The 121,875-nt window shown below is 38.4% G+C and overlaps 1 protein-coding gene across 2 annotated transcripts; it reads left to right on the plus strand.

Annotated features, from left to right (window-relative positions):
* The first annotated feature begins 60,057 nt into the window (after positions 1-60,057).
* TNPO1 (transportin 1) lies at positions 60,058-121,630 on the plus strand. 2 transcript variants are annotated; one of them, XM_075136467.1, is made up of 25 exons: positions 60,060-60,302; positions 60,511-60,624; positions 64,401-64,476; positions 78,723-78,872; positions 83,672-83,778; positions 84,893-85,026; positions 87,423-87,504; positions 88,209-88,331; positions 91,819-91,937; positions 94,423-94,483; positions 95,119-95,287; positions 97,421-97,573; positions 98,717-98,942; positions 101,671-101,842; positions 103,292-103,378; positions 104,161-104,268; positions 104,471-104,629; positions 104,723-104,810; positions 105,906-106,004; positions 106,218-106,313; positions 109,183-109,258; positions 110,055-110,154; positions 111,602-111,676; positions 114,503-114,645; positions 116,224-121,630. In XM_075136467.1, the coding sequence occupies exons 2-24, from the start codon at positions 60,520-60,522 to the stop codon at positions 114,608-114,610; spliced, it is 2,673 nt and encodes an 890-aa protein (XP_074992568.1). In that variant the 5' UTR covers positions 60,060-60,302; positions 60,511-60,519; the 3' UTR covers positions 114,611-114,645; positions 116,224-121,630. The 2 variants fall into 2 exon arrangements, 1 of the variants encoding a protein (XP_074992568.1); XR_012670841.1 differs by lacking the exon at positions 109,183-109,258 and having other exon boundaries at positions 60,058-60,302.
* The last annotated feature ends 245 nt before the right edge of the window (positions 121,631-121,875 follow it).

A 121,875-nucleotide genomic window follows, 5' to 3' on the forward strand; every position in this document is an offset into this window, starting at 1 on the left:
CAGAGACATAGTTCCTCACATCAGGAATTTGCAATCTAAATAATGAAGCCTTGGGGCCAAATCCATAGCTGACACAGGCAGGCACAGCTCCACTGCGTTCAGCTGAGTTGCGCTTGCATAATCTAGCAGCAAATACTTAATCTTGTGTTTGCAAAATCAGATGTTGCTACTGAAATAGTTTTGATGTAGTGAATTTGATTAAGTGATTTTAAAGCAAGAGGAAAAGATTGTTTTGCTGTGTAAGTGTCTTTGTCTATTTGAATGGAATTTGATAATTAACATATGAAACAACAATTTAGAAAGCCAAACAATTAGATACTTGCTTCATCAGGGGCATATAACTTAAAAAGCAAATTATTTACATTGTATTCTTCTTTAAGTTGAAAAGCAAGGGCTACAGATGTAAAAGATAAAAGAAAGTGAAGTTAAAACAGCATAGTCTATGGCTTAAAATGCATATGTGAACCAGAGCATACTTTGTGATGAGTTGGACCTTTCATTTCTCTTGAATGGCTCCAACCATCTTGACCTGTCTTTCAGCGTATCCTTCTGCCATTAACCTGACAGAAGCAAAAAGGCTTTCCCTTCCTTATACTCCATCTATTATTGTTATACCCTTAGTCTTCCAAGTATAAGCACTAAACTTTGAAATGTGTTGACAGTTGTAGGAATTAATCTCTTCTCAGTATGCATACCAGACAAATAATAGATTTTAGATATTTCTTACTTGCAGTGGAAATACATAACCATAACTTTCAGGACAGCTGTCTCCATGAGGAAAATGGTAGAATGAAGACCATATATTTTTCAGATCAAATCTTCACTCTTTGACAGTTTTGGACAGTTATGGTCCTTGGTTTGTTTAGAGAGTATTGTCTTTTTCTTGGCAGATTTATTTTCTTTGTTTCTCTTTATCAGATTTTGTACTGGTGGTGTAAAAGGACATCTGAGCTAAACTCTGTGAAACTATGAACTAAGTGTTAAAGGAGAGCTGTCAACATCTATCTCATTTGAGCGTAGTGGCTTTGGCTGTCTGAAGAGGTATTTGGGAAATCAGGCACGGTGAGGGGATCCAGGGTCAGACGGCGGGGTGAGGATGGGCCAAGGTTGGGAACGGCGTGGGGGATTGGTTCAGGGCTGAGTATAGGCAGGGCAGCAGGGATGGAGCAACCCCTGGGGCCAGGGGTTGGTCCCTGTCCTGAGCCCCACAGCCAAATCCCCTGCTGGGGGGACACAGTCAGGGCCCTGGCAGCAAGAACGGCACTCATCTCTGCTCAGTACTACCAAGTGCCTCAAGGTGAAATAGTTTAAGAGATCCTGGAAGACACTATGGATGATACTTCACAGAGCAATTTCCCCAACTTTTCCTTTTTTCTTCTCTGCAGAGGATAAGAAGGCTCTAACACACAGCCCACCCTGCAGAAGACCCTGCTGAGGATATGGCTGCATTGGCAGGAGATGCTGTCACAGCAAGTTCACTTCCATGGGGAGCAGCAAGCTGTTGCTCTGAACAAAGGAAAGGAGATTTACATAGATCTCACTTTTTCATTTTTAGCGCACTTAGAATAACTCTCAAAGAATAACAGTGGAATCAAAACCACATAGTTTCTGCCCTGGTAGTCTGTGTCCAAATGATAGGGGCTTTTACCTCTGAGTCTTGAACTACAAAGACAAATTTAATGCTTGCATATACCGTATATATTCTCAGCCATTTCTCAGACTGTCAATAATCTTAGCATATGCATATTAGGTCTTTTCTTCAACAGCCATACATTAAGTCAAGAGTGACAAGCATAATTCCCAAGTTATTTCAGATTCTTCTATCATTCCCACCCCCACCATTTTTATTAATTCCTTTACTGAGCATTGAAGTAGGACATTAATTATGTAATGCTGCAAAATACACTAAATGAAAATAAAAACACCATTAACAAAGATTTTTGTGAATCTTTTTTAATTACAAAGAATGTAAATTTATTGTCCCGAGATCTACCATGCATATTTATGTTCTGTCGGCTGTTCTTATTGGAGGCTTAAATAGACCACATAACTTCTGGGCCTCTCTCCCAGGCTGTGCCGCGCTGCGGGGTGTGCCTTCCCCCAGGCCCACGCACTGGAAAGGTACTCTATCTATAGGGCTGGTTCCAGCGTGGCTCTCCTTCTCTATCCATCAAATATAGTGAGATGCCAGTGTCCTAAACGGATGTTATTCAGCAAGAGTGAGATCAGCAAAACCTGGCTCTGAATGAACATGGCCTTGTTAACTGGAGCGTACTCACCAAAGACCTTTCTGCATCTCTGGGGAGAAAGTCCCCCTTGGTGCAATTCCAACCATTTAAATCAAGCCTGAACTTGGCCCATGGTCACGTTAGTGTTTTGTCATAAAGCCATGAACAGATTTCTACATCTGCAACTGTGTGCAGACTCTGTCCCGTGGGCTGGTGAAATCATCACATTCCAGACAAGTTTTTAGATCATTTCTCTTCAAGGGTTTAACATACTTGGCATCTCAGCTACAATTTTCTTTTTGTTATTAATGATGAATTTAGAGATTAATCACTGCCACCATTTGGCCAGCATGATGTCATTTAGACCAGAATCTGATCTATTGCACCACAAAGTCTCTAGAGTAATTCTAAATGAGCTCAAAGAGGCTTGGAATTGAGCAAAAGCATGTGTAGGTAAGCATATTTACATATATTCTGATCAACATACATTCAAATTCAGTTCTACAACTACCTGAAAGGAGGTTGTAGTGAGGTGGGTGTTGGTCTCTTCTCCCAGGTAACAAGCGATAGGACGAGAGGAAATGGCCTCAAGTTGCGCCAGGGGAGGTTTAGATTGGACATTAGGAGAAATTTCTTTACTGAAAGAGTGATCAGGCCTTGGAACAGGCTGCCCAGGGAAGTGGTTGAGTCACCATCCCTGGAAGTATTTAAAAGACGTGTAGATTGGTGCTTAGGGACATGGTGTAGTGGGGTATGGTGGTGTTGGGTTGATGGTTGGACTCGATGATCTTAGAGGTCTTTTCCAACCTTAATGATTCTATTTTATTCTTCTGAATGTATTCTTAATGTGGCTAGTAGATACATTACGTTATTAGAATTTCATTTCGGGTTTTGCTTTGATCTATACATTCCTTTTCCTGCAAATTAGATTAAAACTGAAAAAAAAAATAGAAAAAGTGGACCATTTTTGTTAAGATTTTTTCCATTATTATTTCTGTAGTCAATTTATTTGAAGAGGTAGGGAGAGGTGGCATGCATACACAAACAACATATAGGTCCAACTTACTCATAACTAATTGTGAGAAGAATCTGGCTCTCGAAGCTCAGGAAAACAGCAACACGTAAGGCCTCCTCTTCTTTTACGGGTAACATGTTGTACTTTCTGTTAACTCCAAAAGAAAACAAATACCGTTTTCCTGCAGAAATCTTGATGGACTGGAAAAACAATGGAGGGATGAACAGAAAAGCAAACAAATTCCACCAAGTGGATGTTGATTTTACCTCTCTCTGAACTGTGGCCAGGAATTAAATAACTGAACCATGATGTTATAGCAAGTAGCTGGAACTTCTTAGACTTAGATATAATCAAGTTTGTTTCCAAGCGTTTTCTAACCTACAGACACAAATGAAAATGAATGAGTAGATATAATCATTTGCAGAAATAGGTTTGTTATTTTTTTCTAGCAACACTTTCAATCCATGGTCTGTAGACCCTGGGGAGCTGTGGGCTATTTCTACAGTTTCTGAGAAAAGGAGTTAAGGATGGCAGCTCTGCAATCAATAGGTTTATATTCTCTCAACATCCCCTGAGAAATTTTTAGGGATCCTGAAACTGCACCCAGTGGAGCCATAATTCTCCATTTTATGCTACTTCAAAATGAAGGTATCTCAGAAGAGCCACTAGAAATAAGCAGTGAAATCATTCAAAGGTTGAGTTTTGGAGCGCTGGAGGTCCCTTTTTTTAAGGGACAACACTCGGATCAACATGTTCAGCCCTAGGGCAGGTTTGTACAGTGGTACAAAACACCAAAGTCCCCACGTAACCCCTGCTTGCAGGCAGTGGGATGCATACTCCCTCTGCACATACTGCCGGCTCCTCCGCCAGCAGCCAGGCTGCAGCTTGGGGGCTTTTGCAGCTCCCCAGTTCCTTTCTCAGGGCCCCACGTCCCTTTTGCAGCCAGCTCTGCTGGGGCTCCCTCCCGAGCCAGGCTTCCTCCGACCTCCCACGTCCTTCCCTCACCAGCAGCACGCTGGAGAGTAGAAGGTTTCAGCCTGTTGGATGTTGAACTGGGAGTTAACGCGCTAAGACGACGTTAGGTTAATTGGGATTCAGTTCTCTGTTTATACGTGCGGCACAGGGACACCAGCTGTGGAGGAGAAGCCTGCTCGTATTGAGCGTGTCTGCAGCATATGATTTTTGTATTTCCCTTCATCTTGGAGCTGTGGCCTGGCCAAATGTCAGGGCAGAGAGTATGTAAATAAATGTACAGATGATTCTTTTTCTCTTGCTCGGCAGAGCTGTAACAACAGCTGTGTTCGTGTTTGCTCAGCGTGCATATGACTATATTGCAGTGACTAGAAAGTTTCGGGGGTTGGTTTGTTTTTCTTTCCAATTTTTTTTTTAATAAAGAGGAAAGAATGGCTTTAACTTCCCCTAGGAACACAAGAGCCCTTCTGCACTCCTGTTGACTATGCATCACTGCTAGTTTTTTTAAGCTTCTTGAAGCACATCATCAGATTTCTAAGAATAGAGCATTATTAGATCTCACACACTTTTCCAAAACACAGGGGGTTTTCCCAGTGTCAAGGAATAGGATCAATGTCTAGAAAATGTGATGCTTTTAGAGTTATCATTTTTTATATGGAAAGAGAACTGTGTGTTGTTGTGCATAGAAGGATCTATGTAATGCTTATACACTGGTGCTATAACTTCACGGATACTATTCTTCAATTACTTGCTTGTTATACTCTATATAATTTTTTAATGTTGAATGGGAAAGAGAAATCCATACTACTCACATTCTGACACAGGGAAATGTTAAGCTATATGCTCCCTCCCAAAAGTCTCATTTTTTATGTTGCTCACTTTTAGTGTATTGGTACTAAAACACTGAAGAAAGGCTGAGAAATCATGCATTACCTGAGAAAACTAATAGAACTAAATTAAAGGCAAATTAAATTAGCCCTTTCGTAGTAAACCTCAGTTTCTGCAAAGGACAGTGCTATGGAACATAACACTTCAGCTTAGACCTCTGAGCTGTGTGGAAAGCCATCCCTATGAAAGCAGGGTAAAATCAAATTGATTCAGGCGTGCAGCCCCTCCCTTCTCATCACTTCTATATCTTCTCTAGAGAGGAACAAGGTTTTCGTGTGCTGACGTCCCTCATGGGAGGAGTGTAGCCAGCACTATCTTCTCTCTGAGCATGTTTTTTACCCACTGCCCATAGCCCATAGAGGAAAGATTGTGGAGTGCACATATTTTTTTTTCTTTAAATTATGACCTAGGCTGAACTCCAGCTGTCTTATGTTACTGAAGCATTCTCATTAATAATATTTTTTCAGCCTACGTTTACTTAGTTGGTAATAACTTATTAATTTGGCTGCATGTTCAGATCAGATATTTGATCCTAGCTAAGAATTAAGTTCAGGAAGAGCTAGGCAGGCAAGAATAATTTGTAAGTGTTCCTAGAGTGCTTCTTTGAAATAGAAGTTCTGTTGTTCTGGTAATTTTAATGTATTTTTTAAAATTACACTGTGAATTTCTAATTATGTGTTTGGAGCATTTGTCCAAGGTATTTTTATTCAAAAATTTAAGAAAAATTCATTATGAAATATTATTTGAAAGTAAATTTTGCCAGCATTTAAAATAATATCACATTATGCATATTATTGGCTACATGATAAGTGAATGACATAGAAACAATAGCATCAGTTTCTCATATTCATTCCAGTGCCTGGAAGCACTGATTGGTTTTTATCCTCTGCATTTTAAGTAGCATAAGTATCTCTGAAGAATGAATGTTCATAATCTAATTTGATCTAATGGAAGCAAGCTTAATCATATAGATCTTTTAAGAAATATTGAATTCACACAAATGTATGTGAGAACAATAACTATTTCATTTGGGTACCACACACAGAGGAATATTTCTGACATTACATAAAATCCATTGGATCACATTATAGATATTACTTTATTAACTGTTATTATTAAAAAATGATAAATTTATTATTCTGTGGGGGAAAAAAGATCACTGAAAATTTGAGTTTTCTTTAAAGACTGAAACAAAAAGTGTTTCAACTGGAAGAGGGAAAATTCAATTTTCTGTTTATATGTGCAGTGAAAAACTGCAATATTTTGAAGGAAGCTGATCATCTCATGAAAAATAACGGTTGCGAAAACAATAAAACATTTGACTAGAAAGTAGTGATGAATTTCTTTAAAGGATAGTTACACTAATTGAGTTTAGAAAGTGGTTTACAAGGGGAAAGTCATTGCCAATATGTTGTGATATTCCAGAAAATCTGGCTAACAGAATGACCCTTAATAGACTATTGCACAGCACAATTTAAGGCAGTTTTGAGTTCTAGAAACTATTTGTGTGTTGGTTTTTTTTTTTTTACGTTTAGACTTATATATTATCAAGGAGCTTATACTGAATTTTTGTGCAAGCGATTTTTGTTGCCAGTAAGACTCTACTGAAAACACATTCAACCCTAAATTTCCAACAAATCATTTTATTTGTGAATTTTATTTTAGACTATGAAGTCCGTTAACAAAATGTACAGAGTCTGGCTAACCCACTAAATACTAATCTGCAGGGAAAATGCTTCCTCCAGTTACCCACATCACAGTTTTTATCCAGTAAAGTTAGTTAGAATCTCCACACTCTCCACCTTCCGAGCTTCATACCGACAGCTTGTCCAGAAAACTTACTAGTCTTGAGAAGTCACTGTTTTTCTGGACCCCTTTGGCAGAGTAAGTTAAACTGCACAAAAGCACTCCGATGCAGCATAAATGTGACCACAAGAGGAGCCAGAGCACAGAAACTGCTCCACTACACCCATCCTGGATTATTTTCCTTAGCAAGGTGCCAGACTGAGCCTTAAAGTTGTGCAAGCCAAGGCAGGAGCTAGGCTGCACCTTTGCATGGTGAGGGTGACCAAGGGGAGATGAGCAGGGTTCTGCACAATGGGGTTTTGCTGAGCTGGAAGCATTCCCAGCAGATGAGAGGAGTGATGTGATCTGCAAGGTGAGGCGAGGGACTGAAAATCCCAGCCACCTGCAGACACTTTCGAAAGAGCTGTGGCCTTGAAGCTGGTGGCTTGGTTACGCTCCAGTCTACGTATTTTTGTGATGCGCAGGGTTATGGCATCGTGTCATTCCTATTAGGATCCGTTGTCTATAACGCGTTGTGCTGGTAAGGCCCCCAGGCACAAGTGGTTGGGTGCTAGGCTGTACATCTGCTTCTATGCCAAATTTGTGTAACCCCGCAGCCCAACTTGACTGAACTTAACATAGTCACCATCGGAGTATTGGTGAATAGCAATGGCAAAACTCCCACTGGTCTCCACATTTCACCCATTTATGTTGTCTAAATACTGGAAACATGGGATCTCTATGGGGATTAACAAGACAGGAGAATGGAGCTGTTGGAAGACCTGGGGTTAACGGGAATATGAAGATGACTCAGTACCAGCTTTGCTGGGGCTGCTTCAGCAGTTTGTGTCGCTGCTTCTGCTCTTCAGCTGGGGAAGAGCTTTCAAGATTAAAGCACTTCATTTTGCCCTGCTAGTGTAGTCAGCCTAGCAGAGATTCTTTCGTAACACTGAAATTATTTACAGCAGCAGCAGCCTTGACTATAACTGGACTAAATCCAGAAAACAACTCTTAAACCACTTCGTGTAATGACAGCCAAATTCCACATGCCAGTTAGAAAATTCACACAACATAGTGATCATCCAAGCACTTGAGTGTTCCGATACTGACAAATATATTCTGTTACTCCATTTTAATTTGCTGAAAAGTCTTGGCAGAGCTAGAAATATATTCACTTCCAGACTCAGAGTCACTACAGCCTGGGGTAGGCAGCAGATAAGGCTCCCTTCACAGGATACCTTTCAACACCATCTATATTTTTCCTTGGACTGTTAAGATCTAACTTGACTGTAGTCTGAGGATAGCCTGTTGTTTTTAAGTTTTAGTGGGCTGTTTATTATGTTAGGAGTAGGACAGATTCTCTGCTCTCATTTCACTGTTTTCATAACTTAAAAAAAAATTCTGGTAATACAAAGATACCTTCATCAGAATTTCACTTTACACAAAAATGGAACTTCTAATTAATTGATTTCCTGACAACTTCCTTAGACTAGAAGCACAAGATGTGTCTTGTGGAATGCTCACGTCTTGCAATTACAGAGAACTCTGAGGCTGTGATATGCACCAGTTGTTCTGCAGGAGTACTCACAGCAGCTGTTGAAGACCTGACTGTTCACTTTTCATTACTAAGGGCTCTTTTATTATTTCCGAGTCTTATTGTCCATGCAGTACAATCTCTGATTCAATGTGCGAAGTCCTATTCATATCAAACCAGCTCTGCGCATTAGGCTATTTTAAAAAAGAAAAAGAGATCATTTTAGTCAAACCATTATAAAGTAACAGCTTTTGTACCCCAGTCAACGCAAAGACCCCGTTATATCGTTGTATTTGTTAAGACAGGAGGAGATGACTCTGCTATGGAGTAATGTACTTGGGAACTAATGTGTTTTATATTAACTCAGAAGTAATGATTTAACTAAGCAGTCGACACAAACAGAACACAAGCATCTCATTATTCTTTTTTACTATACAGCTAATGGAGACTGTCCACTTAGGTAGATTTACGAATCTCATTTCAGAAGAACCCTGTGTGGTATAGTCCACAGGAGTCACGTGTTAAGGGCCATGACAGATGTGACACAATGGCAGGTTGTGATTGCAGGGCCTATTACATTACAACAAATGTGGGCAATGTTATTTATAGTTACATATATATTTACATGTATATATGTAATCATAGCTGCAAAGAAAAATGCCATCTTCTTAAGTTCTTGATAAGAAACATCGGGCCATTAAAGTTAAGACAGGCCGTTGACATGGAAGGGATTTGCTGAAATATTAAGCAGCTTCCTGATCTGGTTTCCTAAATGGCAAAAATCTCACGCTGAGCTATTTTGAAAATTGGGCCCCATTACATAAGATCTACCCTTGTAGGCTGTAGGAGCCTTTGCAGGTTCACTCAGTGCAGCATGCAACAACCAAGATGCTGACATTTACTTCCCAAGTCATGCGATTCCCTTCAGAGCTGTGAAAGCCAACGCACCTCTGCTGAGTCACAAAATGGTTGAGGTTGGAAGGGGCCTCCTGCTCAGAGCATGGTCACGGAGAGCAGGCTGCTCGGGGCCATGCAGGGTTGGGTTTTGAGTATCTCCAAAGAAGCAGACTCCACAACCTCCCTGGGCAACTTGTTCACTGACCTGTGTATCCCCTATAGACTTTATTCAGACTAGACGTTTCACTGAAGTCACTAGTATATTTACTTCTAGCCCCCACCGCCCTGAGACAGGAGAATGTGCTGGCAGCAAGTCATCTGAGATAGATAGTGAACAGCCAGCTAGAAAAATGGCATAGTCGCCAGGCATATATATTACTAACAAAACAGGGGAACCAAGTGGCAGTATTAAGTGCTTAATATTAGAAAGGTTTTTTAAGAGGCTGGGTGGAAAGGAGCTATAATATACAAATGCAAAGTATATTATTACTATCACCTCATTTTACTAACAGTTGCATTACAGTTGAGATATAGGACCAGCTTCAACCCTTTAATTTCTGATGTTCTGTATCTTTTCAGAGCTGTTTCATCTCCAGTCCAGCTGGTTTTTGATTAGAGACCTACAACGCAAAACTGTGAACTGTTTTCTACTAAGAAGTATGTAATATGATGTCTAAACACTCAGTCTGTTTCTAAATCCTCAGCTGGTTCAGCCTTTATGGTTATCATAGCAATCTTCTGGACAGTACAAGCGGGAATGTTGTTAAACACTCTGTCCTTAGAAGTTTTTCAAAACCAATTTTCTCTGGAATTTGATAGTGCTTTGCAACAATAGCAACAAAACTTGACTCGTATTTCTCAGCCCCAGGAAGGAAAGTTTGTAGCCCGTCGCTGTATGTCCTGATAACAACAGCTTAGTAGAAATACCTGCTTTCGCTCGAGATATGTAGTGCTTATTCATTTAAAAGCTAGTGATTTTTAAGTGTCATTAAGATTGGCATTCTGGTTTTTGTTTGAGCTTTTAATGTCCATTTCTTATGTCATTACTAGTCATAGTCAGTTCCAGAAAAAAAAATACTTTTGATAAAGCTATTTTTAAATGAAATTAAAACAAAATAAAACATTATATACTATGGATGACCAGAAGGGAATCCCTTTGCAATAAAATGGTTTTTTTTCTTGAGAATCAGAAAAAAGGGGGTTTTTTCATGAAAAATTATATGTGAAAGATTGCTGACATTTTCTGATGAAAAAAATTTTGATGTAAGATTCTCAGATGGCTAAGGTGGTTAAAATTTCCTGTTAATGTTTTCTAAATCTGAGAAGAGAATGACAGCATAAGAGACAGCAACTTTCCTTTTTAATCACAAGATCTAACAATGGTATCTAAATCCATTTCAGATGGAGATATACGTGAATATATACACCTGTATCTGGATCGCTGCTCAGAGTACAAATGTCTCTTTACAACAAGCAAACAACTTCTACGTGAAACACTTTCAATTGTATTAAAAACAGGATCAACACTATGTCTGTCTGCTGGTGCAGACTATAACAGCCCCCTGTAAAATGGCTGCTGATCTCTGCAGAGCAGAGCTCTCAGAAACAGAAAGCAGCAGCATAACAAAAGCAGAAGCAATCATAATGGCGTAAGTCACACTCGTTAAATCCAAATAGCAGGAGTTTCAGTACAATTGTATTTCAGTCCAAACTTCCAGCCCTCAAGGGGGAAATCCAAAGTTTTGGAGCATGTGTTTATTTGGGCATGATATTCAAACTCAGCTTTTACACCTGAAGTTTCAGTGCTCATGTCCAGTGTAGTCATTTATGGCGATTTGCTATTGCTTCAAAAAGCCTTGCAGGTCTTTTTTTTTTGTCGGCTTCAGAATACGGTGAGGTCTCAAACCTAATTTTCTCACAGCTCTTGCATGCCAGTAGTTTGCCATTAGAAGAGCTATTGGACTGAATCATTATAATATTTCCACCATCAAAATGAAAAAAAAATGCTGTAGGGGATCCTCTTCTTCAAACGGATGGCAAATGTTTCTGAGAAATGCAAAACGGAGTGGTTCAGCAGCACAGGGTACTACAGAGTTTCAAGGTCATTGTTATGCTTTGTGCTGGCAGTTGTACTTTATGGCAATTGCTTACAAAATTTATCAAATGTTAAAGTCCTGTTGGAACAAAATGGGAGCTTGATTTGCACATGACCTCAAGTAGCTGATTACATGTAAACTTCTGTAAGCAATTTTGGCAGGTGTTGGCTACTTTATTGTTAGCTCTTTCATCCGAACACTGGTACTTCAAAGCTGCAGTTAGTGGAGAGTCACAGCTACTGTAAGAATTCATGAAAAAGATGCTCTGTGTGTGTACATTAGTGTGTGCACACATGAGTGTGCATGTGCGTGTGCAAGCAATGAGAGCTTCCTATAGCATGATTCTGCTGAGAGCTGGTTTGGCACCTGCTTCCACAGGTTTTGGCAGAGACCTGGACCAGCTCTGTCACAGCCTGGTAAATGTCGCCATCGATGGCAGCTGAAGCTGACACACCTGGCAGTGAACCGTGCAAACCCTCATCCCCACTGCCGGCACTGTGGACAGCAAGCCTCTGGCACAGGGACAGGGTTAGACAGCTGAGGGCAGAAACACCTGAGATTTTTCTGGAGCTCATTGTAGTGGACCACATCTGCCAGAATCCTGCTTGCAAATATCCCTTTGGAAACCCAAAAAAGTTTTACAGAGCAGAGTAACACCTCTAAAAACGCAGGCCCTTGGTCTCATCTCAGAGATGTGCTACTAGGAAAAATACTGTTAAAGACAGTTCTTGGTGACATAGGGGTTATCTTAGTCATTGGAAGTTAAGTAAATACTTAAGAAAGCATAATATTGAATGGTAAAATGCACATCCTCCATAGCTAAGAAAGTCTGTGCACCTTCAGCTCATTAGTATCTCTGTGGGCCCTTCAAAACTGGTACATACAAATTCACCTTTGCTCAGGCTCAGGTGAGGGGCAGGGAGAGAAGTTAAGATGAGAGAGAGCAGCTGGGAGGGGATCAAGAATGTTGTTACCCTTTTGTAGATGCATTTTAGGTGCCTTCAGTATATCAATGAAAATGTTTAATTTGACTCCAACATTATAAATTCATCTGCATTAAAAAAAAAAAAAAGGTTGAAAATAGTTTCCCTGTCATCACATACTAAACAGATCTCCAGTAATGGCTTGAACAGCCAGAACTGAGGATTTCATAAGGTCTTGCATCAGGACAGACATGAAAGGAAAAGTTTCTATCCTGATTGTCCCAATTATAGTTTTTAAAACACTAGGCATTTTTCCCCTAGTGCAAATAATTGCATGTATAATTTATCTTTTTTTTTATAATTACACCAATTATATATTGCATTTTATGTATTACAGAAATTATGTATTGATATCTCATGATCAGATTTTTAAGGTGTATATTGTCCAAACATGCAAATAGATATCTAATTTCTTTATCGTTTTCAAAAGTACTAAGAGAGTAGTTTACATATTCGCGTGCCTATATATCTTGGCAAGGACAGTGATACAACCTCTGTGTGTGTAAATAATTGCAATATAGTGGTTTGAACCCGTGTAACATTGTTGAAAAAAATATAGATCGAGGTAAGACAAAGGCCATGGGGCTATGGGGTGGCACCAAGCTTGCTCTTGAAGTGCTACTGTTTCGAGTGGTTTTTTTAGTATTTTGCAGACAACAGAAAGACAGGTGAAGTTACTGGAGCAGAAAATAAACAAGAAATAGAAAGGATAAAAACATACCACAATTTATCCTGAAAGGAGATAGTCAATATATTTCTGTTTCATGTGAAAGTCAAAGTTCATGGGTAAAGCATCTCATCTACCCAAGAAAACTTTAAAAAGTTTGTATGGAAATATCATAGAATCATAGAATCATTAAGGTTGGAAAAGACCTCTAAGATCATCGAGTCCAACCGTCAACCCAACATCACCGTGCCCACTACACCATGTCCCTAAGCGCCTCATCTACACGTCTTTTAAATACCTCCAGGGATGGTGACTCAACCACTTCCCTGGGCAGCCTGCTCCAAGGCCTGACCACTCTTTCAGTAAAGAAATTTCTCCTAATGTCCAATCTAAACCTCCCTTGGCGCAACTTTCCATTTCCTCTCGTCCTATCGCTGGTTACTTGGGAGAAGAGACCAACACCCACCCCGCTACAACCTTCTCTCAGGTAGTTGTAGAGCACGATGAGGTCTCCCCTCAGCCTCCTCTTCTCCAGACTAAATAACCGCAGTTCCCTCAGCCACTCCTCATAAGACTTGTGCTCCAGACCCTTCACCAGCTTCGTTGCCCTTCTCTGGACATGCTCCAGCACCTCCATGTCCTTCTTGTAGTGAGGGGTCCAAAACTGAACACAGTGGTCGAGGTGCGGCCTCACCAGTGCCCAGTACAGGGGCACGATCACCTCCCTACTCCTGCTGGCCACACTATTTCTGATACAGGCCAGGATGCCGTTGGCCTTCTTGGCCACCTGGGCACGCTGCCGGCTCATGTTCAGCCGGCTGTCAACCAGCACCTCCAGGTCCTTTTCCTCTGGGCAGCTTTCCAGCCACTCTTCCCCAAGCCTGTAGCGTTGCCTGGGGTTGTTGTGGCCCAAGTGCAGGACCCGGCACTTGGCCTTGTTGAACCTCATACAGTTGGCCTCGGCCCATCGATCCAGCCTGTCCAGGCCCCTCTGCAGAGCCTTCCTACCCTCCAGCAGATCAACACTCCTGCCCAGCTTGGTGTCGGCTGCAAACTTACTGAGGGAGCACTCGATCCCCTCGTCCAGATCGTTGATAAAGATATTGCACAGGACTGGCCCCAGTACTGAGCCCTGGGGAACACCGCTCGTGACCGGCCGCCAACTGGATTTAACTCCGTTCACCACAACTCTCTGGGCTTGGCCGTCCAGCCATCTGCATACCTACACATACATACATACACAGACACACACGCATGTAATTTACATGTAGAAGCTGTTTCATGTGACAAGATGTTAACTTAATCTGCTTATCTTGATGAGATAATGTGGCTTGGTAGACGGGTTTATAGAAAAGAATTTGGAAGAACTGGCTTCTCATTCCTGACCCTGCTACAGGGCATTTTGAAAGTCATTGTGTTTTCCTTTTACTCTTTGTTTTCTAGTTAGATAATAATGTAAATCCTAAGCTCTTGACAAAGCTTGCTGCATATCTGCAGAATGCTTTACTCTGTGGGATCCCAAACTAGTTAAAATCTCTTGGCTCTTGGCTTTGACATTGTGACAATAACAGATAAATCCACCATATCGTTTTCATAAATGCAAGTACATTTTCAAGAACTGAACGTCACACTTTCCCAGATGCTTTGCAGATGAGCTGTGGTATACCATCCAAGTTTAACCTTATGTCAAATTATGGATCCTTATAAGACTGCTCCAATATGCAAGACTGCTCTGGAACTACAAAAGGTTGGACCAGGTGGACTTTTGAGGTCCTTTCCAACCTGGGCTGTCATATGATTCCATGATTTATCAAAGGAAATTTGCATCACTGTACAGCAAGTGACTGCAAAGATTGAACCAGTTGGCCAAGCTCATCCCTCAGGTGATGGATTTCAGTAGAGCTGTAGAACAAGTTATTTGGTCCAATGTCTTTGGATCTAACTTTTGTTACCTTGTTTTACAAAACGTTCAGTGAAGCCAACAAGAGGATTTTACAGAGTAATGTATCGCTTAGAGCAACAGCGGGAAGCATCATACCAAATGAAATATTTAACAAAACACAACTTCTGTATCAATGGTATTTCTCCCATTGAGCTTAGTAAGTGTAGTGATGAAGGTGAAATTGAAACCCTGAACAAATTTGTGTGACCTGGGCATTTCATTCTCTGAATAATGAAGAGGAATTGTCTTTTAAAGTGCTTATTGCCCCTTACAAGAGGCTTGGAGGGCTAAACAAGGCAATATGATTAAATTGAAGACTCACTAAAAAAGAACCAAATAAAGTTAACTGATGGAATGAGGGAAAAATAAGACAATAAGAAAAATTCTTCTGTGTCTGGATCTCACACACTCTGAGCCTAAATTGAGATAAAGGTGGTAAATCCTTAATGGCTCTCGTGTAGCATCCTCAAAATCTTGAGTACTTGGTGAAAAGCACTGTAAAGGAGATGTTCAATACTTTGAAAACTAGGCTGTTTAAAAACAAAATCCAGATATGTAACTCAATACCTCGACAAACTAATTGTCTTGTTTTTCAGATGCACTGAAAAATTACCATAACCTTTCACAAGAGTTAGCAGCTATGATAGTTTGAAAAATATTCTTAAGCTTAAGTGAAGGTATCTTCATCAGTGAAGTCATTATATTAATCAGGTTTAACATGTTGTCTGCAAATCAGAGGGAATCTAAGCAGTTTGTGTTTGCATCGTCTCTTTGCACAGGTTTTCCCTCTGAGAAAAAAACGTACTTCACAAAATGTTTAACACAGCTTCAGTTTATGGTTTTGTGATTTGGTTGAATGCTTAGAAAGCTAAGAATGCCAGACTTCCTCAGAAAGAAATGTATTTTCACAGGCAATGCCAATGACTACATTTTCAGAAGACAGAGGAAGGAATATTGGAGGAAATTGTCCTACATGCCGTCTCTAATGTAAAACCTCTCTCACATCACCTCTCTACTGTTATGAGGCAAAACCAAAAGTTTTCATCACTGCACGTAACAGCTTGACACACTATTGCTTCTTCATCTTTTCCAGTAATACCATACCTGGCTGCAGACATCAGGAGAGAAAGATCTTACTTGCCACACATGACCCATTGCACCGTACCGCCTCTATGTTACTTAGTAAGGCACATTTGTTTCATTCACAATTTGAAGTAATGCAGGACATAAGTCTGTCTGCTTGTGAAGACCACGGCAGGGTTGAGAGCAGCCTCTGTCTGCAGAGCCCCTGGGTCAGTGTAAGCTGGGATCTAGCCAAGACTCTGGCCCCCAAACAGGACTGAGCATCTGCCACTGCCCAAATTGGAGGGAATTTTCTATATTTCTGCGTTGCTTCCCACCAGGATGCTGCTCCAGTTGGTTTGATTCTGCAAGGGTTATCCTCCAGGAGCACTGTGCTGCAAGGTGTGCCTTACCTGGTGGCTTTGAGCACACAGAGCTCAAGCACAAGAAAGGTACTCTTTATACATGGCTGGTTTATGGCATGCTTTCTTTGAGAGGCTCACCTATGTTATCCTACGTTATAATATGAATTACGTGAGATGGAAGTGCCCTAAGCAGATGTCATCTGCTGCCCCATAAAGCTCAGGCCAAGAGTCAGTCTAATTGATATATAAATCTCCAGGTCTGAGCCATGCAGTGAATTTTCTGTTGGCCTCAGAAGTTCAGAGATCCTGTGTAAGCGTACAGCCAGGCATTGGGAAACACCAGCCACAGGTGAGCACGGGATTAAGGCAAATTTATACAGGGCAAGCATGGCCAAATTTCCTTGTACTTACAAAAAGTGAACATGGCTATTGTCTGTACTAGCGATGGAATTAAACTGAGACAATTTGTTGTTTTGAGTAATTTCCTGCTAGTTGTAACGATGCTAGCATCACTGCCACAGCAGTACCAGATAATTGACTCATCATTTAGGCTATGAGCAACTGGCTTTTTGAGGCGTTCATTCAAGTGGGCAGAAAGCCAGCTGCTTTGATAGGCATGCTGTAGCCTCTGACTCCTCGATCACCGTACTACTCTATGAGCCTGTAGCTGGAATATGACGAGCACAATCTGCTTTAAATTAGCCCTGATTACAGATTACTTTCCATTAAATTTTAATATGCAACTCGGAGACGGTTGCTTCTCCACAGCACCTTGTTTGGTACAGAAGTCTTTCAGCAGGCACAAACTACATACTGAGGCAAAGATTAAAATGAAGAACTGGGCACAGCTGTACATTTTGCCTCTGATGAAATGTGGGACCTTTCCAACCTCAAAGCTCTGCTGGGTAGTGTGTTCTCCTGGTTTGCTACTGTTGGCAAAGCTTGGTGTTCACAACAGCATAGGCCACTGTAAATGCCACGGCTGCAAGCTGACTATGGGATTGGAGCTGCTGAACGGCTGCCAAAAAAGCTGTATCTCTACAACTATTGCACTATTGCACACCTGTTATAAGGTTTGGGACTGACTAGACAAACTGTTCTTTCCTTTTACTCACATGTTACTCAGACTACGTGGCCGTTTCTTCTGCAAGTTCTCCTAATGTTTTCAAGGGGCCACTGAAGGAGTAACTACTATTCAGGATGAGTAACAGCGGTACAGTTTGGTTTTCTGTGCTTAGTGGTATTTTGCAGCTTTAGGAATTTCTTTTATTAAAATTATGCAGACACTTCATAGCCAGTTTTATCCTGACTTGACTGTGTGGGTATTAAAAAATTCAAAATTAATGCGACGATATTGAAAATTCTCCACTAACACCTTGACTATCTAAGAACTTTGTTCATTCCAAAACTAGAATTTTTTTGAAGAATATTCCCCAAGGATGTTTGAAAATTTCATCTTTAGAGAGTCTTACCACGTATGTTTTGTGAGTTACTTTATTCAGCTGCTTCTTGTACCAGTTTTGACAGACATGATGAAATTTGTGTTTCTGCCCAGAATGCAAAGTAAGTCCCAGTTCTCAGACTGGCTTTCTCTCGTTCCTTTAAGTTTTTTCTTCTCATGATTGCTGTTATAGTACTATACCATAACTTTCATGTATATCTACCATATATAATAAGGAAGGTTTCAAACCAATTATAGTTACATTATTGGTCTGCTTTAACAGAAATTGAACATGTGTTCTACTATTAGAGGGTGTTTCATATTTTCCTCTGCTCTCAAAAATTGTTTTATTGATTCTTATGTTCCCAGACAGTTCTCTATAGCTCCACATAAAATTCTACCACTGTAAATTTCATGGTATTTAAGAGCTGCCGTAAAAGGAAAATATGTGAGCTGTGTCAGGGAGGGCAGTTGTTTTGTTGTTGAACTATAAGCAGAGTGACAGAACTTTCTTACCTCTTCCCAATAGCCATTTAGCAGATGACTTATTTCACAGAACTTAATTTCTTTTTGTAAAATAAACTCACGTTACACATTTGTAGATTAATTAATTGCACCCAAAAGATGCTATAAACTGACCTGCTGTTGACTTAACTGCAGGAAATCAGATTTTAAAAAGCCACATTAACAAAACAGTTAATAAGCAAAATAGAAGTTTGAAAAGTGCAGCACTTACTCACACTGACAGACACAAATTAGTTCCTAACTTTAGGGGGGTTGAGGTGCAAAAATGCAAAATTTCTGATGAGAATTGGTACGAAGGCATACTCTTCCATTCCTGTATAATACTTCTCTTCTTTATGCTGAAGACATATAAAATAGTAAAACATTCTGGCCCATTCAAAATAGCAAGGCCATACATTGGTTCTTCTCATATACATTGTTGCCAAAGAATAGGTTATATATGGAGGCTTTTACATTTCTATTTTGATCCTTGTAGATAATGCCCTGAAATAATTCATACCAAAGTGAATTCAGCTGGGGAAATTCTGTAAAACAATGGGACTGAGGCACGTTGTCCAGTGCATAGAGAAACCTGATTTCTCTGCCCAGTCTATCGCTGACTTGCTGGGTATGATCTGAGACTATTTGGTTGAGCTGTTAAGCGTTGCAGCAATACAAATAGATAAGACTAGCAGCTGGCACTATCTGTTCTCTCCATGCATTTCAGGAATAAATATGATATTCAGGAAGCTTTTACGTGCTAGTCAGATACCTCATTGTGTCTAGAGTCAGGATGAAAATCATGTTTATCAATCAGAGTCACTCAGAGAAAATAATCAAATTGTGGCAACAGAGGGTCAGTTTTATTTTCCTGCTAGATGAAGTGAGAAACAACAAGGAAGAAGTTTCCCTGGTATGTTCTTAATCTCTTGTGCCTCATTCTGACACTTGAGTTTCAAAAACCATAAATTATAGTCAGAGCTTCTAGGGTATTTTCCTTTTGAACAGTCTCATTTATATTCTCGTAAATTTTTTAATAAATCTTCATTCTAGTGAGCCAAGAAATGACGACCAGCAGTTCCAAGACCCCAAACACAATTCCAATAGGTCACTAGACTATGTCGGTACAGACACGATCGGATGGCTGGGTGTGCAGACATGGTACAGACCAGAGCACTGAGCAGATGGCTGGGAGCCAGAAGTCGCTGCCCCAGAGGAGGAAGGGACACAGCACCTTCACGAACACGTACGCAAAATTCACAGGACATGACTGAACCACAACCCGGGAGGTAGGTTTCCTGGGGGCAATAATAACTTCTGGTGTCTTCTGCATGGGCATACTTCTCATTATACTCCTGTGGGAAAATTGTTCTAAATAACTAAATTATTTCTGTTTTGTTTATGCCACATACGTCACATATATATTACACCATCCCAGAGATAAACCTTAGCTTTGAATTAACTTTCTAATGCATTGAGGGTTTTTTTTGAACTACATTTGAACACTCAATCTTCTATTCAGCCCCATCTCAGATTGCATTTGGTCTTCCCCACACTCAACATGGAGCTGTCAAAGATGCCTGGGCAGCTGTTTTATTTCCTTCTCCAGTTTTCTGTCTCTCTGTCTTCATCCATGCTGTCTTCTTACCTTCTTTCTATTTAGATCTTTTCCAGAGACCCAGTTTATCTGCAATCTCACAGACACATTAATCAGCTGTCTTCACCACCCACATATTTAATATGAAGAAAGTGAAAAGAAAAATGGCCAATTTTCTATCGGAGTGTCAGAACATCCTAACTTGTCTGCATTTATTTCCTAAATAGTTCAGACAGAGACACTTGGGTTTGGGTTTTTTCTATACAGCAGTAACTTAACAAGCATAAGTAATAATAATCGAATTATTACCTAGTTCAGAACAGTCTAAAAATGTGTCAGTTGTATGCAGCATGCATGTTGCATTCATATATGTTGCATAAATACATATTCTTTTATATCCTGTGAATATATAAAGGAATGCTTGCCATGAAAATTCCCTGCCTTAGAGAGCTTATAGTGTGAGGCTTGTGGACACTTTTTCCCTGTTATTTCTTTATTGATAAGTATTAAAATCCATGGCTTTAACACCAGCCTAAGAAGGTTTTTCTGGGAAATAGGATATGCTGAGCCAGCTGAGGCAGTGGGGACTTCCTCACCTAAGCCCTTGGAGAGTCTGAGAACCTCTGGACATTCAAAGCCTGCAAATCATAGTAACTCTCTTCAGTAAAAGGGAGCATAACTGGCCTCTTTCCAGAGAACATTATCACAGTTTCTAAGGACCTGCTGAGAAGACTACTATCAGTAAGCAAACCAAGTGCTGGTACTGAGCATGTATTTGTGGGACATTCTGCACCTCCCTGCAGCTTTATTTCATTGCTTCATCAGGAGCAAACATCACCCTGTTTTCCTACCTGCTGGGGATGGCACGAGCCCTTTGGAGCCAGGTGTTTCTGCTGACAGTGAGGAGGACCATTCATTTGAAACACCTCCTGCTGCAGCAACGCCAGTCATGACTGCAAAGGCAAGGCACCCAAAGCAGCTGCACATCAAAACCTTAAAACACAAAATTGATAATACAGTAACTTACATGGAAAGTTCTTTCTCCTATGGCAAGAACACAATGTTCTATTCTGGGAGATGGCTGTTTCCCCAAAGTGTTCTTGTTTGCCTAATGCATTTGCTGAAGGATAGGACATTATCTGCCTACACATAAAATGCAGGAGCAGTGTTATTTCTCCAATTTGCATTATTCATCCAGAACAAGAAAGCTTTTCTTGCCAAGAGGAAGCTTGTTGGGCTGGCTTTCTCTGACTATTATTAATAAATAACTGAAACATCGTTTTAGTCATCTAAACATAGAACAATGCATTTTATTTGTTTAAGAGCCAGAGCCAAGTGAATAACCAAAAGTTAATAATACAGTAAATTCTACAGAGGGGCAAGTTTGTTACAACATGCTTTTACCTGCAGAAAGGCAAGGGAAAAAACAGAAGAAATTAAGGAGGAAAACAGAGTTCTGACAATTTAGGGTACTGAATCACTATTTCTGGAAAATGGCCTTTGTGAAAACAGCAGGGCATGAAAGGCAGAGAGGAGAAGGCCAGGATCAAGCCAGGACAGGAACAGAGCCAGGCAATGGACTGCAGAACAGGCGCTCAAGCGTTCCCCTCATGTTGGACTCTAGCAGCAGTTGGATCCCCAGCAGATCAATACATCTCATAGGACTGTGACGTTTGGCACTGATGGGCTTAGCATGCAAAGTATTATTTCCACATTTTGCAGGAACATAAATTTGATATCCCTCAGCCTGCCACAGAAACGAACTGCATAGAAGTTAAATGCAGTTCTTTTTGGCGTGCTATATTTTAACACCATTTTACTATTCTGCTTTACCTAATTAATTCAGAGTTAAAGCTTGAAGGCGTGGGAAGAAACCTTCAAAAACACAAAATGCAACTCTTCTCCAACATTATTTAACTGTGGCTTTGCTGGCAGTCAAAAAGAGACTAGCAGGGCTTTTGTCCCCTGACTTGTACCCATTCACGTAGTGATGCAACCTCCCTAGCCCAGCTGCAGCAGTCACATCCATAGCACAAACTTCTTGAAGTACAGGAAGAACAGGACTATTTCTGTCTGTGGTGACACTGATTGGTGCCACTTTGGAGACGTCAACCTAAATCTATCTCTCTGCCAGTTCCCCTTCGGTAGTGTTGAAAAAAATCTTTGTGAAAGTGTTTGATATTTGAAGAGGTAAGAGAGTTATATGAAGTATTTATAATTATTATCATCTACTTAAACATGTGAGTTTAGGATAAACTGTGTTGGCCAAGAATTTTGTTCCTAACATGTCTGCCTTCTGCATTTCCTACAATCTGGTGTACATATGTGCCCTTGTAGTTATGGTTGTAGTGATATGTTGCAGTGACATTATGCCTGCTAACAAGTTGTTGTGCCAGTTTTGCATGACACACATGACAGCAAATGATTGGATAGATGAACAGTCTGCCTAAGCCTACTTGTACAAGCTTTCCAGTGGGAAGTCCCTTCTGTTTGGTATTAATGTCGCAGCGATGTATCGTGGCTTTGACGGCAGCTGTGAATATTCATGCGCTATTATGTATTTGTACTTTGGAAGGTGCTGAACTCATGGACTACGAGGATTACAGATGACTACACTTTATTTCTTTGGAAAATCTGGGAAATCTATTAAGAGAAACAGCAAAATATGTGACGCATTCATAGAAATTCTGCAGAGTATGGCCAATTTAAGAAATGGCTTAAAAAAACAGAACTCAGCTCAAGTGCATAAATCCAGGAGTTACGTGCTCACCCTAAAAAGTAAATCTAGACATTTCCCTCAAATTGGCATTTGATATTTAATACTTTTTTATGAGATGCTAAAAATGGTATTTTTTGTATTATTCCCGCAGCACACACATTTTTCAATGCATTGAGTGGAAATAAGTAAATTTTTATTTTAAGAAAACAACAGAAAAGTGTACAGTGCAAACATGTTACAGTCTATATGTTCCAACACACATAGTGGCTGATGACTGGAGTGACAGGTCTAACTCTAAGGTGGACATAGGTCGCTTCTTAGCAAAAAATGGGTAAAATAAACATGAGTATGTCAGAAGTCATTCTCACAACAAAGTACAGGGAAGCTTTTCTGTCTCAACAGAGGAACTCATTGTGTGGGTTCAATTGCTGTGGCATCCTTGTGGAGGACTTCAGAGGACAAGAGCACAGTTACTCCAGGGAAGCCTCTCTGCTCACCACAGGCATTCCACCACAAACTCTTTCTAACCTGTTTTTTTCTAAGCAGGGAAGATTTCTTCAGTGTCCGCATCCCAAAAAGTCACCCATACTGTTCATGTTTTAGACAGAGATTTGCTTTTCTGTATGAATCTTGAGTGAGTATATTACCACATTGCCACCATCCTCCCAGCTACACTTTCCATGACTGGAGAAAAATGCCAGCTTTAATTACAACAAAAATGTGTTTGTCAGATTCCAACTACCATTTCAAAGTTGTGTCAGGATGTACCAGTCCTGCATATTGATTTTTTTAATTAACTGCATATTAATACATTTGCCTGGGCAACTGGCAGCCTAGCTACAACTACTATCTATGGCGAATAAGACCTAAAAACCCAGACCTGGCTGAAGAGAAACAAAATGCTGGCCATGAGCCAAATGCTGTTCTCCTCTATCACTGTGTGTCATTTGAGTATTGCTGATCTTTTGCTTCCTTTTTCTGTTTCATCAGCCTTGGTGTCTTCTTCTGCCTGCCTGACTTCATTGCTGTCTTGCCCTTCATTCTGGAGCCTGTTTTGCATGTGAGCTTTATAGCTGCTTGACGTTCAGCCTTGCCTCTGACCACAGCTCCTGCAGGAGTTCTTGAAAAGGTACAAGTTTCCCCACTTCCTTACCAGGACTCACTCTGATTTATCTAGTGGCTTCTGGAGATCTGTCTTGTCCTAACATGTCCCTTGTCATAGGCCACGTCTGTCCATATCTAAAAAAATACTGTCCTGCAACAGGAAGCAAGTAATGGTGTTACATCTGCCATGCTGAAAATGAAATGCTGAAAATGCCGTAATGAGTGTTTTCACTTGTTCCTTTTTCTTACGTAAACTTCCAGCTCAAAGTAGCTGAAGGAGTCAGCTGCTGGAGCACCAGATAGAATGTGGAGTGAAATGTGAGTGTTGACAGGCCAGGGAACTGTCTGAACAAACAGGTTTTTTAACACACCTCCATACTTTTCAAGGCAGAGTGGGAGTTGAGATGCCTTTCATCACCATTAAAGTCCTAAAACAGTCGTAGAAACAGACCCCTTTTTGCTGCAGCAGCTTTCTTACCCTTCACTGCTTCTTCTACTCTTTCACACATTTTTGGTGGGAAAGAGACTAACAGAGAGAGAAAAGAAATGAACAGAGGATGGTAATTCTGGCACCAACTAAGCAAGCAGGCTTTCACTGTGCTATGAGCACAGACATCTTTTGCAGGGTCTCTAGAATGGAATTAGCTTCTGAGAAGTTTCTGAAGGCAACCTTGCATCTCACATGATCGATGCTCTCATTTTACCTCCTTCCTGCTCTCCCTCACTCAGTTGCACAGATCCTTGTCCATTAAGCAGTGGACTCTTAAAGCAGAGGGCTGGCCAGCGTAATAAAGTACAGTGAAGATACCTATTGCAGCATTTCATTACAGTGGGTATAACAGACTGGAGCCTTATAAAATTGGTCTTCACTGAGTACCCAAATCTCTCTTCAGAAGAGCACAGCAAGTCCATGCCAGAACAATTTCTGGGCTCAGAATCACATTTAGCCACCATGAACCGAATTTGCTTGTTTAATGAGATAAACAGCTACAGCAAGGGTTAGGCCGCATTCTTCTTTCTTCTTTGGAATAGATAAGAGTTAGGCATCTTGTAAATGCTCAAGGCGCTCTGGCAGACAGAAGGCTCATAAACCCAAAGACATCCTATGATTTATTAACAGAGTCTAACCAAGGCAATTTAGTGATGAGAATGGAGTGAAGGCTGCAAAGTAAAAATCTTCCTTTTCTGCTCATCTTGTGTAATGCGAGCATATGTACATGAAGAGGAAGAAAAAATTCACACTGTCTGGCAATCTGATATATCATCGATGTGTCATTGTTTGTTGATATCCCCAGAGAAAGAATTTTGCTAGCCTGGGTGTGTCAGCAGTAAGGAAATAAAATTTGGATTTGCTATTCTGGTTATTATATAGAGAGATCTTTACTATCAGAAGCCAGTCTCCCAAATACTCACCGTCTGAACCGGTACCTCCTTTTCTTTCACAAACCAGACCTTTCTCGGTTCTTCAGCACTCTTGTTTGTGATTCCTTTGGACATGACAGGGGGCAGATCTTTTGGGAACTCTTTTGGAGGATGGTTTCCCCAGCATTTTGCTGCATACAAGCTGGCTCACAATTGGCATCCTGAAGTTCTGAAAAACAGGGAGAAGATAGGGTATACGTGGAGGAGGTAGAAAGGGAGTAGATGGCCATGGGACAAAAGAAAAGAAACTGAAATAATTTTTTAGGTAATTAACTATACCTGTAACCTTAGTCAGCCCCTGGTGGCTCATTCCACCAGTAAAACAAATATATATCTTTTTGTTCTATTGAGTCTAGGTAATTATGTACTCCTGCTTCACGGTCTGTCTAATTTATTCCCAACCATTTTTTTTCAGATGGAACTTTCCACAGTTGAATGGTTTATAAATTTAAAATTTTCACTCTGGTTCCATTCAAACCTTGTTAGCTCATCTTTGATTGCCCCAAAGCCTTAGCTGGTTTTAGCACAGGACCAATGCAATATTTTTAAGAAAAGTGACTGGGAAAAAAAAAAAAAAAGCTATTTGTCTAAAACAGCTTTTTCATTCTTATGCTCCAGAGAAACTTCTGCAGATGATGCTACATTATCATTTTAATAATTAACCAGTCATTTTAGTATGCAGACTTACTTTGGTTGCCACGTTAATTACCAGATAGCTATAAATTAGAAAAAAAATTGCTCTTACCAGCATTTAGAATTTCAGCAAGCACTTCATGATATTTTCAGCACTACAGTTTTCTACCCCAAAATTAATAACTGGAATTATATATCATATTATGTCACAAAATAATCCCAGAATTCAGGTAAACTGTATCCTGCTTTTTAATTATATTTTCCATAACATTAATTTCCCAAATATATCTACATGTTTGCAGATCTAAACATTGTTTTAAGTGTCTTGGGTACATGTTGGAAGAATGTTTTTGAAAAAATAGTTGAACTGTTTATCCAAGAAACAAACCACAGAATCAACCTCTCAGATTTTGTGAGATAATTCAGATATTATCGCAATTAGCAGGAAAACAGCAGACCACTTAAAAAGACAAATTAGTTATTTAATTGTAATCTCTTTATATTTAGCAATAAAATAATGCAAATCTCTTATATTAACAAAATGATGGTTCTTCTCTTTCTTTACATTTTTGAATGTGTAATCATGTCTCTAAATACTGTCTAAAAAGTTAGTTTTAAAAAGTAAATGTCAGCCATTATATTCTTAGGAGCTAAAAGGTATCCAAGCAATTAGGCCAATGTGTATGTGTTGGTCTAAAACAGGTAAATCTTTAAAAAATGAAGCTATTTCTTATCCTATGGACAAACATTCTCTTCACCCACTCAAAAAGTAAAAGTAAGTAAAAAAAACCCCACTGTATAAGTATGGCATTCTTCAATTGATGAAATGGGACAAGGGGCCACATTATAAATAAAAGGCATCAATACAGTTATGTTGCTCTCATCTAGCCTTCCTGATGGGCTACTTTCAGCCTTTATTTCATTAATTTATTATCAGTATAAATCTATTTTTTTACAATTGGGATGGAGAGCTGTGCCTTTTTATTTATAGTAAAGACTGTTTTCTTAATCATGTTGTTAAAAATAGCTTCATGAATGAACAGGAGTACAGAATATAACACAGTGCAGTCTGGGTTAGGGTGATCAACAGATTACCTTCAGATTATCTGGATTATGTGATTATCCCTGTGAAATGTAGGTGTGTTACAAATTAAAAATTACCAGATTTTACAAAAACCATTATTAAGTCAAGATAACAATTGTTGGCCTACAGGCATTGTAGTGTGGATTTCATCATTAATACAGTGAAGCATGAGAAGACTAGTAAAACTCAAATTCTTAAACTCATTTTAAAAGATATTGCACTGACTGTACCCAGTAGTCTTGGTGTAGGGGTATTACTGTTGTTACCCTGTCCACTCCCAAATGAATTTCAAATATGTCTTTATCTTGACCATTTTCCCCTCCTCCAACATTGCTCCAACAGCTTTAACAAAGCCAACTTCATTTTCACTTGGCAAGTTGAAGCCTTGATTCTTCCTGGAATATAGTATAGAAAAAGACCCATGCGTTTCCCCAGCTATACAAAATTCAGTGCAATGGGTCAAAACTGTAGCGAAGGGAAAGAACTCCTCTGGATTTCCTCTTGCAAACCAAAATGCCCCTTCCACAAGATCTCATGCTCTGACCAGAGGAAGCAAGCCCATTCCAAGGGATTTTCCAAGGAAGTCTGGCACATGAAATAGCCCTACTCACCAGCAGCCAAATGCAAAACCCACTAATCCCTCTGCATTTCTTGGGAAGAAATAACTTTACGAAATTGTAGTGAAGACACAGTCCTGCGCTGTGCTCATATCTTAAAATCTATACACATAGACATTGAAATCCTTCCTGCATCTATCATATAACAGAAGTTACCCTTGGACTGGCGGACTGGAAAATAAACCAAAACACACATTCAAAATTAAGTTTGAAATTTGCTTGCACTTTTCACCATGCTCCATGGCATTGCTAGTATCACTTCCTTGAAAAGGATATGTACAGGAAAATGTAAGCACAGAGATGGCTAGTGCTGCTCTGAATGCACACTGTGCGACCCTAGCCCACTAGAGGAACTAAATTAAAATGCTGACTTAGAAATGAAGAGTCAGATTTAATTTAGTCAAGTTCACACTAAAACAAGTGTGAAATCAATGAAACCACTCAGAAAAGAAAGTTGAATGAGATGCAAAGTATATGAAAATATCTTTCTGTTCTTAATCATTAAATACTCCATGTTAAAGGAACTGTATTTCTCATGCTCAAATAATGGCTGCCCATAATCTGTAGGTTAGCAAGGTTAATACAGAAACACACTAATGGATCGTGATGGAGACAATTTGAAAGCTCTTCCGTGCACGCCTAATAACTACTTGCTATTTGCAAATTACCTATGTGTGATTTAGGATTTCATTATTTGTAATGCAATCTAATTACCATTTACATATCTGCCATTGAAGATTCTTTCTATTATTTGTTTTAATTTGCATGCTACCTCTGTTTTTGGCAAAATAACTTTCACATCCTCAGACGTGATCATCAGGAAATACTCTGTCAAAGACGATGGCTGTCAGAGCAACCTCAGAAGTCCTGGGAGAGACCGAAAGGGTCACAGGTGGTTCAGGACGGATTTGGTCCTGTAACAGCCTGGTAGCAGTGGTCATGAAAATCTGAATTATTTGTCCATTATTATTCCCAGTTCTGAAATACATGTCCTCAACCTTTTTTTGACTTGGTCTTGCAAAAAGCAGTCTGCAACTTTCTAGTTATTTAAGCTTGGAAGTCTTCTGTAGATTTTAATGAATTGGGAGCCTTCAATCCGCAGTGTCATAAGCTGCCTTAAGATGTTCAAGTATATACAACCAGCTGTTAGACACTCCTATGGAATTTAAGAATGCTAGCACGTTAGTGGATATATGCAGAATCTTTCATGCTTGCCTCTTTGTGCATAAGAAGTCTAAGGGCCTGGCCTTTATTGGCATATTTTTTGTTTCAGCTTTTACAGGGAGAAAAGCAGTCATGTATTTCACCATTATGCAATATTAATAACTGGAAATAGAACATTGTTATATAAAAATCTCTATCATCTCTTACTTTGCTGCTTTCATGATTAGTTTTTTTATTAAAAGGACAAATATCAGTAGACTTCCTCTGTGATACTTTAATTGTGACTGTGGATAGGATTACTGATATCATTTCATGGCACCAGCATATATATCTACAAGATTTATTACTCAGTTCATGTCTGCTCTTCTATGGATTTCATCCAAGAGATGCTTGAACACCGAGCTCTTGAAATGTCTCCCTTGTGGTGGTTCAACTGCACTGAGCTGCATCAGCAAATAGCATTGACACAAAGGCAGCAACTGTTACATTCCAGCATAGTTTGATTTAGTGCAGAATTTTTACAGATGTATTCTGCTGTAACCCTTTTCTATCCATTACTTAATGCAAGCCAGGTCTAAAAATCAGTTTAATGGAGTTTAAAAGACTCTGGTATTCCTCTGAAATTGTATCTTGCTAACAGGATAAATACCAGCACAGGTATGGTCCATCATGTGAAGAAAAACCCAAACGCATAGTATTTTTTTTTTTAAGTCAAGTCATGCTTAACCACTTACAGAAAAATGGTTAAAGAAATTAATCTTAATTTTCAAAATATTTTTAAAGATACTTCAAAACATGTAAAATCAAAGATCATTTCTAGAAGGTGAGGCATAGGATCTCTACACAGCTAGCATCTATGTCTACATATTCAGTTTCACTGATGAATTGTGGAAATCAAACAACATTCAGTAAGACTGCTGCATGCATAAAGGTACTTGTGAGTGAAAATTTGCGTGTGGAATCATGGAAACATCATTAAATATTTGGCTCTAAGCTTTACACTGGTATGTCAACATCCAGTGAACATAAAGCAGGTTAAAGGAAGAGGTCTAGTTCACTAATCAGCCACTGGCCTCTTACCAGAAACAGCACTCAAATCTCATTAAACTGCTCTTTATCTAAATGGGGGCGAAGAATGTACATCAGCTGCGTTCATTGAAGGACGAACAGCATACCAGTGTTAAGGCTCTTACTGCTCTCAGTAATGAAGGGGAAGAACAAAAACGTAAACACAAATAGCATCTGCCAGGTGTTATATTGTGATTGTTAAATAATGGACAACACTTCCTGGGTGATGCTGCCAAGTCACCTAGGCATCCATTTTCAAAATTCTTCATTTAGACAAGCTTGAAACAAATGGGAGATAGAAATTACCAGCAGCTCAGAATATCCTGCTCTATTTCTCTCAAATAAGACCCCCAATACATTAAAGGTTAATGAACATCAAGTAGAATCTATTGCCTGAGGTTTCCCACCTGTAAAAGGGATGCAGCTTCAGGTTAATAAACACAAGTCAACAAACATTACTGGGACTGTCTTCACTGTCTCTTACCGTAGCATCATTCTGCTTCATCTCTATAATTTCAACTTATATTGCTTGCCTTCCTTAGAAATATTTACTGAAACCCCAAACAGACAGGTTTTGGTGACCATCCTTCCCTTGTAACCTCTCCTCCCTGCTGACGACATCACTGAGGAGACTGATGGATGAAATGCACAGAGATTGATTCTCCTCTTGGTTCACTATGATTGTGTAACCTCTTCACTTTCTGTGACAGCTTGTCCTAATTGAGGACAGGCAGTGCTAATTGATAGAATTGCAACTAAAAGAACAACTTGCATTTGTAAAACTCACACAGAGGAGTGAGAATATGCAAGACTGTGCCTGTAAAAGACCATTACACGTATGAACACCCAAGGGCATGCTACTCCATTTCCGTTTTCTTCAGCACCCTTCCATGGTCAATGTAACATGTTCTACCATGGCACAAATTTCCAAAGCATTGTATGAACATCAAGGCAATATTACAATGTGCATGTCAATAATTATTCATTCATGGATTCTGTTCTGGGAAATTACTAGTTGTGCTGAACTACAAAACCGACGCATTAGAGGTGGGGTATTATTTGGAAATTATCTCAAATTATGTAGTTCAGGTCAAATAATAAAGTAGATCCTGTTATGGTTGATTTTAGAAAAATTACTGCCATCACATTGTCACTGAGAAAAGCACACCAATAGCAAAAGAAATATCTTAAATGTTGGAAAAAAGTTAGTTTTCTACGGACAAGTCCCTAATAAAAACAATGCAAGAAAATTATTTGTTATGTAGAGCCCTTGCTGCAAGGAAGGCTAATGATATCCCAGGCTGTATTGGGAGGAGTATTGCCAGCAGGTCGAGGGAGGTCACCCTTCTCCTCTCCTCACTGGTGAGGCCACACCTGGATTACTGTCTCCAGTTCTGGGCTGTCCATTGCAAGAGCGAACGTGAACATACCGGAGAGAGCCCAGTAAAGGGCACAAAGATGATGAAGGGACTGGAGCATCTCTTCCACGAGGAAAGGCTGAGAGGGCGGGGACTGTTCAGCCTGGAGAAGAGAATGCTCAGGGGGGATCTCATCAATGTGTATAAATACCTGAAGGGAGGGTACATAGAAGACAGAGCCAGGCTCTTTCCAGTGGTGCCCAGTGACAGGACAAGAGGCAGAAACACAGAAGGTTCCCTCTGAACACGAGGAAACACTTTTTTTACTGTGAGAGTGACTAAGCACTGGCACAGGTTGCCCAGAGAGATTGTGGAGTTTCCATCCTTGGACATCTTCAAAAGCCATCCAGATATGGTCCTGGGCAACCAGCTCTAGGTGGCTGGAGCAGGGAGGTTGGACAGGATGACCTCCAGAGGTCCCTTCCAACCTCAACCATTCTGTGTATGCTATACATTATAATTTGAAAAATATCTCTGAAAGAAAATAAAGCTATTTCTGAAGATTATATGGAATCATATTCTGTTATGTATTCAGAAATTAGATTTTTCTCAGCTAGAACTGCCATATGCTTCTTTCCTTGACAGCAAATAATCTGTCCATCAGTTCTAAAATTCAGCATACCAAAGGAATGAATAAAACAAATATTAAATTGACTTATTGTACCTAAACACAGTTTCTGTTTCATAACTGTTTTTTTTTTATTTTTATGTGTTTTCTTTTTATTTTTCAGAAGGGATATAGCACAATGACAAACATGATTAATCAGTCTTGAACAATTCTATCTATAAAGAAATCATTAGCATAGCTTTTATAGAAACAAAAAGAAACACTTCTCCAACACTTCTCCAAGTAACATATATCTTTTGTGGGAAGAGACTTCAATAATTATTTCTTTTTAATTGCTAGCGAAGTGAAGATGTTTGATGAATATAAATGTTATTTAAAGATGACAGGCAGAAAGGATTCTACTTCCCAGTGCAGATTTGGGAAACAAATAGGTTCACTAGCACGCAATATTTCTTATGGAATAGACGGGTTGGCTATTGAGCTCTGCTACTAGCTGCTGCCTAGGGAAATGATTTCCAAACTGAAAACCCTGATGATCCATGTGGTCATGATAATTGGTCATAGACATATAGGGAGCAATATAAACCAGCAAAACCCAAAATGTGGTATTTCAAAATTTAATATTAAGCTGTGCAAAAAAAGGCTGCAAGAAAATTTGAGGGTTGGCAGAAGTCCGTCAGTTCAAAAGGCTGTGGGAAAGAGTTTGCAGTAATGCCAGGAAATTGATACGAGTCTAAGGTCTGCAAAATTATTACAAGCACCAAAGTAATCTGATGTCCCTTTATGACAAAAGGAGCTAAATATAAACTAAATACACAATCTGAATATGACAGAGCATGCGGCACTTAAAGAATTTCTCCATGTAGAACCTCTTGGGTCTGGAGACTACCTGTTAAGAACTTGGAGAAGAGAAATAGGGTTTCACAGCCTTGACAAAACTCAAACTAGAAATTCTGGTGTCTCTTTTTCATGCTTATGTTAATTTTTTACCAGAAAAAAACCCAGAATTATAAAATTTTGTCCACTGTGGCTGTTTGTTTTTCCTTTCAACTACCAACACTAGAAAATAGCACTGAATGAAGATCATGGGAGCCTTTTATTGTAGGCCAATGAAAGAGAGCCACAGACTCTGTATAAAAATAGATTATACATATAGACTTTCTCTCTGTAAATGAAAACATTATCTAATAGCACAGTGCTGCTAAGATTGAAATATATAAACAGCTGACTTTCATCCTTTACGGGGCACATTCCTTTCCTCAGCTCCCACATCTCCAAGGGAAGCGTGCCTGGTGCAGTACGAAGTACCTCTCTGAGAGCGATTGTGTGCCTTCCTGGAAGTACCCTTTCCGATGTACAGGCTTGCAGAGGCAGAAAGGAGAGGACCATGTCCTCCCCACTGCTCCACCTTTGAGATGGAGAACTAGCAATATTCCATACCCAAAGATACGCAAAAGAAATAAAAGGGCATCGTGTAGTCTCCACCCCTCCTTTTATATCTGCAATAAGATCAGATACAATTTGGTCACAAACAGCGAAATTATTATTGCTTTCAAACTGCAACAGCGAGCATAAGAAAGGTTGTGCAATAAATGGCTTCGGTAATCCCCAGGATGATTCTGGCCAGCAGTCAGAATGCCTCTGGGGATCATGAAGAAATACATGGCAAAGCAAGAGCTCTGCTGCCATTCAACCAAACTTAATGCATCAAATACTGTAAATTAACTTAGCTCAGTTAATGACTGTTTAGAACTTCGAGGTTTTTTCAGGCTCATCATGTTTTGTCTAGGAGAGGTCAGTTAATGTCTTTCTAAACACGTTTCCTTAGCAAGAATGTTTACAGCTTGTCCTGGAACACTTTCCAGGGATGTTTGTCCTTTGATAAATTTCCAGTATCTAAGCAAACACAAGTCCAATTACTCATTCTTTCTTTTGGGGGTTTAAGGAGAGAGAGTAATTTTTTCTTTCGTGCCTGACATGTTCATCATTCTATCTTTTTTTTTTTTAAATCAGCTTTGAATTCATTGTTTCAACAGCCATTTTTATTAGGGAGAAGAAAGTGTGATGCTTTTTAAATTATAGTGATGATGCCTTGCTCAAGAGATGCTATTAGATTTTTCAAAGGTGGTTGTCACAGCAGTACTGTGATCACCCAGAGTTCCTTTGGAATCATTTTTCTAAGTTAAAAATAAGCATTTTACTAAATATTTGACCTCATGATTATACCTAAGTGGATATTGCCATATGTAAAATGTTGGTGTCCTTGAGAAATCCAGCTCTTTGGCTTTTGGTCTCCATTGGGCAATGAGTGAAATCCTAGCACCACATAAAATGTGGGAATGCTGCCAATGCTTTTAATGAAGCCAGAGTTAGTTAGGGACAATGTCATAATTTTATATTTACTACACTTTTCTAGCTATCTAGACCTGGATATGACTTGGATATTGTAATATATTGTAAGCTGTAATCGTGAAACACATACAATTTCTTCTTTATATTTGTAAGCATAATAAAAAAATTAAAAACAAAAGAGAAAAGCAACCTAACCTTGTTTGTAATACTGAGATGTTTCATAATATGGTTCTTACACTCCATGCAGTTTACATTTGTCATGTCATCATTTTGGCTTTCAGTATTAAGTTATTTACAAATATGACTTGCTGGAATGCAAGCAATCAATTTCTCTATTTTTATGTCATCGTGGCTGAGCACTCTGGGACCGTGTATTCTAATGGATCAGTAATTATATTTCTTCTTAAGCATACTGTATAAGAGGGCACACAGAAATCACAGCTGTGTCAAAGCTAGCACAAATCTAGCCCACCTGATTACAGATGGAATTTGGTGTTTTTTCATTCACTAGATGAGGATTCATCTCTTTGAGCAGAGTTGTGAGAAAGAAATAAAATTATTGTATTATTTGGGAACAATACTGCAATATGTATTTTTATCAGAACATTTTGGGGCACACATACAGGTGTGTCCTTGGGTCTCCCTTGTATCCAGACCCTTGAAACTACTTCTGACCCCTTTTTAAAGTATTTGGTAATCACTCCAGACCCCACAGAGTGCATTGTTTGTGCATGGGACTTCCAACTATCACACAAACCAATAATAACCTCTGCAATTTCTAGACCAGGTTTTCCCAAAGTCTTTTTAGCCAAAGACACTCTTTGAAAAATTAGCAGTATTCCACAGAGCGTTTGTTCAGCCTCCCATACCTGTCACCACCTCTCCTTTGCCCTGCAGCTGTACTGCTGCTGATGGCAGGGTATCTCACCCAACCAGGCTCCCCAGGCAGGCAGGACCCTGCATCAGCATTGCTGCCAGCTCTGCCCTGGCTCCCCAGCACACCGGTCCCAGCAGCACCATGCAACAATATCCAGGCTGCTTCTTCAGGGCCAAGACAGCTTCACCAGGTACACTCCACACCTCACCATTTGGAAGGTGGTGCTTTAGGATATAGCAATTTATAAAAACTTAAATCAAGGAGCAACAAAGTAAGTTATACAACACTTTATTCTAAGAAAGCACTAGGTAAATTAAAAGGAGGAGGAGAAGGCTGGCAATCCTCCTTCTTCTCCCTTTCTCTGAGTCCTTTTTATTCCCAACTCTACTGCTTACATATCTTGGATATCTACCTGACATCCTCACTATTTTTTTCTCTCTTTTATAACCCTTCTCTTTCTTCTAGTACCTTGTCTTTCTCTAGTTCTTCTCCACAAAGTTTTTTTTTTAATCTTTTTATCTTTTTATCTATCTTCAGCCAGTCTCTAACCTCTCATAGTATTTCTTTTCTTATGACTTCCTCCAGCACCGCTATTTGGGAGATAACCCACATACAGACCTTCACAGTTGGTTGTAGTCACCAGCACTGCTCCTGAAAAGAAGAGGGACTTTCAGCAACTCCTGTTGCCTTCACTCACTGCAAAGACAGAAGTAAGTGGTCTATGCCTGTGTCTCTACCCCACTCTGTAAATTTTGTCATCCCCACATAATAAATCTTTGCCTGGTAGGCACTTACATCTTTTCTGCCGGTTCTACTACTCCCACTTTTCCACTCATAGGAAAGGAGTTGAAAACTTCTGTAAAACCCCGTGCTAGCAGCAACAGATGACATTCTCAGTGCAGCTCATACAACTCCTCCAGGTAATCTCCAAAGATTTCTTCTGTCTACGAATTCCTACTGTTTCCAGATGGACAACCAGTAGCTTGATGAAACGGGAATCAATCAGAATCCAGTGTTCTATTCAAAAAACTTGGTTGGCCAACCAAGAACAACATGAAGATGACAGAAAATATTCGTGAAAGATTTTCTGCTAAAAATGGTACCTGGATAGATAATTAAGTTGTTTATTATATCTGCAATTGCCACCAGCCTTGGTTTACATGTTGATGGCCTGCTTCACACATTTTCCCTATTCAGTTGTTTAACATACTAGCTTTTAACGTTTCTGACCTTCAGCCTGTCCAGTGCACTTATATCCTTAAAGCATATATTTTGTTTGGTTTAGTTTAAACACATTATAATGAATACACTTTCACCTTTACTACAGAGCATTTATATTTTAAATTCCACTTAAAATGTACTTGGCATCCTCTAATGACTAATCTCAGAGAAATAGCTGGTGTAGATTGCTTCAGGCAATAACAGCTTTAGTTGCCACTGCTAAATTTATTGTGAAACAAAACCTTTAGGAAGGCAGCTTATTCCTTTGTAGTGACATGAAATAGAAACTAACTTGAGATAGATCTCAACAGCTAACACTAAACACCATCTTGCCTGTATGTAGTTGAAAAAAAATTTTTAGCTTAGAAAAATCTGGACCAAATTCTCACAGGCAGTGACCGAAATATAAAAAGTTCACATGTCACTTCTGTTAACAGTAAGTTCTTTCAGTCCCCAGCTTAAATAGAGATAGTTCATGAACTTCACTAAAAAGAAATACTCTTCGGATAGGCAAAATAGCAGTGATATTTTCATATTCTTGTAGACCAGGTATTAGTTAAGTTAGTAATTTTGCACATACTGAAGGTCAATTGAAAAATTTGTCTATGTAATTAATTAATCTTGTCTATGAAATTAATTAATTAATTAATCTGTGATATTTCTGTCTGAGCAGCAGCCCCGGTTAATCATGTATTTCTCACAGTTAGTGACCACGTCTTTGCCAAGTTATTCATCTTACTTTGTTCTCACATACAATCCTTCCAAAAGATGTAAACTGCATATTGTTGAAAAAATCCTGCTATATTTTACTAGAGTAATTAACTGTACAAGTATATATTTCATTAACTACTTTAATCTTCCTTCCTCCCTTCCTCCTGTCCATCCATCCGTCTGTCTTATTCTTTTTATTGCCTTAAAAAGATATACTTAATATACTTTTAAAAAAAGTATATTAATGCAAATACTCCCATTTGCACCTTGTTCTCCCTTTTTAGGACAGCAGTTTTCTGTCAGATTTCTCTTTTTTTGCTAGGTTTCTTCACCTCAGTTATTTCTTGTCTAGGGAACACAGTAACTGCTAGTACTCTGACAGATACACCAATATTAAGCAGGAATCAGCATCCTAGTTACTAGATCATGCAGAGTCACAATTTTGGTTTTCCCCTGACTTTGATGGTTGATAAAACAGTAATATTAACATTTAAATATGGTCCATGACCATCTAAGTTGACATCTCACTGATATAAATTGGACAATAACACTTCTTCCACCTATTGTTTTGAAATTTGCAAACTCAGGCAAATATCACAACACCTTTACATTAATTTCAAGGTTTTATTCAATCATAACTTTACTTACAAATAGAAGACAAAAAATTGGAATAATCACAGGACACATTATCACCATCCATAGAACACCTCAGGTTGTCTCCTATTTCTCTGTTCAACAAACCAAAAATTCAGTTAACTGATTCTTTGTAAACTAGAGAACAAATTTGCACGGGAACTGCATGGCTTCCTTTATGACTAAGAAAACTGTTCTTGCATCCAGATGACTTACCTCCACTACTTGATCCTACCAAGGAAAATCAGATGCTTAAAAGGCAATTGATTAGGATAACAATGATAGTGAAAATAACTAAATCTGCTCCGAAAAAAAAGAGATCTGCAGTCACACAGAAAGAATTGCAACCTCCGATCAAAAGAAAAATTAAATGTATGCCTGTATAATGCACCATCTAGTGCAATGTAGAGATGGTTAAGCTGGTTCCAAATAAACTTGGGAATTGTCTAGCATGGAACTTTGGCTTTCTCAGGCAAACTTATTCTGCTGAGAAAACAGGTAAATTAGCTCATGGTTTGCTCTGTGCTGTCATGGCTAGGTACCCAGCACATAGCAGGTAACTCACCATTACAACAGACTGCAGTGCCTGTGTGTTCCGAATGAACATGAAGACAAAGTTTATTCTTCAGTAACCTATTTCCTTCATGCATTCTTGATAGAACATCAGCACCACCTGAAATGGACCACCAGGGAAGAACTTTCCTTTGTACGGGAGATGGCTTTGATGGACCTCTTCTGTTGATGTTGAGCGTGTGTGGAAAGCAGAAGCTATTTAAACATATTGTGCTGCTGTCTATCGTTAGAGCAAAAAGGAAATACAACATGTAGTTTTATTGGCCTTGTTTAGGTACAGCAGCCTGGTATATGAAGGGGTATTTCAATGGAGCCTAGCTAACTGCTCCTGAAAATACATTGTTTGCTTATAACATTTCATTTTATTAAAACAGAGAAATCTTAAGAAAGTTGTCAGGAAGTTAGTATTCTGCGTTTACCTTAAATCTGGTTAAAGTCAGGCAAAGGTAACTCTTATCTTTCATTCTTCCATCCCTTGGTCTCTAGCCAGTGAAAGGACACACTGGGTCTGGATCATTTAGTTGTGATAGCTGCCAGAAAGGCTGTTCTGCAGCTGGAGATTGTGAAGTACAAGCGCAATGTGGCCACACTGGCTTCCCCGTCACTTTTAGCAGGAATACTTGAGTAGTTGATTATGCCACTTTTGTAGCTTTCTTATACTATGAACTGGTTTGAAATACCTATAGTAGGAACCAGGATATGCACCATAACTTGAGTATTTCTAGTTCCCTCCCATACCCACTAAACACTCCTTCCCACGAGCTCCTTCCCACATCTTTGGAGTGACAGCAAGGCCAGAAACAGTATTATGAGTCTTATTTCAAATTACTTGTGTGGGACGGAGTAGCCAGTATGTTGGTACTGATAAACTGGCACGATATCAAACAGACAGAAAATATGCCTTCCTTCTACCCCTTCCAAGATCTCCTTGTTAGTACAGTCTCTCTCCTCTACCAGGTTCGCTGCTGCCTGCCACAAGATTTGAACTTCGTTATCTTTTGGAGACTTCCACCTGTCAGTCAGATTTGACTGCAGCTGACCAAGAGGTTGAAAACTCCTAGGAAAAGAATAGCAGAGGACTGGGCATGCGGGCAGACGTTACAATCACATAGCATCGTGTCGGGAGGAAAGCAGGCCAGGATTCGACTGATGCTATAGGAAATTCAGATAGGTATCTTTTGTGAATGAACCACAGAAGTGTTGAAAGCTGTGGTTCCCTGTATTTGAAGTAGCTGCCATATTTGCAGCATCTATTTAGATCTTCTATCTTGGTTTTTGTGCTTTAAATGAAAAAAGTAAAAAAGTTAAATGGGCCCATTTTGCTTACGTAAATGTATACCTTGTAAATGTTTGCCAAATATCACCATATAAAGCATACAGTTTATACTGTGCAAATATATTGTAAATGCATTTTTATTGCTGTACTGTTTAACCTCTTTTTGATTGGAATATTTGTTTCTTTCAATATAATAAAGTATTATTAAACAATTTTAAATATTTTTACCAGCAGCTTTTACTCTGACCTGTCAAGTTTCATGTTTTCAATATGTCACTCAAGAATTTGGCTCTTACGTCCTTTTTCCCAGCCACAGCAACTGCAACTAACACATTTGCATTCTAGCACTACGGCATCTTACCTGCTGTAGCTGTGGCTGGCATGTAGAGTCCCAAAGCTGGCGGTAAGCTATGGGATTTATATCTCTGTCCTCAGGAAGGCTGAACTGGAAGACATAGCCCCACGTACCTACTTTCACTGAGAGTTAGCTCAGAGAGGTTGGGTTTTATTGTGGGATTGTGGATATATAGTGATTATTGCAGGTATAAGTATTAAGCTATAATTCAGTGTAGTGTAACTAAATACAGTCTATAACTACAATACAATCTGCTCTGAATGTTATGCAGTAAAATAATACTTGAGAAAAATAACAGGTATTTAATTGGACTGTGTGGGTAGGGCTTTTCATATGGGGAAGCAGCCTTTTGAATGTGCACATATAGATCTTTCAGCACAAGGAGATCTAGGCATAGTACTGAAGTCTTGGTACTTGCAAGATCACCAGACAGATCCCATGAAAATCATCAAACTGGCATAAGCGTTGGAATAATAGATGATGGTCTTGTTATGGATATAAACTTCTGGTGTTCAGCCTAGCTGTGTTTTCAAGTTTTCCTCTGCAACAACGAGGATTAGAAATGACCTTTAAAAGATACTAAAATTAAGTTTTAAAAAAGTGGAAGTAGCACAATATAGTAGAAGTGGAAGTGGCACAATGCTAGAGCTGACATAACACAGCAACAATTCAGTTCTGACTTAGACAAGTGACTGGAAATGGAGCTCTTTTTATGGAAGACACTGTGAGGGGATTTTGGTTGTTGTGAAATCATGGTAGTATGCAGGCGGGTGGGAAGGGTATGTGCATGCCTAAAAGGCAGTCAGAGAGGATCATCTGGATAAGCAGAGTGCCTGGGAGAAGACCGTGCATCCCCAGGAGCAGGAGATGCACAAGGGGACCATAAGCAAAGTTACCAACTCTGAGTTTGTCTCAAGACTGTGCTTTTCTAAATGCTCTGTAAGCTTTAGAAATTGGGTGAACATGTTTAGCTTTCATTGTTTAATAAAAAAGTACCTAGTGTTTGCAGTCAAGGAGATAGGATTGCAGCGCAAGTAGAGATTGCTGCTGTAACTTGCTGGGGTACACATAGTAATGAATGAATGCAGTGGTCTTCTTGCCATGACAGCTGGTCACACAAGTCATAGAACCACAGAACCACAGAACGGTTTGGGTTGGAAGGGATCTTTAAAGATCAACTAGCCTACCCTCCCTGCCGTGGGCAGGCATATCTCCCACTAGATCTGGTTTCTCAAAGCTCTGTCCAACCTGACCCTAAATACCTGCAGTGATGGGGCATCCACAACTTCTCTGGGCAACCTGTTCCACCCTCACCATAAAAAATTTCTTCCTTATATCCAATCTAAACCTACCTTCTTTCAGTTTAAAACCATTGCCCCTTGTTCTCTCACTACAGACCCTGGTAAGAAGTCTGTCTCCATCTTTCTTATGAGCCCCTTTAAGTATTGAAAGGCTCTCCCTGGAGCCTTCTCTTCTCCAGGCTGAACAACCCCAACTCTCTCAGCCTCTCTCCATAGGAGAGGTGTTCCAGCGCTCTGATCACTTTTGTGGCCCTCCAACAGGTCCATGTGTTTCCTGCGTGGAGGACCCCAGAGCTGGATGCAGTACTCCAAGTGGGGTCTCACCAGAGCAGGGTAGAGGGGCAGAATCACCTTCCTCGACCTGCTGGCCACGGTTCTTCTGATGCAGCCCAGAATATGGCTGGCCTTCTGGGCTGCGAGCGCACATTGCCAGCTCATGTCCAGCTTTTCCTCCACCAGTACCCCCAAGTCCTTCTCTTCGGGGCTGCCCTCAAACCATTCACTCCCAGAGAAGTCTGGGAAGACCCTGGCCAAGCACTTGTGTTGCGTACTCAAGATGAAATCCAGGGTGCTGTACTTCTGCTGCCTAGCCCTTAGCCTCATTTTTCATTTTTATGATTTTTGACACGTGTGTCAGCTACCTCTGCGTGTGGAGCCCCTGCACCTCTCTGCTGCTGCTAGCGTGGGAGGTGTTGGGGGGTGTGGGGAGAGGAGGCCGGCCTGGGGAGGCTGGTGGGGCCCAAAGGGAAGGGAGCCTGTGAGGAGCCCATTTGTGCCAGCAGGTCAGAGGGACAGGTGCTGCTGAGGAGGGAAGAGAGCTCCCTGTGGGGAGGTGGGTGCTGCCCGAGGGGCTGGTGGCCCGGCGCACGTGTGCCTCTTTGAGGGAGGTGGTGGCGGGCCAGCAAAAAGGGTGCATCTGAGGGGGACAAACGTCCCCCCGTCCCCAGGGGGATTACTGCGGGAGGCAGGGCCTGGGCACGAAGGCTGCGCGCGCGGGAGCAGCGCGGGATAGCCGCGCGGGAGCAGGCCGCCAGCAAGCAGAAGCGTCTCTGCGCCTGCAAGCCCGCGACAGGCCGAGGGCGGGGGCCGGGGCCGGAGCTGAGAGGCTGGGTGGGGCCGGGCGGCCATTTCACTGCCGCCTCCATCACACCCGCGGCCACAGGCCCCAGACGGGGCCGCCGTTGCCAGGGTGACGGGCCAGCGGCGCCTCCGCCCTCCCCAGCGCTCCGAGCCCCGCCCCTCGCCCGCCCCCCGGCCAATCGGAGGGGCGGTGGCGGCGGAGCGAGGTTCCCTTTGTTCAGCCATTTCAGGGGCCGGAGCGGGCTCGGGTGCGGAGCTGCGGAGGGAGAGGACGGGCCGCTCCCTCGCCACTCCCCTGCCGCCGGGCTCTGGGATGGTGTGGGTAGGTGTCCGGGCTGCGAGGGGCGGGCTGGGACGGGATGTCCCATCCCCGGCAGCCGCGGCCTGCCCGCGAGCGGGGGGCCGGGCCGGGGCGGCCTCTGTCGCGGGGGGCCGGGCCGGGCCGGGCCGGGGCGGCCTACGCCGCCGGGGCCCCCCGCGGGCCCGGCCGGTGTCAGGGGCCTCCGCGCCGCCACCGGGAGAGGAGCTGTGGGGGTCCGGCCATAGGCTGCCTCTTCCCCTCCCGCCGTCGCCGCGGTGCCGGTGGATGGATGGATGGATGCATGGATGGTGGGTGGGTGGGCGGGACGGATGGCGGTGGCGGCCTGAGGGGCGGCCGGGGCCTGAGGGCCCGCGGCCTGAGGGCCGGGTACACACACCTTCTCAACCCCCCCGGATCCTCCCGGTGCTACGGCTGGTGCCGTCTGCGCAGCCGGGCCGCAAACTCTGGCGTTGCAGCGAGCCGGAAAGTGAAAGTCGCCTCGGGATATGGGAACGTGGCCGTGTTTCCTGCCTTGTTTTCTGGAGCGCGTGGTGTCTCTGCTGTACAGATTTGTCTAGGTGGTATTTTTTTCTTTTTTCCCCTGCGAAATATTAGAGAGGAGAGAAATCTCGTGTCTGTCTTGTACTTTTGTTTGTTTGCTTAGGGAGATTGTTAATTTAGGCGCTTGATGGAAATAGCCAGTGGAACTTGTAAAGCTTTTGTGGAGTGACTGTACAAAGGGCAGGAACGCTTTTTGGGTTCGTATAAATGGCTTGATTAGTCTCCGAGGTATTTATCTCCTTCCTATGAAAGTAATAATTCCTCTCACTTGAATTTCTGCTCAGAGCCCGAGACATCCTCCTACTGTGAGGATTGTTCTGCAATGTATTCTGGCCACCGTAGCTTCATAACTTGTTTGCTTGCCTCCTTGCATGTTGAAGTAGTTCTTAATGTGGTATTTGAATACTTCACAGATGTTCATTCTTTACCACACTCATTAAACAAGAAGTGTCCCTTCTGTACATGAGTAATTGAACAGAAAAAATAATTACATACCAAAGATCATCAAAGGACCCTTTGGTAGAATTGGAAACTGAGCCCATATTACTAATCCAGAGTCTCAGCTATGTTTAAAAATGACAGTACATGGTCTGTTTCTAAAAGTCCTCATTCTGCATCTGCTGTGTGAACTGTAGTTATTTTCGAGTTATATGTGGGAGGATGGAAGAAAGGTGCCTACAACTGGGAAGAACAGTTTCTATATGATCAGAATTACTTTAGAATGTATTTCTTGAAAATTTAACTGGCTTGTACTAAAAGCAGTATAATACAAAAGGATAATTATGATCCTGCAAAAACTGGGTTAAAAAGGAGGAAAGCTCTGGTTAGAATTAATATTGACTAAGGACTGTGTTTACTGTTGGATACAGGCAATGACACACATTTCAGTGACTTCAGAAATTGATACAGATGTAAGCACAGCTGCTGAATTGAGCTAAGCATGCCTTGTGACAGGAAGGTGAAAACAACATTAATGATGGGTTTATGAATGTAAGCTTTCATTGCATTATCTGACTTTTCAATTATATTTATTCAGAAACCAGTGTAGGAGTCCCTTTATGTGGATATTCAAGAGAACACAGATATGTATGCTTAATTTTAGGTTCATGGTGGCAACCCCAGGGACGGAGCTACCTTATAATCAAGTGATGGGTATGCACTGAGAAGTCCAGCAGACTGGCAGAGCTGGAGTAGAGTATAATTCAACCAAGTTTCCTTCCTGTTCCTGCTTTAGGCACACCAAGATGCTATGGCTACAAAGGAGGGTGGCAGAAGCCAAGTATAATCCTCCTTCATCGAAGCTGATATTCACAATCTGTACAGTTTGAAGATCGGGGCTGAAATCAAGACTGAGATTTTGTCTTTGAAATGTCTCATTGGTAGAGATCTCCTTTTGTAGACCCAGTGTCGTCACTGTCATAAAAAAATTGGTACCACAGGTTTGTGAAATTGGTACACACTGATCAATGCATTGTTGTCAATGAAGTTGTGCCAGTGACATGCAACAGGGGGAGGATTGTTTCTTTGCTTTGTTTTTGGAAGGGTAGGATTGGGTTTCCATTATTTTCATGCCTTAATTATGTTGCAACTTTGATTAGTTTGGACCACAGAAATTAATTTTACCAGTTAATTTCTTTCCGGATTCTATGAACATTTAAATACATGTAACAGTAGTATGTTTTATAGTGTTGATTTGGATAGTTTGAGTAGGTTTTCTACATATATTGATAGATTTCAGATATATATAATAAAATATTATTTATTATGTGTATTATACATATTTGAATATATAATAATATATTAATATACGTTATATGTATAAAGATATTCATAGTGGTAGAGTATGCAATTCATACTGAAATTTTATTCTTTAAAATCTCTCACTGGTAGATATATACTTGTGTAGACCCAGTGTGGTTGGGTTTATGTATGTGATCTATCATATACATGATAAAACAGTGTACATAATCTGTTTATGCATGTACACATGGATGCCATGCAATATGGCACCTTTTAATGATATATTATGAAATAAACTTCCAAATGTCACTTCCAGCCTCTAGAAGGTTTTCCTTTCTAAACCAGACTCCAGAGTGAAATTTAAACAATTTAAAAAATTCCCTGTTAATTTCCTGTGAACTGAATGCTTTTGAAATTTTGAGTTTGTATATATATATATGTGTGTGTCTATGAGTCAAATCTGAATTAAGGCATAAAATCAAATTTGTGTTAAAGAAAACTTTTGTGTTTTAAACCTTGAGTATAGAATAGAAAGTTACTCTTAAATTATTCTCCTATTAAATAATTTAATTTTGTAGAGCATTTTCTACAAGCCACTGTGAGATACCCTTGAACATTCAAAATGTGCTGCTTATGATGAGCCTGCCATTAAGTGCATTAATTTAAATAATAGATAAATGCAGAGGAAAAGGCAAGACAAAATAGTTTTGGCAGAGGGTAGAAAATACATAGTAGGTGAGTACAAAGATACAAGAAAACCGTTACTATGTCAGAACCCAAAAAGGACACACTTGCAGAAATGGTGGTGAGGTAGCACAGACCAGGGATTTCCAAACCTGGTTAGCAGGTATATGATCATCGTAGCTTCTGGCATCCAGGGTCACATGCTTTCCTAAGCATGTAAAACCAGAGCCTTATCTATGGCTCTTCTCCCAGCTTTCCTACTGCATGTTCCCGTCTTCCAAGCTAGGATTGCAGTCCAATGCTCACACTTAACCTTCCCTACGGATTCATGCACCACAGAAGTTTACTCTAATTGCAGACTTCAGCCACATCCTTTCTCCTGCACACACCCAAATCATGAACCTCCACTTCCAGCAAAGACAAAGCGGGACCTTGGCTTCCCCTGTGTGCATGCTGTCTCCCTAATCCTGTTCTTCCTACTTCACCATGTCTTAGTCTTCTTCCTGTATCCTAAACCATCTTGTTCCTGTATGCTGAACCAGAAGTGCAGGTCTGCGTGGGGCCAGCAGAGCTGTTCATTATTGTTGAATGCAGGTGGTGGCTGCAGTAGTTCCTAACTCTGTTTACACAGGTTTTACAGGACCTAGGAGGCAGTTACTGTGCTGCCTTGTAAGAGCAGTGAGAACCAGGAGCTGTGGCTCAGTTCAGTGTTGAACATATCATGGAAGCAGACGTGAGTGGCATGTGCACTACGATTTGGCCATGTCTTTTATAGAAAAACAAGGAAAGTCAGTAGCAGACAAGTGTGGAGAGGCAAGAGTCTAATTCTCATCAGAGACTAAAAAGCACAGGTCTGCTTTTTATACCAAATAAGCGAAATGAATGCAAAAGTCCAAATAGATACTGTATTTCAGCCTGTTTTACATCTGTTGAGCTTGAGTCAATTCCTCAGGGGGAAAAAAAGCATAAGCCAACCTTAAATTAAAATAAATTGTTTTGCACAGGATTTTCCAAATTAATGTATGGGCAAGTTTAAGCTAAATTGGTCTAACTTTCTTGTGCAGGCAAGCCCTGAGCTACGTGGCTGGAAATCAGGAGTGACTTCACTGCACTCCATTACATGTAATGTAAATAAGTGGAGTTGGCATAAGAGGCAAAAGCATCAGTTGTTGAATCTGGCCCATAAGAAGTAGTTAAAAGCCAATAAGATGAGGTTTGAATGGAGCTTTTGAACAAATGGGAACCAATTGCGTTAACAAGAACACAAGAGTCATGTAATTACATTCTTCACTTGTGTGTGAGAAGCCAGTCAGCAGTAGGTTGAAAACACTGGCGTCTGAAGCAGAGATGCTTTTGGAGTCCCTTGGAAAAGGAATTAAAGTAGGCCAATTGATGAAAGGAAATGCTTGGTTTAAAAAAAATTAACGTGTGTGGTTGTTTCGTGATTCTCTCCAACACAGAAGTGTATACACTAGTCCAAGTACGCATGTGTTTGTGTATCACATCTTTGGATATCTGCTTATCTTAAAATCTTTCAACCTTTCACTTGTAAAAATCGAGTTGGTCATTTGGTCACATTACCAAATGACTTCAGGTGCCTTCCCTTCCAAAATCCTCATCCTCTCTGTAGAAGACTTTTTATAGGCTTCTTCTGTTTCTCCACTAAAAACTGGGTAACACACCGTAATTGCACACTTTTTTTGCTTCTGGAGAATACCCTATTCTCCCAGAAGAGAACCCTGTTGGTTCTCTGAGCCAATGAGTACTTGTAATGTATTTTACAATTTATGATGATAATACGTTTTTGAGTTTATTTTAGGAAGCGTATTTTAGGCTAGGCACTGCCCATTCTAGTGATTCTCTTAATTTCTCGGTGATTGCACAGAATCAAAATAGCAAACAAAAATTAAATAAAGCACAATTGGCAGTATTCACAGTTTCCCTCATTTGCAGTGTACATTTCAAGGTATGCTTTGTTCTGTTCGCTACTTCCATTTGCAATCTTTTAAACTGTGGGTTGGAAAAGATGATGCTGATAAGGGAATTCTATGAGAAAGAGGTTAATCTTGCATGTAACCACCACAGAGTTCAGTCTTTTTTTTTTATTATTAATTGTTTTACAATGTGTTTGAAAGATGAGATAGGTTTCTTTTAGATAAGAAAAAAATGAATAGAATATATGAAGCTGCATGCTTTAATATTTTCCCTTTTTAGAATATGGATTTTTGTATCGGCACATGAGATTGAGAATCAGCAGTCGTTGAGATTACTGCCCTTGCTTTGTTTCTTTTATGCTAGGTAACAGGACTAATGGATCATAGTGAGGCTTTGATAACCTCAGCTCCACTAGGGTGGGATTCCCCCTTTTTAAAAAAAATGTAAAAATAAAATCCTTTTGAGGATCTCCTTGTAGGTCTTGCTTTGGATAAATGTGTTTCAGGGTGTTTCTAAATTCAGAAGTAATGCAGATTTAATTGGACATAAGGATGATTTAAAACTTCTTTACCACACTTACTTCTTGAATCTTTGGAGAAAGAGTATACCCTTGAAAACAAATGACTATCCTAAATTATCTGAGGTCATACAAGTCGGGCTTATACTATGAAAGAAATTTTAAAAGTTGGCTTGTGAGTTATTAGTAATCTGAGTTGCTGTTTTCACAAATAAAACATGATATTAGAAATACTTGGTTCTAATGTAAAATTCTACAGGTAGGGAGAACAATAATGGAAAATAACATATTTTTCATCCATTTTTCTTGATGCTTTTGTTTTATCAGAGGTAATAGCAGGAATCATAACGAGGTGTTATAATTGCGATATCTGGTGATAAAGTGATAAATAAGGAGGTGAGGTATTAATTTCAAAAGTTATCCAGTATAGGAGAATTTGATATCTGTGATAAAATGTTACATCTGTCAGAAGGAGTTCTAGAAAAGGTGCTATGGTATGTGCTTTTCAGTGCTGCAACGTCCCTTATAGCATCTTCTATGGAGCTTACAAGAGATACTTCAAGTTCAGAGGAAATTCAACAAAGTGGTCACGTATAGTGTAATGTTTTCATTGCAATTTAATCCTTGAGTCCTCCAGAAGATGGTGTCAATTTAAAATAATAAAATTCATTATACTGTTGTGACAGTATTGTGTAGATTAATTACTTCAGCCTTGCATCTAGGAAGACCTGAATGAAGGCATGCAAATGTATCTTCTTACTTGAGTGAAGTTTAGCTGTCCTGTCTGCACTTTGGGTAAGTCTATACTAGAGAAAACTGTTTATTATGCAGATGTCTTTTAAGATTATGCTAATTTAGTCATAAGTGTATTTGAGACTGAACTCTTTTTGGGACTTTCCTCAGTTAGGCTTTGAAGTTCAACTTTGAAATCCTGAAAAAATATTTAAATTTGGTGTTGGTCTTATCCATACTGAGCAACTTTAACACTATTGGTATTGGTATGCTGTGATGGTAGGACAAACTTTTACAACTGTATTTTTTTAATTGTATGTGGGACACCATTCTAAAGCTAGTACGTTGTCAAATACTCAGTTTTGTTATTGAAGATGATTTGATAGAAATTAACAAAAAAAAAAAACACAAAAAAAAAACCAAACCAAAAAACTAAAAGAAAAAATTGGCTGCCATGTCATGCAGAAAATAGCCCACATCTTTTTGCAACTGAATATAATATTTTATAGTTAATATTTAAGTTACAGTAGTGCCCAGGAGCTCCACATAAAATTAAGGCTCTAACACGTTAGGCAAATGTAACAAAACAGCAGTCTTTTCTGCAGATGGCTTACAACTGAATTACAAAACAAAACATAAATGTTCTACAATAGGCAGATACAGGGAGAATGAGAACTATGAGACTTAAGACATCTGTGAACACTGCACCAAAGGAGAATTTCTACATAAAATGTGAGAAAGGGCAGAAAATATCTTGCAACGCCTTTTGCATTTTTTTAAGGGCAGCATACGAGAAAGCATGCTGCAGGTCAGTGAATTGAGCCTCAAGGTGAAGACCATAAAATCACCAGCAGGAAAAAAAGCCCAGATTCTGCATCGTGATAATATGTAAGAACTGATATATAGGACTGAGACATGAATTTATTCTCTTGTCTATAGACAGTTTAACCTGTGACTGTGGTTTCAACTCTTTATAGCTTTACGTTTCATGTAGTGGTTACATTATTATTTTAAGACAAAGATGATATGTAGAATGCCAGCAAATTTATTTAGTGGAGTTGGTGAAGCTATTTTCAACAGGTTTTTATTAAAAACGTATTAAAATGGCCTTAAAGTTATTAAATTATCTGTGCATTTAAGGTGAATTGAATTATTTTAAATTACAATTTCTCCACTGAATAAATTTCCTGTAGCTTTGGGCAAGGGAAAAAGAAAAACAAACCTTTTAAGAACCTTGAAATATGTTTTGTATTGGTTTTATTATTAGTAGCATTTTAAGGGAATTACTTTACATATGTAGCTATTTAGACTAACGACTAATCACAGCAGCTGATCTCTGATTCAAATACCATTCCGATATCCTTTACAAACCAACATTAAAGTATTTAAATGCCTAAAATATTGAAAACTCACAACTCAAGTAAAAATGACAATGAAATTCTTCATCAAATTACATTTTTACGTGTTCAGATTCCTTAAGTGTATCTGGCTTTTCTAACCTGAATGTATAATGTACTTTTAATTTAATTTTTGGTTTCTAGTGTTTCTTCTTTTGGCATGAAATGCTGCATTTGAACTAGAAGGAGATAAAATAATTGCTAAGGGGACTGGTAGCACATTTAATGTCTGTCATTTTTGGCTAGGGCTGCATTAACTCCCCAAGGAATTTTACCTGATCATTCATCTACACAACAGCAATCGCTTACCTGGGTAGAAATAGTAACATAGCCACTTCAGCGCACAAGCTTTAGCTTAGGTCCATTGCCTGCATGCAGACTTGCTTGCAGTTTCCTTTACATTGGTTCAATATTGCTTCAAAGCTGGTCTTGCAGATACAGTTGTGAGAATGCTTTTTCAAAAAACAAGGGTAGAAATGAGAGAATACAGTAAGAATTTTACATTACTTTTTAAATTACTTTCTGTATTTGTGCCTTTTTTAACCAGACAGTGTAAGTCCACCTGTCTACCTGGAATTATTCAGTGATCCCTTAACACCTGTTGCTGGAAAGGGCCATGAAGATCTGTGTAGAAGAACTATATAGGCTTTCTTCTGTGATGTCTGTTGGCTTCAAGCTGTAGCAATTTGAATATCTTGTTTAATTGAAAGTCCAAGACTTCTCTTAAATCTTATCTTCACATGTCATATCCAAGAGCATTTAGAATATGACTGAATATGCTTAAACTGAAAAAGCTGAAGCATTCTTCCATTGAAACATCCATTTGTATTAGATATTCAGTGTGCATCTATTAACTGAAACAGTCTTCACTGCTAAGATTACGCTGTTTTCCTTACCAGATTATCCAGTTAGTTTTATTGTTCTGGTCAGATGAAAACTGGAAATTTTCTAAAGGAGTTTTTAATACTCTCTTAATTTCTAAAGATATGTATTTCTCTATTCTTTTATATTTGTCTCACATAATTCCTGCTGAGTTAACGTTGAAGCGCTTGGATCATACTGGTTTTTATATTAAAAAATAATAAATTAAACTCATATTATTATTTGCCATCTAAAAATACTGATATTCAGAGAAGGCAAAAACGTTTTTAATGTGTCTGCAAATTCCACTGTGTATGTATTTGTACGAACAATTTGGGAATAGCAGGGGGGTGTCTGTACTTTTACCTTTACCCTTCATTCTTGTTTACCCTTTTCTTCATCTGAGGCTTGAAAGACAAAGAATGTCTGCAGTCATTCCTTAGTGGTCTCAGTAAAATCAAATAAGCCCTATTTATTTATTTACCATAAGAGTTTTGCTTCTTTGATTAAGGTGGTTAGGGCATCAGTCCTTTTGTTTATGTGTATATCGAGCAGTTAATTCTCCTCATTGATGATCACATGCACAGCTTTGTCTCTTCTGGAAGAGCGCCATTCCAGATCAGTAATTATTTGCTCAGTCTTTTCCAGGAGGATTTAATTTCAGAATATTTATCTGACATTAGAGATTAGAGAAGGCCAAACAACTGTACTCAGGCTCACAGGATAAAAGATTGAATTCCAGTTTCTGTCTGAAGTTTTTAAAGTCTTCTTCCATTTGTGTCCTTACCAATTCATATATGACTCCCATTAGTCCCTATGCAGGACGCATACCAGCTCGCTGGAGTCATGCAGGGAGTAATAAATACCCAAATACTGTCACTTCCTTGAGGCAACAGCATTTTAAGGATCTTAAATAAGCCACTGCAGTAAGGAAATTCACCAGCCATCCAGGGAACAATACAGTAGCTTTCTGTTATGATGACCAGAGATGATGGTTTAGCCTACAGTATTGCTGTCAGTATTTCAAGTATCACCAAAGCACCAGCGTTGCCACCAATGACAGATCTGATGGTGGTAGTGTCACTGACAGTTGCATGTTTTAATGCATGTTCTGTGTGTGAATGTTTTAATACACACTGAGTATTCAGAAAAAAATGGTGAGGAAAGTAGATGAGTGTGTGATTCTGAATTCTGTGCATCCAGGGTGCACAGAAATTTTGCCAAGAAGTAAAAATAAAACCTAATCCTGACTAATCAGTTCCTAGTGCTCCCGGTATCATTTTTGCCTTGACCTTTATACTGAATTCCTAATAATGCCTGATACATTTTGACCGGAGGAGACTCCTCAGTTTTTGAGACATCCTCTGTACTCATTTCTTTACAGTTGGTGTGGGTGCATACTGTGAAAAGACAGTGGTTTGATTTAAATGGTGTAGAATAACTAATTTTAATAATTTAAATCAGAAGGCTGAAAAGTTTAGTTTTGTGTATTTGATTTTAATTTTCCTTTACATTTGTAACTTTTCCTCAATAGATCATTCTCATCTCATTTATGCATCAAAACATACTTGCAAATAAATATACCATTTGTCTTGTATTTGTTACTTCTTTCTACTAGCAAAAGGGCCTCAGTACCTTTACCTGTTCTGTTTTTTATTTAATGAGAGCCCTAATTTTTACATTTTAATGTAAAATATACCAAAGATGTTTCTACTGCATAACTATTATTTATGACTGTTAAGATGGTGTTGTACAAAACAGCATTTAAACTGTTATGGTAGTTATATAAATGATTTATACATGTTTTGCATTAAAATTGATTGGTTTATTAAAGTATGTGTTGACTACAGTTAGAGAACTGATGATGTATTTTGGTTCATCATGGTGCAGATTTTTCACTGTTAGCTTAAAAACAGATTGCCAGTTACTTAGGTTAAGTTTTTTTAATAATTGTGAATAACTTCATTTTAAAGACGCAATGGCCAAGAACTTCCCCAAATTTGGCACTACCCCATGGTGAGGTGTACTCTTCTTTGCATTTGCTGTGGTCTACTTCTTCCTTATTGTCAGAGCAGGAGAAGACTTCCTCTCTGAACATTTTGGAAAAAGAAGAGAGAGAGATGTTTACCACATGCCCGTGCCACCAGGCCTCCCACAAAGGCCCTGTCTGTCACGGCTGAGCCGTTGTTAGAGGAACAGGTACAGTGGAGTCTCTCATTCTATGACTTTCCTTCCGAGGTTTGTGGGGGCTAGGACCACTTTCTCAAACATGCAGTAAGTGGAGAGAGGAATCTCGCATCTGTTTTTTTGTTTTTACTAATCTCTTTTAGTTGACAAGGATGAGTGTATAACTGAATGAAAGTAAATGCTAGAATTTCAGGGTCCATATCTCTTTTCTCACAGTCTTATATCATTCTCATCCATGGATGTGGCTTTTTTCAGCCATAACTTCATTTTTAAATTATATCTGTTACTTTTCTCAGGTATTTTCAAAAGTCTCAGTTCTGATCTGTTAATGAGGAACAGGTTCAAAAGCTTTCTATCATTTTGGTTTTATCTCTATCTTGGGGCAGCCTGAATCATCAGTTACAGAAACTTAAGTTCAACTAAAATCCTGCAGCAGGCACCAGCTGCTTTGCCTCCTACAGCTAAGAGAAAGAAACCTTACCATATACTTAAATAGGGAGTTGAATAGGGTTCATACGCACCTGACACTGATCTTGCTTGAAAGGTTTTTAAACAGGCAAAAAGCACATGCTGAATTACAGACATGAAATTTCTAGAGATTTAAATAAGACTCTGGACCTTCAAGAATGACTCCTGCCTTTGCCTACCCACTTACCCCCTCAATAGATTTAGCCTGTTACAGTAATGAGTGGGGCTTGTTACCCAGGGCAGAGCATTCCTCTTTCACCTCCTAGTCTGTAGTTAACCTTTTTTTTCCATGCCTTCAAAAATCTCTCTCATGTTAGGCAATTACAGAGGTTCATATGCTTCATGCAGGAGAGCTAAGTAAAGTACTTTCGAATTTGGAGAAAGCAGCTTGTGTCCTGGAGGAAAGAAAAAAAAAAAGGGGGGGTGTGGTGGTTTTACTATTTTAGACTTCAGCTGATAGATCTGATATCTTCTGTCACAAATTCAGGAGGTGATGATTTTCTCAAACAGCCCTCCATTCAGTTTCAGATTGTTTTGTGACTGCTAGCATTAAGAACATGTACTGCCATTTTAATAGCTAGCACGTGTGATTACATTGGGGGAAATCATTAGCTATCTTTCCATTTGGTATCTCTAGCTGTGGAAATGAAATAACAGCAAGTTTGAAGAGGTGATGCATCCAAATGTATCCTTGTCCAGAAGATGAGTTGATCAAAGGCATTTTAAATGCAGAGATCTTTGCGGTTTTGCACTATGTCTACCACTTGTTCAGTCAGCTGGACTTTTAATGAATTATAAGAACAATGTTTCATTGTATCAAAGTAGAACTCAAAGCACTCCTCATGATTTCCAAATTGGTGAAAGCTTAACAGGTTTTTTTTCTCTGCAGCTGACAATGTCATGTATCTAATTGAACCCAACAACAGCAATAGACTTGGTTTTCAGTTCTGACTTGTACATAAGCTTGTGCTATGTGTTGATGTTTGTACACCTAATTTGCATTGTCTTAATGTTCTATAAAACATCAAATGTTAGTGCATGCTGTGGCCTGTCATGTATTTTAACTGCAAGGGTGTGCTGATTTTGCACCTTCGTGTACATGGAAACTATATTTCTGTACTCTTTCCACTGTGCTTGTTGGATGCATGAAGAGCAGAGGTATTCATTAAATAACGAAGGAACATACTTCTGTCAGAAGAGTGGAATTACAGGCTGTCAGGTTATCATGTGTACTATTTCATCTGCTCAATGGGATTCCACAGTGCAGGCTTTTACAGACATTATCTGCAAAAATAAATACTGCTCTTCACCTTTGGGAAAAGAAGCTGTGGAATTGTGGACAGTGCTGCCACAACAATGATGAGCCATAACAGCTCTCCCTTTCTCACAGGCAAGAGTGTAGCAGATTGCCTGAACAGGTACATTATTATAACTGTAGATACTCTCAGAAAAAGTCCATCATCAAGCTGATATTCCATGGAGAGCAAATCGCGTTACAGATTTGTTTGCCTCCAATATTGAAATGCCAGTGTTCCAGGAAATTTTCAGCTTCATTATGAGGTGTCGTACTATGGGATCAATTGTACACATACACAATTTCTAGTATGATACGCAACATATGACAAAACCAATTATAGCTAGAATTGTCTCAAGAGGGTAGGAAGCTAACATAATTTCTCTTAGTATCTTCAGCTTCTTGTTCTACTGCTAGACATACCAGCCGCAGGGAATGAATGACAGTAGGATATGAAGGTCAATTAACTGTACCCAAATCTGAAATTATATTATCTGAAAGCCCATATATTTGCTACTTTGAATGTTGCTATCAAATTGCTCTTTACAGGTAGAAGAAATTATATCCATAGTTAGAAGAAAAAAAGTTCTTTTTAAAGGTAATCTTAACCCTACCAATGAAGCCAATTCTTAGTTTGGTACATTCCACAAAACTTTTTACTTCAGTCCAAGGCTTACCATTAATTATACGTTGGACCATGTTGGGTTTGTCTTGCCTTCTGTTAGGTGGATTTCCTGTTGGTACTGCCTTAGTCAGCCTTTTGTCATCCTCTGACATCAAAGAACTCTTAAAAATGTTTTTTGTGTCCTTAGTTACCAGAAAGAGATTCCACTCCTGCGTATGGGAACTTAATACCATTTGTGCAGATCTTACCATGATGTCCTGCATTTAACAGAATTGCACTTGCAACAGTGAAATTAGTTACTGTTGCATTTGCCGCAAAGTAGTAAGCTTACAGCCTCTGCTGGCTAATGTTTTTATGAGACTATCTGCAGGTATAAAGTAATGTTGAGATCCCATCTTAAAAATATTTTTCTAAAGTTTCCTCAGACTTCTGTGTAAAACAATCCTTCTATCATAATAACCAGTCAGCTCTGGAAAAGCAAAATTAATTTCATAGACATCTCAGTCAGGGACAGAAAATCTTTTCAGACTGTCTTTCCATCTGTCTTTTCAGTAACCTCTCGGTCAAACTATCTTCTTCTAAAGACTATTCAAATAAATCATTGTGTAATAAGTATTAATCTTGTATGATATGGCTGAACTCGGGAATGCTGCACTGAATGTTTTAGAATGGATTCTCCTTTGATATGCTGGATGTGAGGACTACCAGTATTTTTTTAAGTGAAAGCTTAGGGCATGTCTCCACGCAGATGGCATTGCAAAATAATATAGCAGTAGCTATTCTGTATGAGCTCCTTTGCAGAGACACATTTATTCTGTATTATGAGAGCTTTTTTTCTGCTTAGCTTAATCCACATCACTCATAGCCCGAAATAAGAGGGTTTACACAGAAAGCTATTATGGAATATCAGCTATTTCCTCTGTGCATACAGACCTTCTATACACAGAGGTACAGAGAGACAATATAAGCAGTCTGCGTGGAAACTTGGAAGCCTGGTTTTTAGCAATGGATTGAATGATTGATTCCCATTATTAAATACCAGTTTTACAGGAAGCAGTGCCTGAATTTTGTGACAAGAAGGTAGCTCATTAGAATTCTCTCTAAAAGAAAAAAAAAGAATAATCCAATATTACCAATGTAGTAAAACTAAAGACTGGCAAAAATTTTCTAAATGGTAAAGTGGCTGAAACTGTCTAACAATTCTGAAATTAGGACAAATTTCAGAATTAATTTTGATTAGAGAATAATTATTTGAAACTAGTTTCAAAACCGCTAGCAGCGAGAAGTTGTACTTTCTAAATGTACAGCCCGGAGGCTATGGCATTTGAGGAATCGGACATCTTCCTGATAGTGCAGATCTCTTTTCTGGCTGGTTGTTGGGAGGGATTTGCACCCTATTTCTCCTATTTCTCTTTTCAGTGCACTGAGACTACTGAAGGGGTGGGGAGGGTATTCTGTTATGAATCTCCTATTTGTGCTGTCTACATTTGTCTCTTAAGTATTAACTGTCAATTATTATACAGGTTGCTGATTAGAAAACAGTTCATAATCCAAGTTCCTGTTAATATCTGTTTATAACATAATGGAAAGCAACAGGAGAGGTTAGAAGACCTAGCACGAAGTACACTCTAATGTGATGGAGAGGATACTTTCCAGAAAAAAAGATTGTGTTCATCACCCTAGGGAGAAGCAAGAATTGAAGCCTGGCTCGTGCATTCAGACCTACTACTCTAGCTACTGGATTTTGAATGAGTTAGCAGTGCTACATATTGTAGCCATTCCTTTTGTTTCCTTGTATGACAAATGCCAGATACGTGTCATTTCAGCCTGATCTGATGGGACATTCTGAGAGAGAAAAGGAAGAGAGTATTGGCAACAAAACCAAAGATAAGAAATTTACTTCTGGGCTTTTTGTGGATACTCGAGTAGAACATGGCAAGGTTTGTGGAGAGAGAAATGAATTAAAGATATAGATGCGTGTTTGATGAGGGGTTTAGATTTTTTTTTTTTTTTTTAATATTACACATTGTTGTGATACCAGTGGATTCTGGCTAGTGCATGACATAGGAAGCTTGGATAATAGAAAAATCAAAGATTAACCTCAGCATTTGTGCAAGGCTCCTGTCTTCAGTGAACTTTTGTCTTCTTAACATATATAGGTGAAGTGTTATTTCTGGTGCATTCTACTGATTGAGTGGGATGAACCAGGCCATCTTAAGTTTTGAATACTAGCTTTCATGCCTCCTGGTACTTCGCTTAACATTGATTCTGAATTCCTTTCTACACAAGAAGATTGTTGCTTGAGGGAAGCAGGTAGTAGAAAACAAAGAGGCAAAGGATACAGAAAGAAACATTTTCTCATTTTTTCTATAATGTTCTTTGCTTCCAATCTGAAGTTTTTTTCTTGACTCAGTTAAATTATTTTCCCCTCTCCTGCTTCCTTACGGAATTTAAAGGATTAGAGATAGGTAAGAATAACTTGAAGGTAATGATCAAGAAGAGAAGGTATCCAGCAAGATGAGGTATCTGCTTCGATTTCTATATATGCTGAGTAGTTCCCAGTGGCAAAGGATCCTGTATGGAACCTAGGGAGGAACCTATCTTGGAGGATGATCGTCTAAAGCATTTAGATGTCCCCACTAATTATAGAGGCTCCCATTCATACTCCAATTTGTAGGCCTTTTTCTTTCCTTTCCATTGCAGGAAGATCTTACCAGGATTTAATTCTGGTCACATTCATGGAAAGGAAACCTATGTTTTTCATAGTTATGGATCCCTGCTTCTCTTTCTGCTTTTTCCTGTTCTGTCTCTCAACCTTCCTTTCTGGTCTCTTCCCTCGTTTCCCATATTTAATGTTATTTTTGTCCAGCGCACTTGGTTTCCTGATAAAATTAGACAAATGTAATCCTTGTGTCATAATTTCTGAATAGTGATTTCTGAAGCTCTAATCAATTTCAAACAAATTTCACAGTGGGCCAGAAGCCTCAAAGGTAATCATGTTTCTACAACCTTCCTGGTAAGGCAACAGTTAGAGGAATGAGGCCCAAATTAGCACTTCCTTGATTCATTGGACTTCAGCTTTCATCTGCTCCAGCTGTGCCAGCATCGCTGTGGAGAGCTCTCCTGCCCATACGGGGTGAGCCATGAACAGTGGTTTTAATGGCCTGGGTCCACATCCTTTGTTTTGACACTTGCCTGTACTAGAGAGAAACTACTGGAGATTCACCCTGGTCCCAAAAATCTCTCATAAACCTTGTGCCCATCCTTTCCTAGTAACTGGTGGCACGCCTTTATGCACCTACCTTACTGACTCCATCTTGTAGACAGTTCAGTGTGAAAAGCTCTCAAGGGGTGCGCTGCTTTAGTAGTCTGTCTCCCAAACAACCCTGTGATAACTACAGCAATTGCTTAAATAGAAGAGCTTAAGAAACATGTCACATTTTTTTCCTTTTTTATAAGCTTCCCTTTTTTATTCCCTTTTTATAAAGCTCCCCATTCATTTTTTTCTCTTGGTGCTGTGCTGCATACTTCTCTATTTACCTGATTCCTGCTTATTCCAGTGTGCATGCTTTCCTCATTCATCGAGGACATCTTTCACTGTCCTCATTATCTAGATCTGTAGATATTGTAAGTACACTGTCTGTCTTGTTGCCTATGATGGTTCCTTTTGCTGTTTTGCTGGAGACTGTGCAGTTCTAATTTTGTCTCCTTCTTCAAGTATAGTGGCTCATAGTAGTATAAGGAAAGTTGGCTCAGGTTAGGACACTTCTTAGCACCTGAGACCAAACAGCTGACTGTCAGTGTTGGGGAGGTGAGATGGGAAGCCACACAGCAAATTACCTGGGATGCACCGTTAGGAATCACTAATGTTCCCTGTCTGCAACGCCTCTGAATAGTTGTTAAGGCTGTGATGTGCGGCACTCACAGTGAGTTCTGCACTGCAGCAGAAAGTGAAACTAGTTTTCATATAGTCAAGCGAGATGCTTACAACAGTGACTAAAAGTAAGATCGTAAAAAGCCAAGGAATTACTGTTTTTCATTTTCATATTTTAGACCAGTTTTAAGCAGCATGTGTTCTTATTTTGCCCATTAGCATATGTATAATACAATTTTTAAAAGCTATATATATTAAAAATATGTATGTAATGCATATGTATTATATATACATATACATATATGTATCTAAATTGCTAATTTTGACCTGAGATCTCCCCTGATGTATTTTGACGCTAAGGATAAGATACAGTAGGTATTCAAAGCAGTTTCTTTTGAGTTTCTTCCCCCCCACCGCTTGCGTAGTTGGTCCTATTCTCCCTTTACACGTGGAATTTAGAACTTCTGAGATCTGCTCAGCACTCAGCCAAATCACGCAGAAGTACAGCCAGACGGCCAGGCAGGTACCACGTTCCTGACTCCGGGGTCTGCTTTCGCAGCCCCGCTGCTCCCGCGTGGGCCGCAGCCTCCCAGCGCGCTGCCAGCCGCTGCGGTGCGCGGCCGCAGCATTCCCGGGAGGCCGGACCGGGGCCGGGGCCGGGGCCGGGGCGCCGCTTCGCCCGTCGCGGCTGCTGGAGGTTTCTCTCGGTTCTGGGGTGGGTGGCGGAGACGCCCCGTTTCCCGCCGGCCGGATCTGAGGGGCCCGCGTTTTGTCGCCCCCAGGCTCCTGACGCTGTGGGACGCACCGGGGAAAGGCTGACGGCGGTGCCGGCGGGCCCGAGGCGGCCCGGGCTGGCGGAGGCGTGCCCGGCGCTAGGACCCAGGAGGACGCGAGGCGGCTCTTCGGGCCGCATTACAAATTCGCCGTGACTCAGTCTGCTCGGCGCGGAGCACAGCGGGCGGCGGCGGGAGCAGGTCGGTGTTGTCCGTCCGGCGGCGGGGCCGGGCGGTTGTTGGGGTGCTTGGCGGCGTGCGTGCTGCGGCGGCGAGAGCCAAAGCGGGCCGGGCACCGCGGTGCCCCCTCCCTCTCTCCGGCCTGCCTTCCTTTCCGCCCTCCCGCCTCCCCCGGCCTGGGCCCTGCCGCGCCGCTAACCGCGGCCGCCTGTTGTCTGGTGTTTTCCAGCAAGCCAAGATGGAGTATGAGTGGAAGCCCGACGAGCAGGGGCTCCAGCAGATCCTGCAGCTGCTCAAGGAGTCCCAGTCCCCGGACACCACCACGCAGAGAGCCGTGCAACAAGTATCCTTGGCCGAGGCCTGCGCCGCGCGGGCGGGGCGGGCGGAGCGGGGCCGCGGCGGCCCGGGCGGGGCGCTGGGGAGGCCGGGGGCGGCGAACGGGGGCAGCGCGGCCTGCGCGGCAGCAGGCCGGCGCTGCGGCAGGCGGCGGCGGCGGCCGGGCCTGCCCGGGGAGCCGCCACAGCGCGGTGGGCCGAGCCTCCGCCGGAGCGGGAGGCCGTGGCGCGGCGTTTGAACCGCCGAGGCGGCCTGTGGGCCGCGGGGCCGCCTTCCCCCGGCAGGGGCCCGGGCACCTGTTGCGAGCCCGAAGCCAAGGGCCGGGGTGTTTTTTTTTTAATTCTTTTTAAAGCCCAGGCTCTGGCGCGGCTACGCCGGTATCTGCCGCTTTCCCGGGTTCCCCCACGCTGGGCCGCCGCCAGCGCCCAGCCCCCAGCCACGGCGGGGCGGGAGCGCAGCCCTCGCCCCGGCGGATCCCGCCGAGGCGGCCGGGGGTGCCCCGCGGCCCCCCGGGCTGAGCAGGCGGCGTGGCGCGGGGCACCCGTCGCCCCGGCGGCACGGCGGGGGCGAGCCGGGGCCTCCTGAAGGAACCCGGCGCTGGGATTCGAGGCGAAAGCTGTGACTTGGGGGGGGGGGGAGTGCCCCTGGCGGAGCCGCTGCCTGCACGCCCTCGTTGGCCTGCTGGCTCTGACACTGCGCATTTTGCTACGTTGTGAGGGTGTTTCTGCTTGCCTGGAAGCCTGAGCCTGAAAAGCTGCTCGTTACGCTTGTCAAAATTCACAGGAAGGGGAAAATCTACTGTATGTGGCTTCTTGTGCTGCTTTGCAGTGCATTTGATGTTAGTGTTGTCTCTCTTGATTGTAGAAGTGATGAAATAGCAAGATTTTAAGGAACAAAGATTGAGAGAGTAAAATTTTAAATTAAGACTAATAGAAGCATAGGTCTTGAAAAATAAAGTCCTCATCTACTATCTCCTGCTCCTTGAGCTGGCCATATAAGTGCTTTAAAATGCCTAGAAGTCCTGAAATTCTATGAAGAATAAGAGTTTATCATCTTGATCCCTTTTTATTTAAGGCATTTGCTTGAAGGTCTTCACAGAAAGCAATGGAATTTATTTAAGTACATAAGAACATATATGTGTGTGTATATATATATTTATGTTATTTTAAGAGTTTAGCTTGAAGGCAAATTTGCTCTGCTTCTAGGCTGTCGTAACAGATGTGGTCAAGCTTAGGCTTCTGCTCTTATCTGAAAGGTGAAGGTAGTTTTCATCTCAATCAACTTGTTCTTGCAGCTATGTTTCAGATTTTTAAGATGCTCTTGCTTCCTCTGAAAAATCCTAAACAGAAGTGTCTAAGTAATGTTCTGATAATGCCCCAAACTTAAATTGATGCTCTTTAGTATTTAAAATAAAAAAGTGTTTATAGCAACAGTGTTTATAGTGTGGCTTTAATGTAAAATTACATTTTAAAGCTCTGCTTCAAATAACTTAATAACATCTGATTTGTTTATTGAAAAACAGCAGTGTACTTGCAGGATGGGCAATATAGGTGATGCTGACTGTCTTGAAGATGAGTAGAAATTGACTCAACAAAAGCGCTGTTAACTGATGTTTGGAATTCTTTTTAAATGGTAGTGGTAATGCTGTGCTGTGCTGGGATACCTGTGCTTTCAAGGAGGTCCTCATACGTTGGCCTGTAAAGGATAGAGAAGTGGCACATTTTTACCATTGTATTTATACATCAGCTTGGGAAAATGTTCTAATACAACTTGACAAGCCATGTCCTATAACTTAAAAAAAAAAAAGTCTATATATATAGTCCTCTGAGACCGTTTCCAGAAAAAAATTGTGATGGCTGTTTTATTGTAGAATGCTACTTAGTAGCATGTCCAAGCAGAGTGGTGATTATTGGTTTCAAATTTAAAGTACTCACAGTCCATAATTTTTTGTAAGATTATCAGTGTGTTGATTCTGTCATGCTCTTTCTTTATGACACTCTTTTGGCACATTTGGGTGCTTAGAGCTCAAATATAACAAAGTGGGGAGTATAGGTTAGCCAAAACCCTTTGTTAACAAAGTTATGAATTGGTAAGGCTTCAGATATTTTTCAAATGAAGATATGTGATGTTTCTTGGAGTAAAAAAGAAAAAGTTGAAGTGGATGAAGAATTTGTTAAGAAAATGTGGCCTATAAGCTATTCTTTGATTCCTAGACCAATTAAGTGTTTTCTCATTAAGTTTCTATTAAATACTGCTCTTTCAGTTCTTTCTGCTCACTTCTGCTGCTGTTTCCTACTTGATCCATTAGAATTCACCGTTGTCAGTAATGTTCAACTGACTGTTTTGGTGATTATGTTTCTGAAGCTTGGAGAAGAAGAAAAAAATTTGGAAACGTGCTACCCTACTTCTTGGCTGTCCTGAAAGAGCTCTTTGGCTTGGTACCTTTGACAACAATCTTTGGATGTGTGGTTTTTCATTCCTAGGGGCCATGTAGGGTGTTCTATATTATTTTCACCTGCCCTGACCATCCTCCTGTTTACATTTCATCTCCTGTGTGTTTCACAGGAAAGGAGCTTGTGACTGTGAAAAGTATGCTTTACTCTCTTATTAAGTGGGAAGAGGACAGGCTTCTCTAGCAAAGTTACTACTTGATGCAAACAGCCTAAGTATCTAAAATTGAAGTTTCTTAAGTTTGTGATTGAGACACTGGCTGTTGGTCATTGAAGGAAATGGATCCTTTAGAACTGGAAGGGATTTACTGGGCCATCAAGTCCTAACATACATGTATTTGGCTGAGGTTTAGCTACTTTGAATGTTTAGAGATTTAGCTAAACAGCAAGTAAAGTAAATGCCTATAGAGAAAATAATCTTACTTCTTCTAAAAATCACTTTTTGTAAAATGTCTGATTGCTTGCCATACTGATGATATCTACTACGTTTAGTAACTTAGAGGTGACACTGCACTGACTTAAAATATTGCTGTTGAGCAGAATATCTGTTAGTACCAGGGCGTGAGAACAGGATACAAGGAGAATGCCAGATCACTGCTCTAGCCAAGCAGTGGCAGAATACTGGGAAATTTGAGGCAGAAGTAATGACAAATTTTAGGAAAAACAACTATATACTTTCACAGCTGTTCAGAAACATAATCATTCTTCCTGCAGTTAAGGATCATTTTGTTGTTTTGGGGTGTTTGGGGGTTTTTTATGAGACCGTGGATAAGCATGAACTTCTTGGTACAACTCAGTGCATTTACAGTTAAACACATTCTCATTGCTGAAAGCTTAGGCTGTGGCTAGTTAGCATCATAAAGAAGTATATGTCTAATATTAAAATGAGTAGCTTATCAAAATCATAGCTGTTGTATCTTAATGCTGAAATGCTTTTATTTATTGTGGAGGGGAAAAAAAGATGTATTATGGGATTGTGTCTCAGTGGATTCCTTAGGTTTGGCGGGCTTCTGTTTAATATTGAAATCCAAAACTGTACAGAGAAAGCTTTTTTTTAGTGGCTTTACCAGTATTTTTAAGGATCTATTAATTTCTGTGTCTGTCCCTAGATTTTTTCTTTTTTCACACTTCGCCATAACTAAAAGCTATTGCTTCAGTAAGAAAATTACAGAAACTGTTTTTAGATTGTTCATACTCTGTATATTGTGAGCTTATAGTCACAGCTGGTTGAAGTGACGCAGCAATACATAACTCATTTAATAATCTTTGTATCCAGAAAGTTATAAATGCGGTGTATGAAGATTCAACTTTCCTTAACAGTTTCTCTCTTCAGAAACTAGAACAACTCAATCAGTATCCAGATTTCAACAACTACTTGATTTTTGTTCTTACGAAGTTGAAGTCTGAAGGTAAGTTCTTGAGATACTGACTGGTCTATTCTTTTTTTTTTTTAATTTATTTTATTTAGCTTGAAAGAAACAGGAAGCTGATGCCTATAGTCAGTTTGCTGGTTGGTTGAGCTCCGTAGTCACGTAGAATTCATTAATCCTCTCAGGAGTCTTTGTGGAAAAAAATCTGACAACTTATTGGTGTTTGTAGTTTCAACCTTGGAATAGATTCCAGTCTAAATGTCCTATGAAATCTTCCCATAAATGTTGGAGCATCATACCTCTAACAGACTGCAGGGAAATTGTGGAATAACTTTGATGAATCATGACTATACACATTATAAAATGTGTTGCTAAATTCAGTTATGATAATGATCTTCCTAGTAATGAGGCTGTTTACATATTTTAAAGATCACATCCTAGTATTGTCAGAAGATGTTGCCTCTCAGAATCTTCATTCTGAAGTCTTAATTCTAGTAAAATGCAGTTAGAAATCAACTAGCTACTTAGTGTTGTCTTATTCTTATGGATGTTAGTACAAACTGCATATGACATACTGTGTAGCCTCTACCAGTTGATAAATTCACACAATTCTTTAGTAATGATCAGGGTGTGTGAAAGATTGTCTTTCCCGTGTACTACAGCTACTGATTCGTGAGGTTTTTGACAGTGAAAGAAATTTGTTTCAAGATCTGTTTTTGTACATCTGGCTTCTTTACATTTGTTTGTAATTAATGTGTTCAATCGTTGGAGTTGTTTTCTGTGAGGTTTTTTGGTCTTTTTTTTTCTCCTTGGTGTCCTGCTACCAGTACTTTTTCTGCCTTCTAGTGTTTCACCTCTGGGTTTCTGGATGCTTGCTTTTTTTCACTTTAAATTAGATTTTTTCTTACATGTGGCCCTGTAATATTCAAAGAATCAGCAAGAGCATTTATCTTAAGTTTTAAGTAGTGTTTTGGTTATGCTGTCAGCTTACTTTGGGCGGAAGGAAACAGAGAGGAGGAAGAAAGTATATTTTCATATTTGAGGGCTGGTGTATATCCCAGTGTTTTTATGTGTTCTATGTAGGAAGTCTCCTGATCATCTGTAAGGCTTGGGAGAATACCTCAAGCTTGAGAGAGCTTTCAAGTCTTGAATCAGCCAGGATATTAAATTTTTGAGCAAGGTGCTGGTATAAATACACCATGTGCTTTATACCATTAACAGAAAAACGAAAAGCGGAGTGAGTCCAGTAGCGAGGTCTGGAGTTTGTATAAAGGATGTGACGAGAAGCTTGTTCCACATTTTTTTCCCTACAAATTTGTTTTCTCACACTGCCTTACTTGCTAATTTCCCCTTCTTCATTCCGTTCACCACTTGAGCTTGAGGTGCTAGATACTGATGTGTGCTTAGCGATGTGTCAGAATCTGTCTTCCCAAAAGATCTCCTTAGATTATCCAGTAGTCTTCTTTTACCCCTCTTAATGTTTACACACATCAATCTCTTTGGAATTGGATGAAGAGTAGGAGATGCTAAGTATTGCAAAATGGTTGTATAAAGTTTTTTTATCTGAGAAAAAACAAATAGGATCTGCGCATTGAGCAGGCAAGCAAGTCGGGGAGAAGTAGCAAGTTAACTTCTAAGGAGAGGTGTTTGGGATCAGACTGCACTGATACCTCTCACAGGTACATCAGGTCTTTTGTGAGCTGAGAAGCAGCTGTTGCTTCAGAGATGCTCTTGTTCTGCATCAGTGACATTTTTAGAGTCATAATCTTTTGTCCAAAGCAACTGTTTTTTAACTTTGTATTTCTAGTTCAGGAAACTTGCAGAATATTGAAGGTGCCATAACTGAGTCTGGTGTTGGTGCTTTTCATAGTATTTGCCAAGTTCTAAATACCCTGTTACCTTGCTTGGATAGGACTAATGAGGGACGACGGAAGACTGTTGGTTGGATTTGCTTTGAATCCAACCAGCAGCCCTCCGTTGTCCCTCATTAGTCCTGCCCAAGCAAGGTAAAGAGATCGTTAGGGCAGCTATTCAGTAGCTACAATACTCTTGCATCCTCTTTTTGACCATCCTCTTTGGGCAAAAATGTGATGGACTCATCAGGTAGATAACTGTCTTCAGTACAACTGTGAAAGTATTCTTTCCCTCCTGAAGAGGGTTCTGATGGCGATCTGTCCTACAGCCTTGCCAAGTTTGTTGGCTAGGGGAAAGAACTAGTGTGCGTTACGCCACAGACCAAAGCATAGATACTCATACTGTTGGAAGTTCATGCTTCTGTTATGGCCGTACTGTCCCAGCAGAAGGAGCCATGAAAGTAAGCTTCCAACATCACTGACAGCTTATTCAATAAAAATTAAGGTGTTTTGATAGTGCATGAGAAAAAGAGCTTGGTTTGATAGGAGATGGGACGAACCTTTGATTCAGTTTTTCCCTGTGTTGAAACTACTGCTGAGAAAACTGTGCTTAAGGATACATTTAGGTGACAGCTCGTGAATGTGGGAATTCTGTAATGGTTGATTGAAATGTATGTTAAATACCCTCATTTTACTGTAGTGAAAGTTGTACCAAATAATCTTCGGCCTGAGTCTTATGCCTCTGCGGGCAAATAACTTTGCAAGCAAACTTTTCTTTGCAAGCAAGTAACTTTGCTTGCAAAGCTGGCTGTTTGACTGAGGCCTGCCTCTCAGATACTTAGGTAAACCTTATTTGTAGGGAATTTGCTTTGTTTTAGCACCAAAGGTGTTACTTTTCAGTCACAAGAAGTATTAACTTGTTTTTCCCTCCAGTGTTAGCTTCATCAGGCTTCTGTGTCTGAATGCTTGTGACTTGTTGGTTTTAGGTCTATTGTGGTACTCCTACACATATGTGGTGGTTTTCTTGGTTTTGTTTTTAAATTCTGTGGGCCTTGTTAAGCTGTCAAAGCTTGTTAAGCTTGGGTCTTCCTGGAAACAGGTGTTGCCCTGCTACCATTTCATCAGTGAAAATATATGGCCTGGCTTACAGCTATGATGTATACATGCCCTAGCTGTAAGCACTTCCTTTCTTTTTTTCGTTTAACTAGTGTGCATTTCTAAAGATAGTGTTGTGAATCTGGACAAACCCCAATGTTACAAATATCACAGAATATAAAAAATGTCAAGGAAACAACATTCAGTCCTGAAAGCCAGGAGTAGGCAAGCTGATGGAATAAAATACGATCCCAAGCCATTAAAGATTGAGGTACAGTTCTCTAGAATGCAATTCCCAGGAGGCATGGTGCTTAGAGATCTTCTTTGGTTGGGTGAGATGGAGTCCAGATTAACTGAAAAATATATGAATGAAAGAAACTTGGTTTTACTCATTTATCTGTAAATGAAAATATTACTCAGATGCTCTGTTAGTGTAGCTGTTCCTTCTTGGTTTGGCAGGTATAAAACCTGGCAGATAATGTAGTGGCACTGCCCTGCCTTAGTGTTGATTTATGGTTTTTGTTTGTTTGGTGGGGTTTTTTTGTTTGGTTTTGTTTGTTTTTTTTCTGGTGTCCCCTGAGCTGAGCTCAGAATCCTATAGGCTTCTGTATTCTGTTAATGAGTGGTTTTCTGGAGAGTGTGCATGTTGCTGCTGCTGCTTCTCAGATGACTTTCTGGATTTTATGTGTGGTTGACTGAATCAGTCCAGTGCTGCAAGGGAGTATCAGCTTTGCCTCTGTTGTTGCTTTCTTCGCTTACCTGCAGCTTCCCTTCTTTGTTCCAAGTCATGCATCTAAATCCTCCTTTCCTTGTTCACATTTTTGCTTCCCTAGTCCAAGTCTGTTTCCTTGAAGGAAAATATGAGAAAGCATTGTCCTAATTTCAGCCTCCTTGCTGTCTTGCCAAGGCCAGTTCTAGCCTCTAGTTAAGGTGCATTGAGGCCGTTGTCCAAGACATCTGAAGCATGAAGCAGGGCAGAGGAAAGAACTCTGGGTGTCATAATACGGACAATTCGTACTGTGAGTGGAAGTTCTGAGATTTCCAACCATGTTGACCATAATGATGAAATTCCCAAAGCTGTCCCAAAGCCTTGCTTTGTTTATACCTTCTGTAAATGAATGTTTAGAAGATCCATTTTTTTCCTATCTAAAACAGCTGACAAAAATAGCATCCTTCTTAATTCATTTGTCTTGTCCTCTTGTAGAACAACTTTGTCAATTCTGTGGTATTTTCTTCTTATTATTTTTAACCTGGAATTACATCAAGCTTTATCTCACACAGCATCCTGAATTTTGTGAGGTGGATCTGGCTTATGCTAAATTATCAAAAGGTGGTGTCCATTGTCATTTGCCAAGAATACTCTCTAATCTTCAAAAATTCAATTTTTCAGTTAGGGAGCATGATGACTCTGTGATTCGGTGTGATAACTCTGTTATAATCCTGGCATAATATTTTGTTGATGCAAGGTTGTATCAGCATACTGTGACATGATAGGCCTACTTGCATCACAAAGACTACTGTGTTGCCTTCTGGTAACATTTCTCCGTTCAACTGTGCTGAGAAACTAAATTGAGACTTTGTAATCTCTGCAGACTATTCCTGCTGTGTTTCTGCATGTATCCATTCTCTGACTGTGATCTTCATACCTCTGAGCAAAAGAAGGGAAGCTGTCTTTATATGGGCTCAGAATTAATGTGGCATTCTACTTGGCCTAATATGGCCTCCATGTTGGTGGATGTTTCATACAAAAATTGCAATAACAGAAGTGGTGTCAAAGCTTACAACTTCCTAGGTAATATTTGACATACCTAATGCCTCTTTATGTGGAGAAAAAATAACAGAACTACTGATATGATATCTATTCTAGTTAAGATTCACAATGTCCATTTTTATTCCCAAAACACACATGTCCCTTCTCAATCTACCTTTTTTTCCTTCTTAGGCAAGAGACAGAGACATGATCAGTTTGTGCACAGTTTCTGTAAAGTTTTGTGTTTGTATTCCTCTTCCCTGTCTGCTGGGCTCTTGGCAGGACCTAGGCTAATGGAAAAATATTGAGAGAAATGCATGATGGTCCTGGCAGCTTTCTGCTGGCCGTATAGCCATAGTTATCTATCCTGTTGCAGCTATACAAAGCCTTTGTGATTCTGATCTTGGATTGTGTTTTAGTGACTGACTCTTTACCCCATCTTAATGTGGGAACTCTAGTCTTTGGTTTCAACAGAGTGTTATCTCAGTGGATTGACCATGGCCTGGTGTAAGGCTATTGCAGTCAAGGATCAGAATCCTTGAGATGAACTTTAAGTCTGAAGGTGAATGAGCTGGGATTGAGAAAACTGCATTAGTACTGCCTTTGTCTTACGCTTTAAGGCTGGTCTTGTAAGTTTATTTCCAAAATGCTTAGGATTTTTATAAACCAGTTGAAGGTAGAGCGGTGTCTCTGCAACTTTTGATCTCGTTCAAGTCATCGGAATACCCTACTTTGACATGGAACCTTACCATGGAGGAAGGTCCAGTCCCCATCCCCCCTCCAACTTTTTGTTTCAATAGAAATCCGCAGAGATGGTAATTTATTTTCTGGTAATCATGACACTAATAATTCATCTAGCTCGGCAAGCAGAATTTGAAATGGCTTTTTATAAACTATTATTGGGATCCAAAGTGGTCTTGGGGGTTTGATGTGAATGTTTTCTGATGAGTGCTGGAATTTAAACTTGATCTGGACAGTAGTTTTCATGAGTCCATTCCATTATGACTTTTTTGGCATGTTGGTGTTGAAAGATCTTTGAAGCTAAGCAAGAAAAAGACCATTGTGTGAGGTCAGGTGTTGATTCACCAGCTACCAGCTTCAGGAAGGTATCTTTGATGAGCAGGATTAATCCAGAGAAGTGGTTCAGTAACTTAAACTGTTTAATTAAGACAAATGCCCCCCTACCACTCCCGTCTGCCGCCCCCCAGCCCCCCCAATACCATCGTCCTGCATGATGTCATTGTTAAATATACTAAAATAACTGCCAAGGAGTGTATCTGATTGCATTATAACTCAGAAGTCAAGTCAGATTAATGTACCCTTACAGTTTAAAATGCTGCATCACATATGTAGTGTCCTACTTAAACAACAGCAAAACATTTTTTCTCTTAAGTTCAGATACATGAAGAATTACAAAAAGAAATTAAGCCTGACTGAGTTTTAGTAATCAATGCATAAAGTAATTGAGGTGCATAAATATCTTAAGGGAACTCAAGTTATGAGATAATGAATTTTGTCTGATCACTAAAAATTCCATGTTTTTTTCCCGTATGCTGGCTAATTCTTCCTTTCCATGCTTCTGTAGGGATACTGTAGTGGAGATTTAAGGAAAAGCCTTCTCCTAAGTAGTTGTATGGCATACGTACCACATGTGAGAAGTGACAGATCTTTTTATTTATTTATTTTAAGTCTTGAAAGAAATTCTGATGTTATCCAGAGGGTTGTGGTATGTGATTCAATGCTTCAGGAATGATTTCCTTGAGCTCTTTATTCTGAGCATCCAGAATCAGAGTATCCATTATTATCTCTTTCCCTATCCCTGAAGCCCATAGAAGGAAAGCATTGGAAAAGAACAAGTAAAAAACAAGTTTCTTGATCATAGAGAAAATTGCCAAAGAGCTATTGGGTATGAATCTTCCCCCAACATACACAATGGTCTTTGAGGAGTTACCGTAGAAGACTCTGGAGCTACTACCTGGGAATTCACTTGTGTCCAGAAGAAAAAAAAACGCTCCTGGAGATGCCTGCAAGAGGTCCCGGGGGAGCTAACGAGAATGGAACTGCCTCTAGAATTGACAAAACTCCTCAGGTAGCTACCTTGGAGGAGTCTAGGGCTGCTACCTGGGAATTCATTGGTCTCCAGAGGAGGCCGACACACTCCTGGAGATACATGGGAGAATTCCCAGGACCTACAGGGTATGGACCTGCAACCAACATCGACAAAACTCTTTGGGTAGTTACCTTGGAGGAGTCTAGAGCTGCTATTTGAGAATTCACCTGTCTGCAGAGGAGACCAACACAGTCCTGGAGACGCCTGTTTCCAGGCTCCTGCAAGGAAGTCACCCAAGGACTCTTGTGTGTGTTGGAGGCAGGTCCATGCTCTGTACCTTGCTGAGAGTCCTCCCAGGCCGCTTTGGAGTGTTTTGGCCTGTTGACTAGCCTAGTGCCTTCACGTACTTAATCACATTGGTTTAGGTTCCTCAAAAGTGCTGTTCGCTGTAAGGATTTTGTGGACAAGTCTTGGAATGTATTTTCTCTTATGTAGCTTGTGGAGAGAAAGGACAGAAGTTTTCAGGCTTTCCCTTGGTTCTTAAGGTTATCAAACTTCCGGTTTTGTTTGCTATGCCTTTTTCTGAAGTTCAGGTAGTCTTAGGTAAGGTCTGTTTTGGCCTCATAATAAATGTGACCTTTTTGGAGTAAGTTGGAGGTATTTAGCCAGTTATTTGAAGCCTTTCCTTAGTGCGTCTTATGAGCTGAATGTAGTCTGCTGCAAAGGGTATTTCATTGTATGCTTTTTTTAAGTCAAACTCTCCTACTAAAGTGATGTTTGGTTGTTTCTCATGTCAAATCTAAGTGTACTTAAAATGCCAGTATCAAGCATCCCTATGTGGTGGTTTCCTACAGAGAGGGAAAGTGTTGCTGGTGTGATTTCGAAAGGCACTTCTGTCCACCAAGCAGTACTGGCTTCAGTGCAGTTCTGTGGTGCCTCCTACCTGAAAAAATGGTGCCTCCTACTCATGAGGATATGTGCTGGTGTCTGATTTAGGCTGTGATGGCTCCTAGGGAGCAACACCATCACATCTTTCTAGATTGTCAGAAAGCAGACTTGCTGTGAGGCATTAGGCTGATATAACAATTTCAGTGTGTTTGTTATCTTGCAGTGCTGGGGCAGGTGCAATTGGTTAGCTGACTGCTTTCATGAAGTCAAATCTAGCCTTATAAAGGAATGCCCATTACCACTTCTCATGTGCAACTAAAAACGCCTCTCCTTTAATGCCAAAAGGGAGTGGAACCCAGAAAAAACCCAAATATTTTTCAGTACCACCAATAAGAGTACCCACAGTATTTTTGGCCAGCTCCAGAATTGAGTATCTTTACTGAAAGCAATCTAAAGAGCCATGTAAAAGCACATCTTGAACCCACAGTCTGATGCTAATATAGATAATTGGCTAAGCATCTACTGCTTTTGCAAAGCATTTAAAACTCCTTTCTTCTTCTATAATGACATAATTCTCACTCTTCAGAACTACGTGAAGATTTTACTCACTGTACCTTCTGCTTTCAAAAGGTATTCAGGAGGGACAGTGCCATGACAGAGTCATAAGTACCAATAATGACTACAGTCTGCATTCAGCTCAGTATAGACAGCTTATAACAGCTTAGCCCTGCAGCACTGGACTGGGCATTCCTTCTTAGTGAGGTTGTCTGCTTCATCTGAAGTGGCACACACTGGCTGTTCAAGCAAGTATGGATTCAACAGTACAAATTTTTATTTTGGTATCTCCAAGGAAAAAGCATTTACATAACTTCAAATGATGGATGTTCTCTGAATCAGAAGATATACTACTGATCAGAGGTAATCCTGACTGGCAAGCTTTAAGTCTCAGGAACTTTAAGTATTCCAAAATGGCAAGCACTCACAGTTTACCCTCATTTTCCTCCCTCCCCAAGAAAGGAGGCTGATGAAGTCATAGGTAGAAACTGAAACTAAAAAAGCTGAAGACAGTTTTCAAATTACTTGGAAGAGGAAGAGCAGCGTGGTCATACATCAAAGCTTCTTAGATATAGTCTCATTTTCACTGGTACTTTAAGTAGCAGAAGATCAGTCACTTTGTTCCTAGTAAGAACTCTTGCATAGCCAAATACTAGAAAAAATTTAAGTTTCTAAGATAATAATAAAAGATGAAATTGTATAAAGGTGTATTGAATTAAAAGCAGGTCCATGCTCTCTATTTTATTATTGTAGCTAGATGCACAGCTGCTTAGGAAGAACACCTCCACTAGTGCCAAAATTCTATTCTGCTGTTCACCAGAGTGCAACCTAATATTGCTAATTGAAAATCTGGTTACAGTGTCCAGAAAAGCCAGGAAAAAAAAAAATAGGAAACACACTGAATACAGGCTTAAGAAATAAAAATGAGAAGTTTTGTCTTGAATTAATTGGGCATTATAGGGGAAGAAGCCTTACTTGCAAGGAAGGGTATCAAAGAAACAAAGTAGTCTGGCTTTATAGCAAGACCTATACATGCATGCTACCACGCAACTTTCTGTTAAGCTATACCTATAGGATATAGACAGAAGGAGAAGTAGTCAAAACTTCCAATGCACAGCACCTTATACACCACCAATGTTGGTGAGTGTCCTGTATTTTGTGCTTCCCAGTACTCACTTAGCAGTTCGAACAGTATTCTGAATACACAGCCTCATTTTACTCATCCAATTAATCCTTGTGTTCCAACAGTTATTCATGTGACAGATTGTCACGTTTTAATATATAACATTTACCTTTGATATGTTCAGACTGTGACATAACTTCATCTGACCAAGTAATTTCTTCAGATAGATTAATGACTCTAAATCCTAATTCATTCACTGCCAAATGCTGTCTAAGCAACTTCCATTGGGAAGCTCATCATTTCCTTTTCCTATACGCTTGACTTAGTGCTAAGGTACTTGTTGTCCACCCCTCCCTGCCCCTTCCCTCAGCATATAAACACCAAAGAGAAATGGCACTACTTTTTAGATGTTCTCAAACTGCAAAAATATCCTGCATTCGTTACGTAATTTGGGATCTAGTAGTGAATCAGACTCATCACACTGCATCTCCATTTCTGATTAAGGGTTCTTCTGCTCTTGATAGAATTGTAGCACTGGTTTAACTGCAGGATCAGGAGATGTTACGTAAAATGGCATTAGAGAGGAGAAGTGCTGAGACAGCCAGTTTGTGGGGATACAATAGAGAAGTTGAAAGTAGGAGTGAAACCAGAGGATTAGTTCTTTACACTTCTCATGTTTTTGCAAGCCTGTAGAGATGTACAAATTCTGGCATTGTGATTGACCTGTGGTCATTATTAGTTAGAATGCAGAAACTTCCATAACTAACCAGCAAGCTAATTGTCAACAGTTCAACACCCGTCTCATATTGTCCACAGCTCAGTTTTGTTTACAACACTGTCTTCAGAAGCATAGCTGTTGCTACTTATTATTCAGTAAATATGCCACACTTGGCATCAGCAGAACATTTCCAGCTCTGTTTTGGTGTCTTACAGATGTTCCTAAACTTAGGCAGTTGTGTCAGATTATTTTCCATGACTCACATGAGTCCATTGAGCACTTATTAATTTGAAAGTAGCCACTACATTTCAAGGTCATTTAGGTATTCACATACACTGAATGTTTTTGAAACATGCTCAGTCCTGCTTCTGACATAATAGTAAACCATACCAGCTTAAGCCAAAAGTGTTATACTTAAGGTTACTTAAAAGTCCAGCATCCAAAAAAAAAAAAAAAGTAGGATCTTTTTCTGCTAGGAAACTCATGAAGGTGTCTCTGTACTGTATTCTTACACATTAGGACAGAAAAAATTGTTCATCTTCTGCTTTCCATATGACACTACTCTGGTGGGTTCCTTTTTTTTTTTTTTGTTTTAGCTCTTTTAAGAGACAACCAATCTCTCCTTAATGGATCAGAAATCTTCATGCGCAACAGTGACGCTAGTCATGATTTTTATCACATTTTGTGTTTGTACATATTAAATCTGTATCACTAGTTAAAACACACAGAATGACAGCTTATTTCTGAAAAAGGCTTTAAGAGCTTTGAGACTGAAATTGACAGAGCAGTTTTTCTTTAGAAAAAGCCTCACCGTAACATTTAAAGTTGCCAATATCACAAGAGTAATAGGGCAAAATATAGCCATGCTCATAATCATTATATCACAGTCTGTGAATGGATAAACACTGCCCTCATCCCAGTCACTCAGTTCTTTTAGCAATCTAGGAAGTTATGTTCTAAGGAAGAGAGGATGAAAAGGCATGGTGAAACAAATGCTCACCTGGACTCGCAGGTGAGCTACAAAAACCTCGTTGCTTTCACATATGCACCCTATGTCATACAAACACTTGTTAGAGGAAATATGGCATTTTGAGGACACACTCTAGTTCTTAAAAGCACTGCAGTGGCCCTAAAATGATTGGTATCTGTGTAATGTGGGTATGCATCCATTTGCTCTGTCTGTAAACCATTAAAATCTGGAACTGGTATTAGAGTCTTGCAACAGAATTGAAAATTTACTGAGAACCAAATGATGATTGTGTGATACGGTTTTATTATAAAGTGAGGCAATGTGAGAGGGGAATCTTCCACTGATGAACTGATTTGGCACCAAATGCCAGAGGTCTGCTTCGCTTTCCTTCTTTTACTTGTACTATATGTTCTTGTCAACTCTGTACTTCCAGGTTGACTGAGATAGATGACTGTGATCTTTTTTAATGGCTAAAGCATATGGCTGACAGAACTTATCACAGAGTCTATGAAGACTAAAGAGTGTCTTACTCAGCTCTTAGGCCATCTGCCTGTAATCTTAGTGTTACAGCAAGAACTCCATCCAGACGTACATTACTGTCGTCTGATACTGTAGCTGTTAAGTTGTCGAACACCCTGGATTCCATAAATATCCTTGTGCAGTCACATCAGAACATTTTTTCTCAAATTAGTATTTTGACTCTTTTTTTAAATGCCTGAGTATCAAATTCTATCCTACTTCTCTAGCTTAAGTGGTTGGTGTTTGTTTAGCACTAAGTCCATCTTTGTGATTTCTGCTTGCCACCTCTCAGTATGTTGATAATTGGTTTTGCTTTTTGTTTTTAATCTTTCTTCTTGTTCTCGCGTCATGAATTCTTTTTCATTTGTCAGAGATGTGACTTTCACTATGAATCCCTTGGAATCTTTGTTGCAGGTCTGTGGGATAAACACTTACTGTAAAGAATAGTCTTGCTGTTGTCTTGGCTAAAGGAATGGATTTAAGATGTTTCATGCTGCTGCATACTGTGGGGTAGTTCATGAAGAAAAAAATGGTGCTGAAGTTTCACCTTAATGTGACTTTGATTTTCATCTAAACCAGCTGGCTAATCTGCCTATTTGTAACACAAGGAACCTAATAGTATCTGCACCTCTGCTTGGTAAAATTGAAGCTGTTACTTTGTCCCTTTTGTGATGCCAGGCATTCTAAAGGATAATGCTTTTCCTTAAGGCACTGTTTAATATTTTCATGCTAGAGTTTATACTAATAGTAGCTAATGTACTGTATTCTAATCAGACTTTGGTTGGTACTCTGACTTCTTTCACCCCAAGAAGATACCGCTGGCTGATACAGAATGAGTAGCTATTGTATTCTGTGTCTAACTGTGGCTGCTAATGATGAGGGTTTATTGTGGCTTGCAAGGGTTGTAGATCATGTGGAAATTAAAGGAAGAATCCTTTGGCTTCCTTCCTCACCATGCACAACTTTAAATCTTAATAATCATATATGGAGGACTGGATTTCTTGAAGACGTGTGTACCTATCAGTGGATTACAGTTATGTAAAGCAATCAGAGTTTGACATACTATATTGGTGTAAGAGTTGATGCAGAGATTCTGCTTTTAATTGAGAGAGTATTTCAGGCAAACCTGAGGCTGATCAAGAGTTCAAGTAAGAACTTCTTTCTTTAGGTCATTCTCCACCTGATCTTTATTAATGATGTCTTCAAAACTTCAAACAAAATTACAAAGTTACTTGATTTGACTTGCCAAGTAATAATGGTAGTAATACTTGTCACGTCTCACAAGCAAGTTCTGTGGTTGAGAAAAGTTTGTCCACTTGTCCCGTCTTTAATATTTTTACTTTAAATAATAAACCCTTTCTTCCCTCCTTCTCCATTCTCCCAGAAAAGTTGTTGGCCCTTGAAATGCAGTGCTGTGCAAGTGAAACGACTTTTATTTTTATATTTTTAGAAGTTGGTGGGTATTTAAAACCTACAGTTTAGGCAAAGTTATAGAATTGTTTCAAATATGTATGCATAGGGTGGCTTACTGGTTTATAAAGTTACTGAATTCTATGTAAAGGATATGTTTGTTTGTAAATCAATACATTTATATTTATGGAGCATGAAAAATAATGCTTCTTTAGGAGAACTGAAATATGAACATAAAAACAAGATTTAAAAGTATATTATAGAGTCTGGTTTTGGCATTCAAATAAAATCAGTTTATTAAAATAAATTTTGATTTCTGATCAGCCAGGCAAAACCCCCTCTTCTGAGAAGTGCTGTTTCTGTTCTAACTAGCACGGATCATAATAGAAAGTGTCTTCAATGTCAGTCACGGGTGTGCTGAGAGTCTTGGTGTTGTGATGCAGTAACTTTAGTCTGAAAATACTTTATATTTGAAAGTTGTATCTCTTATTTTGCTTATCCTTATTTCTGTTGGGATGTTAATAGTTTGGAAGGCCTGGAATAGATCCATATGTAAACTAACTCTTGACGCAAAGGAACTTTGAACACCGTTATTTCTTGCCCAGATCAGGGCTTCATACAAAAAAATTCAAACAAGTGGTTAAAATCGTAATTTAGCTTCTTGTGCTCCATTACGGTTGCTGTAAACTGTAAATTTAAATTCTCTTATCCTATAAACTAATCTGACTAAACTTTCTATGTAGAACATCCAGATCTCACTTTCAGCATATTTCAGAAGTAATACCAAATTACTCATGCCCTTGGCTGAAGAACTAAACATGAGTCTGCTCCAATAGAAGTGAAAACTCTAGGCTGTTCTTTTTACATTCCTCTTCTTGTCCCAGTAATTTAGAGAAATTTGCAGGCAAAAAGAGCTCAGTGAAGAGAATTCAAACAGTTGTGTATCTTACTATGGTGAAAGCAGGTTTGTCATCAATTTCTGACAGTATCAGTGTTGCAGCAAGCTAGTCAGTATGATCAAAATGTCTGAATGTCTTTGGCTGACCAATTTCTTTCATGAGTCTCCTATATCCTGTGACTTCAGATCTACTCCTTGCCTATATCTCTACACAAAACTTTATCTTAAAATGTAGAATTTGTAATACTGATATTCTAATTTTGAATAAATAGAAATGGTGAACTCTGAACCTGAAAAGCTTTGCTATGTGAATTGATGGGTGTAGTTGGAAGGAGAGATAAGGAAATGAAGATTAAAATCTCTCTCTATAAGCTTTGCTCTTGCTGCATTGTTCTGGAAATCTACCTTATTCCTATGAGCTGATTGAAGGTTGAATGTAATTATTTTCTGTTGCAGATGAACCAACACGTTCCTTGAGTGGTCTCATCTTGAAGAATAACGTAAAAGCACATTTTCACAACTTTCCCAATGGGGTAACTGACTTCATTAAAAGTGAATGTCTGAACAACATTGGTGATTCCTCCCCCTTAATTAGAGCTACTGTAGGTAAGTTTGCTCTTATTACTGTCTTCTGTGTACTGAAAATGTTACTGATATGGGTGAGAGCTGCACTGGTGACATAAAGTGTTATTAAATTCCTAAAACTGTTTGCTTCTGATAATCGTCACAACTTCACCATGTTTTAATGCTGATATTTATCTTTAGTGTGAATATACAAAAGTCACATTTACTTTTGCTTCCTATTCTCTTAGAAATTGTTTAGCAATTTCTATGCCTAAAAACTGGAACAAGGTAAAGGTCTGACTTGAGAACTACTTCAGGACTTTGCTCGCATCAATGAAACACTTCTGTTAGCTGATTTCCTGCTCCCCACCCCCCCCATATGCATACATATGCATATCCCTTCAGGGAACCATCATACCATGCATAACGCATTCACATAATGACTTTCCATTTTCAAATACCTTCTGTCAGAAAACAGTAGATAAAGTGTGGTGTACAGAACACCATAGAATCACAGAGTGGTTTGGGCTGGAATAGACCTTAAAGATACCTCGTTCCAGCGAGAATTTTTTTTATTATGTGGATTTCTGATTTTGTGGATACTTTGTTTTAGTACACCTCTACTGTAAAATATGCATATTTGCATTATTTTCACTTGTTTCTAGGTAAAGTTGCTTTTCTGTCTGCTCTTTGAGAATATGACTTCCTCCAATTACTACAATCATTGTAGGAATTTTCCTTGTCCACTCAAAAAACTAGAAAAAAAGTAAAATAAATATATATTTGAGTACAGGAGAAAATGGGGGTGGGTGTTAGTTCAGAAAGAAATTCAGCTGGTATCAGCTGACTCCTCTTATAAAATAATCTAGCAGTTACTGTTCGTTTAGAACCCTTTGCTCTTAGCTTTTTCTTGCTGTCTTGTCATTTATAAAGCTGCTTTACAATGTATTTTATTAATGTCCCACTTTTTTAATGACAGTAGAAACAAGTCTTTGAGTGGCAGGTACTTTTGTGATTTCAGGTTGTAGAAGAGTCATGCTTGCTTGTTTGTTCATAGGAATTGTCAGTGGAGTACAATGGAGCTGACTAAAGAATATATTCCAGCTCCATTTGGATTGCTGTCTTAGGGTTATTTGGTGGTGATGGTTTGTGGGGTGGTTTTTTTGGGGGGTGAGGGATTTGTTTGTTTTCAAGCAGTTATTCTTTGATTTCTCCTAGTATGAAATGTTTGTGGATTAGTAGCTCAATTACTGTTCATCTTTAAGTGATCCTTGCAGGGAATATTTAAGCATGTGTGAACTCTGAAGATGAGTAGCAACCAATGAACTGTATGCTTATGTAAGAGTTGGTATTTAGCACATGCTTTGCACCCTGCTGTTTGAAGTAATTAAATGTTGGATCCTTGCGGCCTCCATCTTAATAGTGAGGTTGGTCCGGTATCCACTGGTCTCTTGGTACTAGGTGTAAATATATTACTACCTACCTAGGCTGCCTTGTTAGCATATGAGTTGGCGTGTGCTAGTTAGAGCTGCTCTTTTAGATGCATACGGGTTTTTGCAGTTCAAGCACTATCAATTTAATGAGCTAACTGCAAATAAGATCTCTGGAATTCTGAAAGGAAGATGAACGAGTACATCAAAACAGCATCAGAGAAAATTTAATGCAGCATTCATGCTCCTTTGTGGTCTCTAGCATCTAGTGCTAACCAGACAAAAGCTGATACCTTTTAGCCAAGATGGAGGCAAGCTGGTTAATCCCATCCTCAGAAGTCACCTTGCTGTGTAGAATGAGCATGAGAGTTGATTTTAGAACTGTGACTTGAGACCAAATGGTAACTACATGTTGTTGTATCCTTACTTAGCTTTTCCCTATTTTAATCCCCAAATAAGTAACAGTGTGCTGTGTGATACAGGTTTTAAAACCGCATGTGCTAATGTTGAAATACGGATTCAAGTTCAAAAAAGATGGCTGCATGTGGTGAGGACCCACAAGCTTACCTGGAAATAAATGCATCTATTTAGGAAATGTCTGTGATTGTTCTTAAAACTTTCTGGGGTGTCTAGTCTGGGCAGGCGAAATAGTTTGAGTGTTTAAGAGTAGTGGCAGGACTGGAGAGCTTCACTGCAGAAGGGAAGTGAAAGCTAATGATTACCCTGTGAGGGGGAATTTTGCTAGGAAGTTCAGCTTTTTAGAATTAAGGAGTTCAGAAATCAACTTTAGGAGCTACAGAGGCAAAACACCACCCCAAAAACCCAGCCTTCCCCCTGTCCTGTTATTGGCATGAAAGTACTGAAGCATAGCTGCTTTTTCTTTATGTTCAATTTTTTTTATTGTAGAATTGATGCCGTAAACTGGGGTTGCATGCAATTGAAACAGTGACATAAAAGATGCTGTCATGACAATTATGCTTATGTTTTTAACAATTTCTGACTCTCTGGAGTTTGTTCTCTTGTATATTTACTGCTCAATTAGCCCAGCTGCTATATTCGTTTGATTTCACATTTGTCAAGTGAAATATCAACAGATGCTGTAATACTGTTTTGAAGTTCATTACAAATGAAATGCCATCTTTATAAAGATTTGCAGTTTCAGATTTCTAACCTTGCAGCTTAGTATCTTGGTCAGAAGGAAAGGCCTGTTTTAACTGTCAGCTCTAGCCCAAACCTGTCAAAAAGCTGCAAGCTACTAAATTGATTGTTTCTTTACTTTGATTATTCTTCTGATGTGCATGTTTCTATGTCTGAAGTGTTGCAGAGAAAGCCACAAAGGCTAATCTCTGGTGTCTTCTGTTCCCTGCTGGCCAAATAAAGCAGCAGGTGGGTGGGAAAAATTTCACATTTGAAAGGAGATGAAGCTCATTAGCAGCCCATGAAGATTCCTTTTAACGTGAACATAATTTTATGTGGCTGTTTCCTCATTGTTCTTAAAACCTTTTGCAAAGCTTCAAATGCTGTAGTGTTGCCTCTCTAAGTTCTTGATAGTCTGATATTATTCTTTTATTATTTTTGTCGCCATCAAAGTGTCTCTTTATCATTTCAAAAACACTAGCACAGTGTTAAATGGCTTCTCCGCGGACCTGTACAGAAAGTTCGTAATGACATGTATGGTCTGGACTGCATACATCTCTGTTGCAGGGAGCAGTGGCCTCAGGTCACTTCTTGCCTATGCACCTGGAAGTATTTCCTCGTAGGTTATCCTGTTGCTATCTGCGATAGGCCTTTTGGAGGAATGCTTGAAGTAGATTTCAAATAGTCTTTCCTTCAGCTGTGAAAACTTGCACATACTGCAAGTATAGTCAGACCATTTGTCACCCCCTGAAACTGCTTCTAGGACCTTGAAAAGATCTTCAACCAACTCTTTTCCAAAACTACCTACCCCTTTGAGACTTATGATACAACTTTTGTCACATGTTAGTCCAGAGGAGTTCCAGGAATTTCATTCTTATGTTTGTTTCTGAACCCATGTTAAGTCTACAAACAAACCTGTGCCAGATCTAAGTTAGGGAGACAATATTGCAATTTAAGTCCTTTGTCTAGGATGCAAGAAAATCTATTAATTTTGTTCTTTTTGTGAAGTTCAGTTTAATTTTAAAAAAAAAAAAAAGTGGATCATTAAGATCCAGCAACAGTAAAATAAGTATTGGCTATTAATGCATCTGATATGCTTTGCAGGACTATAATATTCAGGAGAAATCCAGTCTTTAAGACTCCATAGATCTCCATAGGCTTTTGGGAACCCTTTCTATTCAGTTGCAGTTATGAAGAGAACTGGATTCAAATTACTTCTGGAGCTGTAAAATTGTGTTTTACCTCTATCTTCATTTTTGCTCTTTGTCTTCATGGGTTCTCCAGCCTTATTTGCATCAAAGGAAACATGATGCAAAATATCTTTTAATTACTGTGTGTGTTGTGCAGACAACTGCTCTGTCATGTTGTCCTGTGTTCTTGTTTTTTAACGAGAATTTTAACATTTATTCCAAAGAAAAATGATATATCGTGATTAGCTCAATGAAAAAGCATAGGAGAGCTTTTTTCATCACTTGTCACTTGGGAGGTTACTAGTTGTAGTAGTATCAAGTTCTTCTGTGTTTGTACTCATTAGAAGTAACTATCAGTAGCATAATGGATTATGCTACCTGTTTCATTTTGTCTTGAGGCAAAATGGACTCACACAGTCAGTCCTAGTTTATAAGTAGCCCTCCCTGTTCCTGTCACCTATTTAGTTTTTTCTGGGATTTCTGTATGTGGTGGAAACAGAGTTAGTGACTCTTTGGGCTGACCTATCTGTTTGCTGGATCTCAATCAGCCAACCTCTACAGCCGATCACTGGATTACCTGCCCTAGTGTGTAAGTTCTTAGTAGGTACCTTAGAATATGTCCTTAACGTTTTGTGTAAACACAGTAAAGTTGTGAACATGTAACTTACCACTGGATTGTAGGTTTATTGAATGACAGTTTCCCACATTCATACTTTTGTGTCATAATAAAGAAGAGGTGACTTGAGGGGGATACTTTATATTTACTGGAGGTCAAAATTGTACAGTGCTTAGTAGATTCAAAGCCAAAGCTCCCTGCAGTATTTGGGCATGATTATTTCCTTAACTGGAATTACTTTGTGCTTGATTTCTCACGTCAGAGCCCTTCCTGGTAGCAGGAAGGAACAACGCACCTTTACATTTCGAAGCCCTTCAAATACCACTCCTCTTTTTATGCTTGCCAGTTCTTAACAAAACAAGAATTTCTTAACTCCTTAGATCTTTCAGCGGAGAAAAATGAGAAAAATTGGTATGAAACGTGAAGGTATGTGATATCTCATTTTCTTCATCCCTCTGATTCCTTTAGGCATTCTGATAACAACCATTGCCTCAAAAGGAGAATTACAGAATTGGCCTGAACTCTTACCAAAGCTTTGCAGCCTGTTGGATTCTGAAGATTACAATACCTGTGAGGTAAGGAAATTTATAGAAAATGGAAGATTATCACCTGAATTTGATTATTTTTATCTCTCTTCACAGACACTATGTATATGTATAGTATTGTGTGTGTGTATACATGCACATATATTCTCCTCAGAGAGGAGTGACTCAAATTTGATACTTTTTCTTCTACCTGCATTCCATGTTCTTACTGTTCATTCAAACAAATTTGTTTTCTTTGCATAAAAGCAGAATAAGACTGGAGATGAGTAGTCGTAGCGTCTCAGCTGAGAAGTGTCCTGAAGTTACCACTCTGTGATGCCTAATCTTCTAGGCATCATCAGCATCATCAAGCTGACCCTGAATTTTCTCTTACTTAAAAGAAGTGTTCTTCTTGTAACTTAATCTGGAAAAGTGATCTGTCATTGCTATATCAGGGTGACATGAACTGTTTTGTTCAGCGTGTACGAAGGAAAATAAATAAATACCAATTTAACTGTTTTAAACTGTTTTTTTGAGGAGGAAAAAAGCCTTGTCTGATTTAAAAAAATAGAAATCTCTGATCACACAATTTTAGTGACTTGATACTGTCTCCATGAAAGTGTGTGAAGCATTTTGACTATTTGAAATAATCCTCAGAGATAGGATAATGGTCCAAGATGCCGTGCTGTTATGTAGTGTTTTAGTGCTGCTTTCTCAACAAAAAAAAAAAAAAACACTTGAAACTCAAATTGACCATCATATCCAGAGTTCTGTTTTGCCCCATAACAAACTATTAAAGGAAATACAATTATTTATGTAATTAAATTGCATACTTCTGCACCTGGACATTTATTTCTCAAATAAGAACTAGCTTTTAAGCATTTTTAAAAATGGGATTGAATAGATGATCATTGAATGCTAAAATTAAAATTACTACTTATCCACTGACTCACCCAGCTTGAGAGCTTACAGATGCCAGTAAAAAGTGCTTAAATAAAAAGCCTTTAAGGATGTTTCAGTTTAACTCCATATTTAGTTAGCTGCATTTACTGTGTTAATTAGCTAGGTTTACTGTGTTGTGCTGAAATTACCTGTTCTGTACAAAACCTGAAATTTTCCCTTCTTCAGAATGTGAAAGAAGAGATTTTTTTTTTTTTTAAAACAGGGTGCATTTGGCGCTCTTCAGAAGATATGTGAAGATTCTGCTGAAATTTTAGATAGCGATGTATTGGACCGACCACTCAATATCATGATACCTAAATTCTTGCAGTTCTTCAAGCACAGCAGTCCAAAAATAAGGTAGGTTTAGGTGTTGTAGTACACTTATCTGTTAAAAATTTTATTTACATGAGCAGCAAGGTTGCTATTTTGTAGATATGTTTAAAACGTGCTTTTTTTTTTTTAAATTATCTTGCAGAGATCCACAGAGATTCCATGCATCAGTAATTTCCATGTTTATCTGCTTAGTTAATACAACAGTCTCACCTCTTTTTATCTTCCAAATGTACAATTAGCGTGTGATTTTGAAAATCAAACTGTTTCTTTTAAGTTTTTGCGTATTACTATGAAAATGTCAATGCTATGGTTAGAACTTAATATTCTGATTAGAAAGAACAATTCTGCATTCATTTTGTAATTACTTCAGCAATAGGAGAGTCAAAATTATTTTTCTGCCAATAGTTTCTGCGTTCTTGCAGAAAATTTTTTCTGCTTTAACTGCACCAAAACTTAGAAAGCTCTTTATCTTTTCAGCTGAATCAAATTAAATGGGTTCATCATCTTTTCACTGTAAAACTGTATTAAGCTCTCCAAAGTAACAGAAGTATAGGATAGAAGAAAAATTCCAGGATTAAATTGGTATTACTAATATTTATTACAAAGAACAGTACCTTTTACCCTGAAAAGAGCCAACAGTGTGCCCCTGCCACAAAGAAGGCTAATGGTATCCTGGACTGGACTGTTGGCAGCTGGTTAAGGGAGGAGATCCTTCCCCTCATCTTCCAGGTGAGGCCACACCTGGAGCACTGTGTCCAGTTCTGGGCTGTTCAGTGCAAGAGAGACATGGACGCACTGGAGAGAGTCCAGCAAAGGGCCATAAAGATGGTGAAGGGACTGAAGCATCTCTCCTATGAGGAAAGGCTGGGAGGTGGGACTGGGGGAGCTCATCAATGTATGTAAATACCTGAAAGGAGGGTGTAAAGAGGACGGAGCCAGGCTCTTTCCAGTGGTGCCCAGTGACAGGACCAGAGGCCATGGGCACAAACAGAAACACAGGAGGGTCCCTCTGAACATCAGGAAACACTTTTTCTCTGTGAGAGTGACCAAGCACTGGCACAGGTTGCCCACAGAGGTGATGGAGTCCCCATCCTTGGAGATACTCAGAAGCCATCTGGACATGGTCCTGGGCAACTGGCTGCTTGAGTGGAGGGGTTGGACCAGATGATCTCCAGAGGTTCCTTCCAACCTCAACTGTTCTGTGATTCTCTGTGATTCTGTGAAATGTATTTTTTAACTCCTATTTAAAAATTATATTGAAAGATTCTACAACTCAGAAGTGGCAATTCTTTATTGGCAACAGTAGTAGATGATGAGGACTAAGAGGAAGAGTATAACTTCGAATACATCATGATAGAATTCAAATAAGATTTAGAAAGTCATCTAAAATAGACGCATACTAAGAAAAATAGGTAACAAAACATGAACTTGCCCTTGTGGAAAGCTAAGCTTAATACTTCTTTGGAGCTGGGAGAGATGGAGAAAAACATGCTTTTTTCCTTACCACATTATACAGTCTTTCACTTTTTTCCTATCCTGCGATGTTTTTGGCTTTGAGACTGTTAAACCAGTTTCAAGTTTAAAGCAGGCCACCTGCTGACCCGCAGCCTGCTTTCAGTACATAGTGCTGAAATGAAAACTATTAGTGGTGTCAGTAAAATACTTTATATTTAAATCTGTCAAGAGACAACTTATGAACAATGTTTATGAGACAGTCTTCCAAGAAATGTCTGAACAGAATAGAAGTTTGTAGCTACATTAGCAAAAATATTTGAATGGATCTTCAAAGGCTTTTACAGGTTGCGTTGTGCCTTTACTTACAGAATTTGACTTTTGTATCTTTGAGAATGAAAAGGACCTGTATGTAGTGGCTTTGCATGAAATGGAACAGAAGAACCAATGCCTCGTATTTTAGTATGTTTAGTATGTATCCTACTACAAGTGTGTGTTTTTTCTAAGCTACAACTATATTGTTGACACATATTGGTCTCAATAAATACTGAAAATATTGCAAAGGCAGTTGGATACTTAACAATGAAGAAGGGCATGCTAAAATTTCACCATATTGACTTGTATGGAATTGTTAATATCTGAGAAGATCAATAATAAAAATATACTCAAAAAGAACATCCTTACATACTGTTCGGAACAAATATGACAGGTGTCGTCATCCTGCTCTTGTTTTTATTTACTGAATATTTTAAAATATTTATTAGATGTATCAGAGTATAAGGTGCTACTTAAAATGTGGTTTAGTAATTTTGCTTAGTAATACTATAGATGTGCAGATTTGTTCCTTCTTGCCTCTAGAATATGTTTGGACAGTGTAATTTGCTTCCTAATGTTTCTGATGCCTATCTACAGTTTAGAAAATGTTTTTAACTCATGAAAAATGTGTATTTTAACTGTTCTGTTTGTAGATCTCATGCTGTTGCATGCGTCAATCAGTTTATCATCAGCAGAACTCAAGCTCTTATGTTGCACATAGACTCTTTTATTGAGGTGGGTGTGCATTCTTGGCTGGGGGGTTAAGTCACATTACATATCTGATTTACCAAGAGTTTTGAATTATGTTTTACAACTACCTCTATACCCAAACTCCCCGTTCTCGTTGCCCATTCTTAGGCTTCAGTCCTCATGGATTGAAGTTCATTTTGTATGCTTGTGCTCCGAGTTGATTAGTCTAAGCACTCTCAAGCCCAAAAAATAGTATTTTTAAAGATGCTTCCTCTTCATAAGTAGAGGAAACTCTTGTTGCATAAAGGCATAAAAGTAATAGCAGCAATCTGTCACTTACCTGTGATGGAAGGTGCAGTATAGGGATCATCATGTCACTGAATACTGAACATGTATTAGGAGGGTGGTATTTTGGGCGATGTAGAGTATTTGATTTGCTGCTGTTATGTACTCATGGAGTTTTCTGGCTTCAGAACTTCATTTATGTTTAGGAGGAAAAAAAAATCCAGGAAATACTGTTCTTGTGCCAGTGCTAATATTATGCAGTGTTTTAGTTATGTGTACAATACACATGGAGAGTCTGAAGACTTTATTTGTTGAATTATGTCTTTAAGAAATAAAATGGTATTCTCAGGTGTGGGGTAGGAGAGTACAGAAGTACATATTTGCATACTTTAGTTTGCCAGTAATGTCAATTTAAGTACAAGTTGAACTAGATGAGCTTTTCAGCTGGTATTACTTTCCAACAGAATCTTTTTGCACTGGCTGGTGATGAGGAGCCTGAAGTACGCAAAAACGTTTGCCGTGCTCTGGTAATGTTGCTGGAAGTTCGAATGGATCGCCTGCTTCCTCATATGATTAGTATAGTTGAGGTGAGTCTCATTTCCCAGATTGTGTGTTGAAACCTGTTTGGGGTTGCAGAAATAATAACTAATAAAAGACATTCATCAGAACAGGTATGTTACTCTTGCACTTGCCTACTCTTCATTTTCCTTCAAGACTGAGATTGCGAAACTTTTAGCTAATTGCCAACTTGACATTATGTTTGACAGGCAGTTGTTTATTCTTCATTAAGCCAATTGATTCTGAAATAGCCAGGATCAGCTATACTATGGAGCACCCAGGCATTGCTTGACCCCAAATGAGAAGATCATGTTAAAAATCTAGTGCTAGTGCTGATACTGCTACAGTTCACACATTGAAGCTGTCACTTTTTTCGGATGTGTTGACCATAACAAGGATAAGGTGTGTTATTTTATATACTGAGATGCTCTTTGAGCTACTAACAACATTGCCTCCCATTGCATTCAGTTGTAGAGGTTAATGTCATTTGATAGTTCCTTTACCATTCTAGGTTAGTGCAGACTTGTCTACCAGAGGATCAATCAGCACTGTTTTTTTGTCTACTCAACTGTTTGAGCTGTAATTTCCACGTTTCTGGGAAATACTGGCAGTTTCTAGGTAGCGTTTACATATTCTACTTGCCAGACTGGAAATATAGCTAAGACCAGAATGTTTCTCATGCAGATTTCATGTGGACAAGTGGGTCATAACCCAGTGTCAAATTCCATAAGAACTGTGTGCAGACAACACAAAGAAGGTGTTAAGTTTTTCTGCTGTTGGACACAGACATTAGAGATGCATAAACCTGAGATGACCCTTGACAGCCTTGGCCTGCTGTCTAATCTTCCTATGTGTTGTCTGGAATTCCATGACACCAGTCTTGGCAGACATGTTCTCATATAACATAGGACAAGCAAGGATTGTTGGTACTTGGTGGTGGGGTTTTTTTGTTTGGTTGGTTGAGAGATTTTTTGTTTTTCGAGAAAGAATAAAGCTTCGGAGATTATATTGTCAAGAAATGATACCTTCTCTGGCTCTTCACCCTCCTAAAATTAGTAAGGAGCTTCTGGACTTTGTAGGTAGAAATCTTGTCACCAACCAGAAAAAGATCCAAAATTGTATTCTCATTGTATCTGGTGTTTTACTCTTGGGAAAACTATTACTAGGCTTCCTCTCTACAAAAGACAGTAGTAGTAATTTTCTGTTCTGTAACAGAAAGTTTAGACCTTTTTTTTTTTTTTCAGTTTTGGAACTACTGTATACTGTTACTGATTTCCCCAGTTCTGTATACATTCTGTTTTGTGCAAATGTAATATTCCAGAACTGACTATTGTTCAGCGTTCAAATGAGTCAGGTTTTGCACCTTTGAGGCTTTAATGCCTCCAAGCTGAATGCTACTGCTGATGGCTGCTCTAAGTGAAGAAAGTCTTAAAAGAGAGAAACTTGTATTTACATGATGTTATTTATGCTTATGGAGAATCACTTTTAAAGTAGTTAAGAATATTAATGATCCATTATTGATTTTAAGAAGGTCTTGACGGGCATCATGCTTTTGACACAGGCAGGTTTAGTATTAACTTTCTTGCCAAATACCTGGAGCATACAGGTATGGCTGAGTTTGGATTTTGTTGGGTTTTTTGAGCGTGCACTTCCAGGTGAGCAGAAGCACGTTTTTTCTTTTTTTGTCTGAGAACTCAATAACAGGATATGTCACGAGCAGACCAACTTATCATTTCGATTATTATATTGCACTTGTATGCTCACAGAGCGTATTTATCCAAATGCATGCCTCCCGAGATCTTTCTCAGTAGAAATCCTGACTTTTCCATCCTGTTACTTTCTTCAGATAAAGACATGTCTGTTACTGCTTAATGATGTGTTCTTCTTAATGCTTTATGTACCCCACTATTTTTTTCTTGCTGGTTTGACTTAACAAAACTAACACAGCATTGTTTATGTTACAGAGTACACAAAACTGTACTAAGTAATCTTACTATGTTATTTTGTAATTTATTGTGACGAAGCAACTACTTGCATTGTCTAAAGCCAGTAGAACTTTATATTTTATCATTAAAAGTACTTATTACAATTTGGCATGATAATAAAAAAAAGAAGCCTTCAAATACCCTTCCCACATTTTGCTTTGTTAATAGGATCGCTGTTGTTGCTATGATTTTTCAAGCCGTATATATGGCTATCTTACACCACTGAGTGTAAGTAGCCTTTTCGATCTACTGCTATCTAACTTCATGGAGCATATAGTATAACACTTATAATAGATACCTAAAGAGGAAATGACAGTGTGAGGGGCATCTTCAAACAGATTACTTTTTGTCATTCTGTTTTTGTCTTCCTGACAAATAACAAATCCCAATAAAAGAGTGGATTTTCAAGCCCTCTGGGGAAAAATGCCAAATCTCTTAACTTAAGATGCATTAAGAAAGCCTTGCTTTCAATGAGTAGGACATTTTTCAACTTTTCTGAGCTGCGATCTGTTGACAACTTGGAATAGAGCAGTATTTCTATTACTGAGAGTTCTTAATCACAATAGTGAACCTTTAGGAAAAGCTTGCAATTCTGTTGGAAGGGTTGTGTTCGTGGCAAGTCTTGCATCCCTGAAATGCATAAGGATAATAAAGGTTCCCCCCATTCTAGTTAATTTTGAGAGTAAAATGGTATTCTGAAGCCACTGAAGAAGGATTTCTTTTGCTTTAAATCCATGTGTGAGGAAAGGTAGCTGTGTGGACTTCCATGAGGTTTTCTAAAATGAATGGAAGAAACAACTGTTCCAGAAATAAGGGCTGACATGGAAGAATGCAGAAATTACTATTTTGGAAGTTGCAGGAATCTTCCCTGAATTGTTTTGGCAGTTGTGTATAAGAAACTGATGTAGCAGTAGTCTACTTAGGCTTTTTGTTTATGCAGGTATTTCATTATTTTTGGTTGAAGGAGGATTAAATTTTAGTAGCAAGCTTAAAGATTTGGTACTGAATGTCTGAATTACCATTCATGCTAGAAAAATGTGAGACTTCTTTTTTTTTTCTTCTTGTTATGGGTTCTACTTACTTACACCCTGTCAGGTAATCAAGATTTGGAAGGGAAGCTTTTTTATGGTACTGGAAATAAAAAGTATTTCCATCTTATTGAGGGTATAGTTGTACCTTTTTACTGAAAAGTGCAAAGAGGGAGTAAAAAATACTTTTTAAAAAGATCTATTCACAGGAAACTGCTGTTTATTATCTTAGGTCTCTGCAGTTTTCTGGAATAATGTTTTCACTTAAGCAATGAAGAAATTTAGAATCTGAATCATGTGGCATTAAGAAAGAATTCTCTTAGCTTATTCTCAGTATAGCCTTAAGTAGTCTCTTATATCTGTTTCTTCCCCTCGCCCCAAAGAAACAAAACCGCTATGGTAGCATAGTCTGGTTTTGCGAACACAGTTTACAATGTTGGTAGCTTCCTCTGGACACTTAAAACTTCTATCTTGTACAAGTAATTTATTTTTATATTGTGTAGTACATGCTGCAAAGGACCCAGGACCAAGATGAAAATGTGGCTCTGGAGGCTTGTGAGTTTTGGCTGACCTTGGCTGAACAGCCAATTTGTAAAGATGTGTTATGTCGGCATCTTACTAAGTAAGTATTAAGAATTACAACTCCCTATTTATTTTGAAATAGTCATCTTTAAACTTCAGTTGACCTGTTCCTGGTTACTGTTACGGAGACTGTATCTAGCTTGCAGTATGCTTAGAAGAATTCTCCTGTAGGTAGTTCTTGTGCATAGTAAAAATGGCTGTAGTACAGCGTTCATTGAAAAGACTTCTGAGGATTTCAGACCAATGAGCTCCAGAAGCAACCTAAACTGTGTCACCGTGGTGCTTTACCTCAAGCCTAACAGGCTCTTAAGCTTCAGATGAATGCAGAGATATACTAACATGCACATAAGCTCAAACAAACACCTCCCCATGACATTACCTGTAATATCTGGTATACCATGAACGTGTTGTGCAATGCTTCTATGTGCATAGTCATGCAAAGGGTTTCCCATTTTATAAAGAACATAACAAAATGGCATGACATCACTTGGATTTAGGAACCAATTTTATATCAATTGCTATTGCAATTTTAACTTGAAGAAAGCATGTAAAATGTGTTCCTTCATACTTCTGCAGCCTGATGGTAGTTTAAGTTTCAAAAACTATTTTTTGTAAGTTTCAAAAAGTTATCCTGTGCCTCAAAATGTAGATCTTTGATTGAATGGGAATGAATATCGATGTTTGAGACTTAAACATCTGCATGTCTGCAACAGTGCTTGTAGCTTTTTTTCAGAGTCTGAAGTCTTTTGCAATATGAATTCTTCAGTGTTCCCAGTAAATGGATACTCTTTGTTTTTATATATGCATGGAAGGTTTTTGAAATTACTGGGGCAGTTCTCTCAGGATCTTGACTGGAAGAACAGAATCATGGGCAGAAGAGATGCATTCTTCTCAGCAAAAATAATCATTGTAGATTGGAAGCAATTAAAAAAAAATCAGCAAAATTTCAGTTTTCATAAGCAATTAGTAGAGAATTGAGATTAAAACACCTACTGTACCAGTGGAGGAATAGGAGTTGAAAACAGGAGAACTAATGTTATGAGAAATAATTTTTAAGTTTTAAAATGGTTTTACTTAATTTCTACTTTGTAGCTCAAAAGACAAAGAATGATAGCACAATTCTCAAGTCTACCCACTCCTTTCCGAACACAGATCATGTTTATACTGACAATAACAGTAGTTTTTAACTGCTAGTTAGTAACTATTTATACTGGGAATAACCGTAGTTAGTAACTACTAGTTAGTAACGACTAGTATAAAACCTCTTTTGGCCTACATGAACACTGACACTGCAACAGTGTCATACTGAATTTTTTTTTTTTTTGTAAAGCTTTTAAATTTCTAGAAAAACAAATAAATAAGAGTAACATTACATTTCTCCCATAATCTTTCAATGTCATGTTTTTTGAAAGCAACTTATTTATTGGTGAATCCTGTTTGACTAGGGAGCTATATAAGCTTGTCAATACTTGATGATAATCTTAAATTTTGGATATTAAATTAAAAGTGGGACAAGATCTTCTAAAAACCTGTTCATGTGGTATCTAACATCTTGTTCCATTTTGCTCCTGTGGGCTTCCTTATAAAAATACATAGCTCCTGTCTACTTCATGATGTATGCTGCAGAAATGCCAATGAGTTGGTATTAATGTGAATACTTACTATTCCTTCATTCAAAGTTCAGAAGGTAATGTGCCATTGCAATGTGTGAATAGTATTGCTGGCTTGGTACCTTCAAAAACAATACTCCTCAGCTGCGGAATATAGACAGATTGAGTCTGTCACTGGTGCTGGGTCAGTCCATGATGATTTCATTATTAGCTTGTTTTGACTTGTAATACATATTTTTATGGAATTTTTTTTGTGGAGAACGTGTTTTTATGTGAAGTATTTGACTTTTTTCCCTTAGTACTTTTTTTTGCTATACATCTGTACAGTTGGAGTCCCATAGCCATAATCAGTTTAATAACGAAGTGAAATCCTAATACAGATTAGTCAACGTCTCTGCGATGTTGGGGACTTGTCTTATTGAAGTATTCACAAAAGCATAGGAGGGCTTAATGTAGTTAGGCTTCTGTCTTTAAGAGTAGTGAGGTAGAGTCTTCAGCCACAAGTAAATAAAGTGACAAGTACTATTGGTGAGAGCCAACTTAGTACTTATTTATCATGCATATTATAAATTCTTACTGAAAACCTTCAGACTTAATTTTTGAAAGGTGCTTCAGAATAAATTTGTCATATGGAAGAATATCTTTTTTGAAGTTTAAAACTCAGTTGTACCATCTGGCTACCTCTAGTTCAAAGTTTGTAATTTGAAATTTACACTTTTTCAGATTACTAAGTATTGATGAACCTTATGAAATGGAGCTTGGTTTACGTACTAGCTTTTGTTATCAGACTAAGGTTTTGTTGGGGGGGTTGGGTTGGGGGGGGTGAGGGTTACAACCAAAATTATGGCCCAGGTAACTGAAAACTGGCTTGCTTTTTTATGTGTTATTTTGACACGTATCGATATTTCTTTGCAGGCTGATACCTGTGCTGGTAAATGGTATGAAATATTCAGAGATCGATATTATTCTGTTGAAGGTGAGCATCAATTTCTTTTACTTTGTAAAAATATCTGGAATGATTCCGATCAGAATGAGCAGATCTGGTCTACCATCTGTTCAATGGAGAATTAGGTTTCTGGGCAAGGTGTGCTGTTCCAAATACTAAAGGTGACTGCTGCCATGTTTATTGAAAAATAATCTGCAGGCTTTCCTGCTTTGCCCCTGTCCCCTCCCACCCAATTTAGGCAGAGCTGTCATACTATTACACATAAACTACTGCAACAATGCAGCCTAAAAAAAACGCTCAGAATTAGTTCTCATGCCTTCTAAATGGAATACGCGACTTTTTCCATCATTACATTTTAGAATATGTCTGTGTAGCAGAATTTCTCTGTCACTTCTTCCTTCTATTATTTCATTCCCATCAAGAGTAATTTCTTAACAAGAAGGATACTTTGTGTGGGAGGTTATCTCTTTTGCTTCTATCTTCCTGTCATTTTTCTGGTAAATGCAGCAGCAGAATGCAGGAACAATTGCATTTTTAGTTAGCTGGGAAGCACAAGTGGGATGTGAATCCTTTATATGCTTATAAAATTTGAACGAAAACTACATTCTTAATTTCCTTGAGAATATAGTTGGACTAGTTTATCTGATAAAACATTCTGATGACAGGGGGATGTTGAAGAAGACGAAGCTATTCCAGATAGTGAACAGGACATAAGACCTCGTTTTCATCGTTCACGGACGGTGGCTCAGCAACATGAAGAAGATGGTATTGAAGATGATGACGATGATGACGATGAACTTGATGATGATGATACTATTTCTGACTGGAATTTAAGTATGTCAAAGTAATGTGTAAAATGTTTTAAAATAGAGCTACTTGCATAATACAAGAACTACTAGTAAAAAGAGGACTTTGTATAGGAATTTTTTTTAGGAATACTGAGGCTTTGGTTTTGAATGCAAAAAGAACTATCTGCTGACATAATTGGTGGATGGAGTGGAGGGGGAGTCTTTAAGATGACACTTTGACTATGTAACTATTGGCAAAAGCTAGCCATCTGTAAGATTATTTCTTATTTTGAATATGGCAGGTCCAGCTACAAACATTTACTGGATGCAATTTAATGGAACTTTTGGACTTAGAATTTTAATTCTACAAGATAATAAAAATCATGTATCACCTGTTTAACTTCAGGTTAAAAGAAAAAGCTCTTACACATTGATAGCTGGAGGAAGCTTAATAATGCTTTCTTTTACTTCAGTCTTTCGTCTAAAATTGTTTTGTGTGTTTCATTTTGGTTTTTTTTTTCCCCTGTGTGAACATGCTACTACTGATGGCCATTACCAATAGTTCTTTTCTATGTGAGGAACTTGCTTCTGACCAGAATGTATCCCCCAGTTATGAAGAGAGGAGATAGTTGTGAGAAAACCACGGTTCTGATGGCCTGTGTATGGGTCATAGGACTTTTAGGCCAATAGGCCATGTGGTAAGGAAAGAAAATGCCACAAACTTTTTTAAGCTCAGTGACAGAAAATAAGTAGTGAGATTATGACAAATCTGACTTAAGTATACTTTGCAAGCAGCCTTAGATATACTTTGCAAGCAACCTCATTGCGGAATAATGTTGAGATTCGGACACATCCACATAAATTTTTTTTTCTTCCAAGGCCCTGAGTTCTCACAACAGGTGAATGCTCCTTGAAGCTTATGGTCAAACAATTTTAAGACATATCTGAATTTTTAAAATTATTTTATAAGAAAATATGAGTGCAAATATGCTTGTTTCGGTAAAGCCTCTTTTTTAAAAAAAGTATAGTTTTAGATTCATAATGCTGTTCTTGTTACTGCTGTGTGTAGAGATTGCAGAATTAAATACATATTTTCTAAAGAAGATAGCTGAAATGACAGAGGGTGCCCTGTAGTCGCAGTTTTGATTAAGATGGTGAGAAAGCTAAAGTTGTCCAGGAGTGGTGGCCTGAAAGAGAAGGAGCACAACACTTAAGAGATCTGTATTGACATATGCCACCTAGACTTGAGAGAATTTGGATTATCTGAAAATGAGAATTGTGTGCCCTATTTCTTATCCGGTGTTCTATATTTGACTTCCAATTTGAACAGAGAGGAAGCATCAGCACAGCCTGACAATTAGCAGCATTGCTTACTAATGAGACCGGTTGGATCCTTTCTGAGAGATTAAGAAGGAACTGAGATCATAATAAGCAAAAATTGCAGTATAAATTCTGTAATACGAGCATTCTTTATAAAACCACCTTAGCATTATTTTTTCTAGACATAACAACACCACAGCAGAAAAACAGAGTAAGGATTTCTGAATCATGTTCTGCAGTTGTTCCTGATTTTTCTTTTATGAACTTCTGTTTGCTAAAAATATGGGATTAAAATTTTCAAACAAATGTTGTGGTGTTCCTCTTTATATTGGTGCATCACAGAATAGGAATAAGGTATAAAAGCTCAGAGCAGAGGCCAGCAAATTCCTTTCAGTCTCTAAGTTGGATGGTTTTGCCTTTGCCTTTTTTTGCTTTGAGACATGGATCATGCTTGAGCATTTTCTTTTGAATCAAATGCTAATATTTTTAGGCCACTTATCCTTTCTCCTTAGTTTCTCCAATATGTTGCATTCATGTCACAGACCTTCCCTCTTCCTTAGTGTTATGCCTTCCTGAAATTTTGTAGTGTATATAATGTTGCAAAATAATGGTGTGGTTCCTGTCAGTGAGTGTTATAATATCCCCAATGTATAACTCCTTTTAATGGCTATTTAAGTGCTGCAAAACTGGCTTTGCACCAGAGCACAGTGGCTCACTGTGTATTGTAATGAAATGGAAGTATCTTTCCTCCTAATGCCCTGAGACTCTACTGGCAGCTCGAAGTTAGAATGAGGATTATATTGCCTAACTACAACTGCTTGTATAATAACCAGAGATTAACACTGTTAATTCCCCTCAGGGAAATGTTCTGCTGCTGCTCTAGATGTCCTAGCCAATGTATTTCGTGATGAACTTCTACCACACATCTTGCCCCTTTTGAAGGAATTGCTCTTCCATCCCGAATGGGTAGTTAAAGAATCTGGTATCCTTGTTCTTGGAGCAATTGCTGAAGGTAAGGCAACAGTGCATATCAGGTTGCTGAATTTTTGATTGGTTCTAAAGCAGCTCTGTGATTCCTTCCAGGTGAATTTATTTATGCAAACAAGTGTATGTCCTTAGCTGGTTTGGTTTCGGTGATTAATCTCTAGATCTACTAACTGGTGACTGCAGTTATTTAATTTTTCATTTTTAAATCTATGCATGTTTGGGACATGACTGAGATAATTTCTTTTACTTCTCCCTTTCTTAACTCTGCAGCATATATTTTTTGGTCTCTCATGAAGTACTACCTTGATTTCATAGAAGAGGAATATTAATAAATTTGAGCCTTACATTTCATTTAAATGTTCTCAGAAATGGAGACCACTCGTGTGACTTCAGTGCCGTGAGCTGCTTTTTGTGGATAGTTCTCCAACTTAAATATGATAACTTCCATTCCTTTGTACTAACTCACAAGCTTGCTTGGCGTTTGCCTGCATTTCCAGCATCTCTGTCCCTTTTGCAAGTTGAAGGAATACATTTGGGTCTGTGCCTGGATTATCTTTCCTTTCCCACAGTGCCTAGTGAACATACTTTTTTCTTTGTTCCTAGAAAACTTTTTTGTTGGTTTTGATTTCAAGTCAAGCAAGGTAAAAGTTAGTACTTCTGGCAAATCTCAGTGTATTACTGCCCTTGCTGACTTGAAACGTGTAGCTTTTATTGCTGGTCAGTATTTGTATGATATTAGGAGAAAACAAGAAGAAATTTAAATTTCTTAAGGAATCCTTTTTAATGATGTGATGATTTGTTGTCAAGACTGAGTCTTTCTCTACTTGTTATCTGAGTTACTCTGAGTAGGCTGATGTAGAACTTCCAAGCTTTATAAACTCATTTTATTTGCATATACTTGCTATACTCCATTTAATAAAGCAGAATTTCTGGAGATTGGGGAGGCACTGAAGTAGAAATGTAGTTGAAATGAATGTAAGTTTAATTGGGGATTTTAATTACTGTTTGACATGTAAGGTTTCTTTTTAGGACTTAATTTATATTAAGTCCTTAATATATTGTTAAAATATATTCCTATGTGATAGAGAATATGTCCCTTCTAGGAAATAGAAAACAATGGAACTTTTTGTTAATTCTGGTACTGCAGTAGCTATATTTTTCCTTCTAGGCTGCATGCAGGGTATGATTCCATATCTTCCTGAGCTGATCCCTCACCTTATTCAGTGCCTCTCTGACAAAAAGGCTCTTGTGCGCTCCATTACATGCTGGACTCTTAGTCGCTATGCACACTGGGTAGTTAGTCAACCCCCAGACACATACTTGAAGCCATTAATGACTGAGTTGCTAAAGCGTATCCTGGATAGCAACAAGAGAGTACAAGAAGCTGCCTGCAGGTAAGCCAAAGCTTAAGCAAAAAGCACTATCCGTGACACTGCTTTTTCATGGGAAACTATTTTAATGCCTTTATCAGTGAATGTATGACTCCATTTCTAGCTCTTAGTGTATTCATTCCTTTTGTCTTTTAAATTGTAGTAAATGCAGCTTCTTCTGGAGTAGTCACAAATTACTCCAAGTTGTAAAAACATGAAGAAAGTTAATTTGTATTTCTCTTGTCCAGTTTGTTTTCAGAGTAGATGAATCACCAAACTAAATAATTTATTGTAGTAAAAGAAATTGTTTGCGACACTTGTTTATTTTCAATATATGATGTTTCATTGACCAGAAATCTGGCTTTTTTTAATATGCCTATGGACAAGGTCAATACTGATTGCAATAGAAAACTATCCTATCGTTGAATTACTGATAGTGTTTATATTTAGCTCAGGTTTACCAAAACATTTGGGTTATGATTATTTCAAGGGATATTCTCTTTCTGTTGAAGGGAGATCCTGGGAGATAGGATTTCCTTCTCCCCCTTGCCTGCTGATATTTAAAAAAAAAAACAATTAATGGCTCCATTAATGGACACAGCATTAATGGAATGGGAATTCCTGCACCTCTTGTGCAGGAAGCTCATCAAATAAAGCTTTTACGTGTCGGTTTGTGGGGGGCAGGAGTGTACACAGCAGACTGCCAAGGAGGTTTCTTCATAAAGCAGAGTTAGATCTGTATCTGATTGTATGCTTAACACTTGAAACATGCAAATTTTTTTTTTATTATTATTATCATCATCATCATTATCACACCCCACCTTCAAATATCAGTAGTGCCTAAGGACACGGCTGAGGTCAGAGTTCTCGTGCTAAGCTTTGAACAGAAAGGGTAGATGTATCCTTGCCTGAGAACAGATACAATGAATTTGATGAAATGTACTTAGTAAGATTTGAGTATTAAACACTGTTTCCTTTTTGTCTCTAAACCGTCTCATGCATGAGGCTAGCAAATTTGTTGGGCTTTAACATCTGCTCAGGTCTATCTTTTCATAGTGATAGTCTTCTGTTCCTTCCTGAATGAGCAGGAAAATGGTGATGTAAGACTGCTTGCTTCACGCATTTTCAGGTCCAAGGAATCAAATTCTATTTTAAAAAAAAAAAAAAAACAAAAAACAAAACAAAATTAAAAAACACCCCAACAACAACAACCAAAAAAACCACACTTCTGTTCATACTTTCCTTGTCCAAAACATGGTTGAAATGTGCATGTAGTTGAACACAGCTGTGTTGCAGTTGTTTAAATACCCTCATGTAGTGCTTATGAAGGAAGTGCAATGGGCAGTGGAAACTGTTAAAGTAATAATAAACAGATGAAATGGAAATATTAAAAATAATGATACACCTGACTTTTTTTTTTTTTTGAAGTTCAGTATCAGATTTATAGCATGGTTTGAAATGCTTTCTTTGAAGCAGAAATTCATTAAAATTACTGTTGCAGCTAAAAAATAAACTGTCTGGTAAACTCCACTTCAAGGAAAATGTAGAGCTGTTACAAGTCAAAGCATACTTACTAGTTTTCTAAATTGCAAGAAAATACAATGATCTTTCTTGGAGAGGAGCAAAAAGTTGCATCCCTACAGTCAATAGTTGCATGGATCGTTAATGTCTACCAAATTGAAAATTGGTCATAGGATACTGTATGTTTTCGTCACTAACTTCTGTATCATAGCAGATGTCTAACTTTTATTTCTGTACTATTGAGAAACTGCTCCTTTAGTTGGTGACAGAAAGATATTTTACTGAAACATGTTTTCCTGCTCACGTCTTATGCGTTTCTGAAAGAATACTTCATAACAATATAATAAAATAATGAATAAATAAAATAAGAATGGTAGCCACTTAGTGTTCACAGTTCCATTGTGTTAAGAAAAAGGCACTTCTGTATTTGGTAGCACACTAGTAGGGGATTGTTCACTTCACGTGGTGATGCATGCATTTTTAGTGCAGGGATAGGCTAATAATAATCTTGTTGACACAAGCTACACCAGTAAATCTTCAATAGCTCATCATTTTTTCCTTTCCTTAATGTTTCTCTGAAGTAGCATGTCTGGTGGGTGGGAGTGTGTGTGTTTATTTTAGGTGGGTTTTTTTAATGCTGCTGTTCAAACACTTGACAGGCAACCTGAAAAGTTTCCATGATGCCATGATGTGTGCTTTGACCAAGGCTGGCTAAAATTGTTCATCCCCTGTCTTTGCTTTTAGTTTTCCTTGTCTTTCTATATCTGTTTTTTTATGTAGTGAACTGCTGAGAGTACAGGCTGATGTTGGCGTTGCACTGCCACAACAGCACTACGGCTCGTAGGTGCAGCTACAGCATACATTAAAGATAGTAGGCCATTTTTAACCTAAGTAAACAGCTTTTGTTATGGTTTCTACTATTTCAGTTAGTATATTGTAACTTGTGTACAGTAATGCTTTTCTCCATGGGGGCTTCCTGCGTCTACACAACGGGTTTTACGGCAATATTTTTTAATTTTGTTCATCACAATGTAGGAACTGAATCCTTATGTGTTGAATCAAAATAGATCAAGGTTATCTCAGTAATACCATTTTGAAAACATATCTTGGATGAATTTGAGGACTATATACAGTTTTATGTTTAAACAGAAATGGGTAGTGTGGGGCATTTTGGGGTCGTCTTGTTTTGTTTTTTCCAAGATACTAACTGACCTGGTTTTTTGTCCCTCAGTGCCTTTGCTACCCTAGAAGAGGAGGCTTGTACAGAGCTTGTTCCTTATCTTGCATATATACTTGACACTTTGGTCTTCGCATTTAGTAAATACCAGCATAAAAACCTGCTCATTCTTTATGATGCTATAGGAACTCTGGCAGATTCTGTAGGACATCATCTAAATAAACCTGTGAGTATAACTTATGTTCTGTAGAAGCACTTATCGTAATTGAAAAACTGGTTCAGTGTTTTTTGTAGTGTGCTTTACATGTTATAAACCAGAAATGCTGATATTTCTGTGTAGGTTTCGATAATACTAAATATTTACAGGTAAAATACATGGACTGCATGTAATTTGCCCACTACACAAATATTCGCCATTTTGAATAAAAGATTGTGTGTGTGGTGGCTTATGAAATGTGCTTCTTATTGTGATTTTTTAACTTGTGCTCAGAATTTTTCAGCTCAGAGGAGGTATATATATCAATATAGACATGAAATGGAGACAAATTGGTGTTTTAATTCCTAATGACCACACTTTTTTTTGTAATGACTTTCAGTATAGCCAAGCTGCTCTCTGTGTCCCTTTCCAATATATTGGAGCGTGTCATCACTAGGAGTTGCTTTATCAGAGAGTGAGACAGGCATTCATTTTGTATATAAAAACACAGAATCCTTTGGTCAAACACACAGGGACATATAGTGGGTGGGTTTTTTAGTGTACGTATATTAATTAATAGAATATGCATACATGTCACATGTCCATCTTCTTATGACGGTTACTGAAATTTGTTTTATTTCTCTATAGTGCTTCACATGACATAGACACACTAGAATAAAACAATTTGAGTTGTGTCCGTGGCATTTTACTTGCCCTCCAAGACCCCACACCATCAAAGAATCTCTTTTTCAGTCTCTTTCCGGCCCTGGCCACCTTGACATGTGACAGCACCAGGAGGAACCTAAATGGGAGCTCCTGGTGATGGTGGGACTTTCTTCAGTCACTTAGAATTTTGTATCTTTGGACATACCATTAGCTGGCAGCATCTGTTGGCTCTTTAGATACCTTCTGGGAGCAACAGCACTATAGGGATGCCTTGTTCAGTGTCCTTGTGACTGTGGCTGTGCGGTGGCAGGGAAGATGCAACAGCTTTATACAGAATGGGTAAGTGCGTCCTTCTAGAGGGATAGGAAATTACTTTCTTATGGATGATTAGTTGCTTGAGGAAGAAGTTTCAGGAACTTGGGGGGATAGGGTTGTTGCATCAGGGCAATGGGAAATGGTTGAGAAAAGCAGGTGGAAGATGCACCGCCAGATTGCATTGCTAGTAAAATCATTTTCCATAGGCCCTGAGGCAATCATATAGATTTGTAACAACCCAGGCAGCTATTAAAAGTTGCTAGACTGAAACCAAACCTGGAGGAAAAGATTCACTCTGCAAAGATACTTACGTGCTTCAGCAAAAAATCTTAAGATTTTTCTACCTATTGCAACAATGTTTGAATTACAGTACATCAGGGTTTTTTTGCTGAAAAAGTAGAATATATATAAATTCTTAATACATCCATTTTCTAGCTTTGAAATAAAATAGTATGCAGTGAAGTGTTTCAGCAGCTGATGCATTTTCATCCTAAACAGGAATATATTCAGATGCTAATGCCTCCATTAATCCAGAAGTGGAACATGTTGAAGGATGAAGATAAAGATCTCTTCCCTTTATTAGAGGTAAATGTTAAAATTTGAATATTTTTTATCAACTTCTTTTAGGAATTACACTTTCTACTGAAGATGCTCCTGCTAGGAAAAATGACTATAAAAGCTGACAGTGTTAGGTATTTCCCATTATGGAGACAATATTCTGACTGTAGTAAGAAAATCTTGTGTCTGAGGAAATGGCATTAGGTTTAGCAGAAATCTTTCAGATTTTTTCCTGCCATTCTGGAGTGTTTTCTTTGATGGGATTCTTTTAGGAAAAAAAAAAAGAAATGTTCCATCCCCCTTTTATTCTTCTCTTCTCTCTCCTTGCTCTCCCTTCATCCCTCCATTAAAACTATTGTCAGACGAGCTGAAGGTATTAACCAGACCATATAATCTATTCTCTGTACTTTCCAAGCGTGAAGCAGGAAAGCACCTTAAAAAAATGAGTTTCGTAACCCTTAGGTAACGTTAAGGCTTGTGCATGGTCAAGATATAAAAGCTTAGTGTTAAGTGCTGGCTGAATTATCATAACTGGTTTTCTATGCACTTTCTTGGCTACCTCTGAGAAGGTGCTACTGCTGAGAAATTTTCTCAACTGGTATACGTAGGAGAGAGTAATAACTTGCTGACAATTGCCTTGGCTCAGCTGATTGGTACTGCCTTTCTAGGTTGTGTTTACTTAATCAGCTACATGGCGGGTATACTTAAAATGCTAATATCTTTTAATTTACCTCTCCCAAGTAAAAGGTATTTCAGGGATGTGAGGAAAGGTAGTGACCGTTTTATCTCTTTTCTTTTTTTAATTCTAGTGCCTGTCGTCAGTTGCTACTGCCTTGCAATCTGGCTTTCTTCCATACTGTGAACCTGTGTACCAGCGTTGCGTAAATCTGGTGCAGAAGACCCTTGCACAAGCCATGGTATTTTTCTATTGCTATTCCAATGTTTTCAGAAGATGTCCTTAAAGCAATATATTATCTATGTAAAGTTACAGGTTTGCAGGGAGATTTGTAGTATAACCATTGAATATTTAAATAAAGCTGCAATTCTGAAACTTTTTTTTATGCATAACCCTGAGAAAATCTAATACTCAGTTTGAAAATGCGTACTTACTTGTTGCAGTTGCATAATGCTCAGCCAGACCAATATGAGGCTCCAGATAAAGATTTCATGATTGTGGCTCTTGATTTACTCAGTGGTTTAGCTGAAGGACTTGGAGGCAACATTGAACAGCTGGTGGCTCGCAGCAATATCCTGACACTAATGTACCAGTGTATGCAGGTGAGATGAGTAACCTGTTTGATCCAAGGATTTTCTTTCTTAAAAGAATCAGAAACACTTCTAGAATTGTCATTTTTTTCTTCCTCTCTTTAGGATAAAATGCCTGAGGTACGGCAAAGTTCTTTTGCATTGTTAGGTGATCTGACAAAGGCGTGTTTTCAGCATGTTAAGCCTTGCATCGGTATGTTTCTTTTACATATTAAACAATTAACTTGTTTTACAAACTGATAAGAGACGGGTTTAGCCATTGTTCAGCTCCTTTTTCTGTGGGTTGCCTTTTCATGGTGGTGTAAGTTTTCATTTTCCTTTATCAGTAAGGGTCTGTAGTCTTTTCTTCTTCGAATTGCATGTTTAAAAGACGTTCTTATTTTTGTAGACAGTGCAAAAGTTCATTTTAGTCCTTGATTTTTATAATGTAACAAGCTACCTGTTGTGCTGGAATACAGCAAAACAGGTGTACTTAGACTTCAATTAGAATAGTTTCTTGCTTTGATAAATTCTTGAATTTATAGCTTTTTTTGTTCTACTACATATTGTTACATAAAATTTTATATATATATATAAAAATTAGAAAACTTGGCGAGAGGGTAGGTTTTGGTTTGTTTTTTTGCTTTGTTTTTAATTTCAGTGGGGAAGTAGCATGAGTTATACATTTCCATGATATTTGCTGTCTCTTCCCGCAGATACTCTTGAGATACTCTTAACTTGCCAAATGAATGCTTGGGTAGGCTTGGAATTTAAAATTTATTTGGCAGATGTTATAATCTACCTTTGTGACTAAATTTTTTCTTAAAATTTAATCAAGGACCTGATTGCCTTCTAGGCTTCATTGTTTTTTCAAGCATAGCTGAATACAGAGCTATCCAGGTGATTTGAGGGTTGTTCAACTATGTTATAAAACTACAAGTACTTGTAGCTGTGTTTTCTTCTTCTTCCCTCTTCCCTTCTCTCCCCTGGCCCCAGCAAAGGAAGGGGAGAAAAAAGGTTTCTAGAGTTACATAAAGATAAAGCCTATTAGAAACATTTTAAAATGATAATTTGGAAAGATTCGCATTGATCTGCTTAGGTTCTAAAATCCAGGTTAATCTGATATATAACAGAAATATAACTCTTATTAATTCATGTGTAACACTTTCCAAGCATTTAAGTAGGCTTACATGATTTTTTTAGAAAACTTCTTCCCCCCTCCCCCACCCCCACCCCCGCCGTGATCATACAGTAATAGGACAAGGTGGTTGTATTGTGTGATAAGATTTTAAAATGTTGTTCTTTCTAGCTGATTTCATGCCCATTTTGGGAACCAACCTAAACCCCGAATTCATTTCTGTGTGTAACAATGCCACCTGGGCAATTGGAGAAATCTCCATTCAGATGGGTAAGATTTATTTTTTTCTTTGAATCTTCGCACATTTAGCATGGTTTGTCTGGGTAGTTTGGGGGTTTTTTTTTTGATGCTTTCATGTTAAAATTTAAATTAAATTTGAGATTCTTGTCCTTGTTAGTAAGTTCAATGTAGCAGATCTATTTAGATTATGTATATTAATGGTCATTTTCTTCTGAATCTTTGTTTTTTTTCTGGCTGTTTCAGGTATAGAGATGCAGCCTTATATTCCAATGGTGTTGCACCAGCTTGTAGAAATAATTAACAGACCCAACACACCAAAGACGTTGTTAGAGAATACAGGTACCCAAAAACTGCACCATACATGGTGAAGGGAATTAGAGTTTTTTTTATAATGATTTAAAAAATTGCATAGGGGAACCACACCAGAACTGATTTTATTGCTATGTATTTGGCTTTTATAAGCAAAAGCAACTCTGTTTTGCAGAAGCTCTTACAAGTCTCAGTCTGGCAGCCAAACCATCTATCATATATCTAGATTCTTAAAGTTACTGCTTTCTCACTTTTATAACATTTATATTTATTTATCATTTGTTTAATTATTCTTTCAGTTTTCTTTATGTATTGAATATGACAAATGTATGCAGTAACACTTAAAGACTTAGTCCACACTGATTTTAATATATGCATGTTCTTACACGTGTACTGTATATATATGTCTAGTGTTTGAAACAAATGTAATTGGCATATATAAAACAAATAATGAACTCTGAATTTACAAAAAATGCACTCTTTTTTTTTTTTTTTTAAGATTAACTCGTGATATCATGCACAAAAATCTAGATCTGTGATGGCAGTTTTACCACAACATAACTGAAATTATGTATAACATCTATTACCTGGTCACTTAATAACAAATTTCTGAAAAGAATTCTAATAATGGCATGCATGTTTTATGTTCTGGCCCACAGCTTTGTGTTCCAAATTGGGAAAAATTCCCAAATGCCTTACTGAATCAGAATGTCTGAGGCTTGTTTCTTTTGCATTTATAGAGGGAACGTTCTGGTATGAAGAGCACCTTCCATACTTCAGCAAAACTTTATTAATAATTGGACAGATTTCTGGTTTACTATTTTACTAATTGAGAATCTTTTTTTTTTCTATATAAAAACGGTCTTGTAAGAAAATGACAGTTTAGTCATTATACCTGAAATGATTGAAAATTATGCAAATTCAGTGCTACAGTTATATTTTTTGAGCTAAGCAAGATATAAATTGGAGAGAGATTTTCAATGCATGTTTTTCCTTCAGTATTCTCTAAACTGAAAAGCTGCACTTTCTCTGCCCCCCTCCCCTTCCCCATTTAGTATGGAAGGTGAACTTGAAGGAAAAATTACCTAGTTGTCTGGCATATTATAGGTACTACTTTTTGCAAAGATATTTTTGGAGCAAATACCTACTTGTTGTGAAATATACCATGGAATACTATAGCAATATAAATTTTCTTTCCCCCCGCCCCTGCCCTGACCCCCTTCCTCTTCACTGATGGATGTGTAATACCTGTGACTGAGACGTATCCAGTACTTAAATGTTTGCTTCCATCATTGTTAGAGAATTTTTGGAAGCATCCAAACACTGACTTTTTTTTTTTTTAATTCTCTTTAATAGTTAGTTTAAATGTGGATGCATAACTGCAAATAAATGTTGAGTGTGGTGTACTTACAATAAGTTTGTTGTGGGATATTGTGCTCATGCCACTAGTATGTGCAAGAATATTACTTTTTCCTGCTTTAGCTTGCTATGTAATGAGCTATGAAAACACTTCTGTGGAAACATGAGACCACCTTAAGTAAAAATAATTGCATAGAAAATAACCAGTACATGCCAAAAAGTTGAGCTTTGACAGAGATTACTATTCCTTGTACAGACTGTAGCTGTGAGAACTTGCAAATAAAACTTAAAAGTGTATTTTCATTTGAAAGTAGCACTTCAAATGCAGTTTTATAAGTTAGATCTGCCAAAAATTTTAGACACTGCATATTGAAATTGAGTAACAACAGGGCAAAACAGTACATTACCAGTGAGTTGCGGCTTTCATGGAATGAGTACGTTTCGAACTGCTAGTATATCCTACACCAAACTTTTATTGGAGAAAGCATCATCTGCTTTATTGCATGTTTCATGAAACTGTTCACAAATGCCTGTTAATTAGAGTGTTGCATAGTATGTCCCTTGAACATAGGTTTCCTTTCTCTGCTTCATATAAATCTGCTGGATTTTAGTATTATTCATGTATTTTGCTTCAAGTAATCCTGATACATTATTCCCCACCCTCTCCTTTTTCTAAAGATTAATCTTTCGTGAGTTGAGCAAACACCATTAAAACACATTTGCATGATGATATTTTCTTCAGACTGTCCCTCAGAACAAAGGACCGAACTACCTAATCATCTGATGAAGCAATTTTGCTTTTCATGTGTCCTTATGCCTTGGCATCAGAAGTCAGATTCTTATATGACTTCTGTGAGAGAGCCTTTTGTGAACAGGAGAAATATTGGGATTAAAGAATTAATCTGCAGTCACTTTAAATTAAATTCTCTATGAGATTATGAAGAAGAAAAGTATTGGGTGCTCTTTGAGAAATGTTTAATCTATTTAGCATTTTTAGATACAATAAACCACAATATTTTCCATGTAAAACTATTTATAAAGGTATTTTTACTGATAGAGTAGATCTATTAAAATCTTGAATTCTAAATATTGAAAAAAATAAAATGTTTAGAATACTTGATACTAAAACTGAAAATGGTTAATTCCTTTTTATCGAGAGTATACATAATAGTACATTTGAATAAAAACTTCGAAATGTATGGTAGGTAAATTTACTGTAAGAGATTACTCTGACGAGGGCAGAATGACTGCTTACATCAGAAAGCCTTTGGATTTTAAATTGTGTTTTTGGTGTTCTCTCATTTACTTCTTTAATTTTTCTTTTACCCTGGAGAGTATACCATATATGTTGCTGCCTCTTATTTAGGGGGTGGTAATAAACAGCACTGGTGAAATCTTATGTTTATTATCATACACAGATTCTGTTGGTTTCTGTTTCTGAGTTATTTGTTGTTTTTTCTTTATTTTTTCTCCTCCCCCCTCATTTGCTCATGTCTTGGTTGGCGTTTGGTGGTGTATAACCGTGATTGCGTTACCTTAGCAATAACAATTGGTCGTCTTGGTTACGTTTGTCCTCAAGAGGTGGCCCCCATGCTACAGCAGTTTATAAGACCCTGGTGTGTATTATTCAATCTTTTTTTTTAATTCATTTTTCTTCACTCTCTTTCTTTCTTTCTTCTCTCTATCTCACTTTTAGATATATTTTCAGTTGGTTACAAAAATCTCAATCCTTAATCATTGCCAACCATGTGACTAATCTTGTCCTATCAGGTTTGTGAGTTTTTAGTAGCACCGTCATGTATTCTTTATGTTGTGGCTAACGACTAATTTATGCATGGGATAAGATTGTCACATGCTTGCTGTGTTAAAGCTTGACTATGAAAGAGCATTTTAAAATCCACCAGAATGATAATACAATGCATGCAAATACTGTAAAATTTAAACCGTGCATTACTTTATTTAAAATTCAGTGTGAGGCTTGAATTGCTGTAAGGAGTATATGTTTATAGATTTGTTATGTATAAAATAGCTTGCTTGCTGCTGTAAAAGTTAAATAACTGTTCTGTAAGTGGTATCTGACATAATTCATACTGTGATAGTATTATATGTTCCGCTTCTAATAATGATAGTTTCTATAAATATTTCAGATACATGTTTCTTTTGTATTTAATGGAATACAGGTCACACTTTCTAACTGTATATAGTGCAACAGGAGAACAAGATTCTGGAGATGATGCCCAATGGGAATATGCTAGTAAAGACTCTGTGCAACAAGTGTTTTTCTAGGTGTTTAAAATAGTGTTCAGATCATCTTATCAGTGTGACTTATTCCATCAAATACTGTCATCTAGTTCTGACTTGATTGAAGAAAAAGTAATAGAGTTAGCTAAGTTTTGTTCTCCAACTTGCTAGGTGCACCTCTCTGCGAAACATAAGAGACAATGAGGAAAAGGATTCAGCGTTCCGCGGAATATGTACCATGATCTCGGTCAACCCCAGTGGAGTAGTCCAAGTAAGATACATGAACAGATCTTAACTTCTTTTCTCTACTCATGTGGAATTTAGTGAAAGCTGTATATGGAGTATGAAAAGGTTTAGCTTGACATGATTCCCTGCAGTATATGATGTAGCTTTATTTTGAGGTCAAGGAGGCCAAAATGTTTATATGGCAAATGATACATATCATGATGCTTCAATAATTATCACCTAGCAAAGGAAAGAAGAGTATTGTTAAATTCAGTTTTTGTCTTTTACTTACAAAGAATATATAAATAATGAACTTTGATTAAATAACTGTATTTTGATACTTCTGTCAGGTTTTGTTCAGGATCTGTCCAAAAATATAAGGCAGAAGTTGACATACTTAAACCTATTTTCCAGATGCAACCTAGGCTTTTAAAACAAGAAACAGAACAAAAACAGTAACCACTTCATTCTTAAAACTTGGGTAGGGAAGATTCTGTTTCAACTTTGGATATATTGCTTAAATAGTCAATGTAACAAGGAACATGCATCTCTAAAATAAATGGTATATCTGAAGAATAGAACGTGACTTGCTCTTTAGTCTCTGCACCTCCAAAGTAAAGCTGTACCAATGTAATATTTTCTAAGAGGAAAATGAAGGTGATTTTCCCTCTCCTCTGCCTGGAATTCTTCTTCCTGAAACACAAGAATTGAGCCTCTACCATGTTTTGAAATTTTCAGTTCACTTCACTTATGCCTTATTCTGTACTTAGCATTTCCCTCTTTCGCTGTCCATTTGTTCTTTCACATAGCTTAAGGGAAGGGGATAATTAAGGACTGTTTTCATTATCCCATCTCTCCTTCTCTTGTAGCTATTACCCTCAGTTCCTACCCAAAAACATGTGTGTTATCAACTTGATGATTAAAGACTGGTGTTTTAATGGTGTAGTAGGAGGTAATGCATGACAGCAGATGAACTAAGTATAGGGAATTTGGGGAGGCTTTAGTTTTGAACCTGTACGATAAACATTCTGTGTGCCCCAGAAAAAACTTCTGGCTCTGCTTAAAGAAATACAACAGCTTTTTTCCCCAACTGGAAATGTGTGAGACAATGAGTGTTGCGACTGTGGTCTTGAGTTTGTTGCTTGTTATTAAGGTGATTGGTTTTTGAATTTGGTATGTGTACTGAAAGAATTAATGTTAGACAAGTGTGGTGTGGGATGGGAGAGTTGCTGGATTTTTTAAACTGTGGTTTTATTTAAATCAAAAGCCTGATTAAACAAAGCTGTTCCTACACTCAGCTATTTCTGTTTCTGAACATTTAGGCGTACAATAACTTACTGTTATTGTCTGAATTAACTGGAAAATAAATACTTAAACACAAAAGCAGTTGTGAATTAGGATCAAAGACCCTGCATAGTTCATAGAATGAACATCAAGCGTTTTCAGACCTATAAATTGACATTTCTAACCTATGTGATTGTTTAATATTGTAGGACTTTATTTTTTTTTGTGATGCTGTTGCATCGTGGATTAGCCCAAAAGATGATCTCCGAGACATGTTCTGTAAGGTAATGTTTCGAATATAATAATAATATAATATAATAATAATATAAAAAGGTAATGTTTCGAATATATTCTAACAGTGGTTGTTTTGGATCCTCTGTTTTTTTCTTGCTTTCTCTTTCTACTGTTAGCACTTACTGTATTTGTGGCCATGGAGGCTTCTTTGCAAGGTCATAAATTTTCAGACAAAACAACATAAAAATCCTGAGTCTTTTTTTTAACCTATATTTTCTTATATGCATTTGGGTGGGTTATTCCAAAATTTTTAGCAGTATTGAAAAGTTCACTTGAGATCTTAACTGAAGGAATAATTATCCTCAAAGAGCTTTTCATAATGTCCAGCCTACAATGTTTTGCCTGCATTTGGAAGAGCAGGGGGTTTTATATCACGTTTAAGATTTTTTTCTAGAAAATGAGATTTGTATGGTTCAAGACTTTTTTGCCATTAAGATGCCTACTTTATTTTGGTGAAATATCTAGAAAATTGCCAATAAAAATATACCATGGTATCCTGATCTGTTTCTCTTACTCCTGCTGAAAATAAGTTGTGGGGATTGCTTAATCCTCCTCAGAACTCCTCTTGGATGACCAAGTTTCAAGAAACTGATGTACAGTTATACCCAAGAATACATCCCTAGACAAAGTGTCAATAGAATTTAAATGAAAGGACTGTTTGCCATGTGTAGAATAAGCAAAAAAACCCCAGTGTGTGATATATTGTGTTTTGACACTAGTGTCTTAGATTAAAAAAAAAAAAAAAAAAAAAAAAGAAAAGAAACTTCTTTCAGTTTCATTAACGGATGCTGTTACAGTTCAGTGTGGCTCCCCTCATAAGTTGTAAAGTGAAATCTTTGGTTTTGGGTAGAATGTATGTCAAAAGTTCATGATAATCCTCTTAAAGCAAAAATGGATCATATTCCTAAGTACTAAGTAGGATCATGGATCGGTATTGGCACTTTTTCTTCAAGTAATGCCATGTGTGAGCAGCAGAACAGAAGCTAGAACTTTCGTATCCCATCTTTAAGAGCAAAGACAGAAGTCTCACTGTCCTAGTTAGTCTCTCAGATAGCTGGTCTCCTTCAAAGGAACGTCAGGTCCAGGAAATGCACAGCTGTGAGTATTCTAGCATCAGCAGAAGAGAACAGCAAATACTTATAAGCTTAAACGAAAGTCCAGAATGCTGTCTGTGATGATTGTCCAAAGCAGTCTCAGTGTATGTTTCTGCACTGGTCCTTCAATAACCTAGGCTCCTCTTTTTTAGATTCTTTCTAAGTTATCCATGTGGGATCTAACGCATTCAAACTAGACAGTGGTTCTTAGTCGCTTGACATAAGGACATCCTTGCTTTTTGAAGTGTATTCTTTTGTGCTTTTTGCCATGCAAGAAGGGAGACAAAGCTTTCTTCAAGTGATGGCATGCACCTTTTTTAGATTACTTCCTCATGAATACATGATTGTTGTAGTCCAGTTCCATGTTTTTCCAACAATAATTATGCCTTTCAGGAACAATGGAAAAAAACTGGTTTGTCCAGTGTTTCTTTTTTTGGTTTGGTTTGGTTTTTAGCACTAGAGCTGAGAGAGAAAATACCGCTTCCAAGAGCATGGGTAGATGAGCTGCCATGTTGAAATCTGACACATATCCTAAGAATTTTATCACTTTTTATAAAAGCAAGGTATCTGAAGACTGTAGCTGAAGCTCATTTGCTAAAAACTCTACTGGAAGATTATTTTTAAAGTGTTCCTTTTGTCATAGCTGAACATTCTTAGATTTTCAATAGTTTCTTGCCAGCTGGCTAATCCGACTCTTCGGGTTAGGAAGGAGAGGTGAGCCTGCTTGTGGAAGGTTTCTTTCAGGGAGAAAAACAGTAAGTTAACTGGTGACACTGTAATGTCATTATTGCTACATCCTGTTTAAGAACAGCTCTGCTTGAGAATGTTGTGTTGAGGGTAAACTCGGTACCATGAGCTTTAACTTTAACATTGCCTTTTCTGTGAGGATGTGTTCCACAATTCAGTATCCTTGAATTTAAAAAAAGAAAACAAAACTTTAGACTCTCTTGGCATTATTTTCTATGATGAGGAGCCATATGATCTTCTTTTGCTCTTTCTAATGTTTGCCTTTTAACCTGCTATTTCAGGGCTAACATACTAAGATCTTTTTGATAGTATCATTTAATTTATTACATTGGCAGGTCCAGACTGAAACCTGTAGATTTTTTTTTTCCTCTCTCACTGGCTTTTCACTGCTGCTGACCGTGGATCCCTGTTCTTTCAAAATACAAAAGATTTTAGCAGGTTCCTTCTTAGTGACAGTTGTCTTACAGGTTCCATGGAAAAAACAGAGCTCTCACAGGATGCTTTTGTATTTGTGCTAGAAATTGACAGGCATTCGTTCTGTCAGATGCTGGCTGCAGTTTTGGCTCAGCTTTCTTCCTACAACATATTATACTTTTGAAAAAGAAATGTGAATACAGTAATCTTAACATATATAAACTGTGCCAATTGATAAAATGTTTAGCATTCTGAAATGGCCTAACTTGAGGTTGTAAGTCAACTTACTCATTAAAAATACATATAAATATGTATACACACACTAATTTGTGTGGGTAGCTATATTCTACATGTCACCCTTAAAAGAAAAAACATTTCAGTTAAGAAAGACATTACTAGACTTCCTTTGTTTCTTAGTAGCATTTCAATATTAAATTGGAGAATTCAAATGGACAGATGTACAATCCAGCAGTTTGTGGCTTACTGCATATGTTGGTAGTAAATAATGATCATGCATCTACTGTTTAGTGATTATCTTGACTTCCCCCCCCTCATTTGTAGATTCTTCATGGATTTAAAAATCAAGTTGGGGATGAGAATTGGAGGCGTTTCTCTGACCAGTTTCCTCTTCCCTTAAAAGAGCGCCTTGCAGCTTACTATGGAGTTTAACCTCATGCACTGTAGCTGCAGTCCCATAATTAGAGGTAAGCACACAAATGTTCCTTCCTAAACAGAGCTGTATAACAGACTTCCTCCCTGTTTGCATTATATGAAACATAATTAATTAATCAGACTAGAATTTTTCAGATACGCTGGATGAGACATCTTTCCTTCCTATAAGAAGGAATAAAAGGCATGATAGTATACCTAGATGGTGGTAGCTGTAGCAAAAGCAGTTGTCTGACTCTATTATTTTATTTTTACAGAAAGAGAGAGAGAGAGAGAAAGAAAGAAAGAAAAAGTGAGTGTATGATACGCACGGTAGTGTATCAAGATAAGGTTGGAAGTGTAGGTATAAAAAAGTGCCGGTTCAGGTTTAATAAGCAAAGTGGTGAATGTGATCCTCAAGCCATCATACTAAAGACACAGGCTCCCTTATGTCTTATGAATTAGTAGATGGCAGATGTGGTCAGGAATATTCCTCTAGGATAGGAAAGCAAGTTTGTTAACACACTTTAGCCATGGGAAGTCCAATATACTCCTAACCACATACTAGATGATGGTTTGCACTGAATAAAGGATGTTATGCTAATCAGTTACTCTACTGTAACTGTATAACTTGATGTTTTGGGGAGGCTGATGTGTTTATTATTACTATGTTCCATTTTGTGTACCAATTTATAATTGTTATAGTTCTGTGTGGAGAATGATTCAACTTCAGCAAAGAACAGTGATAGTGCATTCTAGAATAGTTATATTATTATACCTTGCTTTGTATGCTGTCTGTGCACACTGTACGAAACAAATTTCCCATGTGTAAAGTGGTATGATACTGTGAAGAGATTATTATACTACCCAAAAATGAGGGTGAATTAAGTTTATTCATTCAGTCTTTATATAAATTTGATACTTGCTGTAGAATTTTTGTACTGAAATTATGGGCGTGAATCATTCAATTCTGTTTTATTGTTGAATGGACAACTACTTAAAAGTCAGCCTAAGATTTTTTCAAAGTCAGTGACATAAGAAATCCTGTTTGAATTACATGTTTGATCTGAACAATGGATTAAAGATAAAACAATTTCAAACATTTACATATTTATCAATGAGGGTATTTTAGTGCTGACATAAGGGTGTTTTCTCCTCCTAATGAAGAGGAATCTAAAGGATAAAATTCTCCATTATTCTCAGTTTAAACTGAGGGGACACTATGGCTATCTTGTTTAATTCACCTAAAAGTGAAGTTGCTAGGTCAGTAGCAGATCTGTTTAATATTCTTTCTCAACGTCATAACTATTTCATAATTTTGTTCTAAAAATGCAAAAGCTTGTTAGAATATATAGGACTGCTTTTATCTTAAATCTAAGCTTAGTGACAATAGTGGAACTGTCAATGTAGCTTTAAAGCATACATTGTTGTTTCATGAATAATAATGTACATGATATAAATGGGCTCTTTTCTTAAACAGGCCTAAAAGGGAAAATCTAGGCATAAATTCGTTTTTAAGTTGAAGGTTGGCACCTACTGCTTAAAAAAGGCAAAAAAGCTCTTTGTTTATACACAATCTGTCAGTTAAGGTTCAAGGTAAGATTTAACTATACTTTTATCTTTTCCTTTTGCAGGTCCTTCAGTCTGGGAGACTATGAGGGAGCCTCTGCACCCAGGGAAAATGTTACCCTTTACTGGGGGGAAGGGTAAACCAGTAGGGAATACAGTACAGTCCCAACCCTACTGGGAGGGGCGGGAGGGAGGTGTTGCCGTCACTGTATTAAGTCGATGTTGGGAAATGTTTTAACATCTGGAGCCTTTGTGGGTGGAAATCTGTCTCCTATTACAACTCTGCACTGGATGTGAAGAAGAAAAAAAAAAAGAATCTAGTCACAAAACAGCACATTCTGGAATATTGTGGGGAATTGTACCAAAATAAGAACCATATAATTGAACCATAGGGATACGTAAAGAGGAAAACTATTTTGCGCACAATAAAGGAAACCTAAGAATGGGGGTCACAAATAGTAAAAGGCTTTCTTTTTTCTTTTATGTTTTTTTACGTAAGGGTTTTCTACATTATTTCATCCTGCTTGATGGGATTCCTAGGTATTTGCATGTTAATGAAGAACTACACAAATGAAGTTAGTACAGTTGAAATGCAGCTCGTGTCTGTATTAGGAGCAGGCACTTGCAGTGTACAATATAGAAACCCCATAGTAAATTAATAAAGGTTAACTTGGACAAAATGAAGCAACCTGCAAGCTGCCAAATGAGTCACTCCTTTCATTTTTGGGGTAAGGGGAGGGACATTTCAAAGAAAAGATTGACATCTTAATTTTTACATTAAAAAGAGAATTAAAGTAGTGGATATGATTTGATTATTGTACTTCATTAGATTTAATTTCTAGAGTAAAGCATTATTCTTAACGTGCAGTTTAAGGTTCAGGCATGCATTCTGGCTTATAGTGATCAGAAGTAATTTAAATTAGTGGGAAAGTAGCATGCTTGCATCACATAGAGTGAAATTGGTATACATTTACCTATGTTGCGCCAGTTTTGTGTTGCAGTTTACCAATTCAATATAGCCCTGCATTTAAAATTCCTTTTTTAAGATTCTGTGGATTTTATTTTTATTAAGAGTATAGATATAAAGTACTGTAGTTAACAATTAGGCCTTGAAATACCTTTTTAGGATCTGTTAAGAATAAGATTGATATTGTATTGTGTGTAACCTGCACAATGTGGAAAGCTGATATAGCTGTGCAAAATATTTGCCTCTGTGCTGTCAGTGTGATGTGCTTTCTGCATGGTTATATACTAGTGATTTTATCAGAATCTCTAAAAATGAGTTACATGGTAAGACCCGTTAAAGGCTGCATAAATGTTAGTTGGCACATAAAGACAATTGTAGAAGTTGATGACATGATTGCTATATTTGTGTTTATTCCCACTCAACATATTACCTTCTACGCTTTCTTTTTGTTCAAAGCATGATCTTAAAGAGATGTTTAAGTTAATGGATGTAATGCAGGGTATCTACACTGTATCGGCGCATGTTGGTGGCCCTTTGTGATGTAGTTAAATGCACAAGGGTGCAAGTTTAAAGCTACGGAGTGAAAGTTGGTTTGGATCCTCTTCATTTCATTTGTTTAGCTTTTCTGTTGTGTTTTTTTTTCTCTACTTACATGTATTCCTGTGAATAAATCCTTGTTAAGTTAACCCTTTACTTTTCCTTCCATGTGTATTTTCTTATGTACTGTGAATGTGAAATCCTAACTGGTACACTTGATCTTGTGTCCATCTGAAAGTGGCAAGTCTTTAATAATTTAGATTGCCTAAAGAGTATCCCATGATGATAAAGGAAAATGGAGAGATTTTTTACTCTGCTGGTCAGAGGTGAAGCCACACCTTTCCATTTTTCAAGTGCTGCATAATTAATCTGCAAAACAAAATTAAGCCATAACAGCCTTTTTATAGATTTAGTTTCTCACCTTTGCGTTGCAGAATGGATACTGGATAACAGTTTTGGGGTTTTTTTGTTTGGTTGTTTTTTGGTTTTTTTTTTAAGAACTTGCTCTTCTTTGCATGGTCCTGTTCTTTGACTGTTGAATGATTTAGCCATTGCACTGAAGTTTGAGCTGTGTGAGTGTGAACTTATAAATGCTGTTTAAAGAGTTTTGATTTTTTTTTTATGCATGATAGCATGCATGTTTTACATGCCCCCCCCCCCTTTTTTTCTTGGCTTTGCAAATTTTAATGGATTATGCCTGAAGAGTAGTTTGGACATGTACTGTATCAAGTACATTCAGTAATGCTAGTAGATAGTATTTATTCAATTTGGTTAAAATTGCATGTGATAACTTGCTTTCAAATTACATTGCTTTGGTAGCAAATAGAAAATTCCTTCTTAACTAATAACTCTGAAGTAAATTAGTAAATAGTCACTAAAAACACTTTAAAACTAAATTCTGCAAGAAAAAAAAAAAAACAAACAAACCTTTAAAATTTAGCAAGGTGGGATAATATTTTGGACCCAAACTTGCTTTAATTTTGAGTGTGTTTGAATGTTAGGGAAGAGTTTCAGAGAAATGACATTAAAAAATTTGTAGAATAGAAAACCTACCCAAATAATACTGTAGCATAACAGCTAGAATCTGAGTTTAACCAAACTTATTAAATTTCAGAAAGCCCTTTTAACCAAATAAAACCACTCCACCTCACCTCAGATTAGCTTAGATTGCCACTTTTGTACATACGTATTTTAATAGGTATTTGTACAGATGTGAACTGATCTGGTATAACAGCAAGGAAAATAATTAAAATAAGGCAGAAATAAACAGTACTGACAAAATAGTCTTTTGTATTAGTAAGTTCTCTCATGGTATATTTTAAAGCAAATAAACCATATTCCTAATGCATAATATAGCGCAGAGATTTGCAGAAGCCATTTAGGGTATAATGTGAGGTAAGAAGAGTTCTGAATTAGCATTAACAGTTATAATTCAATTATTGCATCATGGGATATATAAAAAGCATCTTAATTCTTGTGGTGTAGTCGTGACAGTTCTTGAATGTTGACTGAATGTTTATACTGGTAGAATTGTGAGTTTGTTTTTGTTACATTCCAGTGTTTCTGCCTCTTGGCATGCTAAAAGCACGGCTTACTTCATTTGCTCCTTACACACTGAATAAAGTGCTGTTAGTGTGCTAAACTACAGAAATAGCCGCTGCTAAGTAATGGTGTAGATTTTCTACTTGAATATTTTTGTTGTAGGAACCTCAGGAGGTCAGTGTTTACTGTTTTTATATATGCCTTTTTCCTGTTTTGAGTTTCCCTTTTTGAAGGATTCTGAGAGTGAACAAAAGCTGCTGATCAACCTAAGTTGGTAACAGAAAGTGTATTTTAAATCCTTATAAATGCATCTTTTTGGCAGTTCTAAATTGCTGTTCAATTAGTCTTAAGTGAAGTTCAATACTAAATTTTTTTCATTACACATTCAGGAAACAGCTCTTTTCATTTAGGGAAAAAGATTATAATAGTTCACTATTTTAACCAGTGCAAGCAAAAATAATCAATTTTGTAAATTTTTTCCAAAGCTTGATTATTTTCTAAATCCATTAATATGTATATATTTAAATTGTAATAAGCTAATTCTTATGCTTTAGTTTATTGCTCCTTAAAGCTTGTACTCAAAAGATCACTTTTAGAAGAATGGGTTTAAATTTATAATCATTATAATTTTTAAAAGTTATGAAGTAGCATAAATTTTGTAACTAACAATATTGATACACACTGTGATTTTTTTTTGTTAGGACTTTTATGTTAGCATCAATCTTAGTTACTTAAACTGCATATATTGTATAATAGTAAAATGTATATTTTAAAACTTCAAGTGGCTTTCCTCAAGTGAAACTCATTGCTACTTAGAAATATTCAAATACTAGCTTTATCTCAGGTGAATACTCTTGTACCCTTTTTGTTCAGAACACATGCTAATAAAAATGTGTCTTAATTATATCAGTTTATGTATTTCATTTAGGCAGCTCCTCTGTCTTAAACTTACTCTAAATTAACCTTCTACTGTGGGACAATAATGACTTTTGCTTCACCTATTTTATTCATATTGAATGTATTAACAGATAAGGTGCAAAAACATTCTTCCCTTGAGGAGAATGCATCCATATTCAAACAACTGAAATATTTCTTGAAGAATGCTTTAAATGCAACATCATATTGGAAATCGTTTGGTTCAGATTTTGTCAAGGAAAGAAGTTGCAACTTAACACTAATTGCTTCAATACTGTCTCTTTCATGAGGGTGATAGATGCATAAAGCTTCTATATAGGGTTTAAAGAGTAACTTTTTATCTTAGATAAAGGTTAAGCTCTACAGTGAAATGACTGCTGTAAATGGCAATCTCAGATAGTCGCTGATGTAGTTTGCATACATCTTTGTTATATATCACATAAGCATTTCCAGTAACCTCATCTTGAATAAGTAAAACTTGATCAGTAGCTGTGTATTTCACTGACGTATGCATTCTCCAGAACGACTTGCATCCATCAGTCTTCTAGGTATTCTTCTCCAGTAGAAACTGGGTTTTGTCTGCCACTGATGCTTGCTCTTTGCACTTAATGGTTGGAGCAAGCTAGTTTTAGATTATTATTTTAAATGGGAAACTGAGGAGAGTACTCTTGTTGCTTGCCTTGTCGAGTATATTCTGCTAAAATGATGATACTTACTCACTCGAATGTACTTATATGAGGGAAGTTTAAAATGGCTCTATAAGATGAATCCCTGTGTGGTGTTACAGTATACTTTAAGCCAAATCCACATCTCGAAGAATTCAGCGCTTATAATATAGTACCATTTTTCTGTAAGTTGGTTCTATTGTGCTACTTTCGCCTTAGGTATCTATTTCCTTACTTTGGGTGAGCAAAAAATTGAGAAGGCCTGGGTGTTTTTTGTGAGGACAGCAATTAGAAAAAAAGATTAGTATAAGCAGGTTCACCTGGCTGTTGAAATCTCCAGTATAATATTATCTTTTTTCATGGGAAGAAATAGGTACTTATGTTGTACATTGTCTGACTTACTAATACTATTCGCTTGTAAAATTTTAAATTGGATGCAGTATACAAAATAGTTTAAAATGAAAGATGACTGGATCTTTCTGCTGACAACTTAGGTTGTATGAGTTTTGCTTGAAAGCTTTAAATCTGATGTTTCTGTATCTGCCACAATGTTGGAATGTTTCCTTCAAACATATCCTCCTGCAACCTCTCAAACTGTACTAAATTGAGTGATATTTCTTGAAGTCTGCCTATGTGCTAACAGAACTTCATTTTAAATAGAATATGGTTTTAATTTTTGATAAGCTGCTGAATTTTAAAGAGTTTTTGGGGCCACCAAATATTTTGGATCATGCAGAGAATATATATTGTACTGTAGTAATTTTGTATTTACATTTGTATGATGTGACATAATAGATGTGAATGTTAATCACTGCTTGATTATGTTAATAAAGTTGTTTAAATATAGATGTTGCATTCCAATTTTTAATGAAAGATGAAAATTTTATGTTCAATTTATGTTTTGCCTGACTCAGTAGTGCACTCTTCTGGTTCACACATGTAAGTTCTGGAGTCACTTGAATAAGGATTTTCATTTTACCTGAAAGAAAATGATCTTTGGATAAGTTAAGGTCAGTTCAGTTTAGATGCTTCATGCTGCCTGAGGGCAGATCAATGTAGAAATAGGAGGTTTACGTGAATTGAAATTAATG

The sequence above is a fragment of the Calonectris borealis genome, chromosome Z (genome assembly GCF_964195595.1).
Source record: "Calonectris borealis chromosome Z, bCalBor7.hap1.2, whole genome shotgun sequence".
Taxonomy (NCBI): domain Eukaryota; kingdom Metazoa; phylum Chordata; class Aves; order Procellariiformes; family Procellariidae; genus Calonectris; species Calonectris borealis.

Excerpts from the sequence above, each read along its gene's own strand:
- TNPO1 (XM_075136467.1), top strand. The coding sequence starts at position 60,520 with ATGGAGTATGAGTGGAAGCCCGACGAGCAGGGGCTCCAGCAGATCCTG. Across the intron at positions 78,873-83,671 it reads CTTAATTAGAGCTACTGTAG|GCATTCTGATAACAACCATT; the intron begins GTAAGTTTGCTC and ends TGATTCCTTTAG. Across the intron at positions 110,155-111,601 it reads ACCCCAGTGGAGTAGTCCAA|GACTTTATTTTTTTTTGTGA; the intron begins GTAAGATACATG and ends TTAATATTGTAG.